The 144179-nt window shown below is 38.9% G+C and overlaps 1 protein-coding gene across 2 annotated transcripts; it reads right to left on the reverse strand.

Moving 5' to 3' along the window:
- Positions 1-8821: 8821 nt before the first annotated feature.
- LOC136873784 (small ubiquitin-related modifier) lies at positions 8822-58496 on the reverse strand. 2 transcript variants are annotated; one of them, XM_067147005.1, is made up of 4 exons: positions 58405-58496; positions 58203-58271; positions 9677-9754; positions 8822-9601 (listed from the first exon to the last, which is right to left on the reverse strand). In XM_067147005.1, the coding sequence occupies exons 1-4, from the start codon at positions 58417-58419 to the stop codon at positions 9452-9454; spliced, it is 312 nt and encodes a 103-aa protein (XP_067003106.1). In that variant the 5' UTR covers positions 58420-58496; the 3' UTR covers positions 8822-9451. The 2 variants fall into 2 exon arrangements, with proteins under 2 accessions (XP_067003106.1, XP_067003107.1); XM_067147006.1 differs by having other exon boundaries at positions 58203-58265; positions 58405-58491.
- Positions 58497-144179: the final 85683 nt, after the last annotated feature.

A 144179-nucleotide genomic window follows, 5' to 3' on the forward strand; every position in this document is an offset into this window, starting at 1 on the left:
ACGTGGTTTCAACCACATTTCATTTTCAGATTAAGAGGTTATCAAGTATTCCGATACGATGGTAACGGTTTTGATGGAGTCGCCACGTGTGTACAAACTTCATTACCCTTTACACAATTACCTTTGCAATATTTCATCCCACACACTTATGCAGTAGGGATAGTACACCATAATACTTGTTTTATAAATATCTATTGCCCCCTCCCCCACATTTACATTACTCAGAATCAATGGACGCAATTTTTCCAACAATTTGCAACATTCCAACACCTTTTCATTCATGATTTCAACTGTCTTCACACTGAATGGGGGTGTATCATAGATACAATAAAAGGGTCCAATTTACTTGCTACCTCAAATCATCAGTATGTTTATTTTAAACGATGGTTCCCCGACCCGTTTAACTCCGCCTGGATCTCCACCCAGTGCCGTAGACCTTACATTATGTCGTACAACCATGGTCCCTGTCACCACCTGGCACACATTATCTGATACCTACACCAGTGACCACTTCCCCATCATCATAACATATGGTAATCGCCCAATAACTTCCCAGTTTAAGACACCTTCATGTATAAGTAATGTCCGATTTTATAAAAATTTCAATATTTCAAACTATCAATCATATCTTGCAGCAGGAACACGAGTCACCTATTACCTTTCCAACCTTACTCCCTTATTTAACCCAATATTTAAATATGTTTCATCCGTGTCGACCGCTTAAATAGACGACCCACTCACAGGAATACGAAATAAAATGGTGGGATAAAGAATGTCACGAGCTCATTCATCAGCGAAAACAATTATTTAAACAATACCGCCAATCAATGACTCAGCAGCATTATTTCCAATTGCGAAATCATATTGCAAAAACAAAGCTTGTCTTTAATGCTAAAAAACGAAAAGCTTGGCAGTCTTATTTCTACATTAACTCCTCAATTACCAGCAGCGAAATTCTGGAACGTGATCCGCATGATAACGAGAACATTCCAATACCAAACTTATTCTTTCTATCCGCGACAAGTTTTAGAAGACTTTTTATGGTACCCTCGCCCCAGTATCAGTAAATCCGGCATTTCTAACCACCTCACAGGACAATTCTCGTTCTTTTACTTCGTTATTAAAGCCAATTACATATAACGAACTACAAAACGACCTACCGAACCTGAAAACTTTCGTGGCATAGCATTGGGACCATGCATACGGAAAGTCTTCTGTAAAATCCTCATTAACCCTCTCGTGCATGAAAGCCTCTTATGAGGTCTGAAATTAATTGACATTTGAATTGTCATGCTAAGTCTTCATGACAACAGATGTTTTCTGTTACGTTTCCATTGCTACACATAGACCTCAGGTAAGGTCATTTTATAGTTTCATGAGCATGGGACAGATTGCAGCACCGCACGGACCCAGAACTTGCAACTCTGCTGTGATATTCTTTGAAGTTTTGTTGTTATATCATGTGTGAGTGTTCAGTGACCTGTGTTGCTCGGCAGATATCAACTAGGAGGTAAGTAAAATTATTTTTAGGATTGAAAAGCATGTGAAATCATGAATACGTAACACTATAACAACTATCTTTATTGTAGATCATGTTATTTGTGCTTGAATATGAGACATATCTGTGCTAAAGGGTGCAGGATGGCTTCTAACCTTATATTTGACCCCTGCGCTCCTTTGTGGAGCATATCTTGCTAATATTGACTTGTTAACCTAACCTAAAAGTCTCTTGATTATATGATAATTGCATACTGTAACACTTGTTATTTTGTTTGTATCTAAGTAGACATGGATGGAGATCCCTGTCCGTCACGTTCTTCCAGCTCGGTAAACCCTGGTCATGATTCACAGGAGGAACAACGTAAGAAACAAAGTTAGTAATGGCCTTATTGGTACCAAATATATATTTAAAATGTGTACGATTAAAAGTAGCCAACTTTTGTGATGTCTATAATAGCATAAATGAACATAAGCCCAGATGTTTATAAGTTATAATATTGATTTACTGCTGAGACTGATAGTTACATTTTATACTATTTTTTAGAATGCAGGCTTGAGGGACGTGCTATCAACACGTGAGATCCACAACATGCTGTACACGTAAAGCTCAGAAGATGATTTTTCTGGATCAGAGGATGAACTCTGGGTCCCATCCGAGAATGTGGAGCCACAGCCATCAGACAGTGAAGATGATTCACCCAATAGTGTACATGATTCTCAGAAGCTATCACAACAACCACCACCATCACTTGCGACCGATACAATAAATGGTCTTCAGATAAATCCACGGCCACTTCTGTGGTTTGATGAGAAAGAAAATGGTCTTGTGGGCAACATTCCTCAATTTCAGGGTACACATACATCAAATATTGAAGCGCAGGATTCCTATAGATTATTTTTTATCCATATTCCCTGAAGAGTTCATACAGGAAAGAGTTGATGCTAGTAATTTGTATGCCACCCAGAAGGGTAGAGAAAATTTTAGACTTACAGTCCCAGAGTTGAAAGCGTATTTCGGTATCAACTATACGATTACCTATTTACGATATGCAAGACTAAAACAGTACTAGAGTCCGACACATGGTACAAGACTTTCTACCATTGCTGACAACATGCTGGAATAAGCAACAAGAAGACTGTGTTACATCATTCAGGGGAAGAATCAAGGAAGATATGACTCCCCTATACATACAATATGTACATTCCTCAGATATAAAGGTTCACCTGTTCAGTACAAATTGATTTGGAATGACAATTATTTTGCTGTGCTATTTATGTATTATTATATTTATTTGAGTAAACATTATAAGATGGCTAAACCATGTTTTCTAGATACCTGTTGCAATGCATCTATTTATACTGCTAGTAATCAGAAAGATGTCATTGGTACACTTAAGCCTCATATGAGGCCTCTCATTTTTCAACAGTTGTAACAGTCAATTTGTTGAAATTTGTGTTAAATGGTATTATTTATTGTATTTCCTGTCTAGAAGCATGAGAATTAATTTTTTAAAAAATCTATTTCAAAATTCGTGCAAGAGAGGGTTAAACGAATGGCGTGGTTATTGGAATATCACTCGCTATTACCTAAGTATCAGTTCGCTTTTAGACGTGGTAATAGTACACAGGAACCTATAATTATTTTCCTACTCGACATCTTATTGGCAAAATGGCGGAAACAATCTACCGTGGCAGTCTTTTTGGATATTAAAGGTGCCTATGATGCTGTGTTATTGCATATTCTCTGGGAGGAATTATTTATTTCTGGATTTCCCATCAAATTCCTTTCTATTTTAAATCAACTATTTACCAATCGCCGGTTAACCATTAAATCAACTCAACACACAATTGAAAGCCGCTATACATCACAAGGATTACCACAGGGTTCGATACTAAGTGGAATTTTGTTTGCCCTTTATATTAATGATCTCGAATCTATTGTGACTCCACACGCTCGAATTCTAGCTTACGCGGATGATTATGTTATTTATTGTTCTCACTCCAACATTGACCATTGTAGAGCCACAATATCTCGCGTTTCAAGTCTAGTCTTTCGGTGGCTAACAACCCATGGACTTTCTCTTTCAATCGCTAAATGTGGAGTGTTGATCTTTACAAATAAACGAACCTTTGATAAAAACCCTATTAACTTTGATACCTATAGCATCCCCTTTGTCCCACAACACTTATATTTAGGCATATATATCGACCAAAGACTTACATGGCAACCCCAAATCCAGTATTTAATTCGGAAATCTGATCGTTATATTACTATCTTACGAACGGTAACGAAACGTGCATGGGGTGCTGACCCCTTGTCAGCATTACAACTATATCGTGTAACCATTCGGTTCATACTTGATTATAGCGCCCACATTATTGATTTAACTGCTAAACACAGTCTACTAGCCTTGGATCGTCTACAATTTTCAGCACTACGTACCAGTGTGGGTGCCCTCCGAACACCACCAACTAACGCTTTACTAGTAGAAACTATAGAAGAACCACTGTATATTCGCAGGATAAACATTTCAAAAAAATTCCTACTTAAACATATTAGCAGATCGAACTCCCTTATCGTCCCTAAATTAAAATTATTATTTGAATATTATGAACAGCATCCTCCACCTCATCATCAGTACCCCGCCATATATATGGTGTATGCTGAACTCCACCATCTTACTGAGACTATACTTCGCACACCACGCGTAAATTTGTATTCATATGACTATGATATTCAAACATTCCGTCCTTCTATTATCATTGCCCCTTCTGATTCATTAAACCAATCAATGTATGCACCTCATCCCAAATTATACGCTCTTAAGAAATTTAAAAGTTCAATAACCTCACCAGATTATCATCTTTTTACCGATGGGTCAAAATCGACTACTGGAGTCTGAGCAGCATTTTATGATCCACAAACACAAACTAGCTTTAAATATCCGTTGCCTAATTTAACTATCTTTACAGCAGAATTATATGCCATATATCAAGCTCTCTTATATGTCCAACAGTTGCAATCCAAAAAAATAAATATATTCAGCGATTCTCAAAGTGTATTACAAGCTCTCCAATCCTTCGCCCATAGTCAAAATACATATGTCTACGAAGTTAAACACCTTATTTTTCAACTCGAAACATCCGGTTTTGTTATAACGTTAATATGGATTAAAGGGCATAACCGGCACGTAGGCAAAGATATGGCCGATATAGCAGCAAAAGAAGCTAGTACAGATATCGCAAACTTATTACAAATCAAAATCCCGATTTCTGACTTCTTTCCATATATCAAAAATGAAGCTAAACACACATGGTGCACAAAATTGCGTTTACCAGCTAGTATGAAAGGCCACTATTACTATCAAATTCAACCGAGTATTCCCACACTTCCGTGGTTTGCAAATGGTACGTATACACGTCACATTACTAACATCATCAGACTACGTTTTAATCATGCCTTAACCCCGGTATATTTATCTCGATTTCATATTACGAACGACCCAACTTGTTCCTGTGGAGAACCTCAGGGCGATAGTGACTATTTATTTTTTCATTGCCCCCAATATGCACGCCAACAGGCCATTTTAATGCAGAAAATAATTGACGTCCACGTACCTTTCCCTACACGACTTTCAGCTTTGTTGTATCAACCTTCGCCTAAGATCATTGCTATCTTAAACGAATACCTTGATAACACTCACATCAAATTGTAATTACGATCTAGATTTTCAGTTGTTTTTTCCGACATGTTGGTGAAGTGGCATTTCTATATGTTCCGGGTGAGTGGATCTCGCACCAAGAGTTTGCAACACGTTTCTATTGCTCAAGATTAATAGGTTATCTGTGTATTCGACCAGTGCAGATAGTTTAATACTTTTATGAACTTTTATACACGATATCATGGTGCTTCTTTCAGTTCATCTATCTAAATGTAATCGTGCTAAAACCGGTCATTAATGATGTAAACGTGCGCTGTTGTGATATAAGTGAAATATTTCAATGGACTCGCGACCGGGAAAGAATATATTGGTTCCCAAACACATATCCGCAAGACAAGACAAACATGACCGGTTGTTGAGTGTCAAGTGATAAACGTCTCTGCAATCCGACAGCCATACTTAGACACTGTTTAACCGTAGACGTCGTCCCGGGTTCGATTCCCGGCCGGGTCGGGATTTTAACCTTCATTGATCAATTCCAATGGCCCGGGTGTTTGTGCTGTCCCTAACATCCCTGCAACTCACACACCACACTATCCTCCACCACAATAACACGCAGTTACCTCCACATGGCAGATGCCGCCCACCCTCGGCGGGTCTACCTTACAAGGGCTGCACTCGGCTAGAAATTGCCAAACGAAATTATAACTGCAAAGTGACCTCCATAATGTTGTGAGATGGACAGCAGGCAATGGTATGACAAACTGAGTTTAGTCAGGTTGAGAGTTTCACAAACAGCAAAAGTCCTGTTTTAATTACTGCATCGATGGGGTGAAAGTTCCTTGTGGGCATTTTGTACCTAGGTGTTAATATAACGAAATATCACACAAATGAGACTAAATAACGGGTACAGATCTCTGCACAATTATGAGGGTGTTGTCGTAAGGATGCAAAGGAGGGGGCATATACGCCACTGGTAAGAACCCAAATAGAGTATGGTTCCAGTCTGTGGAACCCTCGCAAGGATTACTTAATTCAATTGGGGAAAATCCAAAGAAAAGCAGCTCCATCTGTTCTGGGTGATATCCGACAAGAGTAGCATTACGAAAATGTTGCAGTTTGGGCTGGGAAGACTAGGGAAAAAGGATGCGAGCTGCTGTACTAAGCGGTATGTTCCAAGCTGTCAGTGGAGAGATGGCATGGAATGACATTAGTAGACAAATAAGTTTGAGTGGTATCTTTAAAGATCACAATATGAAGATAAAGTTTGAATTGAAGAGGACAAATATTCATTTATAAGAAGGGGTTAGTGATTCGAATAACTTGCCAATGGCAAAGTTCAATTAATTTCCAATTTCTTTGAAATCATTTAAAAAAATGCAAGGAAAACAACAGATAGGGAATCTGCCACCTGGGCAATTGTCCTAAATGCCGATCAGTAGCGAATGATAGTGCATTGAAGGAATCGGCTAAGTGAACATACAAGATATTATTTTCCAGGCTTGTAAAACATGGTCATATTGGGTTAGTAGTTCCCAATTTTCTATCAGAAAGAGCATCCCACTCTGCAGAGCTCTGCTTTTCCCTAAGGTGGAAGGAACCCTTCCAGGAAGAAGGGTGGATGGATAAAGCTCACAGTATGAGGCTCTCCTTTTTTGGGACAGTTTCTACAAGGACTTAACATAAGATGTATAGGAAATGTTAAAACTAATGAAAACTGACCTTGCTGTAACCTATCAATGTTCTGGTAAATAAACCTGTTAAGGTTTAAGCATTAAATTTGTAACGTACCTGTCAATGTTTGGAAAAAGAAAACAAAAAACCCCAACCTATTCAGCTTAACACTGAATAATTTTGCAAAACATCTCAACAATCACGACCACAGAAAATAAAAACGCAATGCCATGCTAAGGAGAAAAGGAAAAGATACGCTCATGCAACGTAGCTTCTGTGCTCAGGCGGCAGCGCACTGGCCCCTCATCGCTGGGTTGCGTGGTTCGAATCCCGACCACTCCATGCAAGATTTGTGCTGCACAAAACGGAGGCGGGACAGGCTTTTCTCAGTCATCTTTAACGCCAGCACAATTCCTATCTTCTCTGCTAGATGGGGCTTCATTCACTCCATTCTTGATCCAGTCGAATGACTGGAAACAGGCTGTGGATTTTCATTCACGAGTATGCGATATACAATTTAAAAGCCACCAATGAGAACAGGATTTTCGGCCCACACGACAGCTAATAGGGGACCTCAGTCACTTATAGATACCAGTAAGATGACTTTCAGTCCCTTGGATCAACATCTTCAGACAGTGAGAGTTTCAAAACAATCATACCTGCCAACTTTACAAAACTGAAAATCAGGACATAATTGGTCAAAACAACTTATTCTACATGTTTTGCGCAATACAGCAGTACATATTACAACAATTATTGTCTCAAAACTTGACTGTTGCTATAGAAGGCTAAAAATTACACATCTCTATTCCCTCACAGGAAGTATGGGAGTGCGATAAGCCTTCCGAAAATAGTATGAACTCATGCTCCACACAATCAGGCATGCACTTGGCTAATGAGCCAAGGACTACTGGACACTGGTGTACAAAGCAGAAATGGCGGGATTTGAAGTTCACACAAAATATAAGCTAACACCGGGAGAAATAATAGAATAACCGTGAGGCACGGAAAACTTTTGAAACTTGGGAGCATCCAGTTTAAATTGCACAAGTTGGCAGGTATGCATACTGTACGTAAATTCTGAAGACACGACTCGAAATAGGGAGAAAAAAGTCAACTGATCTCGCTTAAGTCGGGAGTTTGCAGGCATGTTGTGGACTGAATGGACGGCAGCTGGCGTCCAACTACCGCAAACCGGCAAGGTGAGAAGGCTGGAGTGATTACACGGGGAACAAGGTGCACTGGAAGTCTTAAAAGGTTTCATTAGAACTGGAATTGCAAATGCTCTGGGCAGATGTTAATCTCATACCTTATGGATTTAGGAACCTGGTGATCCCATGTGCAGCCAGTACAAGTGATCCACACGAGAACAGTCGAAAACCTGACATCAGGGCTAAGCTTGTCTGAATTTTAGTGATGTCGAGTACTGGTAGCAGGTCTAATTTCTTCATCATCCTGTACAGTGAAATAGAAGACACGGGACCGCATTGACTGAGAATGGAACCCTACCTGCTTTATACAATTGTAAAAAGTAACATCACATGAGCACTACTTCTGAGAAGTCTCTTCAGAGCCACTTATCCCGTATGGACAGCATCTGGGGTCTTATAGCGGGAAGATTGAAACTTGATGTTGAAAAATTGTAACATAACCATTACATTTCCTTTTCTTCAGAATATTGAAAAATTTCACAAAGACTTGTGAGTATCCAATAGCTACATTCAAAGAAGTACACAGTTCCTTCATAAACTCTCAAATTAAGACAGCTATTTCATCACCTTCAAATTTCAGTCGTAAGACAATGAAGTTTCATTGAACGCTCTAAATTTAGCATGTGATCTGGTACAAAGAAGACCAAACAATTCATTTTTCTTATTTTATTTAGTGACACAGCATACAACAGGCATTAGGCACTCACAACTGTGAAGTGAAGGGAAGAAAATAAATAAAATTACAACAGGACAAAACACAAAGAGCATCACATCTTCAGAGCTAAAAGGAAATATATTTATTAGCTGTTTAATTACATTGTGCTGTGGTTCACTTTCTAAAGAGGTCTCCCCTCACCATCACAACAGTTATGGAGTACAATTATAAAAACATTAAAATTAGAAACTAACAGCTCTGAAAACTGATCTGTAAAAAAAGGGGTAACTGATAAAGTCAAACAGGTTTTATTGGACACAAAAAAATACTACTTCCTGAATAAACAAACATATATTGCTAGTAACAATGGCAAGCCCAGCTTCACCTGGTACTTCCATTTTCAAACCAGCTACTGACAAGTCCACAATATTCAAGCCAATTAGTGTACCATCTATATCCATGGTGCATCCTGAACTTCTCACTTCTCCCCTAAACAGTCAATGGTTACACCAAATCACAAGTCTTCACAGAGATAAAGTTGTTTTACAGTTTCAATTTCGAATGGATGGATAAATTCTGAACAGAGCAATTTCTCTAACTACGATGAGAGAGGGAGAGAGAAAAAGAATATTGTGTAGGAATGTAACACTTGTTTTCAGGAGTTGGGGCTTCGCACCATCTTAGTCCTCAACATTACTTTAAACAGGCAGAATATAAAATTTAGCCAACACGGTTGGTACACAATAGTTTTAAGATCGCATGGCCGAGAAATGCCCTCCTGTTTGTTCTTGATAGACTTCGATTACATCATCATTTTCCATCTCCAGTTGCTTTGGTGTCTCGTCGTCATTTATCCGCCTACCATCGAACAGGAACCTCAATGAGGTGACTGGAACACCCTGCAAGAAAACATTAGTCAAGAGTAATGTGGTAAATTTTGAGACTCTTAAGGAGACTGAAATAACAATATTTACCACACGCTCACTGTAGGACTTCTTTAACTTTCCCATCTGTGTAGTCATCTTCACCCGAAAGTGGATCTCATTTGAATCCTGAAACAGAAAGAAAAAAAAAAAAAAAATGAGCCTGTCAAATGAGAACCAGACAGTCTAATAAAGATGTCTATTCCCAAAAGGAACCTGAAATATTTGTTCCGAGTAAGTAAATTTATAATACCAATCTAAATGGTCTGTTACTGGACATACTCTCATTCCTGGTTGCCAGCGTTTTGCCCCAGTGTGCCAAGTTGGGCTCATCAGTTGGTAAATAGCACTTCTACCAAGACGCATGGCTAGTGCATACCGTGGAGGCCACTGCGTAAGCTACTTGGAGACACCGGCAGTGCCAATGGGTATGAGAGACGTCTCATTTTCAAAAATTGATGCCTGCCTGGCCATCATATGATAAAGATGTTGATTCCCATACAGAAGCAGAAATATTTCTTACGAATGAATTAGCTGGAAAATTTACAAATGTCTAATAACGGACCAACTATATTGGTATTATAAATTTACTCTTTATTCCTTTACCATTTCAGAGAAAACGGCTGAAGAGAATTTAATGAAAATCAGTATGTAAAGTTGGGAGATGAGCCACTACAGTCTAGGCTATAAATCATTTTATTCACACTGAGTGAAATTATAGTTTAGGTGAAGGCCTAAAATTTAATTTTCAAATATTTATATTATACATTTTTACTGTACCGGCTATAACACATATTCATGAAATTGTATTTTTGTTGCTAAGTCCACATCAATGCCGAGCCATGAGAAAATGGGTCAAGGAATAAGAAACTACAGTTTAAGCTATAAACAATTTTATTCACCCTGGATGAAAAGGAAGTTTAGAGGAAGGTGCCAAAATTTAATTTTTAAACACGTATGTTATTCGTACTATCGAAAAGTACTATATAACAAAAGTTATAGAGAATACAATTTCCGATCATTTATGTTTTATTCAGTTTTACCGTATCGACTATGATAAGAGTGGTATTTCAGAGTCAGAATAAAATTAAATGTGAAGGCCAAGCCTACAATATCGAAAGTGCATAACATTGATCAACAATAACATTACATTGACCATTGTTTGTTCTGATGTTCTTTGTCTTTTATGTTGACACTTAACTCTGATAGATGGGATTACTGCCGTGTACCGAGTACAACGGCCAGACTGAATACTGATGGGAAATAGCTGGGGAGTTAGATTTCTTCTTGAGCATGCCATTCCTCTGATTCATACATTTTCTGATACTGCCGGTACGTAACACACTGGTGCATAGTAGTATTTCAGCTATTCGAGCCCTACTCTGAAGCGCTGTTTTGAATGAGCAGAATGCACACTCAACGCAGAGGCTCCCTCAGTAGTAGTAGTAGTAGAACTGGTCTAGAATTACAATTTAGGCCTACTCAAAATTCAACCCTGAAAAGAGCCGTTTCAAGAAAAACTCCTTCCTCTTCACTTTTATTAAATCTACATTAATTTTATTACAATACCATGGTTCAAATAACCATCACTCCACGTGAGATTTGTGCTGGACAAAGCGGAGGAGGGACAGGTTTTTCTCCAGTACTCCGGTTTCCCCCGTCATCTTTAATTCCAGGAACACTCTCCATTCTCATCATTCTCATTTCACAGCATCTATCAGTCATTACTAAATCACTTTGAGAGTGGAAACCCCAGGGCACTAATAGCCTATATCTGATTCATTCATTACATCCTTGACCTGGACAGTGACTGGATAACACGCTGTGGATTTCAATTTTCATTTTATTCCAAATTAGCAGCGAAAATGGGGTTTCTCCTCTGGCTTGGAGGAAAAAATTTGCCTTCAAGACAAATGGATTTTCCCCTCCGTCAGTGTAGTGAACTGAGATTTTTCCAACTCATTGGGTACTCCTAGGAAACAGGTAAGTATATGGGCATAGTTTTTGATCTGGTACTCACTCGAACCCCCTCCACCCAATAAAAACGAAGAGTGATCACGGATGTCTGTGGCCTGGTCATTCCAGCTCTGGAACTTTGGACTGTTAGATCGGCAGCGTACTACTGCATCATAAGTAGATCTTCAACACGGACAAAAATGAAATTTATAACCTGCAGCGTAGTATTGTTTGTTAAAAGTGACAAAATGTGTGGTTTCTCATTTCAATGAGTATTTAATATGAAAGCATTGCTTTTAATTGCGTCATTCCTACTGACCTTATTGTAATGACCTGTGTTCATTTCAGTTGGGAAAACTACTAGTAGGGTCTTTCCGAGGATCTAAAAGTCAGGTGGAGAGAGTGTCTGGCATTATAATGAATATACGCCCCAACCTGATTTTGACTGGTGGTAGGCAAGCCATTACAACAAAAATTCTCTAACCCAATCTTCATACGAGAAAAGACGCTTCGTGACTTCCCCGTCGCGTTTCTAGGGTAACGTTGAGGGCTACCCAATTTAATACAATCTTAGTCGCAATGTGTACACTACCTAACCTAGAATGCTGTATACAATGTAGAATTCCGCAGCAAAGCACGGGTACATCAGCTAGTTAATCCTAAGCTATTTGTGTAACATATGCTCTCCTACCATTGACCCCCACCTACTCCCATCGATCATCATTCTTGCGTCCTCAGAGAGCTGGGTTTGTTTCCCAGTAGTCTGAGATTTAAAATTGCCAGGAGGGCTGGTTAAAGTGGTCAAAATGGTACGTGCAGCTCACCTGCATTAGGGGGATGCCTAAAGAGAGCCACACAACCTCGGGATGACTGAAGACATGAATTTACTCTCATTCTAACAGTCCATAACATCCATCTTAGAATCGGATTATCATAATACATTCACTTATACCTCTGTAAAATTGAATATTCCACAACTAAGTTTGTTAAGAGACTCCTTTCCAATACATAGCAAAGATCTAACAGCATTATTTTGGTATGATTAGGATGATTGTTGCTTAAAGGGACCAAACTTCCGTCTTCTATCCCTAGTGATAAAGAGCTAACAGAGAATTTAACTGCTTGAACCTGGGCAGATGAAGTTAACTGAGAGTTTAACAGATTGTTATTCTTAACCAAGATTGATGAAATGCTCATTTGGTTAAGTTCACTGTTAAATTATTTTAACAGGCAGTTAAATAAACTGGTCCTTTGGCATATAACTCCATTTTTTCAAGTGTCTGAAGCCTTCCATATTTTCCCCTCTGATTAGTGTTAAAGAGTATGGTGGCCTATTTGTACTTCCACTTACAACAATAAACACCACCAGTTTGAGTTACTCACTTCACCACCAACCACCTCGTATGCCCGGAGAGTTGTATCAGGGATGCTTTTTTTTTTTCGAGTTAGTAAATAATATACTAGAGGTAGTAGCAGTGACACTGTCTGCGAGAGAATCATTGTAGCCAGCGGAGCATGTTGAAATCTCAGCTGTTTGGGCAAAAAGCCCACTCCGCTGTGTTCTTCAATGTAAATAGGGGACCTTTATTAAAACTGTGTGGATACTGCTATGGTTTCAAATATGTAAACATTCTCAGAGACTACAGTATACTTGTGATGTTTCTCTTCAGTAGAGAGAAAGCCCAAAAAGAAGAAATACAGGACAAATGCTTGATAAGAGGATGGTGTTCAACTGCAATTAAGTAAACAAAATCAATTTACTCTTCATATCGAGTCTTCTAACAACACACTTTTAGAATGGAGATACGTATATTTCACTATATTTTGTGTAAATGTAATAAAAGGACAGGATTTCAGCATAATTCTGCTCAATGACCAAAATTTCCTCTCGTACGAAGCGAATAAGAAAGTTCTTAGGCCTAAAAGCGTTGGTGAGATTTTGGAGCAAAGTAGAAAAAAAGTGTCATCGTCGATTAACGGGGCCTTCTGTGCCCAAGTTGGTAGGTTCGATCCTAGCTCAGTCCGATGATGTTTGGTGCTCAAATGTGTCAGCCTCGTGTCGGAAATTTGCTGGTTCGTAAAGAAACTCTGGGACAAAATTTCGACACCTCGGCGTCTCCAAAACCCGAGAAAGTAATTAGTGGGATGTAAAGCCAATAACATTATTGTCATTATCACCACACCGTTTTCTAAACGTGATTACAAATGGAAATATACGACTCATTTATGGTTTCAGTCTATTATGGAATTTTTTATTTAGCTTTCCGTGAAATGTTTTTGTTTTAACATTTAAGTCGTAAAATGACTTCGTTTAATGGAAAGCGAGAGTGGTAAATGATACGATTGAAGAGAACTGAGTTACCTATACTAACTTCTAATATGGCAGAATAGTGCGGTAGATTTAAGCTCTACATATAAAGTTTATCCTTTCATTAGAACATGGCAACCTGATCGAATTTAAACCTACAAAACAGTGCCTCCCCTTTAATAGAACAATTACAGTAAGTAATACTTAGTTTACGATTTGCTTTACGTTACACCGATACAGATAGGTCTTACGGAAATAATGCGATAAGAAAGGGCTAGGAGTGGGAAGCGGCCGTAGCCTCACTTAAGGTATAGCCCCAGCATTTGCCTGGTGTGAAAATGGGAAACCATGGAAAAGCATCATCAGAGTTACCGACTGCAGAGTTCAAACCCACTATCTGCCGAATGCAAGTTCACAGCTACTTCGAACATTGGGGTCATTCATGTATGATCTGCCAATACGATGTATACGTAGGCATATCTTCGCTTTCGAAGACGTGGCCATTCAGTGAAAGAAAAATGTCTTCCCTTATTTTCTAAAAAATTAATTTCAGCCGCCATAGTAAAGTCCAAAGAATCTCATTCACACTGACAGGGAAAGAATCCGCAAAGTCAGTGCAAGTAGACCAATCCACATGACAATAAGTGTCACACAAATCATTTTATTCGCACGAAAATTAATTTCAAATAAATGGGGAGGTTTCAGATGCGATGCTCCGGCAGAAGGAACGGTCCTTACAATCATAAAGCATGTCAAAATTGAAAGTGCGTTCTAATTTTTCTCTAATATGAGCACCATGATTTACACCAGAAATAAAATAAAATAAAATTGAAAGTAAAGCACTTGCAAACAAAAAAAACATTAATATCATACTGAAAAGTTATTTGATTAGCGTTTTCTAATGCAGACTAGAATTGACAAGATTGTTATGAGCTTTGTTCAGACTTTATATTGTCAGATTTTTCTGGAATAGCGTATTAACAATTGTATTCTTTTATTATTAAGCAAGTGGGAGAAATTGGGAGAAATTAAGACATACGGTACTAATAAATCATTTTTCAGATAATTGATAAGTTGAAGCAATACCTTACCCTAATATTAGGTTTTATCAAGTTGTATGAATCATATCTTACGGATTCTAGGCCCAGGTTTATCAAATTTGTAATACCGCTACACAGTTTGTATGAAAAATATGTAGTCTGTTTCAGAACAGACTTTTAGTTCTAAACAATTATCCCCGATGAATTGGAAAGATGAAAACAAGAAAAAGAAGCCTAAATATTCTAAATTCCATATCCATGAGTTCTCTGAATCAACCACCCTATAACTTGTTTAGTTCTCGATTATGGTAAATTAAAGTTATTGTTTAAAAGTTCAATTGCTATTCACATGTGAAAAGAAATACCAGATCGCTTCTGATAGCAGTCTGTACAAATGAAGGCTGCACACGAATTCACCTTCGTGAATATCTTTCCATTCCACAGGTAATGCCTAACGTTAGGCCTAATATTGCCTGTCAATTTAACTAACGTATTGTATCAGCTCCCACATTCCTTGAAAATATTTGACAACATATTATCACTCCGTCACATATAATACCAACCGGATCCACTAACAGGCATGATTCAAATCGAAAACATGCAAAGGTCTGTAAATATTACCACGTGCTAGCCATGCATTCGAAGCTGAAGCGCCCGCAACATGGCGATGCGCTAAAGTGTTTATTCCGCTTAGCATCAGCGCGCTCTGTGAGTCTAGATAAGTAATATTAAAGTCTTTGGTTTGATTTAAGTAAGCAGAGATGCCAACTTTCAAGAAAGGTAAATCGTAATGCAGCCATTAGGGCACGGGGGGCGGTCGTAGAATTTTTTTTTTGTGATCATACTAACTTACATATCATTTAAAGCTTGTAGTTGCTGTTTGGTAAACGTACACTGGTGACATGCTTCTTCTTTTTTGATATCATGTGCGCCCTCTGCACTGACAGCACTTAACAGTTCAGGGTTCATATTAGCACGAAATTCAGTCTTGTTCTTCTTCATCATGCGCATCCGAAACACCGCGGCTACACACACTACAAAACACGTGTGAATGAGATTTTTAGAAACGCATTAAACAGGGCTATTCTTCTGAGTATACCTCCCTAATTTTTCAACTATATTTATTACTTGCGTCACTAGTCAAGGTAACGTAATTTCCTGCACAAGAAATCGCTTTATTATTTCAAACCTTTCGCATTTCGTAACACGATTAGCATATATCCTAGAAGAGCAATATGTAAATTTGGCAACCAAAATCGCAATAAATATTTCTTCAACAGGCACACACACAGTATTCACAATTAAACAGAGTTTGTCACTACTTTACCACCAAAACAAAGACAAAAGAACTCTCTTACTTGCGTGGAAGTCTGATCACGCGACAAACAAAGACAACAACTCCGCAAGATATACTACTTCACAGGTGATTATATTTCCAGTACTGGAAGCACACACTGCGTTCGGCACGTGAAAACTCGAAATATTCTTAAACAAGGGACAGGAAAGGGGTATAAATTATTACTGAAAAATCCGAAAATAATATTCTGAGAATTCAAGACGCCTTGTGTATTCTTTTGAACACTTCATACACTTAGATTTCAAAAGCAACAAAAAATCTTAATTTGTGGTGTGTCATTCGTAAAGGCGTAATTACATTGGGTAATTCGTAATTATTACGATTGAATCGTAATAGTTGGCATCTCTGAGCAAGGACAATAAGAAAAGGGTCACTATCAAGAAAGTCATCACATACAACCCACCGAAACAGAGGAACGAGCGCATGGGTGCACATACTGTCAACACAGGAGAAATTTCCTTGTTACACTAAAACTAGCGTTTCTCTGTATTCAAAATGTATAAATCCTACTCCCCTATCAGCTTCTCAAACTCTTTTCCTCAAGGGCAAGGCATTCCAAAGCCACATGATGGATGATGAGCATTAAAATCACCCAACAGGAGGAAAGGCACTGGGAGCTGATCTGTAAGATAAATTTCACCATTGATATTGAAAGCTGGCCTAGTGGGAAATATACGTCACAAACAGTAGTTATGACAGACGACGTAACAGGTACGGATATGGCCTCCAGCTCGTTTCTTAGTGCAATCAGTTCAGTGTAGGTATACAAATCCTGGTCATGGCCCTCATAGTACAGAAGTGCATATCTAAATAATTTTTTGTCATTATTTTATTTTTAGGCCATTTTCTCAATTTTTGCATAATTATGCCATTTTATGGAATTTATTAGAATAAAAGCTTTCAGTCATTTTCCCACATTCCAAAAGTTTTATGATTCATTGTTTTTGCGTATGGTACTAGATATTGACAGAACTGAGAGCGAGGATGAATAGGAAGACATGAGAATCTTCACAACCTTGTTCAACCCTTATTTCTTGGAATATCGACATTCCAGGAGAAACATCTGCGCTTGCAGCTAATCCGGAAGCTATGTTGAAATCGAGGAGGTAGGAAGACAAGACAACAGCAGGCCTAGTAAAGCCAGCCTTGTTAAGTACCTTAGTGCAACCATATGTGTGCTGAGTGGATTTGTGTTATGGGCTGCGATTGTTTTTAGAGTATTTAAAATGCCAAAGTTAAAGCCATCTAGGGCTGTTCGTTTCAAACATTTTCGGAATTCAGCAAGGATATTTTTACCACCAATGGTGAAATTCTTTTCTGCAAAATATGTTAAGTGAAAGGGGCAGGAGGTACGAGATTTACTGTTCAGCAACATATCGGTGGAGAGAAGTACATACGTGGAGTCCAAACTAGAAACAAACGAAACTTTTCTCAACTGTTACAGTCATCCTCCAACGGTGGTACCTCCTGTGCGTTTTGTAAAGACTTGTGTGAAGCTTTGGTTTTGTCGAACATCCCACTCTAGAAACTGAACAATATTAAACCGAGAGATTTCTTAGAAAGGTATACGGGCCAAGCAATTCCGGATGAGTCTACTCCGAGAAAGAACTACGTATCCCAATGCTGAGACGACACAATAAGGAATATCGGAGAAGAAGTCTGCGGATACAAAATATTTGTTTCAATCGATTAAACCAGTAATGTAGAGGGCCGTTACATTGTCAATGTTATCGTGGGTATGCTAGAACTAGATAGGCCAAGGAAAATATCTTTGCTCACTTCATTTATTGCCGTGGCCACCAAATTAGGCGGATGAGGGAAACTGCGCTGTCGTCAGATATGGGAACGGCAGAGCGACAGATGGTCGAGAGTTGCTTACCTCCGAGCACGGATTGGCAACGCTGGTCGTGCAGTGCTGTCTAGTTGAAGCCCATCGGCTCCAAGCCACCTTAACCGAGTCATTCCCTGTCATGCAGCTGTTGAGCTCGCACCGTAAGTGCAGTTAAAAAGGATAGTGAATGTGAATTAATTTGGGCTCAAGTCAAGAGAGAAATGGCAGAGAGGACCAAGAAATTCAAAATAAAGGACATAGAAAAACTCACGTCAGAAGCCACCGACCGTGTGACTGCTGCAGATTGGGATAAGTGCTTCAATCACGCGGAAAATCTTCAATCAGACGATTGGGCCAAGGAAATAGTAAGGGACGAAAGAATGGAGCCATTCACCATCAGTGTAAATGACGACTCGACAGATAGTGAGATGTGTGATGACTAAGAAATCTTAGACTGCCTTGAAGCTAGAAACCGATTCTTAATTCATTGTAAATTAATGTTAACCTATTCTTTAAAGTAGTCCTTTTTCCATATTACTCAGTACAATATACAGTATTCAAATATTTGAAGTTATAATGTAATAAAACTGATACGGATTAATACGTAATCTGAAAGTATTTACGGCGTCCTGCAGCCTGCACTGGCGCAAGCCCCCCGAACTGCCTCAGCCAGAGACATTTACATGAACGCTTTCCGGGCCATTTTCCAGGAAAATTACAAGACTCACGGAAATATGTTTCAGATAAAAAATATAAGTCAGGCAATTTTTTACATTTTTCCCGCAGATAAAATTTTATTGGCTGAAGAAATAAAAACTTGGCCGCTTACTGAAATTTTCAATACCTGATTCTACGGATTTAAATTTACTCGTTCAAGATTTTATTTTTAATAATTATTTGAAGTGGTTTATATGGAAAATAGTTATACCATTAAAATCAGCAGTCTTTTCTGAAGCTTGTAGTATAATTTGTTTTGAAACATTGTATGACGTAACATCAGGAGCTTGAGAAAGAACAACTTGCCTCGCGCTACGAAATGATGTGTTCAGTTAGACATTTCTTCGCCAGTTGCTACAAAACCTTGGCAACAGCGTAATTTCTCTGACCCGCCTAATTTGGTGGCCGCGACAATAAATGAAGTGCCTTGGAAAATGCCATCTTAAATCTAAAACTTGCAACAACTAGCGCAAGAAGTTTGAAATTTTGTCAACAGATGTCCCTACTAAAAACTGATGTTATGCCCCCTGGTGTGAAGATGGACTATTAAAATTGCCTTTTTAAATTTTATTTTAAGGAAACAAACTGAATTGATTATGTTTAGTTTTTGGTGTGTTAAAGTTTACAACACTTCTATCTCTGCCTGCCACTTCAAATGCTGACCAACAGAAAATTCTGTATATTTATTTTTCAGTCAATAAGCTCTGTCTTGTATCTAAGTTAATGAAAATTGGGTGTGTGTCGGGCCTTAGTCCAGAGTTTTCTGGAACCTTCCTATTGGGTATGTAAGCTGGCCCATTTTTCGAGCCAGGTTGCCTTATTCATCGGTCCAGTCTAGTGTGCGTGTTGGCGAAGGGAGGAGAGGGTGCCTCGTCCATCATCAAGCAGTCCCATGAGCTCGAGGTAATGGCAGTCCTTGGTTTAACTAAGCGATAGGTTTTGGCAGCTAGCTCGAGGGGAAGGTCCCCAAATTTTAATAACATTTTCTAAAATGTAAAATTTCAAACTTCTAATGTAAATTAAAAAACCAGCCAAAGGAACTTATACGTAATCAGGGAATACAGAGAGTGCTACCCTCTCGGGTTACCTATCACCTTAATTTTGAGGTGACCGTGACTTTGTAACCGTTTCTGTCTGTAACCTGGCAAGTTAAATATTTTCTCCATCTAGTCACCTCAGTAGCACAGGAATAACCTCTGCACCTTAATTTTGAGGTGACCGTGATTTTGTAACCGTTTCTGTCTGTAACCTGGTAAGTTAAATATTTTCTCCATCTAGTCACCTCAGTAGCACAGGAATAACCTCTAACTTCGGGCCATAAGCCCAAGTACGGTTAAGCTTTTCATTACAAATTTCAAGGAGTACAAGTGTCCGCCTCCACAAAATTTCGATTTTTGGGCCAGTAAATTTCACCTATTATCTTCAACAAAGACCCGGTAGAATGGGTTTTTCAATACCCCTGTGAAATTCGATTTCATTCCTTTTAAGTTAAGGGCTGCGCATCACATACGACAACAGTGCGAAGATCTGAACTTCTGAATAAACTACTAAACCTGGATTCTGTTCACTTAGTTTACTGAAAACATTCACAATGCACTGCCTATGGTCACTTCCGAGCGGTTTTCCTCTTTTGTGCTTCACTACACGTGATGGTCCTACCTCTTGCTCAATTTCTTTCACTATGAATACTGACAGTTGACTGACTGCTGCTGCAAGATGCAACACATCTCCATGCTGTACAACTTGGGACTTTCCTTCACTACGAGAAGGCTTCCTGTATTACACCACGCCTTGGGTCTTCTCGTTATTTAATCACTATTTTATTAAAACAAAACCACACACACCGGTATATACAGAGGTGCCAACCTTTGAAGTGGATTATCAGTAATCGTCCTCCGCCCCCGAGAAGAATTTCGAGTCAAGTCCAAAGCATGCTCCTTCCTTGTCGATAATGACACCCCCTTTGTCCTTCCCTCTAGCAATCTATTCGAAAGTATACCATATTACACAATAACATGTGCACACAACCTGTCAGTTCTGTGATAGGTTGTTTCTCACGCAGCAGCTGCTTTTCAGCGTAGTTTTTCTTTAAGCATCCTTCCCACTGTGATGGTATTTTCGTCCTCTGAACCATAAGCGATTCCAGTGCTGATGTGCTTAATGTAGGCCTTACTTCTTTCCAGGTACACTTAACACAGCAAAAACGACATTACTGAAGGATTTATAGTGGAGAAGGGCAGCGCCTGAGCTCCTTCATTCACAATGAATTTTACAGCGCTTGTGGGTAGCAAAGGAAGTCACGATCGAATAAGTATCGTTGCCAACTCACAAGCATTGAAACGAGGACGATTTAGGAGAAAGGCTCGAAAGGATTGAACATTTTTCCTTTTATTTTTACCGTTCAAAATTATTTTTTCGTGATGTCTGCTTTTCCGTAATAATTTCCCCTTTGACCGTAATTCCGTAATCGTGAGGTGAAATCCGTAATTATTACGGACAATCCGTAATAGTTGGCACCTCTGTATATATGACAACCATATTTTAATTTGATTACGTACTCTTCCAAATTCTTTAAATGTAATAAACTAAAAATAAAATTAATGCAACGTAGGCCTACTATTTTTCTTCAAGCTCACACAGTCGAGTGAGGGAGACTGTTGCTTCCCCAACCAACTACGTCCATGTCCACATGCATAGGCAAGGTGCTCCTCCTATTTGTTTGAATCAGGTTGAATGGTGCTTTTGGAAGACTGGTATGGTATAATGTTTGGAGAGTAGTCTCCTAGATAATTTTGTGGAGCAAAAGGTGCTCTTGGAAGATTGCATATTTTGAATACCGTCTCCTTGTGATGTAAAAGAAATTGGGAGATCCATCTCCTTGATTATGGAGCGAATGGAGCAGTAATGTTCAAGTCATATTTGTGAATTGGGAGCTTGATGCCAAGATTGTTAATTGGCAGCTTGTAGATTATTCTGATATTCCCTACATCGTACCTAAACCAACGAGCTAGTTCCGTAACTGAAATTTTGTTTTTGCAAAGCGAATTGTTTGTAAAATATAACATCTGAAAAGAAACCAAAAATAATCTTCCGATTGTCGTATATCGACACATTCATGCCTGCACCTTCTTCCACCTCTGTAATCCAGGACAAAAACACTCACTACTGAAGTTTTGTAATCTGTGAACCATGCTACAATATGTCGCCTCTTCGACAAACTGATGGGACTACCATGGCCTGAGGGTGTAAGGTATGATGTTCTGCCTTTTGCGACTGATGCAGCGCCTTACATAGTTAACCCTTTGCAGTCCAATTTTCTGTGACATGTTCCACCAGTCTGGTCCAAATTAATTTTGCACATTTATACCTAATCAGATTAAACTCAGAATTTTTATTAGTAATTATGATTATATTATTATTACCGTACATTCTATTGCATAGGAATTAGTTTTCATAATAATTTTCGTAGTCAAGTGCAGGAGTAAAAAACAACATACAACGTAATAAACTGAAGTGGAGTGATGCAGCTAGGCAGAACCTGCAGTACTCTAGTTTTCTGACCTGATGAATAACTTAGTCTAGGTGGCTCACTATGATATGTTGCATTCCCAATTGTATGTGCGGAAGTATGTTCAGCATCACTTGTACTGAAATTATCAACCCTAACCTGAGAAGCGCCATCATTGCCCTGTGCCATATCCGCTCCTCCACCCCGGCCCATTAGTTTGTCTTGTTTTTGTAGTAGTCACTGGAACTTCCTCTTCTGAATCTTCAGAAACAGCATATGATGGTCCGGGATCATTCCGCGTTTTTTTACGCACAGGTCCAGTCGCTAAAGTTTCACTTGCAGTGCTGGAGTTCACTGCACCTTAATCTTCACTTGGCAGTTCTCTAAACTCTTCGTCTAATTCAAATAAATAATCATCGTCACTGCTGTCTAAATAAATGTGCATACATATTTCTTCTTCATTCATTTTTGCCGATTTTATATCGCAAATTGAACTGAGACAATTCGCTTTCACAGATAATCATGCCTAGTGCAACACGTGTGCAGCACTACTCTCTGCAAACACAGCTGACAGGCCGTGGGTAACCATGACGACACATGGCTACATGTATCTCGTATTATATCCATGGAGATAACACAACTTCTTTTGTGCACAAAAATTTGCTCTAGAAACTCGAGGGATATCGATCGACCTCAATTAGGTCAAAGAACTTCAATAAATAACTTCTCATGTAGACTGAAACAATGTCGAGGTGAGCTCGACGTTGGACCGGTTACAATAAACCATGATGTCGAGGTCACCTTGACGTTGGACCGGAAAAGGTTAAAGCTGCCAATGCAACCAAAGCATTTTACTAAAAAAAATGGTCCATGTAACCTGCCTAGCTCACTTTTCACAGAGTGGCTGAAGAAGTCAGATCAAATTTTCCTGAAGTTGACAAGCTTGTGCACCCAACTAAGAAGTTATTTACTAAGGCTCCATCACACAGGGAACCTTTCAGATCCCAGGCACCCGGGCACCGCAGCCTTGCATCACACGATGGGGTACGTGGATCCACTTGTATTTACTATTGTGACCAATTTCAGACAGGGAAGCATGTAACAGATTCTTCTAACGTACAAGATGCCAAGGCCATTCAGATGGCTCAAAAATTGTTTTTGGATACGCAGATGAAGGGAAAACTAGCGTGCAAAGCAAATTTCAGTTTCTTGTTGTCAATTGGGAACATGCATCAATTTCAAAAATATTTTTTTTGAAAAGTACACCAATGAAATAGTACGTAAACGTATTACATTGTGGTATGTTGCCTTGTTTTATACCATTAAAAAAATATTTAATAGTGCCTTTCCGCTAGGCGAGTGAAACGGCCTCTGACGTAAGCGGCGCGCTGTGACGTCACGATCCAGTACCGCATGGAGCTCTACCAGCCGTTGTGCATCAGCCGTTGCTAAAAGCCGATTGTTTATTATTCATGATCGCGAATAACTTCGAAATGTCAGAAGAAAGGTTCAAAACAGCACAGTCAGACAATCTACCATGTGTAGATGTCATCATTCTTGAAAAATGTGACTTTTGTGGCCGCAGAAATTAGCGGATAACAAGCAAGTTTGTAAGTGGCGTCTTTTATATACGTGCAATGTACTGTAACCCATAGTATTAGGATAACAACGAACCTGGATAGATATCACATCACTTTCAACATTTCCTTCTAGACTGATTCCCCTATTAAAGAATAACATTACATTTTCGGGCTTTCAGCATTAGTAAAGTAAGAAATCGGATTTCAGCACTAACATAAACATATAGGTAGCATTATAGTACTAGTCCTCCGCTTCTGTGATGTAGTGGTTAATGTGTGCCACTCCCGGAGGCCCGGTTTCGCTTCCCGGCTCTGCCATGAAAGTTGAAAACAAATAGTACGAGGGTTGGAACGGGGTCTACTCAGCCTCGGGAGGTCAACTTAGTAGAAGGGTTTCGAATCGCACCTCAGCCATCCTCGAAGTGGTTTTTCGTATTTTCCTACTTCTCCTCCAGGCACCTAAGGCCACGGCCGTTTCCTTCCCTCTTCTTTGTCTATCCCTTCCGATCCTCCCATCCTCCAACAAGACCCCTGTTGAGCATAACAGGTGAGGCGGCCTGGGCGAGGTAATGGCCCTCCTCACCAGTTTCATCACCATACTCAAAGTCTCACGTTCCAGGACACTGCCCTTGAAGTGGTAGAGGTGAAATCCCTCGCTGAGTCCGAGAGAAAACCAACCCTGAAGGATAAACTGATTAAGAAAGAAAGAAAGAAGGAAAGAAAGAAAGATCATAGTACTGTAGGTCTATAACCTATCATTTCTGAAAAAAAAATATATATTTATGGTTGGGGCAACTGGCCTACCCACTTCCGGGGCCCATGAAAGAGAATTAAATATCTTTGTGGAGGGAAAAAGTTAAACATGATAAAGATAAATATGACTTCATCTAGTTTTCACAAGTTGGGCTGAGTGGTTCAGACGGTTGAGGTGCTGGCCTTCTGACCCCAACTTGGCAGGTTCGATTCTGGTTCAGTCCGGTGGTAGTTGAAGGTGCTCAAATACGTCAGCCTCGTGTCGGTAGATTTACTGGCACGTAAAAGAACTCCTGCCGGACTAAATTCCTGCACATCGGCGTCTCCGAAAATCGTAGAAGTAGTTAGCGGGGCGTGAAGCCAATAACATTAATTGCATTTGGCTTTTAACAAGCTGAGCATATCAGGAAAGAAAAGTGTCCTGGTGACATTTTAGTCGCTCAATACAGGAATGTCTTTGGGTGCTGTGACTTACTTTTTGTTTTTTTGTTTTTGCTGTTTGCTTTACGTCACACCGTCACATATAGGTCTTATGGCGACGATGGGACAGGAAAGGCCTAGGAATGGGAACAAAGCGGCCGTGGCCTTAGGTACAGCCTCAGCAATTGTCTGGTGTGAAAATGGGAAACCACGGAAAACCATCTTCAGGGCTGCCAGAAGTGGGGTTCAAAACCTTCTATCTCCCTGATGCGAGCTCACAGCTGCGCGCTCCTAACCGCACGGCCAACTCGCGCGGTATTTTTACCCTTCGGTTTATTGACTTGGCTTGTATAACCTAAAACTTAGGCTAAGTTGGATAATATTTTAAACACCTACATCACTATTTTCACCTGTGTGCAATTATGGTATTTATTTCATTAATATTATGATAATTATTATAATTGAGCATTGTTAACTTATAAGACCCCAACAAACAAGCATTGGTCTTGTGTAGAGTTATACATTTATTAAATTCACGTTGTTTCCTTTCATGATGTACACGCCTGTTCTTTGTTGCTTTATAGAGTATTTAGATATAGCCTAAATTTCTTTACCAATTAAGCTCATTAATAAAGACATACATAACTGTCCCATGCCAAGATATATTGGTAGAATTAGAGCTGTCAAAATGGTTCATAACCCCTTTGATTTATTATCTTGACATGGATCACCCAAAACATAGGTTAGGTTTGGAGAATACTTTAATAATCAGCATTATTTAATGCACTGTTTATTACTTTCATATTCCAAGATGTAATTGAAGCATTTAAATAAAGCATCATACATTAAAATTTAAAGTTTTACCACTAGAACAGCGGACATGGAAAAGTGATTTGAAAATTCAAACAAATTCATCTTACGTTAAAATCTTCAAAAAAAATAAACTGTAGACTTTCCCGATATATCACCAGCATTTCTCCGGCTCGCCAAAATCCATTTCTCCCTAGTTTTAGCGTCTTTGGAACATGTATAAACAATTTGTTTGTATGCGATGTGCTATTGCACATCGGAACTCTACACCATTTATAAGTTTTCTGCCTCACTGTCTGCGCAGGATTCATTTTAAGTCTAAAATATACCACGCAGATTATTATCCGATGTATAGACCTCGAATTTAATAAAACTAGACACTAACGTAAAGTAGAAATACGCGAAGTGTATCCTGCTTCTCACAGCGCACTAGGCCTACGTGTTATTTCGTCTGCTAATTCAGTCAACCTGTACGATGACGTCAGACCAATGAGATCGCGTACTTGCGTGACGTGACATTTTCGTAGATTTTTATCATGTTTGGAGTTATTATTTGTACATTCTGATCACATTTTTGAATTCTGCATGAAATTTTGAATCAGATTAGCATATTTTTAATTAAAACCCCGGATCATGCATGTTCCCTATTATTGTAAGTCTACAGGAGTGAGGCGAGGCTCTAGAAGAAAAATCAATTTAGTCAGAACAGCCACAGATGAATTAAAATGCATTCGTGGCAATTCTGGTGTGGCAGCGTCTGGCAAACAAACTTGTTCTTGACAAGAACTCTGGTTTTAATATTTTGTGCTCCATCTCTCAGATTTTGGCGGGTGAAGATTTCAGCATTACTGGCATCCAAGAAGAACTTACATCCAGTGATTTAGGGCACTTTATGCTCCAGTAGCATCCATAGACGTTGAAAGGAGATTTTCAAAGTAAAAAAACTTGCTGTTGGACAATCGTCGTTCTTTTTCCCATGAGAATCAACGAATGTTCAGTCATCTACTGCAACGCAGAGTGAGGTAAGCCTGTCATACATTTTAAGTGTACATTTCGCAAGCCTCTAATCCGATAAAGAATGAGTACCTAACGGAAGAATTCTCTTTTTTGTTCTTCAGATGTTGCACCCTTAAAGTTCGACATACCATGAAGTGTTATCCTTGAAGAAAAGAACACAGAACTTGGAGTGCCAAACAATAAGACTGAAATAAGAACCAGTATTTGTGTGCAAGTAATTCATATATGTCAAATAATTAGTACCTATTAAAACCACTTCAACATACAATGATGTCTGTTTGCATTTTGTGTGCGATGAAATCATGTCAGTTTCATTCAAATTTTTAGGCATTTAAGTTTTTGGGTAATTTTATGGGATATTTACAGTCATTTTACAGGCCATTTTTAAACATTTTAGGACATCAAAATCCAGGACCCTGCAGATTATACTCACTGCGAATTGAGTAGCTGGCGGACTTGCTTGTTTGTGTTAAGTTATATGCAGACAGCCACTTTCTAACCAGAACACTGCTTCTGTCTCCATCCAAAGGTGGAGTGAACTCTCAGCATCTATCACCTTAATATATAAGTAATAATAATAACGTAAACGTTTCCACCTTTTCAATACTAAAATATATTCACAAAATTATAAATTACATGGTACTAGTTTCGACCCATCTAGGGGTCATCATCAGCCGTATTGGAGCAAAGATCACTTTTGGCGAAATCCTAAGAAAATGTTATTTTAAAGAATAACAAGTGAAATGAGATGTTATTATGGTAATAGTTAATAATACAAGGAATATACATACTAAGAGGTTTTAACAAAGAATAAAGTATAAATGGGGTGTTGTAAAAATTATAATCATGGAAATCAGTAAGTTCTTGTATTGAAATGACATATATATATGATGATGACCCCTAGATGGGTCGAAACTAGTACCGTGTAATTTATAATTTTGTGAATATATTTTAGTATTGAAAAGTTGGAAACGTTTACGTTGTTATTATTATTACTTATATATTATTCTCAGTTCAATACGGACCAAAAACATGAAATTCATAACCATTAATCTATCACCTTGTCACTGGGCAAGCTTTGGGAGATGTTGAACATCCTGAAAGTCCTGCAAAGGCTCTTTCAGTGGCAGGGTGCCGTCCTACGAGGTGACCGCACTGGTTTAGGAGCAGGTGTTCCACCTGGCACTGACACACGCTCTGGATAGAGGGCAAGTTTTCTCCCTCAGAGGACGGGAAGAGCTCCCCTGTTTCCCACTTTCTGTTCTTGTTTACATGGGCTGGGAGATTCTTAGCCCTGATCGACCATGCTGCCACCGCTAGCACAAACTTCTTTACGGATGAAAATGCGTTGGTCCAGAACTTACTCTTCATGGCGTTGCTCAATGAAGCAAATGCCGCCTTGGGCACAGCAATCTCAGCGGGTGTTGCTGGAACAATGAACTTTACAAACTGTGCTTTAAGTCGAGCCTTTGAAAGTTTGCTTGGAAGGATCATTAATAGAATTAATGTTATGGTGCGCTTCCTGGCATGAAAGATCATCCAGGGTCTTAATTTCCTAGATCACCTCACTGAGACAGACAGGCCAGTTTCTATCTCAAGGAAAATGAAGACCAAGTCAGTTAGTGCATATAGTTGAAGTGTGCACTCTTCCTCACCATGAGCTTTTCCACAGGTAGCAGAGATTTGCTCGAACGAGATACCAGAAGTCTGAATCTCTGGCAATTATGGTACAGCAAAACTAGGTTGTTACTTTGACCTCCTCTGGTAACACTTAATTTGAATCAGACAATGAGAGAATGAACCAAATTCAGAGACTTGTGCTCTTCTACTTTGATGGGAAGATCGCCAAGGGGTCACACTTGAGTAACTGCTCAGCCTGAGGTGGAGTATGAGTCTTACCACTGTGCATTTTCACAAGTTCAACTTCACTGTAGTACTGAACAAAATATCTGTCCTGACAGCAACCAGGAACCTACGAAAGCTGGATCCCAGACTTTCATGCTGTGTTGTTCCCAGGGGGATTTTCCCCAATGGAATTAAAATGTTAAGAGACTTGGCTGACTGGCTACCCAGGACAGGTTTTGGTCATTTGGAAGCCATGGCCAAAATAACGACCCCCCCCCCATATGCCTACCAACTGCGATAATGGACCCCTAGTCACCATGCAGCAAGGTAATGGCCAAGTTCCAATGTTAAATGATGCTGTATACGCATGTACGCCATAATGTAAAGCAACTTGTTCGGCTCATCTGCTCAGGCATTTGGGTGTGCAGGGACTTTTATTTTAAGGTGAATGCTACTGCAAGATACAAGGCGCTCCCACCCAACGGTTGTGGATACTGTTTGGGCTTTGAGAATAGTTGCACACGTAAGAGGACCTTCCTCATCCGGCATGCACGAATTTTGAATTGGTCTACAACTAACCCTCATGGGGGGAATGAAGGCTACATGACTTAGTTGCCCTCTATGACAGGCAGAGATTATATAAGTTAAAAAACTAGATTATTGGTTCCACGTCAGTAAGTTTATTGACAATTCAAAGTTGTAAAAACATATTAAAATAACAGGACAGGTTTTGTTAAGAGACTTTTAGAAGCACAGTGCCGATCCACTCTTCGGAACTTGTTCCGTACTATATTTGCGTATCTGATCGGCGACTTCTTCATAATGTTTGGATCTATCGATGGGCAGTGCTATTCCCTAAACTTATACAGTGTCTCATAAACAACAATTGAACTCTTCAAGAATTTGCTCAGTACTATATCTGGATACGTATTTAATTATGGACTACATCTTGTACAGTGCTCTAACACTTATGTCTTACTAATGTTCATGACTGACACGCAGTATCCTTAAAATTTTACAGTGCCTTATAAACTGCAGCTGATAATTGTGTAGTATAGTGCTTCATAAACTGCATCTGACAGTATTATCTAAACTTTATATTTTTACCTGTGCATCTATCAATGCACAGTACTCCCTAAAAATTTCAGTACTTCACTATCAGCAACCTACTGAATTCTTTATACTTCACAATTTATATATCTGTGCATTGTTTTACACCTATTTGTGATCGGCTGATGAGCAAAAATACTGGTCGAAAATGGTACCAATTTTAATTAAATAGGAATGTAAACTTACATTCCTTATTTTAATAGTATTGAAATGTTGAACCATTTTATACTTTCTTTTAACTTATTAGGACATGTTTTAGGCACGTTAGGCCATGTTCGGCCAGCCAGACCGACAGGAAATCAAGTGCCGCCCTAAAAGGTTGAACGTGTTACCGACTTCCAGTAGTGTCAACTTAGCCAGCGTACAGATCAGACGCAAAAATAGAGCTGTTATTTCGTACGTCACAACATGACCGCATGGCTTGTTTTAAAACTTTATTCCACGGGTGACCACTTGTACTGCAAACATTCATGCTTGCAAAGGCTGTCATAGAAATTTTTTTACCAATAGAGCATGTCAAAAAACAGTAAGCCCTATGGGCCCGAAACCCATGTTTTAAGCCCCTAAAACCAACCGTTATGGAGATATTGGCACCACACTACCCCTGCTCTAGGAATCGGATAAGAAAATGAACTGCCGTAACCATGGCAACGTCAGCTCTAGGATTCTACAGTAGAGAGATTATGTACAATATATCACAAAACCTAACATGTTACAGACGTTAAAATTGGTACTTGGAATCTCCTTTAAAAATAAATGAACATCTTCTATTTTTTTTACTGCGTTTCCCATACCTGTGGTGTCACGCAACTGTGTAGCAAATATTGATTTGACCCTGTTTTATGCCTGGATGCCCCTCCTGATGCCGATCCTATGTGTAGGGATGTAATTACAATTGAGTGTTCCTGTTGTGGTTGGTAAAGTGGTGTGTTGAATGATATGAAGAGGAGAGTCTTGGGACAAACACGAACAACCTGTCCCCGAGGCAGAAGAATTAATCACACGCGATTTAATTCCCTGACGCAGCACGGAATTGAACCTGTAAACCGAAGGCCTCAACGCTGATCACCCAGCCAAGGAGTGGAGCGGTTTATAAAATTAATATATCTACAGTATACCTCAAACGTGCCAGCCCTGTGGTGTACGGGTAGCGTGCCTGCCTTACATGGAGGCCCTGCGTTCGATTCCTGGCCAGGTCAGGGATTTTTATCTGGACCTGAGGGCTGTTTCAAACTCAGCCTATGTGATTAAAACTGAGGAGGTATCTGACTGCGAGATAGTGGCCCCTGTCTAGAAAGGCAAGAATAACAGCCGAGAGGATTCGTCGTGCCGACCACACAACACCTCGCAATCTGCAGGGCTTCGGACTGAGCAGCGGTCGCTTGGTAGGCCAAGGCCCTTCCAAGTGCTGTAGTGCCATGGGGGGATATCTCAAACTTTACATGTCACAGACGTGAAAATTATTTGGTATCCCCTTTAGAAATAAAGAAAACCCTTTCTTTTATTTCGACTTAAAAGAGGACTGTTTCTCACATGTAGAGTTCCATGTCGTATGTTCCAGATTTAGGTCTACCAGTAGCTTGGTCATCTTAGCCCAAAAAGGCAATGCCACAAACATGGTTTACAAAGAGGTTCTAGGGTAAAGGAAATACAGATTTTTGGCGACATTTTACACTTTAGGGATTTTAACATAGTGCCGTACCGAGGAACAATTTTTATCAACTTACGAAATCTAGCGAGCGAAGCCGTGGGTAACAGCTAGTTTGCTTGTAACTAACTTATACTTAATTATGATTCTAAAAACTAAGTGGTAAAATATGTGAACATAGGCATTTGTAAACACAATGGACAGTTTAACAATTTAAAATGACGGTGCTAAAATTGGTATAGACATTGATTCTAATAACAATGACATCCAAAACACAGTAATATCCTCACAGTAATCAGTAATATCCTCACAGTAATAAGGTTTGGCTAAAATTCCCAAGTTCTTTGTCTTTTAAAAACAATTGTTGGTTGACTTCTTATATTGTATACATTAAAATTTGAGTCATAAATCCTGTTAAAACTCAATGGTATCTAAAGCTTAGTCTTAATATGCGTGTCGAAGAGGTTGGAAATATTCTGCATCATGTATTGGTTTGAGGCATGCTTCTGTAATTTATTAGCTGTAAACGGTAAAATGCAACTTGTTGGTAGTTCCCTCGATCTGGTCTTGATTTGACGAGCAGACTTTACAATGGAAGCAGTTCATTTTTATGAGAATTTGGACCAAGAAAGGGATCGGATAGCAGGCCGTTCGGGACTCTCACTCTTACCCACGGTTTCTTTAATCTTAGGAGAGCCAGCAGATGGTTTGCCGGTCTTCTCCCCCTTTATGATCTGGGCTTTGGTAGGAGGACTGGACTTTGCAGCCCTATTTGGGGAAATCTCCCCCCCCCCCCGTTTTGGTAGGAGAGGACTTCCCAGCCGAACGTGCCTGGGAAGTAGCCTTCCCAGACAACGTTGGCAATACTGAACTTGTAGGTTTCTTTGAACGTCTGAACATATTTTACCACTTAGTTTTTAGAATCATAATTAAGTACAAGTTAGTTACAAGCCAACTAGCTGTTACCCACGGCTTTGCTCGCTAGATTTCGTAAGTTGATAAAAATTGTTCCTTCTTTGAACCTTCACTATTCTGCAATAATTATTGTTGGTGGCTATATTCCATGGTTTTCTGTTAATGCTTGCTGCAGGCACAAAATTCTCTGGTGACATCTGTACTTGTGTGACCTTTTCAGCGAAGGAGATGGAGAACTCCGGAGCAGCCATGGAGTTAAACTTCCTCCGGGTATCAGGATACGATAGTTTATCCGGTGTTTTGATCTCCTGGATCTTTTTCTTCTTCAAGGGGGACAGTCCTTGGATATTGGAGCATCATACCAATGCAGTTTACGCACACAGCTGGTGGTGTGCACGACACCAGTATTCACCAATGTTCCACAGAGCCCACAGGTCAACGAACCTTGACAATGCAAAAGGTGTGTCCAAATTTATGGCCGTTATAACACCTCATTGGTACTGGAATATCATGTTGGACTGTCAGACAGTACAGGGTGACAGGGTGTGGAATGTTAAAATATGAAAGCACCCATATCGAGAGAGAGAGAGAGAGAGAAAGACACACACACTGGTAACGCCCAGATATGCAAGGTATCTTATGTCATCGTCAAAGGCCTTGACCAAATCCCCATTGAAAATAACTTCCTGACAGGAGTCCACGGATTTGTGCTTCTCAATCTTAACCTCCACATTTCCGAACATCATACCTGCAAGCAACTGCCTACTTTGCTCTGCGTTGACGATGTTTTGATCAGTACCGATTTATCTCGCAACTTTCGCATTTCTTCTACTTGACCATCAACAATATCTTCAACATAATTGCTTATTAAGCAAGGAAGGGCTGTTCTTCAGGAATACTATTGCATGCAACATAGTTTCTGTTAGGCACGTAAATGAGCGAATGATGCAAGTAGATTTGGCAGTACGAGGAATTAGGACGAGAATTGTCTCAGTGTATTCACCATGTGCGGGTGTAGATGAAGTTGACAAGGTTTATGAAGCACTGAGTGGCATTGTGGCCAGCGTCAACAGCAAGGGTAGGAATGGGTGATTTCAATGGGAGAGTTGGAAATAGAACTGAAGGATATGAAAGGCTGATTGGTAAATGTAGGGAAGATATGGAAACTAATAGAAATGGGAAGCGTTTGCTGGACTTCTGTACTAGTATGGGTTCAGCAGTTAAGCATAAGGCTATTACTGCTAAACATGGGAGGGAAGAGGTGTCAGATCCATAATAGACTATATCTTAACACACTTCAAATTCAGGAAATCTGTTAGGAATGCACAGTTTTCTGGGGATTTTTCGATGATAAAGTTCCGTAGCGAACTGTTACCTCTAAGCCTAGGGTAGAGAAAGTGAAATCTGTCTGCAAACAAATAAGGGTAGAAAATTTTCGGATGAGGAAATTAGACAGAAGAACATAAATATGATTACCGAGAAGTTGTGTAAAGTTTTAAATTCTCTGAACTTTTCTTTCCTCATTGCACTCCTTGCCAAATAAAATATATCAATGAAACTTTAGTCTACTTTTACAGGCAAACATGCTGCACCTTTCTCTGCAGCAAGATTAATTAGGTGACATTTGCCTGCAAATGTGGTAAAATCTTCTTTCCTCCTCCACATTGCTATCAGGATTCCCACTGTTTTCGTTCAAGCAAATTCATATCGTTTAGCAATTTACAAATCAGGAAACATTTTGCAAAACAAATGCCCCGCATAGCTGGCACAAATTTACAGGCAGTTTATGCTCTACGATTAATTATGTAAGTAAAGAATCTGCATTCGTTACAAAATTTACATCGTAGTTTTTACAATTAAAAGTTCCGTGTGTGATTCCGCTCTACACGCTGGACACATTCCTTATGTTTCTTCGTTTGGACATGTTCGAGTATATTGCACTTACCAGAATGCACCAATGAAAAAAAAAAAAAAAAAAAAAATATATATCCACATCTACAAGATAATGCAAAATGTGAAAGTTAGTCCCTTACTTGACTCACTCAAACACAAAGGGCCGATTGCAGAAACGGCATTTAGACAATGTCTACTATTAAACAATGCTTAAGTATGGCTGCCGCATTGCAGAGACGTTATTTATCACTTAGACACTGCCTAAAACCGATGTTCAACCGGTCATGTTTAAACACTGCAGAGAGCACTGTTTAACCTCAAATGACAGGAGTGAATTCACAATCAGAGGTTATGTGCCATGAAATATGTATTTGTATTGTCATGTTGAGACGATTCTGGGAAGAAAGGTTAGTCCGACGGCCTCTCTGTGGGTCGCCCGCTGCTAAATCCCAGCAATTTGTTTGACATGCACAGGGAGATAATCATAAAATAAGGTTTCGCTTTACGAGAGACTTGTTTCTCGAGACTGACTAAGTGACAGTCCGGTAACTGTCAACTTGAATAAATTCTTGGTAATCGATATATTTTATTATATATATGGGGTAATTTCCATGGAATTATAGGTCACTTCGACAACATACATATCACAATTACGTGTCCCGATCGTCCGAGGGCTGTCACATACATCAACCGGGAGAGATTCACTTATATTTACTGCCAAGTAAACACACAATGGTGAAAACTAAAAAGTAGGTTGTATGGGATTTTTATATATATATATAAAATCGCATAGGTTTTCGGCAACTATCAGATAGGAAAAGGCAAGTGGTGGTGATTATCGTTTAAAGAGGACTGGGGAAGAAGAGCAGTGGCCATAATAACAGCCCTAGTATTTGCCTGGTGTAAAAACAGGGAAACCATGGGTAACAATCTTCACGGCTGCCAATGATGCGTATCGAATCTACGATCTCCAGAATGCAACCTACATCTATATGGCCCGTAAACACACTCCATTACACATTACTACTGCTTCATCTTCTCTTCGTTGAAGCTACTGTATTTATGAGTAAATTACACTCGCTGTAACAACGCTATAATGAAAGTGTAAGCTACACTTCCCCGTACGGTGCCATGTCGCTTTAGTGTCGATAATATTATGAGATTTAATTTGCATTCAAAGCAATACTCTTATCTCTGGGCAAGTCATGCTTAGCCATATTTGAGTAATCTACGAATTTCATTGGTTGCGACAAGCAAAGAGTTGCATGAAAGATACTTCTGTCTCCATTTTCAAACCAAAATAGAAACTTTAAGGGATGTCTAGTTAAACATCGACTGAACATTGTTTACGCAATGCAAGATCGTGAATGATTTAGACGGTGTTTAGGTAGACGATGTCTAAGGCTTAAAACTAGTCATCGCTTCTACAATCGGCCCAAACTCTTCCCTATCTCCCTCAACACGCACTGAAACAGCCTGGGCAGATGTCGATGTCATGTCACTTTTGAGGTTCAAGTCCAGCCGCTGGCTGCCTGGCCCTGACAGATTGTGACGAAAAGAAAAAAATAAAGAGTAGAGAAGAGTATTGCCAACCTGCGGCGATTTGAAACTATACATATAACCTTGAAAACACTAAGAATTGACAATGTGCCGTGTGATTTTCATATTAAATCATTGAAACCTACACCCCTCGTCGATTTGATATTGTTTTAATTAAAGTTATTTTACCACAAAGAATACTACGAGTTTTGCTAGTGGTAGAATAATCATCATGGTTTGCAATGCCTGACGTCACTGGTGCGCCAGATTTAAGATTTAACAGCAAGCACCAATCACCGTTCATGTCGCCATGACTTTCTTGTACTGCTAGTGCGGTGATGCCACTTCTTTGAAGAGAAACACGTGGCCTCAGTTGCTCGCTAGCCTGCATGAAGTGCATGCATTCACTGTGTGTAAGCCGTTTGTTTTTGTTATTGTGACACGGCCAGTGGATCATCGGAAACGACTAAGGAAAACGTCAGTTGTTATAAGAGCCAAAGCCGTGAATTTATATACCGGCTACGTGAATATTTTGAGAAAGAACGTGATAACGGTAAGCCTCTTCTTCCTGTTACAAAAGGGGTGGATCGAGTTTGTGACGCTTTAAAAGTCGAAGACAGTGACAAGGACGAAGACACAGATATTTTCGGAGAGTGTGGTGTATTCCCTTTGGATTAGCCCCTGTGAGTACATAATTCGTTTCATTTCATTATTTCGGCACTACTATTCTATGAGCATGTTGAAGTTTTATTGTAACAGCAACGTTTTTATTGCCATGTTGATACTATTTTCAGGGTTTTATTTGTTATTCTGACTTATTAAAAGTTACAGTTATTCTATTCTCCGAGTGTGCTTAATTTTGACTGTAATGTTTTGTTATTATATTTACGCTGTTCTTGGAGTGCAGTTAATTTTAACTGGAACGTTTTGTTATTATGATTACACCAGTGTTGGTTTTCAATATATTAGAGGTAATTTTTTCACATTTCCGTCGCATTAACACAGAATCTGATCTACGTATACGTGAAATATTTTAGGTGTGTTTGTTTATATCGTATGGTTGAAAATCGGCAACACTGCCTGAGCCGGACAACCAGCGGCTCGACTGTAGGATTACTCAATTGAGACTACAGCACACGCAACTTTTAGTGATTACCTGGGCTCCCTAGTGCTGAATCGGTAGACCTCGGTTATCTTTGAGATTCGTACTGGCAGCCGTGAGACATCTAGTGTAAACTTTACGTACTAGTACGGTTGTTGTCGTTAACACAGCGAAGCCAAAATATAGGCTAGGATTGAACATGAGTGAGGAAAATGCAGGTACATCACAGGAATTGCCTAGAACTCCTACAGGAAAACGACCATCAAGGGCTATACACAGTGAGGGAAGAAAAATAATAGCTCAAGTTGCAGTGCTGTGTTATGGAGAAACAAAAACAGCTGCACTTCCCCCTCAGCAAGTCTATTCAACGAGGCTCCACGGTGTCATAAACATAGCCATGGACAAGATTGTAATTAATAGTAGGGTACTGCAGATAGCAGTGACGAATGTGAAAGTGATATTTCAGAGAATTCATGCAAAGATTATAAAGGTTTAGAAACTTCATATCGATCGATTGTACTATCGATTCAATTTAGATTTCATTTCCATTCAGCTGGCAGTATTACCGGAAACGGGAGAGCTCCCTCCTTACTCCTCACCCCCATAAAACCAGGTATCACTAAAAGTTGCCCGTACTATACTACCTATTTCTGCCGTAAAGATTGTGCTGCTTCCTCGTCAGCCACAAGGTATACTGTATATAGACCTTTCGATATCCTGCCCCCTACTGCCCACCAGTAGTGGTTATTAGAACTACTACAGACTCTGCCATCTATTGATAGGAAAAGAATGATACAGGATTTTGAAAAAAAAAAACCAAAAAACAGACTGCCCTCAAAATTAGGATTGGCCTCGGGAACTGGGAGGAAAGATGAAAAATTGGGAGCCTGCTGCTTAAATTGGGAGGGGGGTGGAGTGGGGTGGGCAGGGGGAGTTGGCCACTGAGATATTCCCCATTTCCCGTTCAATGGACAGCAGATACAACTGGCTACCTCAGACTAAGTTCCCATTTTTTGGAATATCATCCCTTTTCCACTACGCTGTTCAATTGTTCTAATGTTTTTTCATTGGAAAGCAGGAGTGTTGATGTTTAGAATCCAGCATCACACCTGTGATGCAGGCGGTGTTGACAGTGTGAGATGGATGATTACCATGCTGTTTTAGGCCCTAAATAGAATTTATTTTTTATTGCTCTGCTCATAGGTTTCTTACTAAAAGGACAAATCTTCACCATTCCAGAAATGAAAGCATGTAACATTCACACAATTTAGAGGATTTCTTTTCTGCATTTTGAATAATGGATTAATAGGAAACCCACTATAGCCTCAAAATGGTCTACTTGTTTGACTCATTCAACAAGATAATTGAGGAATGTTTTCATTTCATAGGTTTCAGCTTATTTGGTAAATTTTTCATTTAGTGGACAGTGAAAAGTATGCCCTAGCAGGTGATCCAGCCAATGATCCTTGTGTTAGATTACACCACCTAGTTGAACATGCCAACATGTTGACACCACTGCATTCCACATGACGAACTGAGCATTGATGAAAGTCTAGTACATACAAAGAAACAGGCCTAATGCCACATTTACCTAATAAACATCGCTACAAATGGGGTATAAATTTTTGGATGCTTTGAGACTTCGTCTCGCACTACTGCTTGGAATTTTACATGTACAAGGGAGCAAGAAGACAAGGAGAACACTGTATACTGTGGTTATGAGACTGCTGAAACTGGGGAATTCTCCTTAAAATGGGTACCTTGTGTTTGTGGATAACTTTATCTGCACCACTTGTTAAAAGACCCTTCAAATTAGGCATGTACATAACTGGCACTGTAAGGAAAAATTGGAAATACCTGCCAAAGATAAAGGTAATATTCTGCATGAGAAACCTTTTACAGCTGTCCTGGACCTATTTTGGCCAGTGCTCAGAAAGAGAAGTCACGAAAGTCCCCTGCAGTACTTCTTTCGGGGAAGGCAACTATACAGGTTCAAAAAATTGAAATTAATAGCGGGAATATGAGAGAACTTTTAGCAAAACCAGATATTATACATAGTTACAAGTTCATGGGTGACATACCTCTAACATGACAATGTATGCCTACCTCAAAAAACAGTTAAAATACTGGAAGAAGGTACCATTCAACATAACTGCCAGGATGGTTTTAAATTCCTAAATTCTCTAAAAGTAGTATTATAAAGGATAAGAAAAGTAAGTCCAGACTGAGTTTCATGGAGGACATCACGGAAATTTGGTGAGCGAGTGGTTGCAAAGCAAGAACACTGACAAATGATATTTGAAGGCTGGCAGGGCTGAAGAAACTTCCAGATAAGGAGTCCAGATGTGTATGGAGTGTTCTTACAAAAGCACAGATGTGAACATGTGCATAGTACATCAAATTGCCTTTTTAAGTATTTCTGCAGATCTGAAGAGAAAGAGCCACATTTACCATGTGAACTATGTAGTTTGGCCTTTAAATTTCCAATAATGTAACATCTTGGTACAATAAAACTCTAACATTAAAATGCAATTTTTTAATACAAATGTAATACTTCATTACTTTGCCATCGTATGACAAAGACCAAATTAATTTACAATATTTATTAGGCCTGGTTGCATAAATCTGACCGGAGATAAATCTAGAACCTAGTTCTGAAAATGAACTGAGAATACAAAATTCGTCGCGTTATACAAAAGTGAACTGTTTACACGTCGTGTAGTTCAAATGTTATCCGAATTCAAAAAAGTTTATGTTGCAACACAGCAAAACAAAATAGCTTTGCCCGTTGGATAATGCTTTTGCTTTGCCCATTGGATTAGGGTACGTTTATGCTACAGCCTGGCTGCTGGCACATCGCCAAGCCTCACTGCTCGATGTTAGGCGATGATGAAACAAACCAATGGATCTCAATCGGTGTTTTTACCCTGGAGCCCGACTCATAGCTGCACTGATGGCTGCTATCCTCGCCACATCCATGGTCTCAAACACGTTTGATTTTTGAGCCTGGCTCATTGCCAGCTATCCAGTAACTTGGACTGTGATTGGTTATTTCAAGGTCACCCGCTCTCTCACTCTATACACACGTTCAGTGATCACTTGCTATCTGAACCTGTCTACGAACGTAATGCGATTTGGAACCAGCGGCATGCCCAAGAGGTTCATATGGGATAAAAGGAGTGATGAGATGACTAGTGGCCAATAGACCTTTTTCTACGTTTTATGAGGGAGAGTGGCTTGTTTTATCATGCTGAAAAGTGAAGTTTCTATTTGTGTTTTAATTGGTTTATTGTTAACTATTTTTACTCTACCGCGCGAGCTGGCCGTGCAAATTAGGGGCGTGTAGCTGTGAGCTTGCATCCTGGAGACAGTGGGTTCGAACCCCTGAAGATGGTTTTCCGTGGTTTCCCATTTTCACACCAGAAAAATGCTGGGGCTGTAGCTTAATACCACGGCCGCTTCCTTCCTATTCCTAGGCCTCTCCTATCCCATCGTCGCCATAAGACCTATCTGTGTCGGTGCTACGTAAAATACATAGCAAAAAACTTTTTTATTGACTGTGTTTATCTTTGTGTATTTTAAATTTGAATTAAATATATTATTTTACTTCTATGTCAGTGCCTTATTCAGTTTTATTATGTTATACTCTTTTTATTTTAGAGGAAAATAAGGCATTACGAATTAGATCCACTACCTATTTTAAATTCAAAATAATTTTCCTCATCTTTTTCTAATCCTAGTCAGAGGGTTAATTATCATTTTTAATCCATTTCGTCTCATCTCGTACCATCAGGGGCTGATGACTTAGCCCACTTTAAACAACAAGCATCATCATCATCATCATCAAACTATGGAATGACGTGACAAAAGAATGCGGAACGATTAAGTCAACTTTGTTGTTTTATTGTTGCCATTTAGGGGACCTCAATCATTACAAGCAGGTGATTTATATGAAGTACCTCGTTTTTCATGGAAAGTTCGAGTTATTTTTTCAAACTGTAAACACGTTTTGTTTAGGAGACCTAACTAAAGTCAAAATGAGATACTCCACAATCCCTTATTTTACATTATTCAAAATTACACTATTAAAGTACGAAATGAAGCATTTGTAGCTTCATTCTTCAATCAACTCCCGCAGTAGAAATGCACTGAAAAATCCAGGCGAAGCGTTTTAAACCTTTTATTTCACATTCAGTCCACCAAATTATTGTAAGATACACTCGCCAACAGAACTGCGACTCACTCGTTAAAAAAAATTCTGAATTTATTTTGCACTTCAAAAGCTTCAGCTGGGAGCTGTGTTGTTTCTCCTCGACGGGCTAACTGTTGGAAGTACGTCTTCGTAATCAGTGTTCATACCCTCTATATCTATAATCAAATTATGCAAAATACAAACCGCGTTAACTATCAGTTCCTCTGTTTTGAATTTTCGACTACAGCTGAGAGCTGCCAGCAGCGTGCGCACGGGCTGCTGCAGGGTAAAAGCTTCATGGCGAGCAGCGCGGCTATTGACGTCAGAAAAGTTGGATGGCGCAGCCACGCGGAAGAATGTTGAAGCTGCAACATAGTGACTGGTGAGCTTTATTTACATGGCGAAGCATTGACTCCGTGATGGAAATAGAAAGAAAATTGTCAAATTTGAGGAGGTACTGCACTGTATACGGATGCAAATCGTATAAAACGGATGCGAAATCTCTTCACTACTTTCCTGTACAAAAAGTTCAGAGAGAAAGATGGTCTTCCCCGCGCTGTCAATTGGAAAACGCGTTACATGACAGTGTGCAGTCTGCATTCTCGTGAAGACGACTTCTTTCCACAGCGTAGGTACCGGTACTGTTTATTGTACTCATTGATAGTTATTGTCTCTAATTTGTATTCACAAAGATTTAGCTACATCAAAAATACTGATAAAGTTGTAGCCTAATACTTCTGTGCCGCACATAGAATGTAATCCGCTCGTTGTAAACTTCTTCATATGTGTAACAGCAGACAGTAAATTAACTATCTACGTGTGAGTAATATCTTTAACTGGTAGTAATTAAACACTGCATTTAAATTGTCTATAAAATACTTCTTACAATGAAAGAAAATACGTCGTATTTTGCCATCATAAATTAGCTTTTTTTTGCTATTTGTTTTACGTCACACCGACACAGATAGGTCCTATGGCGACGATGGGACAGGAAAGGTCTAGGAGTGGGAAGGAAGCGGCCGTCGTCTTAATTAAGGTACAGCCCCATCATTTGAGAAACCACGGAAAACCATCTTCAGGGCTGACAGTGGGGTTCGAACCCACTATCTCCCGGATGCGAGCTCACAGCTGCACGCTCCTAACCGCACGGCCAACTCGCCCGATCATCATAAATTAGAAGCCATAACCTAATTATTTGGTAGAATTGGACAAACCAAGTATTCTTCAACCCCAAACAGCTGTGACTGTAGAGGTTATAGTATTCTTTAATTATAATTTTTAAACTTTGCTCTGCATATTCTGTAGGTAGTTATAATTTTTATACTTATTATTGTCGGTTATAAGTTCTAACTTTTGTGCTGATGGTAAAAATGGAAGAATATTAAGATTAGGATGTGGGCTGTTCCAACACAAGCCTGTATAAAGCCTAGGATTTATTTGCTTTACAACATTTACTTAGTAGAATTATTATTTTATTTCTTCCCAAAGATTACAGTTTACAAGACAGGTAACTCCCCGTCACCTGGCTAAGGCTTTGGCATGGACCAACACAACAAGAAATTACTCCATAACCTCTAATAGTGGAAAATTACAGTAGCTTAACTGTTAAGGTGCATTAGCGTGTCACCGGTAACATTTCTCTGACAAACCCGCTTTACATGTACAGTTGCACTTCACATTTTCACTCCCTTTGTTCAAGACAACATTAACTTTGTGGGGTTTTGAATCGATGTGGGATGATTGTAAACACAACACTACAACAGTTTCATCTTCTGTTTCAAACTTTTTACCTACACATATAAAGTAATTACGCTTGAATATTTCTTCCCCTTCCACTAATGGACGCGTGAAATCTCCGACAACTCTCAACAGTTGCACACATGACACCAAAGACATTTTGAACACTTAATAAATCCTACAGACGCACACCCGATCACTGTCGTGTTTATTTCCCGTCACTATCTCGCAGCCATATTGGAAACAGCTGACCGTAGGCTCCTCCCCCGTTTCGGACGTCAATAGTCAGCAGTGAGATGTTAGGCTGAGCATCCATGTGACAGCAGCGAAGCTGCAGCATAAATGTACCCTAATACAAGTTTAGTTGAGCTGGCCTTGACTGTTGACAATTGAACGTTGTTTGTGGCATGTACTGTAATTTCTTCATATGCTTTTCTTGCAGCGAACACAGGTGAAGGAAAAACGGACATCCAGCTCCCCTCAGTCAACCCTTGTATTTTTTCTCTGATCTCCATGGTATTAGGTTTGCAAAGCCTAGCAAGTCCTTCATTTTCACAACCATCGTGGCCATTCTTTCTTTCATTCAATTTTTGAAGAAATGATTAGTGTTAAGAACGGGTGATTGCTCAGGTGCACTAGGCTCGATCTTGTGTAGTTTAATATCACGTCAGGATAAAAATGTCACATAGAGCCCATCTTATGTCCATTTTTCCTTTACGGTACCTGTTACCTACGGTGAATTAAAGAGGTTTTAAATCATAAATTTGGTCAGAGTGCTTTTGTGAGCATAGTAGAGCGAATACGTAGCTGTCAGGAAAAGGTGAGCAACTATGCACGTCAATGGCTAGCTCATGTTTCATGTACATATGTTCAGTCCTCAGCCCTAAGGCTGGTTGAATCCTCCACAGCTCAGCCATCAGCTGTCATAGTCGGCCTAGGAATCACTGAAGAGGCGTACTAGGGAAATGAGGAGTGAGATAGTTTCCCGGTGCTTTCCTCACCGAGCCAGCAGTTGCTATCAGTTTGACAAGCTCACAGATACATAGCGCGAAACGAACAGGACAGTCCCCAGCTGGCAAATGGAGCAAGTTTGAATACAATTTCTCGAGAAGTACTTGGATCGATTAACGGAATAATCAAAGTGCTGAATTTGTAATGTTTATAGATTTACGGCTAGGTGTAGAAAATAGGGTAGTTCCATTTTAGAAGCAATAGCATTATAATAGAGGATATTGATGCTATTCTATCTGTAACGGTCCATATGTTATTTAAGATGAACATCTTGCGGATTAAACCTCTAATATCCCAGTATTCAGACATCTGTAAAACATCAATGTAAGCAATTCATAGAGGTTATGTTGTAGAATTATGTTTCACTGCGTTATAAGAAGCGTAATTTAGCTTATATATGGTCAACTATAGCTAACAATGTACCAGGTTGTCCTTGAACTGAGATCAAAGATTTTAACCGGAGAAATTTCTCCAGTCAAAGTTAATCCTAGTTCAGAGCGAATTGATCTCAGTTTAACGCTTAATCCGAGTAGCATGAACTGGGATCAATTTCGTCTCTGATCTAAGATCAAACAGTTTAAGCAACTGGCCCTTAATGTGCTGCATGCAAATGAATAACATTTCAGGTAAATATCTTTATTAGCACGCCTTCCATGACATTTTTGAAGTTATGATGCAGGCTGCCACAAAGACAAATAGTAACTTAACAAATAGATATTTCAGGAAAGATTTTTTAATACTTAAATGAAACCAGGGTAGGTTCAAGGTGGTCGTTATGGTCTATAGCTGTTGTTTCTGAAGGTGGCTATAGACTCTCAATGCGGAACTTGTGACCAAACCAAGATGAGCAACATATCCGACATATCCATCAGCTGATAGCTTGAAAGCAGGCAACAAGTTTGCCGGTCTGAGTGGCTCAGACTGTTAAGGTGCTGACTTTCTGAGCTCAAGCTGGCAAGTTTGATCCTAGCTCAGTCCGCTGATATATCTGAAGTCATCGCATGAGCAAAAGAAGTACAGCCTCCTCTTCAGAATTCATACTGTGCATGACCGAAGTTCCATTTGCTGAACGAAATTACTCCATACGCAGTAAAGCTGGCTGGACCACATTTCTACGCTGGCTTTAGGTACAAAATGTGGTCAAACTGAACTACAGAAGCGGCTGAGCTGGCGACGAAGAAAAACGCTTGTGTACAAGGCCTCTGGGTATACATCATTCTTATGAAAACCCCTACATTTTCTTTCAAGATAGGTTATACACTGCTGATGTGCTAGAATAGATGTTTGAGTGCTTGCCAGGACCCCACTAACCTGTCCCAAGAAGTATTCTTACTTATACAGGAAAACAGACTATTTAAATGTGCAAAATGACACCATTTTCTGTGCTCCTATTGTGGAGGGAACTACCCTATACGTTAGTTGCAACTGGTTGAAAGAAGTGATTCAAATCTATGGTTCTATTGGATAGCTAAGATGATAAGTTTCTAAGATGCTGGTTTTTTTTTTTCAAAACCCTGGAGATGTAACCTTCAATTCAGTTTTGTAATTAAAGTTTTTAAGAGAATGTGTGCCAGTTGACATAATTCCAGTTTAGGGTAATGTAGTTAAGACAAGAAACGAAGGAACAAAATATGAAATCTGTATTTTACGGATGGAGAGTATGATGAATCAGTCTATGTTAAAATTCCCACCAATCAAAGCTCCATAGTGGTAAGCTTATGTTGCTCACAGAAATTTCACTGGCATGTAATCATATCGCTTGGTTTATGTTGCACATAATTTCTAGTAATTTTATGCACGATCTTTGCTAGCAAGATTCAGCTAAGCATTTCAAAAGTCTTATTCAATTATAGCCAACCCCTCAAGTTATTAGAGACTACCCATGGGATGATTTTAAAATTATAAACTGTTTCACCATTTCACAAAAAATGCTTGGGTGGCAATTCCATACCCAGTTTGGGGCTGGAAAAAATATGAAACTTATGTTTTAGAATACCTGAAGTAACAGAGGGAAGAGATCCTTCCTCTGTGATTGTACAAAATGAAATGTTGTATGGCTTTTAGTGCCGGGATATCCCAGGAAGGGTTCGGCTCGCCAGGTGCAGGTCTTTCTATTTGACACCCGTAGGTGACCTGCGCGTCGTGATGAGGATGAAATGATGATGAAGACAACACATACACCCAGCCCCCGTGCCATTGGAATTAATCAATTAAGGTTAAAATCCCTGACCCGGCCGGGAATCGAACCCGGTACCCTCTGAACCGAAGGCCAGTACGCAGACCGTTCAGCCAACGAGTCGGACTATGATTGTACACCTCCCACACATGCCCTAAAAAGTACTTTTTACTTATAGTGGAATTAAAACTGGGACTGCCAAAAACTGGAGATTGTCGCCATTTTCTTTGTTCCTGCTGAGTAACAGCGAAAAGGCGTTGATAAATGCTATGTTCTTATTCTCTCTGATAGGGTTCGCATGAATTGCAGCCACAGGGTTACCACATTCAGGGAAAGAAGGCAAGAGCAGTAATTTGAAACTAGGGTAAAAGTAAACGCAAGAACTGAGGAAAAGTATACTTCCGTGTGTGAGCACGTTCCGTTTCCCCTTCCTACATCGGTTCTCCTCCCCCCCCACCACCACAACCGGTGTATTAATAGCATCAAACATTAAACTGATAAATACTTCATTCTCGAACAGTGAGAGGCAGTGGCAGTTTCTGACAGTTCAACATGCTGAAAACGCACCTGTGAGTGGGATTATATAATACTGTGTTTCCAGGAATGTTGTAAATATTGTGGTCTCTTCATTCGGAAGGTAAAAACGAACTCATGATCCCCTCATGACATTTCTGTAGGTAGAGAGCAGTTGAAAATGAAAATCCACAACCCGTTTCCAGTCATTCGACCGGGTCAGGAATGGAACCCCCATCTAGCGTCGAGGATAGGAATTGTGCCGGCTGCCGAAGCCTGTCTCCCGGAGCAATGATTAATGAAGGACAGATGAAATGAAATTATATTGGAGTGTGTTGCTGGCATTAAATATGACAGGGAAAACCGGAGTACCCGAAGTAAAACCTGGCCTGCCTCACATGGACTGACCGAGATTTGAACCACGGAACTCAGAGGTGAGAGGCCGGCGCGCTGCCGCCTGAGCCACAGAGGCTCTACAAATGAATATAAATTATTATTAACATTTTGAGTACACCAGGATCCTGTACCCACACTGTGTTAAGCCCTTCCTGTTTTACTTATGGCGAGTTCTTAGTTCGAACTGAGCTGACACATAGGCTTCCTGATGAACAGCAGAACAAACGTTTTCTTTCACATAAATCTGGTATACAGCTTAGTTGAGTTTCGTTTTGTTTCACTTTCCTTATCGCCTTGATTGCTTGCGTATATAATTCAGGTACTTTCTTAAAACTTTCAGCGACTTTAGGGAGATGCGTCGTCAGAAATGCACACGGCATATATAAACCATCAAAGGACAGCATATACGATATAGTACCACAAGAACACATACAAATTCCTTTCACTTCTGTGCGAGCCGTGTAAACACTGAACATAGAAATGCCAATCGACTGCACAGTTTTTTCACCATTTCTTCCACAGTGCATTCTCATCTCACAGGCTACTGCAAACGTTCAGAACAATTTGTTTATGCTTCCTACTTAATCCCTTCCCACACACACACTTATTAACTTTGAAGTATTTCACTGGTGACTCAAGCGTCACAGCATGACCCGTATGTTGCTCACAGCCAGTATTAGCAACAATTTTCTTGGATCAATCTTCAACGTCGTAAAAATTATGCAAACTAAACAGCAATGGAATGAACTTGAACAAAACTTAGCAAGTACACAATGCAATAAGATATCAAGTTAATGTTAAGTAATTACATATTTTGTGACAAATACCATCGAGAACAATAACTAATCACAGCCATCTGAGTATGAAAGATAAAGAGTTGGTAACGAACCTGATTAACATAAGCTTGTGAAATATTTTCCATATTTTTACAGAGCAAAAATGTTTAATTGGTCAAGTCAGTTCATCAGAATATCTAACCAAACTGAGGGAAGGTCCTGACTTCAGAAACAAGCTGCAAACATAGGAACTATTTACCGCTCTGGAAGCCTCTTCACTGACCAGAAGCCTGGCTAACAACAAAGGGACCGCTTAGGTCTTGAGTTGACTCTCAGTATAGGCATGGCATGTGCTGGATGAGACTCCACTATTTTTGATGCAAGTGATGTACATTGATGAACAGACATTGAAGGATTTTTTAATAAGCCGCGCCCTAATAAATGCTCCAATTCCCTGTGCATTGAATACTAAGGAGCTAGAAGTGAAAGTCCTGACACTAAACTGCTCTTCACTTGCCGCAAAACTGCGGGTAACTTTATAAGATCAAGGAAGGTGGGAACTTTCTTAGAAGCTCACCTCTTGCTTGTGAAAATAAGTTTTATTGGCATACTAGTTATTGGGGACTAGCCCGCAGTGCCCTTTAATCAAACACGAGCTTAAAAAAACTTAGTTCAGGGAGTATATCACACTGGTGCAGCTATAGACGGGAAGTGTGCATTGACTGGGTCGAACACAATTCCATTCGCATTGGAGGAGTAGGTACGATAGTGGAAATAGACAAGGCCAAATTTGGAAAGAGAAAGTACAACCGCAGCCGTAGAGTTGAAGGGCAGTGGGCTTTTGGGGGTGTAGAAAGCGCCAATAATGAAGTTCTTCCTTGTGCTTACCATCACACGAGTATTACATCACTTAACATTATTAGGGAGTATATTCTGCCAGGCACAATGATAGTATTGGTCTGCTGGAAGGCATATAACTGCCTCCAGAACGAGGGATTTGTTCGTTTACAAGGACCCATTTGAACCAAGAATGTCACGCAGGATAATTTTAAAGTTAAATTGCATAAACATTGCATGTTCAAATTTTGTTCTCCAAGCCACTTAAAAGGTAAACAGAACTGCAACATGCGAAGGTGGTTTGAAAGGTCTGTGCAAAGTCCTGAGAGATGGCACCACTGGCGCGTATTAAGGTCATGTTTAATTAGTAGCATCTCTTGAATGAACGCACACCAAGTTTCAACCATATTGGTCTAATTCTTTGTGTTTGACATTCATGTGAATCAAGGAAGTCTATTGATTTTCAAGAAATGAACGAAAAAGAATTTTGTGTGGTGATTAAACATTACTTTATGAAAGGCAAAACGCCTCAGGAGACTAAATAGAAGCTTGATAAACATTATGGTGACTCTGCACCTTCAATTAGAACAGTTTATTAGTGGTTTCAAAATTTTCGGACTGGCCATATGGGAACAAGTGACGCCGAACGTTCTGGACGGCCTGTGGAAGTCATTGATCAAATCCACGATATGGTGATGGATGACAGAAGAGTTAAGGTGCGTGAGATTGCTAGTGCTGTGGGCATCTCACCGCGATGGCCCACAAGAAAGTTCTTTTCCATCACGACAACGCACCAGCACACACCTCAGCATTTGTGGTCGCAAAATTAATGGAAATAGGATTCCAATTCGTTTCACATCGCCCCTATTCTCCAGACTTGGCTCGCTTGGACTACTATTTGTTCCCCAATTTGAAGAAATGGCTTCTTATGGGACAAAGATTTTATTCAAACGAGGAGGTGATTGTAAACACTAATGGATATTTTGCAGACTTGGACAAATCCTATTATTCGGAAGGGATCAACAAACTAGAACATCGTTGGACGAAGTGTGTAAGCCTAAAAGGTGACTACGTCGAAAAATAAAAAAGGTTTACCCCAAACATGTAAGTAGTTTTTATTTTTGCACGGTCTTTTCAAATGCCCCTTGTAAATTGCATATGAAAACAATTTAAATACTTGTATGGCGTATATTGAGTTTAGCAACACAGTCACATTTGCAAGATGTACAACTTTCGCCAAATACATCGCCATTCAGACGAACGCGCGTATAGAACAGTTTGTGCTTTTTAGCTTGTCTTGTAAATTTCTGCCAGTTACACACCGCCGATTCACTCACATAATATTTTCTTTCCTCTGCTCTTTTTTCAGTACTGTTCAGTGAAGACAATTACGTTTAGCTTGAAGACCACAGAATAGTTTCTGTAATTACCCATGATCACTAATAGATGCTTCACACGTTAATGTGTTGCTATGTAAATTACTGGCGGTAACGGTTCAGTATTATTGTATTAAAAACAATATATTTCTATAAACACGCAAAAAACAAAATGGAACTTAAGTTATCTCACACACGTCTATCGCCTAACGAGAAATTGCATGGTTGTGGGGGCAAGGGTTGCGAGGGGTAAACATGGCTGTCGTGTACCCGCATATCTCAAGTTTGAAGACCTCACAATACACATATTCCATCTGCGTTATTCTTGCGAAATGAGATACTGTTCTGAAGCTTCGCAACTGTACTTCAGTTACACATTAACAGTAAGTCTTGCATATGAACAAGTTAACAGTGAACATGCATTGGTTCCAAATATTTCACATTGTCTGTCACGACGAATGTTTGTAGCTTAAGGCCGGTCTCCACTGATTAACATTTAACAACAACATGTTAAATGTAAAAAGTTGAACAATGTTTCATTTAACATTGTGTCCACATTTAATAAACATGTTAAACTTGACCTACTTTGTTTATATATAGGTAGTTCATCACATCAATTCCCGGTAATACATTTAGGTGGCGTCTAGTTTTTTCAAACAAGGACAATGGACTCAGATGAAGAGGATTTGGCCTTTGTTATTGCCACTGTTGCTTCTTATTATGATTTAGAAATGCTGTTTTATTAGACACATTTCATCCCCTCATCCTGCTCATTGCTTCAAAAGCAAACCACTTTGAAGTATAAACTTCGTCAGCTCCCACTCCACAAGGCGAGTCCATACCACGAACTTATCTTGCTCCAGTTCAAGTAATCTATTCATCTAATTAGTTTTCCTGTTTCCTTTTAGGCTTCACTATCCACACTGAACTGAGAATTTTAGGCTGACGATGCCCACAAGGGCGAAACGTCCCAATTTAAGTGTCATGCTTAGGTTATAAACATTCTCACAAATGTATTGTATTGAATAGGTTGAAGACTTCTCGCGCCATTCCTACTAAGATCATTTAGATGACCTATGTTCATTTCAGTGTTACATTTGTGAGCATAATTAAAGCATATTTTCTTTTTCTGTGGTGTTTCAAATCTGTCTGGGTAATACCAGATAAGCAGAATTGTGGCAGGTTCGAATAATGCACTTAATAACATACCATAGTTGGTGTGAAATGACAAACAGCATTTTATTAATTGCGGTCTTATTTTAGCAAACACTTATAGAAGTGTTATGATTTAAGAAGCAAGAACTCCTCTGAAAAAGAAAGCAACATTACCTCCTCTTTCAAGATCAGTTTAGTTCAAATGGAAGGAAATTTTGACCATTTATCACCATTTACTTGGGTAAGGGAACCTCCATTATTGATACACTGAGGTTACTTTGTTGATAGTTATGTCTTGTAATTTCAATATGTAACTAGTACAGTTGGCAGCAGTGTTAAGCCACTAAAAGAAAGATAATAGGACGGCGATATTTGCATTTTAGTGTATAGCCTTATGTGACGAGTATAGTACACCCTAGTGCTGAATTGGTCGACCTCGGGTATCTTCGAAATACATATTGGCAACCTTTGAAACAAAAACTATGAATCGCTTATGCATTGCTGTGCGACATCTGGCGTACACTTTACGTATTAGTACTATTGTTGTTTACACAGCAAAGCCAAACTATAGAATTCATGCTAGGAACAAGATTCGCATCGAGAAATGTTATGTAATGGTATATAATGTGTGTATGACACAGTTGTTGGCTTAAGATAATAAAGGTTAGGAAATTCATATCGATCGATCATATTATGGATTCAATTCAGATTTCATTTCCATTCAGTTGGCAGTATTACAGGAACCGGGAGATCTCCCTCCTTACTCCTCACCCCGTACAAAGAAATATCGCTAAAAGGTGCGTGGAGTATACTATAACAAAGGTTGTTGCTATCAAGGACTGAGTAAAAGTACTGTAACTGCTTTGACTTTGTGAGGTGATACATGTGAAGCAATTTGTAATGATTAAAAGAGTTTAGGCTGAGTTGCCTAATGCATCCATTGGAACATTTTATTGGTAGGCCATTTTCTGCTTTTCAATTTATGTTAACGGTTATGAGAACATAGCCTGCAAAGTATCAATATGTAAAGCATTATGCATACAAAGGGGATTATGAAACCCGCTTGCTATTGCACCCACACACAACAGGTCCTATGACGATGGTACAGGAAAGCGCTAAAAGTGGAAGGGAAGCGATCATGGTCTTAATTAAGGTGTAGCCCCAGTATTTGCCTGTTGTAAAAATGGGAAACCACAGAAAACCAGCTTCACGGCTGCCGACAGTGGGGTCTGAACCCATCATCTCAAATGAAGTTGGGGTCCATAACCCAAACTGTACACTCTGCCATACAAACAGCGATGTGTTAATAGATTTACTGATTCATGCATATTAACATAGCACAGATTGCATGTTTGAGTTATGGTTCTTGGCATTTATGCAGATTCCTCATTCAAACCAGCTGGCATAACACGGCAATGCATCCCAGCTGTTCCAACTTGTCGCCAGATGTCACGTGCATACCTCTGAAAGTAGCATTATAGGCTACTACCTCAAATAATCAAGTAATCTTGAGATCTGCTATCCAGGTGATCGCTCCGGGAGTTGCAGCATGCAGGTCTTCCAGAGCACCCGGGAATGCATACAGTGAGCATTCCTGCACGATATGCCGATAGTCTGCATTTCAGCACTGCAGTCACAATAGGTCTAAAAGGAGTCTAACCACGATGTAGACCCGAGTTCTATTGGTGCCCCCTGACTGATCAACCTGGACCACACAGCCCAGGGCAGACTGCATTCAGCTTGTTTGACACTGGTATCAGAAATGCAAATGAGGCCAAGGTGAGGGGACCTCAACCTCTCTTTCCAGGCATCCCTAAGGTTGAAGTGAGAAGATGCAACATCTAAAACTGTTCTACACATAAGATGCAAGATACAAGGCCTTTCTCCATGCTGGTTTAGAAGATTTCAGCTTAGTTGCAGTGGGCTGTTTTATGCCCTGGAAGTCCCCATTCAACGTCCTGGCCCATAAGCGTGCAAGAGCTTGCCGTCTCCCGATTTGACGTAAAATGTTGCTAAGTACCAGTAGCACCAAAGATTTAGCAGACCCTGCACAGAGAGATTAAATCTGGCATGGCTCTGGTCACAACGGCAACACAAGGCGTGTATAGGTCAGGTCCTGCTAGTGATACAACGGTAGCATCCTACCCTACGCACTTCAGTATATAACACACAACTTTGCGAAGAAATATATATGAATTGTGCCTTAAAATCCTTTTAGAAGAGAGATGTGTTCATTACCAATGCCAGGGACCCACCAACCCACCCAAAAATGTATGTTTACTTTTATAACAGAAAAAAAAAAAGTCTTCACGGGCCATCAACCGTTAGCCGGCCAGCTAAGAGCACGGCCATTGGCCGACATGACGTCATTCCCATAATTCGCAACTTGCCGGTTCTGTTACCAACCCGCGCAGAATAAAAACGCAGCAAGAAACACACCAAGAAAAATATGTAATTTGGTAGTTGTAACCTACCTTTTCAAATCCACGCCAAGCTCTGTCATGAGAACCGCCATACTCCCTTTGAGAGGCTCTTAACTATCACCGCGGCGCATACTGCCCGCACGGCAAGAAAAAAAAAGTAATTTAGTGGTTGTAACCTAAAACAAATTTCGCAACAGTCCGCTGGACATTTCCTTAACAGTTGGCAATAATTCGGAGATCGCTGGCAGATCGTTAAGGACGCTTCTATCGGCAATCCCGTGAACTAAAAATAAAAGAGCATCACCAGCAGCGGAGCTTCCGTGCACAGCAAGCAGAGTGCCTACACTAGGGCTATGCCGTCTGGATTAGTTAGGTCCGGCTTGTGACAAGACCACTGGGCTGGGGTTACAGATGTTACTGAGTTACAATGCCGATCAGTTCCCCGCAGGCAATAAAAAGAGTTAGTAAATAGCACTTAGTCACTTGTTACATGGTAAAAGTCCAGAACTTAACATCATCTGGCACACGCCATGAAAAGTTCAAAATGCAAGGCCTTCCTTCTTTTCAACAAGGGTGGCAGCCACATCCGCACGCATGATGCAAGCTCTATCGGAACAGAAAACTAATATTCATGACAGCTGATCTATAGTCCAGTTTTTATGAGTTTCAACTTGACATTTGAGCACTGCCTTTTGGCGGAGGCTAAGTGAATTAATATTATAATTTTACCTTCCGCAACTCAGCACTCGCTACATTCAGCTGCGCGCGGAGCGACTGCCGTTTGTTTACACGCTCAGGAAGGATGTTGTCAAGAGGCGCTCAGTGCTGCCAACCTCTATACTTAGGAAGTAATGAGTACTTCGATAGCTGGTGGCGGTGATTATTGTTACATTGGTTAGACTTTTGGTCTGGATCGGTTCATGCCGTGCGGACGGTTAGGATAGGATCCGGACAAGACCATTGGTCTGGACGGTTAGATACCGCGAAGCGGCCCTAGGTCCCTAGTTTCGTGAGGAAACACGATTGGTTTGGACGGTTAGGATTCCTGCTGTGGAAAAGACGATTGGTCTGGACGGATAGAAGTCACGAAGCGGTCCTAGTTTCGTGAGGAAACACGATTGGTCTGGACGTGTGGACGGTTGAGATAGAACTTGACAAGACCATTAATAGTTAATTGTCTTTACTGTATTCGTTGATTGAACTTGTTCTTTTTTTTGCACTTAAGTATGTGATAGCGATCACACACTTCCTCACATAGAGAGCACACACACTCGTCGTTCACCTCATGGAATCGCTTAGTTGCACATAGCTTATAGTGGAAGCCATGGACTGCCATCCTTGTAACTACATGTTGCTGTTCATAGTTCGCTTCTGTCCATTTTCGCTCCAGCATGGCGACGGTGGCATAGAATTCGAGCTCGATTTCATTCTTCTCTCTTCAATTATCTTTGCGCTTCATCTTGTAAATGGCAGAACTAGATTTATTCTCGATATAGAATGGCTCTTTACAAAGTTCATACACTATCCTGAACTTTGTGTTCGTAGGCACACCTAATACTCGCTTTAGATATCTGGCTTTCAGTTTCTCTAGAGCTCTAAGGTCAGCCACAGATAACTTTCCTCAAATAATTTCAATGCCATAAGTGGCAATTGGGCTTATTGCAGCATGAAATAACTATTGCTGTTTTTAAAGAAATTTTTTGGAGGTCTTTAATTCTATACATCGCTTTGATGGTGGTTGTTGCCCTTTCCTTTATGTGCATTCCTACAGAATGACAAGACTATTAACGTATGTATTAAATTAAATTACTGCTGTTCTGTATTTCACATTGTTTCCTTTTCATGGTGTTTTTTCTTTGTGCTTTTATTCAGCCGGCGTTGGTAATGCAATGTATTTATCAGCAACAATGGCAATGACATCACATTTTGATCATGTTGACCAGTAAGAATGCAAGTAGTTATTTTTGTCATGGCCGATGCTGCTCTTATAAAAGTAAATGTACTTCTGGGGGCGGAGTGGTGGGTTCCTAGACATCGCAATGAACACATGTCTCTTCTAAAAGGAATTCCAAGTAAGATGTGTATTATTTTCGCTTCCTTATAATGTTAAAAACTCTGGGCTGCAGAAGAAAAAATTATACCGAATTAATAAACAGCCAATCGCACCGATAGAGCGCGCCAAGACTCTAGTTCCGTTTACCAGCGTTGTTGGTCTGTTTTCTGTAACCACATGCTATCAACTGTGTATTTTCTTGAGCTTGGTTATTTCCGCGGGGTTACGTGAACGCTCGTGATCCACGAAATATCACTGTAATATTTGTCACAAATTGAAGAGAGTAATTGTTTTTACTCAAATAAAGTCTCAAATTCCAGGTAAATTAAGAAATAATACGAAATATTTTATTTTAGAGAATACATACTTTACCGCCTTACAACTATTTCTGCTACGTCGCAGCACTTCCGTAAGTGTTTTGTTTGTCCAGTCTTCGCTCACTGAAGTTCTTTGGTGTCGTTTTATTGATTTTTCTCATTCGATGTAATTCGATGGGCTGTCACTTCAAGAGCACTAAAACCGATTCATTAAACGATTTATTGGTCCAGGGATCATGCTATTTTCCTTGTAATATATATATGTATTGGTCCAGGGATCATGCTATTTTTGGTTCAACAAAATACCCGCACTCCCATTCATCGGTGCCAGCCAACGAGCTAGAAAGAGAGCTAGAGCTCGTTGGTGCCAGCCCTGGACCTTAAGAAAAAACAAACGACGGCGCGAGCAGCGGAATGCAAGACATATGGACAAAGATAACAAAGATCACAGACATAGCACTCCCATTCATCGGTGCCAGCTCTGGACCTCAAGAAAGAAACAAAAAACGGCGCAAGCAGCGGAATACAACATAATGTACTCCTGTTTACAGCTCGTATGTACGTATTCATATTTCTTGCTAGTAACGACGGTATTTCTTAATCAACCTGGGATTTGAGACTTTATTTCAGTAAATCAATGATTACCTTCCATTTGTGACAAATATTACAGTGATATTTCGTGGATCACCAGCGTTCACGTAACCTTTCCGCGGTCTTTGTCAGTTCACTCTGTCATTCCTGACAAAACCTCAATACTGCCGGCTAGAAAGAATGAGTTAATTGAGCAGTTGAAAGAGTACAATATTCTGGATCATGGTAACAAAGAAGAGGGGAACTCTTGGACCCTGGAAACAAAAAGCCCTAGTACCCAGTTTACGTTTTGGATGAAATAACCAGGAGAGAGAAACCTCAACAGACAATGAATGACAATAGTGACTCAGAAATTAGTGGTGTATTCCTTTTGTAAGATTTCTTTTTCCTTAGGAGAAATGGAATCTATCAGCAACACGAGCTGTTATAGACGGTGAGCAGAGATTTCATTTCATTTTGGTTTTTTGTTTTTGCTAGTGGTTTTACGGCGCACCGGCACGGATAGGTCTCACGGCGATGATGAGATAGCAAAGGCCTAGGAGTTGGAAAGAAGCGGTCGTGACCTTAAGGTACAGCCCCAGCATATGCCCAGTGTAAAAATGGGAGACCACGGAAAACCATCTTCAGGGCTGCCACCAGTGGGATTCGAACCCACTATCTCCCGGATGCAAGCTCACAGCTGTGCCCCCCTAAACACAGCCAACTTGCCTGATGGATCTTTCCTCTATACTGCTTCAGATATCATGCAAACTGTTCAATCACGTACCTACACATTATTCAGGCAGAGAATAAACCAGGCCAAACACAGCTGTTCTGCAAGTGATTAAACAAACTGGAAGTTGAAACAGTGAAGACATTGCCAAATTTCAAGCTGCAGCCCCTCAAAGAAAACTAATACAGCTGATACCAACAATGTACAACAACAATGATCAAGAAATATAGAGAAATAACTCGCAGTTGCTTACAACTTAAAAATTAACACACTCTTCAGCAGCAAAACTAACATCAATTAACGTTTATACAGAAGCAATATACAATCTCTGACAGCACTCTGAACTGTTTAAAAGTATAAATTGTCATAAAAGATCATAAACAGCACCTCAAATGCTTTCAATTACCCCTGTCACCTATGCAAACTACAAGGATCGCCTTCAAATTTAAAAGCCCACTGCTAGAATTATTGAATGTTTAAAAAAACAAAGAAAGTACGAAAAATGAACTCCAACGAAGTTTATAATAAAACATTATATCAATTTTCCAATATCCTACGATATACATACTAATGATACTGAAGTAGTAAACAAAGTCGCATAAAAAAATAATTACACAACAAACAATACGGCATACACAAAATTACTTAAAAGTCAACACAGAAATCTATCCCGCGCAAAACCTTGCAACGCAACTGAAGTGTCATTTCAACAAAAACAATCAACTTGATCAACTCGAAATATACACATGCGGAAAAAAATCGCCAATTAGATCCAACAAAAATCCGATGCAAACTCGCAAAAATATTTACTGGCAAGCCTTCAATTCTACCACAATCACATGTGCTTCAATTACCGAAATGCCAAAATACAAAAGTCAACATCGCAATGAAAAGCAACAATGATCACAACTGAAAATAAGAAATAAAGGACATCCATCACACAAACGTTCAAGTAATACTTACATTACCAACAACTTTCAGTTTGATATACTCCGAATTTCCATCACCCGTCCCGGCTTCAGGTTTCTGCTCCTAGAACCGACAAATATAATACACGCAGCCCACAAGTAAAAAAGCAATGTTTCATTCTACACATTATTCAAAACATGCCAAATTAAGTCCACACATTTAGAAACAAAGTTCTCTGAGAGAAAAAAAGGCTCACCTGATTATCCGACATAATTTACGCCAAAAGCTAGAACTGCACGCGCCAATACAACTAACAGCTCAATATGGCGCCACGCTTTGTTATATCACGGCCTTCTAAACAAAAGCGGCATTACCGAGCATCGTTCAACGTTGTACGTTCAGAAAATAACTGTCAACAAAGAAACGTATATATAAAGAATCAGTTTCTTAACTGGGAACATTGCAGGCATAATCAACTCCGACAGCAAAGCTATTCGAGGAATTATAATTTCAAGAATTTAAAATAACAATAATCTAAAATAAAATCGAATACGCATATAATAAACATACGATAACTGTCTCGACAATAGGTAGAATTCTATGTTGTTAATGGAACATACTCTAGTCAAGGTGCAAGTTGAAAGTGAAAGACAACGGTTACCGATAATTATTCTTTGGAAGAAATAAAATATCCATAGTGAGGATTGTGCAATCAAATTTGATAAAAAATACTTATGTCTTATGGCAAGGGGTCGTATAAAAAAATTGCGTTAAGTAATTACCGTCGCGGAATTTGTGATAAAAAATACGGAACACGGCAAAGGAATTAAAATATGAATATAATATGTCACTGTTACGTTTGGAATCAAAATGAAGGAATTGACACTCAGAGGTACACGTTCAGAAAGCAGAAGTAAAAACATCGTTGCACCATATAAAACTCGCATGTATAATAAATAACACTACAATAACGGCTTCGCGTCCCAAGAACGTCACCCCAAAAGATAGTCAACATACATACATCACATCCATATTAACGTAAAAGTTCCTTCAGAACAATTAAACACGTTGACACATATTAATTATTATTCGTAAGATTAAATCAGGCTTGCACCTCTCCCCATCTTTCCCTAATGAAATTTGTTAATTCGAGCTTGTGCCCTTATAGACTTGAAATAGGTACACTAACCAGCGCCTCCTAGAGAACAAAGCTCGGCAACACAAATGAGAGTAGCTGATGACGTATGTCCAACTGGGCCCATGCCAGTAACTCAGCTTGTTGCCGCTTGGTGTGTTTGGACGCGTTTCCCTGTTGTGTGAGTTTTTCATCGATTATGTTAATCATAATCGAGTCGTGTGTGTTAACACTCGCTTAATATTCCTATTAGTGTAGGTTCAGTTAAAGGTGTTAGTACTTACAAATTGTTAATATTGTTAGAACTGAGTTTATTTTTAATGGTGTGTTGTTGTGAATTGCGATCACTGTTTTTCAAATATGAATAAAGCTGCTTCAGAAATGCAGTGTTCCAAATTGTAAGGGCAACTATCGCACTGGCCCTAAAGTGAGTGTTTTCTCGTTTACACCTGACGACTCGGAGAGAGCTAAGTGGTTAACAGCTATTCGCCGAGATGATTTCGTTCCTTCCAAAAATGCAAAGGTAAATCTTAATTGTTAGTATATTATATCTGATTTCAATCATTCAGTGACTTAAGCTGTGGAATCGTCCTTGAAATGGAGCCCTGTGTTGTAGGTGTGCGAGCTCCATTTCAAAACTCGTGGGGTTAAATGGACGCCCAGCATGTGTGATGAGAGAAATGGGAAATTATTGACTGCACCTTTATCTCATCCAAGGCCTGTGAAAGGTCTGTGGATAGGTCTCTTATATCTTTGCTATTTATAAATGAAATAGTAGATTTTTTGGGGGTGATTTGTATCTTAAAGTACTGATTTAAGCATTTGCTGTATTCAATTGACCAGTTATTAGATTTAGTTTGGGATGTGCTGAGTATCCACCTTACTTTATAGGACTACTGCTGTGGGTATAGAGATATTCTGGGAAAACTTATAGGGCCTAAGTTATGAAGGCATGTAAGGTATTGGCTTTCAAGTAATCCTTCTGTGCTGGACCCTTAACTGCAAGTGAGGCAGTTCTATTTATTATATCACATGAGGGAATATACCTCTTGGTGTGGGTTAATATTTTTAGTTCAGGCTAGACAGCAATGTTATTGTGTTGTTTTTTTTGCTAGGGGCTTTACGTCGCGTCGACACAGATAGGTCTTATGGCGATGATGTTGTGTTTATTGCAATGATGTTAGGTCCTGTATAATTACTGTAAATTACATTCACTCAATGATTTTCTCTATTTCCTTGTGTGGTGTGCTATTCATTTTATGTTAAAATCAACCAGATATATCTAAGATATGATAATGGTCCTGTGAAGTAAGTGTTGCCATGAATTAATAGACGAGAGCATTTATATCTAGGTGAATACATTCTAATTTGGTCTAAACGTTTTAGGAGCTGTTCCTTCTCAGTTTCCAAACTGCCCAGAGTACTTGTCTGATACCATATCTGCCCACCGAGAAGCTCCAGACGATAGGCGTTGTCGAGTAGACAATGAAAGTTTGGCCAAGGCTTTTGCTCAAAGTTTAGAGACCTATAAAGCTCATGTCAGTACTGTTTCTTTCAAGAACTACCAGTAATTTAAAGAAAAATAAAGTTCAATATCTGTAAAACAAGACTGGAACTGCATTGATAAGGAACAGTTTGTTTACATCATTTTAATCAAGAAAGAGCCTATCCCACATTTATCCCACACTGATAGTAGTGAATACAGTATTTTCGAAACTAGAAAACTTGCATTTGTATTGGTGTGTTGTTATTTGCTAGCTTTGTGTCTCATGGTAGGCAATTTAGGTCTTACAATATTTTTCACTTCTTGTGTTAATATGAAGTATTTATTATTAAATGCATATTAAAAGACAAAATTGTTATAACTTCATCTCATATACTTCATAGGGTGCTTTTACTGCTTATGTAGTAATACTGTCTGCTATATCTCCCAATGCGATGGCTGGTTGCCTTTGTTAATTTAAGAATAGCAATTTTTTTGTTTGAATTGGTAACAATTAGTGTTTGAGTACCTGTGGCAACACAAGTGCTCGCCATATTATTTATTATGTTGATAATGTGACAATATTTAGAAGTTTATTGAGCTATTCTTTAATTTTTGGGCAACTTTTATTTTATCGTATTTATTGCCAGGTGTCATGTTTTCAGGGATTGATGTTACATTTGAGAGGGCACCTTTTATGTTAAACAGGTATTTTGTCATTTAACAAATACGGTTCATTACTTTGGTGGCACATATCCTACAAAATCGTCAACCATCCTTTTCTTTTGTCTGTGGTAAGCTGAGGCTTTCTCATTATTTATTTCATTGCTATTATTAATTACTGAGTTGATGGACCTCTATGAATTCCACTGAAAGGGAATGTGTAAACTCTGAATTCAGGGTTAATCCTTGTAAGTTTCTTCAGTAGTAAACATTCCTGTTTGATTAATTGTGAATTCAATTATGAATTTCCTCTTCCAGCTTTATAGCCTATTCACACTTTGGTTATGAATTTTCTCTTGGAGAAAGTACTCTTTCTAGCTTTTGTTATTGCATGTAATGAATGTAACATGCATCTGTGAAAAATTGGGGATTATTTACTTAATTGATCTCACGTGTGTCATATCTATACAATGCAGCTGGTTCATAAAGCATGACATGAGTAGTTCAATGTGTATTCTGCTACATTTTTATTAATGTAATGGGAGGAATGCAAGTTCTTAGTACGGTTTCCCTAGGATTTTAACAATTAATGTTCATAGAGATTTCCTTTTATATTTTCTTATATCATGTTCACCTCATGTCCATTTCAATTTTAAGCAACCTGGTGAAGTTAAACTGAAAACTATTTCAGAAAATGTCTGGGTGAAGGTCAGTTCAAATGTTATAAGAATTGGCTTATTACTTTTCGAATTTAAGTTCATATATTTTAATAAGTTGTTTTATTTCCAGTTTAACTTAAATTTTTCCCCTGTTCCGGTTATTTGAATCAGGGTCCAAAATCATATGAGTACATTTATATAAACTAGGGAATGCGAATATAATTTTGATGACTTGAAGAACAAACTATTGCTGGAATGTACTGTAATCATTCTCTTTGCATAACAGCCAAATTTTGTGAGCTTTTCACCCCCTTAATTTATGTTAGGCTTCTATTGTAAAAAATGTTTACCTGTTTTCATGACCGACAACACTGAGTATTACAGCATATATGCTCCTGGATTGCTACTAATATACTGTAAGGTAGTTTATCCCTTTATAGGGCAAAACCGTTTTTGTTCATAATGGTCAAAAAAGTAACATACTTACCTTCTAAAGTAAATACCAGAACCAACAAACCTTTAATCAATAGCAGCTAAATCCTTTTATGATAATCACTACTAAAATTGTTTGGCAAAATTTTAACCACAATCCTATTAGGGACATGCGTATTTTGTGGTCAATAAATTAACCACATCCATATATTATATTCATTTATTGAATTTGTTTTATTGGACTCATCAACTATGGTTTTGAATATACATTCAGAGAAGAAAGTCATCAATATCTCAAGTGGAGAAGCTAAATTCACAGTACATTGGGTCCAAATGGGCAAGAGAATACAAAGCTTTGAAAACTATTGGGCTCTTTTGCTCTATTAGTAAAATTATACTGTGGAGGTTGCAGACTTAGACTCGAGGAGTCTAAATCTGGTACAGTATCATAATATGAATCGGACGTTGAAGCTAAAGATTGCTGGCTCTTATCTGCTTCGTCCGGATCAGCTGAATCACACATGCTCCCATCCAAATCCTCTTCCATCAATTGTGCACTGATGGTACCGGCCAATGATTCGCCACTGCTCGTACTAGTACCTGCTAATGGTATGACTAAGGCATCCTCAATATCTGAATCACCACCGGCTTCTGAATCTGTTCCTAGTGTATCCCACAGTTGCTCAAATTCAGATGATCGTAGATGTGGCATACTTCTGCAACAGTAAATATAAGAAAAAATGTAAGAAACTGATTTATCAAAATAAAAGATACAATAATCATGCACCAGCGTTATCTCTTTCCTCATCCAAGACTTCATTTTGTACTATGGACTTTCTATACTATTTCAAAGAGCATCTAAGCAAGCTGTAATACGTTTACGAGAGTTTTCAAGTTACTGCTTTCATATTATTATCTCCATATCATCTAAGCACAATACATTCTAATCAATATTTCAACTTTAGTCCACAAAACACACTTTGTACTCACCTAATATTACAGTAAAACCACAGGAAACTGGAGAGGAACTAATAATTCAGCAAGACCTGCAAAATGAAAAAGTGAGGTTAGATTGGACAGCTGGTTACAAAGCCTAAAGTATAATCACATATATGGCTACAAGTTTCGCAGTCAATTAGAGTCGTAGCAAAAACTATTACTTTTACTAATAACTCACTGATATAACATAATATTATTCACATAAATAACAGAAATATTAACTTACCGGATGAATAAACTTCGTGTGCCGCTATTAGCTATCGGAAATGCATTGTGGTTAAAATTTTGACCACAAAAATACGCGGGCGCTTCCCTCTGATGGCCGTACTGAAAACTAAGGTTGTGGTTAATGTTGGGCCCACAGAGCGTTCTAGCTGAACACTGATGATGATAAGGTTGAGTTTTGTAGCTAAATACAATATATATTCAACCTTATCTGAGGTGGTTAATTAATTAACCACTATCCTATAAAGGGTTGTACGTTATTTTTTATTTAATGGCTTTTGCTGTACTTACATGTTGTTATTTATCATTTATCTTTCATAAGCAAGTTTCAGTTTTGTAAAAGATTTTTTTTGCTAGTGGCTCTACGTCGCACCGACAATGAGAGGTCTTATGGCGAGTTTTTAAAAGGAAATGATCATTTTTAACTCTTAAATATACGAAAGAAAGTGTCATATAGGCATATTATTAAAGTTTTTCAGTATTAAGACTTGAAAAACTGAATCTTTTTTCGCATTTTTAATTGTTCTTCCTAATTATTACTGCATATTACTAATTTCGTTTACGATATGCGCGCCTACGAGAAAAAATATTCGTAGAATGTAGTTTAAACAGCGTATTTTCAATTATCGTAAGGAATTAGCTTCATATACTATCCACTCGCGCTGGGCCCGGTCGCGTGACGTCACGAATCGTATTGCTAGGCCTTGTTCTCTAGGAGGCGCTGCACTACCCCACATAATATTCATATGTCCAATTCACAAATCAATCCGTAAACGAATTCTATATCCTATATTAGGTAAAACTTTAACACTTCATTTACATATTTCGTGTCTTCTAGTACATCCTACCCACACCTCAGACTGCTAATATACTGCCTCAATTTTTATCGGAAGCAAGCATTCAACTTTAAAGTGGAATACTTCATCCATTGAGCAGCTTTGATTGTGTATAATGTAGAAAGCCGCAGTGGTGGGTCACACTGGCGTGAAGAAGGTAGAACCCTATACATCCCTGTGTCTCTAACCTATTTCCTGCGTTGAAACTACTTATTCGGAAGATTATCCTACAGGTTTTCTCCATTAATATAATCGTCCCAACCTCATTCATTCACTAAAATTTATCTACATTATATACTAGCAAAATACCTGTGCTTCGCTACGGCTTGACACTAACAGTTATTGCTCAAAGATTTGGAGAATCCAATGTCGGCTAAGCCTGTAATATACCCCCTCAGTTCGTACGCCAAACGGTTTTGCGGGAATGATGGTTTATTTTCTGACCTAAAAGTCATTTGAAACCCGTACAGAAGAAGAGGAATATTTTAAACCCTATCTTATTTAAAATCTAGGACGCAAAGCGAACAACCTGTGAAATTTTGACTTTGTACGTCGAACAGTAATGGAAGAATGAATGCTTTTTAGTGGGTGGATGTTTTAAATGATGATGATGATGATGCTTGTTGTTTAAAGGGGCCTAACATCGAGGTCATCGGCCCCTAACGGTACGAAATGAAATGCCAACAAAAAAATCAAAATCATCCACTCACCAAAATAAAAAAAATCGTCATGAAGATGGAATGAATGGACATGAACCAAAAAAACAACAAAAAATGAGCAAACAAAAAAGAGTGGATCCAAATAAAAATATCATAGATAATTTATTACTGACCAAGGGACCACGCATGAAGCACAATCCTGAATCGAGGATGCTTGATGTTTAAAGGGGTCCAAAATCCAGGTCTAAGGCACCTCAGAGTAAAGTAGAACCATGGTATTTGTCATGTTGGTGTACTAATCAAAAGTAGCGAAGACTCACGGTGTTCCACACAAGATGGCACTACCCACAAGTATTGTACTTCGTATAGGTAACGCAAACCTATAGTGTTTCTCACACAATGGCGCCACTTATAGCCAACGCAAACCGATGAGGTTCCTCACCTAGGTGTACTAACCACACTATCCCGTGGTGTATCTCACATAGTGGGTACTAATCACAGGCAACGCAGACCCACGGTGTCGCTCATATAGTGGTACAACTCACAGGCAACGCCCAGACCCGCGGTGTTGTTCACATGGGTACGACGCGCGGGTACTGGAAACCCCCAGGTCAAGCTCATGACTGCTACTAATCACAAACCCATTTCGTACCGAATATAGTGGTACAACTCGCAAGTACAGGCAACCCATGGTGTTCCCCGCGTGATGGTACGAATCAAAAGTAGTTTCATGGTTCTAATTCAATCATCCCTTGGTCGCCCCTTTTAGTCGCCTCTCACGACAGGCAGGGGATACTGTGGGTGTATTATTCGTCTGCGTCCCCCACTCACAGGGGGTAAAGAGAGAGAGAGAGAGAGAAAAGAAGAAGAAAGAAGAGATCCGTCACTTCGAAAGATGAAGAAACGTACGAAGAAAGGCAAGGGCCACGAAGGGCGTGAAATGAAAGACTCCCTAGGCCTCGAATGCACTAATACCATTGGGGTCGGAAAATAACAAAGTTGACCAAGGGAGGTCGGACAGGTTAAACGAAAGTGAGGAGCCTGGCACAAGTAAGTGGAAGCAATGCCAAGACTCAGCTAAGGGCCCCGTGGTCGCCAATCCACACTCCCAAGTTGAGAGCCCCTTGGGCCCCTGTTAGTCGCCTCTTACGACAGGCAGGGGATACTGCGGGTGTATTCTACATGTGCGTCCCCCACCCGCAGGGTGTGATGTTTTAAAATATTTATTATTAACATTATTAACATCTAGGATATAGAAGACTACCCTTCAAGTAAAGTTTTAAGTTCGCACCTGAATCGGCTACGGAAAAATGGATATTGTGTCTCCAACTGTGAACGAAGTATTACTTACAATCCACAGAAATTCTGGCAATATCTAAGTTCTAAAAGGTCATGTAATAATATTCCTTCAACAATGCATCTTAATGAAGTTACAGCAGATACTGGAGAAAATATTGTCAATCTTTTTGCTAACCACTTTTCATCTGTTTATTCTTTATTCTTCTTATCAGAATAGTAGTAGTATGTCATATGAGTATCCTTTCTCTGTCAATCTATCAGTTATAAACATTAGTAGGCAGAAATTTACAACAAACTGATATCTCTGGAATTAAAGAAAACTGTAGGACCTGATGGTATTTCAACTTACCTGCTCAAGTACTGCTCATTTATTTTATGTGATGCACTCTTTTATCTGTTCAACTTATCATTAAACCAAGGTGTTTTTCCAGTAGAATGGAAGAAAGGATTTGTTAGTCCAGTTTTCAAAAATGGTGATAAAGCTGACATAAAACAATATAGACCAGTTATAATTTCTTCTCATATTTCCAAAATTTTGACTCAATAATTCTTGACAAAATCACACCTCTGTTTGGAAACATCATCATTGATGAGCAATATGGATTCTTTTCAGGACGGTCAACCTGTAGCAATCTTCTTTTATTCTATCAGTTCCTCTTGGATGCAATAGAGAACCACTCCCAAGTGGACTGCATTTATACAGATTTCTCAAAAGATTTTGATACTGTCGACCACGATATCTTGCTGCAAAAACTAACAGGCTACGGAATTAATGGGCCTCTCCTCTCATGGTTTGAATCGTATCTTAAAAATCGCCTGCAGATTGTTAAAATAAGGAATCATTTTTCTACGCCTATTATTGTTACCAGTGGAGTTCCTCAAGGCTCTCACCTTGCGCCCTTACTTTTTACTCTCTACAGAAATGACTTTAAAAATATACTTAAGAATTCCGAATGCAAAAAAATTATGCAAATTAATTATACACTTGAATGTTTAAAACTTCAAGAAGATTTACATCATCTGGAAATGTACTGTATTCAAAATGGGTTGAAACTTAATCATGAGAAATATAAAATAATATCGTTTTTTAAAAACAAGAAGAAAATATCATTTCAGTACAAATTTAGTAATAACAACATTCTAACTCCTGTTTCACAAGTTAATGACCTTGGTGTTTTATTCAGTTATAACCTATCGTTTATTGAACATATTGAAAATATTTGTAAGAAAGCATTTCAAAGACTGGGTTGCATTAATAGATATTCTAGAGAATTTTCAAACTTAGCTACCTATCGATTGCTGTATGTGTTTGTGGTACGCCCTATACTAGAATACTGTACACTTGTTTGGAACCCTTCTCATCAAACCTCTATCCATAGATTAGATACAGTACAACATAAATTTCTTCGTTTATATTCATTTAGAGCAGGATTCTGATATGATAATGTTGATTATACATCCCTACAACAGTCCTTAAATCTGCATAGCCTGTCACAACGCCGTGCATTATTGGATACACTCTTCATTAAAAATTGCCTCATTCCTTGGTGAATTGTCCACAACTCCTTACAAAAATTAACGTACATGTACCAGACAGACGCACAAGGTTCAAGAATACATTGTCTACAAATTGGCTTAGAACTAACTACGCATTCAATGGGCCAATTGAACGAATGTCAAGATCTCTAAACAAAGTGGATATTGATATATTTAACTGCTCATTGTCAAAATTTAGAAATAACTTACATAATCTCTAGAATTGACTATTACTTCCCTGTTATTACTTGTAATATAACCTTTGTATATATCTGTACATATTTTTCTACTTATACTCCATTGAACTTTCTTTTTAGTGTGTTTTGTTTTGTTTATTCTTCTCTACTGTTATGTAAAATGGTATTACCGTTAATAAAGTAGTATTGTGCTTTTGAGTGTCAACCACCATCTAAAACAGCTCAGAGGAAAATATTTTGAAGTATACGATTCTTCACACCTAGGACATAAAAGAAGAACCTTCTTGCAAAACTACAACTTTGTACGTCAAACGGTTGTGAAGGAGTGAATAATTTCGGTTCCGGAGCTAATCCCAATTAACATTTTACGGGTGGAACTTTTAAAATATTTTATATTTCACACCTAGCATTTAAAATATATACCGCTATTTGGAATTTTGTCATCGTACCTTAAACCGTTTCGGAGGAAGGAACGAATATATTTGTTCTCGGATAATAAACCACATTTAACTCTGCTTGAAGGTTAAATTTGTTTCAAACCTGTTATTTAACACCTAGGATAATTATCATTTGAAATTTTTATGTCATAATTCAAAGGTTTAATATAAATTCACATTTTTGTCATCATTTCTCACCCTCCAAGTCAAAACCGATTCAAGGTGTATTGTTTTAAGACCATTACTTATTTAAAATCTAGGACAGACATATCTGATAAAAATCGAGATGAAACTTCCTTTATTACATAGGCCTAGCATGTAATGTATGACACTTGATAGTACTTTGATTAGTAATTCTAAAGTTTTCATCTTGAAAAATTAGACATTCAACGAGCGAAAGAATATGTACGTACCATTAATGGTATACAGTCGCAAAAATTTTCCTCCAGTCGTGTACTAAGTTTAAGATAACTTCAGTTAAACCCCTGAGTTTTAATAAATCCAAATACCAAATGTTCACGCCTGTAACCTTCAGTTTTAGAGATATAAGTATCTTAATAAAAATAATTCCACGCCCTTTTCAGTCCTTTTTTACTCCTTTAAGAGATTTGTCCGAAAACGAATAAGTGTTCCTTTATTTATAAAAGAGAATCCGAATACCAATTTTTAGGCCTTCAAGATCTTTAGTTTTTAAGAAATAAGTATCGTCAGGAAAAATGAAAAAAAATCAACACATTTTTCATCCCCCTCCTTAAGTTGATTACCCTTAAAATACGCGTTTCTTCATTTTTAAGGAGATTTCAAATACCAATTTTCACGTCTGCAACATCTTCAGTTTTTCAGATTGAAGAATCCTCATACTCACTTTCTGTTGTTGCACCCACTAAGAAGATTTTCTAAAACAAAAGAATACATGATTCTTTCTTCTTAAAGGAGTAAAAGATACCAAATTTCACGTCCTTAACAGATTCGGTATTGGACATATAAAAACCCTCATGTAAAGAATGTAACTCTTTCATCACTTCTTTTCACACACCATCTCCTTAAAGTTGATTTTCCTAAAACAAAGTACGTGTTTCCTTACTTTTAAAGAAGATTCCAAATACAAATTTTCACGTTTTGAGATGTATGTATGATCACAATATTAATTCAACCAGCTTTTCAGTTCTTTTTACCCCCTTTTTTCGAAAAAACCGTTTTCTGTATTTTTTAAAGAAAAATACCATTGTTGACGTCTGTAACATGTAGGCCTACACTTTATAGATATAATGTAGATATGATCATTTTTAAAATTCACCCCATTTTCACTTGTCCTTGAGTGGACTGAAAACTAATTATGCGTGTTTCTAAAAATTACAGCAGATTCCAAATAACTATTTTTTCATATTTGTAACAGATTACGTTTTTTGAGATAAACTCATTACAAAGAATTCACTCCATTTGTCAATCCTGTTCACCCCTGCCCACTTGAGTGGATTTTCCAAAAGCAAAAATACGTGTTTCAATATTTTTAAACGAGATTCCAATTACAAATTTTCATGTCTGTAACATCTTCAGTTTTCGAAACAAAACATATGTGTTTCCTTATTTTAAAGGAGATTCAATTACCAATTTCTACGTCTGTAAACTGTAAAATTTTCGAGATATTTAAACAATTCATCCCCCTTTTCACCCCTTTAGCATTGGAATATCCAGAAATCCTCCCTTAGTGATCACTTGCACTGTAATATAAATGTATCCCCAAAATTTCATTTATTTATGCCCAAGTAGTTATTTTTAGTCAAAGAACATGCACGAAACCGTCTGCTCCAGGGATCATTTCCATAGTTCTGCCAGAGGCCAGTTCACTCTGTTATTGTCATCACTGGCAATTAAGACAACTTCACCCAATTTCACATTCTGACGTCTTAGATGACCAGTAGACTTCTGTACGAACTGCCTTGGCATTCTGGACGAAACCGCTTTCGCAGTTTGTTTTTGATTTTTTTGAAGATGTCTCATTCGACAGTTCAGGCTGCTTTCATCTAGATGGTCACATTCTGATCTCTAACTTCTAGAATCTCGTGTAGAAACATAGACGGCGTTAATGGAACAAAGTTTGCTGTATCTGAAGAAACAAATGCCAAAAGCCTGGCATTAATGATCGCCTCACAATCACATAAAATCGTAGACATCTCAAGAATCGTCAACAAGTTGCACGTGGAGGTTTGAATTTCCATAGTATACGCACGGCCAAGCTGATTGTGGAGATTTCGACCTAGTCAATGCTTTGAAACATGTTGTGTGAGCCCACAATATAATGCCGTTGCCATTGTATGTAACAGATGTTCTACCTCTTCGGGCCACAAAGCATCAGAGAGATTGAAGAAATGCCTTCGTGAACAATGAGTAGTTCTGTTCAACACAAACTGATCTAAAAGCGGCACAAGTAAACAGACAAATCAAGAATTTTTCTTGATCTTCCAAATATAATGGTCCCACCAAATCGTCGACGATCATCTCGAAAACCGACGCCTCCCTTACATGGTCTAAAGGCAGAGGAGGTTTAATAGATTTAAATTTTCTTCCTTCAATCCGGCGACACTTCACACGACTTGGTATGACGCTCCGGATTGTCTTTCTTCCGCCAAGTATCCAGAATCGCTCCCTCAACTGATTCAATAGCAGGTGTACTCCTCCATTGTCGTTCTTGATGCGTTCACTTCAATGAGATTTTCCACGGCGTCGTGATGAGAAGGCAGTAAGTACTACCCTGTGGGTGGGGGCGGCAGAATAACACCCACGGTATCTCCTGCCTGTCATAAGAGGCGACTAAAAGGGGTCTCAGGGGCTCTACACTTTAGAGCGTGGGTTGGCGACCACGGGGTCCTTAGCTGAGTCCTGGCATTGCTTCCACTTGTGCCAGGCTCCTCACTTTCGTCTAACCTTTCTGAACTTACTTGTTCAACTCTTGTTCTTTTCCGACTCCGACGCTATTAGGTTTGCGAGGGCTAGGGAGTCTTACATTTTCACGCCCTGCATGGCCCTTGTCTTTGGCCGATACCTTCATTTTTCGAAGTGTCGGACCCCTTCAATGTTTTTCTCTGATTAGTGTTATATAGAGGATGGTTGCCTAGTTGTACTTCCTTTTAAAACAATAATCACCACCACCACCGGCAGTAAGTACATCGAGGCACTTGAAAGTCAGGGTTTTAATTTTGATAAATCCCTTCTTTAGTAATGGTTTCAGAGAAACAAGGTGATCATACGTGATACCAACGAACGCCTCGTCCTGAATTAGTCTGAAAATCTGATTCCCTGCAGTGTTCCGTTCTTCCACAATGAGTTCGCCTGGTCTTCAAACTAATGTTCACTTTGCTCGTGAATTGTGTATAAATCGGAAAATCCATACAACCAGACGTACAGTCATTTAACAACTTGAAAATCTGACAAGATACCAGTCACAGTTTTTCTCGCCCTTCGTTAGGCTTATCTTCCTCCTTTCAGATAACACTGTCTCTTCATTGCAAGTCCAGTCGCTATTTGATGGTCAATCTCTGGGAGGTTGTCGGAGCCTACGAGGTTCTTCCCACCATTTCGATACTATGACTGGATTTGGAGAGCATCCCCTTGAAAGAAGGTCAGCAGGATTGTGATCTCTAGGTACATGTCTCCAATCACCAACTTCTGTCAACTTTTGGAACACTTTCATACAGTTTCTAACATGAAACAGACCACTGATCGTCTCCTTTTAAGCCATCCTAGCACTGTGATGGAATCCGTCCGAAATCATTTGTTCCCATGATAAGACCTCTACCACAGAATTTGTCGGACGAACACCAATACAGTGACTCAAAAATCTCCAAGCAGGGATGGTTGCTACCTTTTAAGGAACCATCCAAGACGTGGCCTGCACACATTGAACAGAAACTCCTTTAGCAGTCTCTGTACTCAGGGAAATAACCGCAGCATAAGCATTTTTGTTTGCATGAGTAAAAGTACGGATAGTGCAGTTCTTACCATTTCGTATCATCTGTGGATATTCAGCCTGTTCAGTAAGGGGAAGTCATGCAGCTAAAAGAGGAAGTTCGTCTTCAATTCATCGCTCGACTCACAGTACCAACTTATATTTTTCTCCCAAGAAGACTGTATGTCATTTCTGGAAGCATTGTCATGGGCGATGTAAATCCTATAGGATCGAATAGGCGTTGTATAATGGGCAAAATTATTCTCTCCGTGAAAACGCTAGTAATCATTTGTTTCAACCAATCCATGTTAATGCTCAATGTATTTCTTCGCAGTTCCATAAGATCCCAAGTACGTTTGATATCCTTTATTTCGTCACACTGCCTGCGTGTTCCCAGCCAAAAAAATCCAACCCGCCATTAGACACGCCCGTATATTCAGTGTTAAAATCAATACTCGTAGCAACGTTCCCGACATAAAATCTACGCGATAACTGTTGGAAAGACGGTACAATTTCAGGAGGAATGAGCTGCACCTCACTCCAAAGACGACTCTGGCTTGACGATAAACATTGATTGTTTTGAATTCGTCATCCCACCAGAGGAAAAAAAGAAAGTCTCTGTCTTGTAGGGTGGGTACTGATCTGTAGAAATGCTTTGCGGATACCAGCCGCCACCACAATTCTCTTCCTCGGAAACGTCGTATAATTGATGGAAAAAACTCTATTAAATCACGTCCTTCTTTGAGGCAGGAAGCGTAGCTCTATTTCTGATGCATCAAATACCGACCGAGTAGGTGTAGTAGAGTCCTCTTCTAAAGCTGGTCTGTGAGGAAGGTAGTGAGATAGGTCTTCAGTACCCTGCGCTTCTTCGGTAATTCCTTCATTCTTTTATTATTATTTTATTTTAATTCACATTATACACAATTACAACATTTCAACCTATATTTTAGTGAATCCCACATAAGCAATATACTGTACAATAGTTGCATTAAATATGCTCCATTTAGCCAGGATATCACTGTAATCCTTCAAAATATTTGATGCTTCTAGCTTCTTGGTAACATTGTGTACGCGTTTATCAGTTGCCGGTAATTAAAAGGCAAAATGTTTTTATTGTCTCGTCATGCCAGATGGAGTGCATATCCATTTTCATTATTGAACTATAGAGTACTAAGAAATTTCTCCAGCGTCTCTTTCTGAATCTAATTCGTCGTATTCTCCTCTGGGTCTGTGACTCCAAGAACGACAGGTTTCCAAAAGTACTCCACAGATGTTACCTGTAGATTCACCGTGGTTGCAAAGTTTCTAGACTGGAATTGACGGGGCTTTCCCATAAACAGTTCATTCCAGAAGTGTCTCTGTGGCGACTAGTCCATTGGATAGACTGTGTCTTCGTCCGATCAATGCATGACCTGCCAGGTCTGTTCCAGAAAAAAATCAGTTGCACCATCCCCATCGATGTATTCATCTCCCAATTCGTTCATTTCTTGAAGCCATGGTCCGTCTTCGTATATGTACACAATGTACACTTGTAGGAAGTATTAATACCCTCCATTTCAACCTGTAACATTTGAGACAGCATTCGTTAGTAGTGAGGCCCCGGATAAATAATGATGTAACGTTTCGTCTCGAATGAGAGAATACTCAACTCGTTCCTCAGATTTCTTTTCAGAATATGTGACCTCTGTGCACTAGTATCGATTAACAATCTTACGATATGGTTACAATTTGCACCTTTTAGTTTCACTTGCAACGTTTGTAAAATTATATCCATACTAGTACGTGATCTGGAAGTGTTAATGCTATTATTTGGAACACCTACACCTGCAAGATTATGCCCACTTTGTGAAATGGATGGCAACACAAGGCACATTAATACAGCATACTTCTTAGAACAGCACACGCATCTAATCTATGCTCTACACTTCCTAACGGTGTATCCCTCTTCCTTGCAAACAAAACAGGCTTCCTTGTCAGTTAATATCTTCTTTTTTCCTTTAGCGACATCGTCTGTGGAGTGGAACAATCGGCACTAACATGTCCCCAATAACAAAATACACACAAAATTTTAAAATTACTAGCGCTCTTTATACCGTACTAGAAATTAAACCTGTAGCAGTAGGGGTATTATCGGCTTTAAAATCATTGTGTCTGAGTCTCTAAGACCCACTAGATATTCTAAACCCTGCCGTAGCCATAGAAATCCGTTCGGGCGGCCTCAATTTCATTTCTTACGAGTGTCATTAAATGTTCTTGTCTACCATGTGGGATTGGAGCTGTTTCCACTTTACGCCTATATGCCCTTAAAATGTCTTCTAGGAAGGGTACTGTCAACAAACGGATAAAGTAGAAAAGCACACTTACCTTTAATGATACTCAACTGTTCCAATGCCCTTAGAAGTATCTCTAACTTATCGTAAACTGAAGGAACTGGAACTGGTTCAACTGCATTCTTAATGACTAACTTATGTAGTTCACAAACATAGATTTCCACTAACATATCTATCTGCCCGAACCTCTCTTTGAGAACCTCAATTGTCCTTTGATCATTTTCTGCCGTCGGAGGATAGCTTTCAAAGAATTACAGTGCTTCACAGCCTTCTTTGGTGGATTGAATCAGGCACTGGAACTTATCCTCTAGGGCAGAGTGAGGGTAACTATATACTTTTGAAAACTGACTCCAGTAACTTAGCCATTCTAAAATATCTCCACCTAATTTCTTTAATTCTAGTTTGGTAATCTAAAATCTCTTTGACTGTATTCTTCTTGTGCTGCTTCGTACATTCGATTGACTGGAAAAATTAGGGTCTGCCCCTTCAAACATTGCTTCTGGATTAATTTTAACATTATGGAATATTACTCGATATTGGTCCGTTGAAGATATTTTCCTTTCCAGGTCCTCACTTGTTCAGTCTCCTACATAGCAGAAAATATTGCCTCGTCCAAACAAAGTGGGTGTTCTGCCTTTCTTTCAATTAATGTTGTTTGTTTGTCCAACCCTTGTTCCGTTTCCCTACGGGGTCGGGTATGAGGTGAGATGAATTTGTCGTGGCGGTTTTTTATGACCGGATGCCCTTCCTGACGTCAACCTCATCAGAGGAGTTAATGGGAGATGAAATGAATGACGTGATATATGATAGTAGGGAGAGGGTGAAACCCGGTGCCGGCACATAGCCTACTCCTGTCGAATAGCACCAAGGGGTCTGCTCAAGGCTTAACGTCCCCATCCGACGGACGAATCACCATCAACAGCGTCATATGCCCTCACTCCATATGAGCACTGCGGAGAGGTTTGGAATTTAATCCAGGCTTTTGGCACGCAATCTAGTGATTAGAAATTGTATACCACCACCTCCCCTACCCTGCCGGCCAACATTCAGATGGTGAAAATTGTTTCGACCAACGGGACTCGAACCGGCTAACCTCGGTGTTAGACCGTTTTAGACTTCAGCGCCTTAACGATCATGGCCACCAGGCGGGCTGAGAAGTGTTTCGAGCATGGGCGTGGCGTTCATTTAAAACCTTCCCGCCGGGCCGAAGCCGCGACGGGTACCCTCCACTGAGCGAGGAGGTAGGTACCCAACTTTCAATTAATAACAAATCGGATTTTAATACCATTAGGTCAGAATTGCCGTCAGCATCTCTCTTGGCTTCCAGCTCATTGCACCCTTTCATAAATGCATTTCTTATTGCACCTCTTTCCTTCACTAACTTTTCCATTTTCATTAACTAGTCCTGTCGCGGTCACCAAAATGTTACCTATAGTAATGAACTGAACAATTGGACACTCAGCTACGCAAGTACGGAAAGCAGGAGTAAACACTTTTGTGCGAGATAAACTCACAAGTGTGAGTTTCATAAGCAATTGAATAAGACTATCATCGTGGCCTCTCGTCCTAAGAACACCAAAACATAGTCAACACATCACATTCATCATGTTCAAATAAACGTAACAGTCACTGTATTCTAAAATGTATCACCTTTGAAGCCTGTGTCATGGCTTCCAGACAATCCCTCCACAGTGACAACGTTAAGGGAACGACACGGGACGTTAATTCATTTTCCAGATTTTGTGCTTGGACACCGTTCTAAAGCACTAGGAAGAGGTCCATTGTCTTACCTAGTTGAAGATGATGGTAGTCGAGAAGGCTGATATTGTTATTATTATTATTATTATTATTATTATTATTATATACAAACAGAAAACTCAAGCAACATACTGTCAAATGAAAATAGTTACGCTATAATTCAAAACTGCAGTTAAACCTGTTTTTTTTACAACAGTAGAATTTCTAGAGAGATTTTTTCCTAATACGCAAATATTTCGCAAAAATAAAATACGCGCGCTAATATCTAATAAAATACTTACACTGCAACTTTTCCCTAATACGCAAATAATTCGCAAAAGAAAAATAAACACGCTAATAACTAATAAAATAACTACACTACAATCATTCTAAAGTGCTTTTGTAAGTATCCTAATGACAATAGGTTATTACAACGCGCGAATAGAAATTAAAACTTCCTTTAGATGTTGACATTCGGAAGAACTACATGAGAATTACACAACAAAACTGACTATAGTACTTAGACCGATTATTATAACTATTATTGCTATTTTACCTACCATGCTCATCTATTTAAATAAAATAAGAGTTTTGTCTGTACATTGCTCAGAATTTGAAAAGAATGGTATTTCTGTATCGGTCATGTCCATAGTAACAAGAAAATGTAATTTTTACTTTTCCGTAATTTCTGTCTGTCTGTCTATATGTCTGTCTGTATGTACACGCATCACGAGAAAACGGCTGAAGAGAATTTAATGAAAATCGGTCGGGGGATGAGCCGCTACAATCTAGGCTATGAATCATTTTATTCACGCCAAGTGAAATGGTAGTTTAGGGGAAGGCCTTAAATTTAATTAACGAATTTTTGTATTATTAGCGGTCCTATCGATAAATACTATATAACTAAAGTTATATAGAATTAAATTTCCAATCAATTATGTCTTATACATTTTTACCGTACCGGCTCTGATAACACAGATATTAATGAATTTGTAGTTTTGTTGCTAAGTCCATATCAACGCCTAGCCACGAGAAAATGGGTTAACAGAATATAATGAAAACCGCTATATAGAGTCGGTGAATAAGAAACTTCAGTCTAGGCTGTAAATAATTTTATTCGCTCGAGATGAAATGGTAGTTTAGGGGAAGGCGCCTAAAATTTAATTTTTAAATACCGGTACCTATTTTATTGGTGCTACCGAAAAGCACTACATAACAAAAGTTATAGATAATACAATTTTCGAACATTAATGTTTCATTCAGTTTTACTGCACCGACTATGATAAGAGTGGTATTTCAGAAGGCCTACAATATCGAAAGAGCATAACACTGATCAACAATAACTTTACATTGACCATTGTTTGTTACTGATCAACAATAACTTTACATTGACCATTGTTTGTTGTGATGTTCTTCGTTTCTTATGGTCCCGCTCAACTCCGATAGATGGGATTACTACTACGTACCGAGTATAACAGCCCGACTGAACATTGGCGGGAAATAGCTGGGGAGTTGGAAAACTTTCTTCTTTAGCATGCCATTCCTCTGGTTCATGTAGCCTCCGTGGCTCAGACGGCAGCGCATCGGCCTCTCACCGCTGGTTACCGTGGTTCAAATCCCGTTCACTCCATGTGAGATTTGTGCTAGACAAAGCGGAGGCGGGACAGGTTTTTCTCCAGGTACTCCGGTTTTCCCTGTCATCTTTCATTCCAACAACACTCTCCATTCTCATGTCATAGCATCTATCAGTCATTAATATATCACTGGGAGTGGTGACCCCACCGTACTAACAGTCTATATACATATATGCTTCATTTATTACATCTCTGACCCGGAAAACAGGTTGTAGGTTTTCATTTCCATTTTCCTCTGGTTCATACATTTTCTGATACTGTAGGTTCGTAACACACTGGTTCATCATAGTATTCCAGTTATTCGATCCCTACTCTGACGCGCTGTTTTGAATGAGTTGTATGCACACTTACGGCAGAGGCTCACTTAGTAGTAGTAGTAGTAGTAGTAGTAGTAGTAGTAGTAGTAGTAGTGGTATGACCTGGTCTAGAATTACAAATTAAGCCTATTTCAAATTATAGCACCACAATTCACTAAATAACTCAAAAGTCAACCCTGAGAAGAGCCGTTTCTTAAGAAAAGCTTCTTCCTCTTCACTTTTATTAAATTCTACATTAATTTAATTCCTAATTAGCCGTGAAGAGGGGGTTTCTCCTCTGGCTTGAAGGAAAAAAAAATGTCTCCAAATCAGATAGGTTTTTCCGTTGCCATTGTAGTGAATTGAGATTTTCCGACTCATCGGGTACTCCTCGGAAACAGATTAGTAAAAGGGCATAGTTTTTGCCCTGGGACTCTCCACTATTCGCCTTCCCCCCTCCCCCCCTCACCACCGAGAAAAGACGAAGAGTGTTCACGGATCAGAGCTGTCTGCGACTTGCTCATTCCACCTCTGGAATTCCAGCATAGTACCGTTCGTTAAAAGTGAGAAAGTGTGTGGTCCTTCATTTCAGTTCTGTATTTCATATGAAAGCATTGCTTTTAATCGCGCCATTCCTACTGACGTCATTGCAATGACCTATGTTCATTTCAGTTGGAAAAACCACTAAGACAGTCTTTCTGAGGATGTGAAATGGCTGGTGGAGAGTGAGTGTCTGCCATTATAATGAAAACTCCCCAACCTGGTGGTGACTGATGGTAGGCAAGCGGGCCTGTCATTACAATGAAAATTCCCTAACACAGTCTTCATATGAGAAAAGACGTTTGGTGACTCCCCGTCGCGTTTTTAGGGTAACGTTAAGAGCTATGCAATTTAATACAGTCTTGCCCACAACGTGTACACTACCTAGCCTAGAATTCTGTATACAATGTAGAATTCCGTAGCGAAGCACGGGTACATCAGCTAGTCTGATAACACAGATATTAATGAATTTGTAGTGTTGTTGCTAAGTCCATATCAACGCCTAGCCAGTCTGGAATAAAGTCGAGATTTATGTTCGACTTGAACGTAAATATTACTTATTGCGACTATGAATACCGGCCTAGAGCACATTCCCTATGTGTTGATCCGGTCATGTTTGTGATGTAGATAGCCGCCGTGATGGATCACACAGGCGTGAAGTGTAGAACCTTGTGTCCCTGTACATTCTCTACCACAAGTTTTGTTATGTTTTTCACACATATATGATACCTACGTATGTTTTTTCAGCTAATTTCTTATCCTCCACCCCTTTACAATTAATATATCATCCTTCATAGTTTTCGCTTTACAGGATGAAACGACTAGCGGCTAGGTGTAACGTGAAAGCGGAACCCAATAAATAAAATAAGAAGGAGAATAATAAGAAGAACAATCATCTTACAATGCTGTCTTCAGGTGATTATTATTTAATGTCATAACGTTCGGATAGAACCATAATATACTTGTTGTTGGCTGCATTGATAGATACTGTGATACAAATGTTTTCTTAACGACCTCATGAAATGCATTTGAAAAGACGGTGGATCGAAGCAATAAATCGCAAGAAGTAATTCGCGATTTATGCATTTTAATTAATACAAGTGGTGTATGGGCCCACTCCACTCCCGCGAAGACTCCTTGTGAACGGCGCACCGGAGTTCATCTCCCGGCAAAGGCTCAAGGGCGGTGTCCCTACCGCCTACTTATCTGGGGACTGTCCATATACTAATCTGAGGCGACCATCACCACGACTACCCTCTCATAGTAGCAGGAGAGGTGTATCTGAGGGTACTTGAGAGGTCCGGGCGACCTCAAGTGGGTATCGGCAGCGGCGGCAGGTCTTGCCGTCAAATCTATCAACATGTATTTAACTGCTACAACAACGAGGACAATCTAAATCTGCATTTAAGAATTTTTCCTACAGATCTACTTTCAAAACTTAGGGAATTTTTTTCTCAACTGGAAAATTTTTCTCAAATTCTTCTGTTTCACCACAAGGAAGGACATTTGCGGGGCTGGGGGTGAGGTCTGTACCGCGAGGTACACCCCAACGCCGCGCATTCAAATTCAGCGCCTGAATGAACTCCTCTATTGATAAAACAGTGAAACTGAAACTACACCAACTTAGAAATTTACTCAGAAGGTGTCACCACAATATGATGTAATTTTGTTATTGTGAAGTTTCCTGAACTGACCGAATTTCTACTAGTTTTATTTGCTAGGCATCAAGAAGTTTGGATATTCTTCCATAGACGACACTACCAAAAGACTATGATCATGCACGCTGGTGCAAAGTGAACGAACTTATAATTTAAAGAAGTTTTGTACTTCTAGGTTTCTTTAATCGATTTATGTTCATTTATATTTGGTTGGCAATATTTCTTTTTGATTTTCGCCAGTTTCGAATCCAACCAATCAATATTTTCTGTAATTAATTTTCCACCTATCACAGGCTTCTTTTTCGATTCTGAGTGTAACTTTGAAATTGACCAATTAAATTGAGAGGGTGTGGCTGGTTTAGTCTTGAATGATCTCGAACCTTCCCTGAGGGTTTATATACTGCAGCTTTCCACGTTTCTTGGCCAATTGATCGTCATCTTACTGAGTGCGTGTGTCAAAGCAGGAGGCCTCTTTCTTCGGTCAGCAGAACGTCTACAAGGCAATGACCACATAACTTATTTCTTTCTTGTTTCCTCCACAGTTTAACCCGAGGGAAAGGTCCGACTCTTTAGTTATGTAACGAACTGTTCTAAACTGTAGATCTTCTTCCGGCTAATGTAAAAATTTCATAAAGCCTTAACTTTAAACCGGGGATAGAGAGTGATGTACCCTCTCGAGCTCCCCTTCATCTTTGTTTGAGGTCACTACATTTTGTAACTGTTTTTCTTGCTTTCCATAATGCATTAATTTAACCTTATACGAGTCACCTCAGTAGTTTGGGAATAGCCCCTATTTCATCGGCCTCGAGCCCTTAGGTTTTTTAAGTGTTCATTATCTCGGAGCGCAGTTCACCTCCATTCAGTTTGTGTTCAGGGCCATTTACTTGACCTGTTCTTTTCCGCAAAGGCCCTATAGGTTGGGTACGAGGTACCCCTGTTTCAAATTGTAAGTTGGGCCATGGAAGGCCAGAGATTGTAAGATTTTTGAGGTGGCCTCAAGGAGGCTGGAGGGAATGGAGAGCTAGTTAGCTCTTTTTCAAGTTGTGTAACTGTAAGGTGTGCCTCTGGGAGGCTAGGTATAGTGATTTAGGGAGCAAGTGCTCTTGAATTAGGCGATTTCGGCGCCTCATTAAATAATACCTCTTCCTTTTGTAAAGTTGCAAAACTAGAGGCTTAAAGCCTAAAGTGTTAAGTTCTGAATCTCGGATTTTTCACAATCTTGTTTAGTGATTGCTATTTGTACCTGTAATATCATTATGAAAAATTGTTAATTTTGAAGTTCTAAAAGAAATATAACCTTTGTTAAAGTTCTAAATCAATTCTTGATATCGTAGATAGACCCATTCATCCCGGCACATTCTTTAACCACTTTCTGCTCCACGGGTAACCCCGGAACAAGTGGTAGCGGAGCGCCGTTGAATGGGTCCTAATTAAGCCCTCTTTGACGGCTAAACATAGTATCCGTATCGAACTCTAAGAATTTTCTCAGTCGCTGAAATTTTTTTCTCTCTTCTAAATTTGTAAATTGTCTTTCATCATGTCTGGCCCTCGCGAAGTCCTCCATCCCGGCTACTTGCGCAAGGAGGAATTAATTTATGAACTACTGATTAGAAATGTTCAATCTGGAGACACGGTTGCGGCAGATACGGCCAAACTTAAGGATTCCCTATAATTACCAATTAATATCCCAATTTCGAGAGAAGGAAATTGATGAGGCTCTCTCCACTATCACTGGCAACACCATCTAGCATTTGTAGTTAGTTTTTTTAAAGTGAGTGATCCATCTGCTAACCAACTTAAGAGAGTACAGGCTAGACTGTTCCATTTTACAATAGGGTTAGGGACCTATTGTCTCTCAAACTAAAAGAAGATCATGCTAAGGAAGCTATTAATCTTGTTGATCATCTTTCAAAAATGTCAAATAAAGTTAATCAATTGTTAACTGGGGCGGCTGCTCCCAAAACCGACCAAGCCCCTGCGATAAACATTGTAAGTAAGGAGGATTCTTCCAAGGGTGGAGAAAGTAGAAAATCTGTAGCAATTCAACAAACTTCTGCCCCATTAGGAAACGAGTCTGATCGTCGCAGATCAATTCCACCTTTCTTTTTAAATAATGCTGTGTTTGAGCTTCACAACCCCCTAGGCCGTTACCTATTATGTCACCTGGGTTCAGTAATTTGCCTGATCCTTTGGCTATGTTGCTTAGGGCAATTTCAAAGTTTTCGGTAAATTCTACTAACAATGTCATTTCCTTTTAAAGTTTTTAGTTGAATTTCATGATCATGCTGTGGTGTTTTCTCTTTCTCATTCCCAAATTCTTCAAATTATTTATCCTTACTCCAAAGGTGTACTCTCGGACAAACATTTTAAAGCAATAGCTTAGTAATCTTCCATAGAAGACTTCCACGCCCATCTCCTGGCTAACTTCATTGCGGCTCGAGCAATGTCATCATTAATTCAAAAGTACTATTTCAGAGTACAGCGGCTGGACGAAAATCTGGCAGACTTCATCCAAAATATTAAGTTCTACACCACGGTATTCGCTCTTCATTTCCCAAATTGTGCAGACGATTGTTGAAGGGATTTCCCCGCCCTACAGGTCGTATTTATGTTTTGAGTCTCGTCACCAAATCTTGGCAGAATTAGAGGCTATGGCGGTCTCAGCCGAAGCGGTTAGGTATGCCGACACTTTACGAGTCGCTAAGGAGCCCCCTCCATCTTCTAATAGTTTTCGGCCTTCACCTCGGCGAACCTTCACCACCCGCAAATGCTATGCTTGTGGGTCTACGGATCATCTGCGTAATAAGTGCCCAGTGATAAAATCGAGTGGCACAAAGAATGGAGAAAAGTCATCACAAGAATGTTTTAAATGTGGCTCGTTTACTCATTTCGACAAGAATTGCCCTAACGCCAATAGCACCCCCTTCTGTCCAACTTATGGTGCAACCTCCGCGAACTCTAATAATCGAAAGTATTATCGGCTGAGTCGGCGTGTTCATCTTTTCCAGGCTCAGCCCCTGTTAAACCCAGCGAAAGCTCGGGTAAGGATAAGGGTTCTTCTAACCCATTATTTGAATGCCCAAAAGAATGCCTCAGAATTGCGGCGGAGTCCCCCACACTCGTACCTTTCCTTAAGATTGAGTTGAATAGTGAACCTAGCACTGCTCTATTAGACTCCGCGAGTGTTTGTTCTATTATTTCGGCTGAGTGGTATTCCAAATTAAAGACTGTTTGTAAATTTTCTTATTATTGTTCGTCTTCGGTTCGATACGTTTCGGTTAATTCCTCTCCATTATAAATTTTAGGTTTCATCTTTGCCAAAATCCGTATTTAGAAATTCACCTGGAAAGTGAAATGGTTTGTGGCCAAACACTTGTCTTGCCCCATTATATTAGGAGCTGATTTAATGTCTTCCACTGGTCTGGTGCTCGACATTCAGAGCAAGTCGTGCACTTTCAAATTTGGTAATGGTTGTAAAATTACTTTGCTAAAATGTAATTCTGTGTCATGTTCATCTGTTTCGCCTACCCAGGATGAGATGTTGTTAGACCTTAGACATCTACCTGAGGAGCAGGCTGAGAGTATTCGTAAATTGTGTCAGTCATTTCCCGAGGTATTTTCCGATACTCTTGGTGTTACTGACCTTATTGGATATAAGATTGAGGTTACGGACTCGATCCCAGTTAGATTTCTACCTTATAGGCTGTCTCCACCTAAAATAAAGGCTCTAAAAGAGATCATCGACCAGATGCTAAAAGATGGTATTATTCGACCCTCTAAGTCGGCGTATTCATCGCCCATTTTCCTGGTGCCGAAACCCCAAGGTGGCTTCAGGCCTGTGATTGACTATAGGGCTTTAAATCGGAAGGTGGTGTTACAATCAGTGTCGCTTCCCGACCTTCACTCTTGCTTTTCTTGGTTTCGGAAAGCAAAGTTCTTCACTATCTTAGACCTTAATCAGGCGTACAATCAGCTCCCTCTAGCAGAAGAATCGAAACATTTAACTGCTTTTGCTCCGGATTGGAACTTTTACGAGTACAACCGCGTGCCTTTCGTGCTCCCCACGGGGGCATCTGTTCTCACTAGATTTCTAGATAGTGTCTTTTCCGACATCAAGTTTGAATACTTGTACCATGTCGTCGTATTTTCTGAGACTTTTGAAGAACATGTAGATCATATGAAGAAAGTACTCAGTCTTCTTCGAAAGCCAGGTTGACCGTGAAGTTATCTAAGGTAGCTTTTGCTAAACCTTCCATGTCATTTCTAGGGCATATTGTGTCGCCCGATCGTGACCTTGGAATGACAAGGTTCTATCTGCCATTTCTATAATTTGGAGAAACTTGCATTTGAAAATTCAAACCATCATAATTTTGTTCAGTTTTAACAAGAACACATCAAATTTTGTGAATTACCTGATGCACACAATAGACACAAATTCATTGTGTCAGAAAATCAATATAGTTTCAATTTTACCATAAATTGAAAGCGTAAAAGTGCAGCTAGAACCTTGTCTGCTCAAGATCACGTTAAATCGTAAGTTGACAGGGTTCTATATGCTCTTAGAACCTTGTCTTGTTACATTTCACAGGATTAATACTTTATAATGCCTTGTTTGCTATCGCAGGCAATGGAATATTTCAGATAAAATTTGCATCTTCACCTGTTATTACATTTTATACGTTAAATATTTCAATTTTTCATTGAGATGAAGTAATTAAAACAAGAAAACCGGTTAATTAATGTCAGGAATTTCAACTAATTATATTTATTACAAAAAGTATACAATATACACATGTTGTTGTTGTTACTGTTGTTGTTTGAGTCATCAGTCCACAGACTGGTTTGATGGAGCCCTCCATGCCACCCTATCCTGTGCTAACCTTTCCATTTCGGCGTAAATATTGCATCCTACATCTGCTCTAATCTGCTTGTCATGTTCATACCTTGGTCTACCCCTACCGTTCTTACCGCCTACACTTCCTTCAAAAACCAGCCGAACAAGTCCTGGGTATCTTAATTAAGATGTGTCCTATCATTCTGTCTCTCTTCTCGTCAACTTTAGCCAAATCGATCTCCTCTCACCGATTCAATTCAGTATCTCTTCATTCGTGATTCGAGCTGTCCATCTCACCTTCAGCATTCTTCTGTAATACCACATTTCAAAAGCTTCTGTTCTCTTTCTTTCCAAGCTACTTATCGTCCATGTTTCACTTCCATACTATGCCACGCTCCATAAGAAAGTCTTCAGAAATATCTTTCTCATTCCTATATCAATGTTTGAAATAAGCAAATTTCTTTTCTTAAGAAAGGTCTTCCTTGCTTGTGCTAGTCTGCATTTTATGTCCTCGTTACTACTGCCATCGTTATTTTACTACCCAAGTAACAATATTCATCTACTTCCTTTAAGACTTCATTTCCTAATCTAATATTTCTTACATCACCTGCCTTCGTTCGACTGCACTCCATTACTTTTGTTTTGGACTTATTTATTTTCATCTTGTACTCCTTATCCAAGACTTCATCCATACCATTCAGAAACTTCTCGAGATCTTCTGCAGTCTCAGATAAAACAACAATATCATCGACAAATCTCAAGGTTTTGATTTCCTCTCCTTGGACTGTGATTCCCTTTCCAAATTTATCTTTGATTTCCTTTACTGCATGTTCTATGGAAACATTGAAAAGGAGAGGGGACAAACTGCAGCCTTGCCTCACTCCTTTCCGGATTGCTGCTTCTTTTCAAGGCCCTCGATTCTTATCACTGCAGACTGATTTTTATACAGATTGTAGATAATTCTTCGTTCTCGGTATCTGATCCCTATCATCTTCAGAATCATAAATAGCTTGGTCCAATCAACATTATCGAATGCCTTTTTTAGATCTACGAATGCCATATACGTGGGCTTGTCCTTCTTGATTCGATCCTCTAAGATCAAACGTAAAATAAGGATTGCTTCATTTGTTCCTGCATTTCTTCTGAAGCCAAATTGATCTTCTCCCAACTCAGCTTCAACTTGTTTTTCCATTCTTCTGTAAATAATACGTGTTAAAATTTTGCAGGCATGAGATACTAAACTAATGGTGCGGTATTTTTCACACTTGTCGGCACCGGCTTTCTTGGAAATACCCATATCGTGTTCAATGACAAGTTACCTTGAATTAACATGATTGGAACTTACAACTTTTACGATTATAAATACAGAACTATGTTGTAGTATGCTCTGTCTTGTAAAGGCATGAATTGCTTTATATCTTTCTTCTTTTTCTTCTGTAACCCGAGATATTTGCTTGGTGACTTCTGGTTTTAGTTCCAAGATTGAAGCCACACCTGGAGAAGTAGTTGGACATTCATCATTTTCTGTGTTGTTCTGCGCACTGGCTTCTCCAATTTAAAAGTCGGAGGTCAAGTCATGGTTAGAAACTTTGTGCCCGCGGGCAAGCTTGCCCCCAGATTTCATGGGCCGTGCGTTATATTAGATTTTCTGACACCAGTTACCTTATTATAGTGAGCAATCCAGCCACAGAGAGGATCTTTAGAGTGTAGAGGCGAAACCTGTATCATTGAAGTACCCTTTTTGCCATTAAAATTTAGTAAGAGTTTTGAAGGTTATATTTTTTTAAATTTTAAGGCCTTCTGCCCTATGGTTTTATTTTTTATATGTATAATCTGTATGTACGATCTTCCCCTCTGGTTTTCCTGCTGTCAATTCCTTAGTGGCCATTACCAAGCCCCCGTCTCCTGCATCCACGCACTATTGGCACACAAGAAACTTCCATGCCCCTCTATATCATCTATAAAGATCGTACCCTCTAATTTCAAGCAACAGATCTTCTCTGTCGCCTAGATATTACTGTTTCAGTGCCCCCTCAACCGTTCGCCGTACTGCAACTGAAGTGGTGTATGGGACCACTGCACTCCCGTGAAGACTCCTTGTGAACGGCGCACCGGAGTCCATCTCCCGGCAAAGGCTCAAGGGCGGTGTCCCTACCGCCAACTTATCTGGGGACTGTCCATATACTAATCTGAAGCGACCATCACCAGCCTTAACTTTAAACCGGGTATAGAGAGTGATGTACCCTCTCGAGCTCCCCTTCATCTTTGTTTGAGGTCACTACATTTTGTAACTGTTTTTCTGCCTTTCCATAATGCATTAATTTAACCTTATACGAGTCACCTCAGTAATTTGGGAATAGCCGCTGTTTCATCGGCCTCGAGCCCTTAGGTTTTTTTTAAGTGTTCATTATCTCGGAGCGCAGTTCAGCTCCATTCAGTTTGTGTTCAGGGCCATTTACGTGACCTATTCTTTTCCGAAAAGGCCCTATAGGCTGGGTACGTGATACCCCTGTTTCAAATTGTAAGTTGGACCATGGAAGGCCAGAGATTGTAAGATTTTTGAGGTTGGAAGAAACGGATAGCCTGTTAGCTCTTTTTCAAGTTGTGTAACTGTAAGGTGTGCCTCTAGGAGGCTAGATATAGTGATTTAGGGAGCAAGTGCTCTTGAATTAGGGGATTTCTGCCCCTCATTAATTAATACCTCTTCCTTTTGTAAAGTTGTAAAACTAGGGGTTTAAAGCCCAAAGTGTCAGGGTTCTAAATCTCGGATTTTTCACAATCTTGTTTAGTGATTGCTATTTGTACCTGTAATATCATTATGAAAAATTGTTAAGTTTGAAGTTCTAAAAGAAATATAACTTTTGTTAAAGTTTTAAATCAATTCTTGATATCGTAGGTAGACCCATTCATCTCGGCACCTTCTTTAACCTCTTTCTGCTCCACGGGTAACCACGGAACAACAACAACAACAACAACAACAACAACAACAACAACAACAACAACAACAACCACAACAACAACAACAACAACAACAATAATAATAATAATAATAATAATAATAATATACCGTACTGTACTACAAACCAAAGTGTGAAATTGTATAGTATTCCGTTACAATCTAACGAAATGGATATGGAAAGGCAGTAGACAAATATAATTACACAAATAGGCCTCCATTACGCAATATGAACAGCTTAGAGAAATACCGTATTTTACATCCGTGAATCCATGTCTTCGTACCGAGGTGGCGCATTTCTTTTCAAGCACAATCCTACTGGAAATGAGCTGCATGCACTGTTTTATCACATACCGGTGCCAGTTTCTGGCAGTATCAGGATTCAAGCCCGGGCCCCCGAGGAAGGCAGCTAGTAGCGCAAACCGTTATATTGCAGCGGTTGACTTAATCATATTATAAATACTGACACAGAATATAAATAGTCACTTATTTTGCAACTGTAAGTGATTCAGAACTTTTCTTCCCATGCATAAATTTTATAGTGTACATCCGGTTTCGATATCAGGAATATCAATAGGTCCAACATTAAGCCTGAGCGTTTTATCAGAAGAAGGTCCTCTACTACCTTTCCCCTGTTGTAGTTCTCTTTCCCTATGTTTGAGATGCGAGGTCGAGACCATTCACACGGTCGATCAGTACCTACGCGAGGTAACATGTTTTAAGCAAATGCATAAACAACAGCTGAAATGTGGTTAAATTTCGTGGAAACAATTATTCGCCCTCATGAAATCATGATTGTTGCCAAGGCCTTCCTTAGAAAACATGGTTATGTTTAAAATTAATTAAATTACTATTTACAATTAATCGCCTCCCTAACAGCATTAACCTATGCTAACATGATATCGTATTAAAAACAGGCCAATGATATTTTCTGAAGAAAGCGTTGCTAAATGTGTATATGAACACTAATATCGTTATCACCACTACTAATACATAATTAGTATGTTGCCTCTATCGTGAAATGGTAGCATATCTAAGGGAACCAATGTTTCTTTCTGATCACATTTGCAGATATTGATCTGTTGCTATTTCCTGCGAACTGATTTCCCTGTACAGTAAATGTATTACATGACCACTTTGTGCAAGTTTGGATTAATGTGGCCAATTCCTGTTGCATAAAACACTCTGAAATCCCATTGTAATCTCCTTAAGCGGGGAGCTCGGTACACAACAGCCCACTCCCAGGTGGGGAGCGATTTCCCTTATTGAAGACAATATTTAATTACTTGATTAAAAACAATCTTAGATTAACATGAACTATTGAAGGGCCCTAAGATAAATATTTACTTGAATATAATGTATTTAATTGTTAAAAAATTATGTTATTTGAATTTTTCAATATTTTGTGCAAAAACGTACTAAGTGCTTTCACAATATGGTATCGAGAAAAGCTCTGGTTTTCGTTTGTACAGTAACATTTACCTGAACATTTTAGGTAGTTTACTATCAATACCGTATCTGCCTGGAAATAAATGTTTCTGTATATGTAAATTGTAGATTTACGAAGTTTACATGTACTTAAAAAATTTTCAATGGAATAAACTATAATGTTCACGAAATTTTCTGTTATGTTGGTTACAGTAGCGCTTTCAAGGGATCAAGTTTATATAGCCTACCTACAAGTCATAAATGACACATACGGACTATATTTCACTACAACACAGGTAATATTTACAGTATTTACAGTCTTCACAGTGTTACGACTTTTTACAGTTCATTACGATACACACGGAAGCGGATCATGTTATGTAACCTGTCTCGGCTTCGCATAATTTATATGATTCCATTCCGAAACGTGATCGTTTTCTTGGTATGTAAACTTTTCACCCTAGCCACCTTTTCCATAGCATGGGGTTCTCATCAATTGGCACTTTGCCATTAGGGTTATAATATTCCGAAAATTTTGCTAACAGGTGGTCAAATACTGGATTTATCTTGTATATATTGGGAGGAAGTTGTCTATTATTCGCCTCATTGTCAGAGATATGTAAAAAGCTGTACAGGAAAATCTAATAATAATAATAATAATAATAATAATAATAATAATAATAATAATAATAATAATAATAATAATAATAATAATAATAATAATAATAATAATAATAATAATGTCGTATATTATTCCGGCAGTTGATCTTTCAAGGTGCCTTTCCAGAGTCTCTCACCAGCAGACAGAGTACAGGCACCACCCGACCGAAGTGGACCGTGGAAAGGAAACAAACACACAGCCAGAAGATGAAAGTTTTCTGGGCGAAGAGAAAACAGAATTTCCATACAAGGAGTCGAAACGAGCCCTGTGGCCCTCAGTAGGCCCAAACGACAATAATAATAATAATAATAATAATAATAATAATAATAATAATAATAATAATAATAATAATAATAATAATAATAATAATAATAATAATAATAATAATAATAATAATAACATACATACTGTACATACAAACATTATCATTATAGATTGTTATGCCTTTCAGCGTTCAGTCTGCAAGCCTATGAGAATTTACTAAACGTCACCACAATCCTCGATTTGCAACTAGTGTTGTGGCCTCATTTAGTTCTATACCTCTTATCTTTAAATCGTTAGAAACCGAGTCTAACCATCGTCGTCTTGGTCTCCCTTTACGCCTCTTACCCTCCATAGCAGAGTCCATTATTCTCCTAGGTAACCTATCCTGCTCCATTCGCCTCACATGACCCCACCACCGAAGCCGGTTTATGCGTACAGTTTCATCCATCGAGTTCATTCCTAAATTAGCCTTTATCTCCTCATTCCGAGTACCCTCCTGCCATTGTTCCCACCTGTTTGTACCAGCAATCATTCTTGCTACTTTCTTGTCTGGTACTTCTAACTTATGAATAAGATATCCTGAGTCCACCCAGCTTTCGCTCCCGTAAAGCAAAGTTGGTCTGAAAACAGACCGATATAAAGATAGTTTCGTCTGGGAGCTGACTACCTTCTTACAGAATACTGTTGATCGCAACTGCGAGCTCACTCCATTAGCTTTACTACACCTTGATTCAATCTCACTTACTATATTACCATCTTGGGAGAACACACAACCTAAATACTTGAAATTATCGACCTGTTCTAGCTTTGTATCACCAACCTGACATTCAGTTCTGTTCAATTTCTTACTTACTGACATCAATTTAGTCTTCGAGAGGCTAATTTTCATACCATACTCATTGGACCTATTTTCAAGTATCAAATCAAAAATTGGATGTATGGCTTTTCAGGCGTTTGCTCTATTAACCAGCATTTCGTCTTAGGTCTGACACTAGACTCGTCAGAGTGGGATGTGTCAGACCCTACCCACTGATGCTGGGGTGTATGCAGGTGAACTTATCAGAAGCCTCTTATGTGGCACAGTCTGATAACTGCATACGGGAGATAAAACTCCACAATGGAATTAATGCCCGCCTAGCAATTCCAAATGGTAATACTATTTTCAAGTTCCAAGATATTAGACAGCAGGCTTTCGGCACAGTCTGCCTTTAAGACCAAGTCGACAGCATAGGTCAAACTACTTACTACATTTCCACCTAACTGAATCCCTCCCTGCCATTTTATACCTTTCAGCAGATGATCCATGTAAACTACGAACAGACAAGGTGATAGATTACAGCCTTGTCTAACCCCTGTAAGTACCCTGAACCAAGAACTCATTCTACCATCAATTCTCACTGAAGCCCAATTGTCAACATAAATGCCTTTGATTGATTTTAATAATCTACCTTTAATTCCATAGTCCCCCAGTATAGTGAACATCTTCTCCCTCGGTACCCTGTCATATGCTTTCTCTAGATCTACGAAACATAAACACAATTGCCTATTCCTCTCGTAGCATTTCTCAATTACCTGGTGCATACTGAAAATCTGATCCTGACAGCCGCTCTGTGGTCTGAAACCACACTGGTTTTCATCCAACTTCCTCTCAACGACTGATCGCACCCTCCCTTCCAAGATGCCAGTGAATATTTTGCCTGGTATACTAATCAATGAGATACCTCGATAGTTGTTGCCATCCTTCCTGTTCCCTTGCTTATAGACAGGTGCAATTACTGCTTTTGTCCAATTTGAAGGTACCTTACCAACACTCCACGCCCAATGTTACTACTCTATGAAGCCATTTCATCCCTGCCTTCCCACTATAATTCACCATTTCAGGTCTAATTTCATCTAATCCTGCTGGCTTATGACAATGGAGTTTATTTACCATCCTTTCCACTTACTCAACCATAATTTCACCAACATCATTTTCCTCCTCCCCATGAGCTTGGCTGTTTACAACACCACCAGGATGATTTCCTTTTACATTGAGAAGATGTCAAAATATTCCCTCCACCTCTCCAGTGATTCCCTGGGATCTATTATGAGTTCACCTGAATTACTCAAAACACTGTTCATTTCCTTTTTTCCCTCCCTTCCTAAGATTCTTTATTACTGTCCAGACAGGTTTCCCTGCTGCTTGACCTAGCCTTTCCAGGTTATTACCAAAATCTTCCCATGACTTCTTTTTGGATTTAACAACTATTTGTTTCGCTCTGTTTCTTTCATCTACGTATAATTCCCTGTCTGCCTCGGCCCTTGTTTGGAGCCACTTATGATAAGCCTTCTTTTTTACTTTTACAGGCTGCTCTCACTTCACCATTCCACCAAGATGTTCGCCTTTTCCCATCTATACACACAGTTGTTTCTAGCCTTCTTTTTTACTTTTACAGGCTGCTCTCACTTCACCATTCCACCAAGATGTTCGCCTTTTCCCTTTTACACACAGTTGTTTCTAGGCATTCCCTTGCTGTTTCTACCACAGCATCCCTGTATGCCACCCATTCACTTTCTGTATCCTGAACCTGCTTACTCTCTACTGTTCGAAACTTCTCTCTAATCATATCCATGTACTGTACTTCTGTCTAATTTCCTCGTCCTGGAGATTTTCTACCCTTATTCGTTTGAAGACAGATTTCTCTTTCCCTACACTAGGCTTAGAGATACTTAGTTCACTACAGATCAGATAGTGGTCTGTATCATCGAAAAATCCTCGAAAAACTCGTACATTGCTAATAGATTTCCTGAATTCAAAGTCTGTTAAGATATAGTCTATTATGGATCTTTTACCCCTAGCCTCTCATGTGTAGCGGTGAATAGCCTTATGCTTGAAGAATGTATTCGTAACAGCTAAACCCATACTAGCACAGAAGTCCAGCAAACGCTTCCCATTCCCATTAGCTTCCATATCTTCCCCACATTTACCAATCACCCTTTCGTATCCTTCAGTTCTATTCCCAACTCTCGCATTGAAATCGCCCATTAGCACTATTCTATCCTTGCTGTTGACCCTGACCACGGTGCCACTCAATCCTTCATAAAACTTGTCAACTTCATTCTCATCTGCACCCTCACATGGTGAATACACGGACACAATTCTAGTCCTAATTCCTCCAACTGACAAATCTGCCCACATCATTCGCTCATTTACGTGCCTAACAGAAACTATGTTGCGTGCAATGGTATTCCTGATCAAGAGCCCTACCCCAGACTCTGCCCTTCTCTTTCTAACACCCGTCAGGTACACTTTATAATCTCCTATCTCTTCCTCATTATCTCCCCTTACACGAATATCACTTACTCCTAGCACATCCAGATGCATCCTCTTTGCTGACTCAGCTAGTTCTACCTTCTTTCTTACAGTATGGCCAAGTTGTTTCCAAAGAGTCCCTCACCTGTCAAATGGGAGTGGGACTCCATTACTCCCATAGGTCCGAGGCTTGCTTAAAATGTTCTGAGCTCGGTAAATGCATGAAACAGGATGCTACCCTACTTGCTCATAGACCAAGTGAGGTTCTCTCCTCTAACGGGTTATGGACCACCGGAGAATTGTATAGTCCTAGCCGCCTGAGCACAAGGAGGGCCAGGACTCAAAATATGTCCGAGATGCCCACTCCCATTCCATAGCAACTGGTATCCCGACTCTCAGGACCACTTACTAGGCCACTCAGTCGTTGCCCATGGTTCACGAACTAGGACGTGACTACAGTAGCCCACAATAATAATAACAATAATAATAATAATAATAATAATAATAATAATAATAATAATAATAATAATAATAATAATAATAATAATTTTTTGGCTTTACGTCCCACTTACTACTTTTACGGTTTTAGGAGACGTTAAGGTGCCGGAATTTAGTCCCGGAGGAGCTCTTTTGCATGCCAGTAAGTCTACTGACAAGAGGCTGACGTATTTGATCACCTTCAAATACCGCCGGTCTGAGCCAAAATCGAACCTGCCAAGTTGGGGTCAGAAAGCCAGCCAGAGCCTTAACCGTCTAGGCCACTCAGTCTGGCGAGAAGAAACTCTTCTGTGTCATCAGCTCATAGAAAACAGGCGTAGTGAACAAGCGACTGGGAGAAATAGAGTGTCCTAATTTCGGTTTCTGTACAATCCCCTGCGGCAACAGTATGGCCATAAGAAGCTTTATTTCGTCCTTATTTGTTCGGACACGGTCTTGATCTCGACTTCTTCGTTTCACCTTAATAAACTGGGTTTTATGTGAAATTTCCTGCTCGGGATCTTTTGTCTGTTCAGCGATGTTCTGGCATATCTCGTCATGAAAAAGTAATTGAAATATTTCGCTCAGTTTCGTTTTCCATTAAAAACTCTCCCTTTACGTCACGATGGAATTTTGGATCAAACCGGGTCTTTCTTTGTCCATTTTCAGTATAAGTCGACGAAGAACTTGCAATGGTTGGATTGTAATCAGTGTTATTGTCACAACTGTCACGGTCATGATCGCTACCTGAATTGGAATCGAACACGTGTTGTCTCTTTTACGACTGCTGAACATTCGCTTCAGCTACGCCCGAACCCTGTACATTCGAGCCTGCCTTCCTCTAACGGTGGGGGACGGTAATTCGTTACAGGTATTTTAGCAGAAAAATGAAAGAAAAAGGATCAAATAGAACCCTGGTCTATGCAGTTTGGACGGAAATCGTGAACTGAGCCTGTATTATGGATGCGTACGATAATAAATATTTTGTAACTCGCGGTAAACAGATAATCCAGTCTTGAAGGCAGAACTCAAGACTGGGGATAATAAATCAGGTCACAGTTCTAAAATGTCATTAGAGTGGTCTGTTCAGTATCATAATCTCTAGAAATTCCTACTACAACAATATTATTACATGCAAGGGACGATTAGGCGATGAGCTATAGCTTCAACGCGAAGCTATTAGGCCTTAGGTCGTTCTTACCCGGACTTAAGCTGCGTTCTTTACGATGCAACTCGTGGATGACACGTTGGTATTGGGAGAATATAGATGAAAAAATTCACATCAGAGGGCAGACTCATCCAGAATACACTGCTGAAAACGAAATAAACCTCTGCAGGCAGGCAACTGAGAAAAAATATTATTTGAATCGGCGGATATATCCGCGTTCCCCGCCGAGCAAGTGACCTGTAGCCGCGGATCCCGCTGCATCGCCCACCGAACGGGTTATTATTTAGTCGGACATGGCAGCACGCAGTGAGACGACAGCGGATATGTGCGCGGTGAAACGCATTCAATTACAATGTTCGTCAGTCGCAGCGCAGCGGTGTATTTTTCCCATCAGCACACGGAGCCTATAGGACCCATGAGATTTGGGGTCTGCAGTTTAAACGGCGAAAACAGCACTAAAAGATGTGCTGCGTTGTCATGGTGACCTCCGACCGTGGTATATCAACCTCGAATACAGTTGTTTCCAACCTTTTGTGGCCCATCTCCCCTCTCTGGAGGTTGTTTAACATCTACCGCCCCCTTTTCATTTTCATTGTATGCCTAATTTAATTTGAAGTAAAGTGTAAATAATAAAGAAATTTTATTATCCTACCAGATGGAAGGCGATGGTACAAACCCAACAATGAGCTCTACCAGCATCAAGAAAACCTCATAGATGCCATCAGGAGAAAACGTCTGACTTTCTATGGGCACCTATACAGAATGGATCCTAATAGATTATCCCATAAGATCTTCAAGGTTGCTAACAAAGGCAAAGCTACTGGATTCCCCTGGACCAAACAAGTGGACAAAGATCTTGCAGAGCTTAATATTAATCAAGCCGCCATTACTGACAGAAATGCATACCGTTTAATGGTCAAAACTAAACCTTTCCTAATATCCCTTACATCAGCTAGCCACAAAGGAGCCGGGAATTGGTCAGAGGAGCGCAGGAAAGAATTCAGCGAGAAAATGAAGGAATACTGGGCCAACAGGAAGGCTCAAGAGGCCACTAAGAACACAATCCAGTATGCTAAAAGGGGCAGACGAAGACAAAAACACAGCTAGAACACAAGCACCGTGGTCCACAGATGGCCTAAACGCAAAGAAAAAAAAGAATTACTACCGTATATAAAAACAACCAAAGCAGTTTTATCCGGTCATTCTTAAAAACTAGAAAAAATAAAATGCAAATTTTTACAGATTTTTTAAGAACAAAGAAGTGAAATAATTAACAAACGGAGCTCGAACGTTCTGAGATCATTTACAAGAAAGAACTCAACAGCACATGCCATTACTAAAGGGGTTAACTTACTAGTATAATTTAGAAAAGGGCTAGTTAAATACCCGTCAAGAAGGACGCTGTCACTACTGAAACAACTTGCAGGGTATATCTTGGACACAGTCGTTTCATTTACAAAATTTACAAGTGTAAAGAACCCAGGAGTAAAATTTACAAAGCATGTGTTTAAAACAAAGAAGTATATTTGCAATGTAAGGCTCTCAAACCCAGAAGCCCATTTAACAAAAATCTTATAAGGGCAGCGAGCCCAGAAAGACATTTTACACAATGCAATCATGTGGGCCAATAGATTATATTGAACCCATAATTCTACCATGATAAATACTGCAGCTAAAATATTGCAGTTACAAATAACTATTGGTGCAGACATATTCTTTATTGCGAGATTATCTCACCTTTCATGGCGTGAGAAGTTACCGTGGGATCGTACTCACCGTGGCAAGCGAGCGGTCTTTTCGTACAATGTCGGGATACCTCGGCCGATTTCGAGTATTAAATAATTAACAATATATAATAAACCTTCACAATGAGATATTTTGGCAATATCATTACTCAAGGAATAAAGAATTGAAATTTGTAACAAATATTAATTGAAGATAGAATCCACAGGGTGGAAATGAATGTAATTAAGCCTGGAGAAATGTTGGCTTCTGTATTGGAAGATTAGCAGCGCGTCCCAAGGTCAAGCCCTCAAAAATCCTGCGAAATCGCATGCATTAAATTAATTAATTACGCACGTTGCAAGTATGGGAAAAATATGAAAACAACATCATCGTGAATTAGAAATTTTGGTTGAATATTTGGAGTGGATTTCAGGAAAATTGGTCCAGCGGTTATGAAATTATAGGATTGCACCACAAGACCTCATAACCAGGGTAGCGTCACCTCAGACCCTATAAATATATCCCCCATGGACATCGGACACTCTCTCTGAAAGTTCGAAGGGAAGAACCCGCGCCGCACATCTCCAAGAAGAGGTTCCTTAATTGTCTCCTCAAAATAACTTGTGATATGTATTAATTTAGTTGGTTCGAGTTAAATTATTTAGTGGAATTGATATAGAATTTCTGAACTTCTGCAGAGGAAAACCGCGAAGGCCTAGATATGTTTCATTAAAGTACGTAGCTGGCTTTCACTTAACTATTGTGTGTTGGAAAATTATCGAAAGGAGTTTGTAGACTAGCCAGAGGCAAGTTCGAGTCTGATTATCTTGAACACCTGGCCAAATAGAGGGTGAGAAAGGGGCAGCTCTCACATACAGTTTATGCCTCACCAGCAGACGGGAAGTACGTTCGCGTGGTGGACAGCCAGAATAGTGCGTTATTTGAGTATGTATAAAATTGTCAAGTGTCTGATCGGTGTAATCGTAAGTATTGTATAAGAAGATAATGTATTCGCCAGTCATGTGTGGCTAAATCGGAGACAAGCTGGCTAATATATAGCCGGGATCCCTAAGATGACATCATTAACAGGTCTGTCTAAATTGTATATAATTTTGTAGATTGATCGTAATTGCTTGTCCCTTCAAATTACTATGTTGCGTGTGTCGAATAAGTATTTTATAATATTCAGGCGAAGTGTCTATTGTTCATGTCAGGGTGCGAAACTCTCAAATGCGTTTGAAATCAGGTTAAGAAATTGTAAAATGCGAAGTTTAAATGTCGTATTAAAATCAATGAAATAATGTTCAGGCTGATAAAAGTTATAAACATGATGACGATAAAATAGTCGTGGTGTGTGGGATAAAGTCAAATATCACATGAGTTCAAATGGATAAAGAATTGAGATAATAATAATGATAATAATTGAAATAATAATATTTTCGTCAGGATAAATATTTCTGTGTTAAAATATGTATTCAACAGTAATGTCGAGTGAGATTTGCGATTTTACCGAAATCCAGTGAAGTCTGATAAAGTTAACATTTATTTTTGGGAAGCTTAAATTTTGTGACACCGTGTATTTGTGATACAGGAAGTCGCGGTGTGTTATTTTTGTTCTTGAGGTCAGAAAGATGTAATGAAGTAAATTGAGAGATTCTTATAACGTTGTTTATCATGGGATTACGTATACTTGACAAGTTTCGAGCAGGAATAATTGGATTGTGTTGGAAATGAACTATTATGAGAATAGTTAGGAAGACGTTGAAGGCAGAGTAAGCTTGTATATTATGAGTGAGGTATAATAAAGGTGTAGCCGAGAATAGAGGCTATGTCTGTCGATGGAGAAGAATTTTTGTGACTGGCTGTATGTTAAAATGTGATCTATCTGAGACAGGCTGTATAAGATAACGATGTCCTGTTAGTAATCCGGAACAGATAACTAATTTAATGTGGCCAAAATCTAAGTGATTGCGTTGTAACGCCTATTGTAATTTCAAGTCGAGAATCTACCATGATAACTCATTTCTGTAGAAGATTATAGTTCTTTGCGATTAAGTCCAAGTAACGATTCTATGTAAAACCAGCGTAGAGCATTTGTGATAGCTGACCTCACGAACAAAGTGCATTCTGATACGGTCGAGGTGATATTTGATAATTTTAACCAATTCCACTCTGTATATTTTTACGAGACAAAATTATTATTTAATTGGAAGCATTGTGGGACAGAATATTGGACGTTATTAGAGTGATATTCTGGCTTGTGTAGAACGATGGAAAGTTGCTTCAATGGATAGTTTATGGTTAGATATGTTTGGAACGTTGAGATGGTAGGCCGTTTGGAAACCTCACGTTTGAATTACATTGTGGATATCGTGATGGTGGTGATTATTGTTTCGGTGATGTTGCGTCAAGTTAGACATGTGTTGAATTTATTTTCATTTTACCGAACTTCACTGAGTGAGTTGAGGTTGTATTTAAAGTCATGGATTAAAGTAGCTGCATGTTGTTTAATTTCAGTTTCAGTTGGAGGAATGGACATAATTATATTTCCAGATTCGAGTTCATTCTGTGGCAATCTACATTTCATTGTGTTAGAGTTTCTAGAAGGATTACATTTAAATATCCGAGATTGTGTTGGAAGTTTCGATTTCGCCTGACATTGTAGATGATGTGCAAATATAACAGTTTTGGCTCAACGATAGGTTTAGGATGTTGCGCGAATTATATGAATATACGGATGAGTAGACGTCCCTACATCGGCTCAACGATAGATTTAGGATGCTGCTTGTATTATATAAATGTATTGTTAGGATGCGTAGACATTACGTAGGCTCGACGACAGGATTAGGGTGTCGTCTGTGTATAGTCAAGTCTTAGGTTAGTTGTTTTGCGAATTGACTTGAACGATGTTAGTGTCTGCAGTAGTGAATGCGAATGCGAAGGGTGTTAGCAAGTATTATCAAGGCCATGTTTCGGCACAATTCTTACTAGCCAGAAGGTGTTCCCATAATAGAATGGCACCAATAGTGGCATGAATGAAAGGGTTGTCCAACATGAATACTTAGCTGATGGAGATTGATTATTACTGTTTAGCCACGCACGTTCAGGTTTGATGAACTTTACTTTCTTTCTTGCCATTTAAATTTATTATTTGGATGTCCGGTATCTTGTGATACTGCCGTGTGTTGACACTTATTTGATTTATGTAGGATTTGTGCTACGAATGCGGTTTCGATTCGTCAGCTGTTCATGCATTTTTTCAATTTTTGTTCTTTCACTTTACGTATATTAGGCGAGACATTGGTCTACCAATTACTTTTAGTTTGGTTTAGTGGGACAAGCGTAGGTAGACAGATTTGTAATGGTAGTCGTAGTTGTTGAAAATGGAAAGATTTCCTTTGATTTATTTTGTCGTGTGGACTTGTAATTTATTAAACTTAACATAACCGTTTTATAACCTGAAAGTTGGTTTTACAAGAATATTTTCAAGTGACTTATCACTTTTCTTTAACTTCAGTGTTTGGCATTTCTTCTAAATGCATAATGAATAAATGTTTCCTGCATTTCGCAGTTTTGTTCCTTCAGAACGGCGTAACGTAAGATCTTCTCGATCAAGTTGTTGTTGGTTCCTTCTGAACAGCTGTTTGGGTGATGCATGTTTCACCATCGGGATTATTCCGTAACTTAAGGGTGTCACGAGATGACGATACATGGTGGAATTTTATTTTAATTGCGATCATTGCTGTTAACTTGTAGCGAACACCATGCTTTCTAGTAATATTTCGCAACCTATCCAAAGCAACTGATAGTCAATTTGGTTCGATTAATGGTCCATTCGTCGGGTGTTCCAATATCCGTTAGGGTATCAGACTGGTGAATAACCTTAATTAAATATAATTCTGGAATTCTACTTGTTGAAGGTCAGATTTCCACAGATCGTGTGGATTAATTCTCAGTTATCGTTTAGATCAATGGTGCCCAATTTTCAGGTTTTATTTTCGTTTTTCTAGTTTTTGCCGTCCACGAATTTCATGATATTTTTACGTTCCTCTGAAACAATCTTAAACTGTAATGAGAATAAGCAACAAACTGTGCTTGCAAAGCAATAGTACACTTGTTATTTACACTATAGGGTTGTGCAAAGGGATATAGATCTGTAGTGAACAGGAGCAGAAGGCCAACAGTACAAAGCCACAAAGTCACCAAAGCGAAGAAAGAACAATAAAAATAAAATTTTACAGTTGTCGAATACCAAAATGAATGGAGGAAAAACAACAGCACTCCGGAGAAAATACGCAATTGCCTAATTGGGCATAGAGCCTGGCGAAGCAGAGGCTAGTCTATACTACCAGGTGATTAAGTTAAGGAAAATTTTAAAAGCCGAAAGCGGAAAAAGTATATCCAAACGGTTAGGAAATACTTAGTTACCAAATTCTAGGTCGAGAGAAAGTTTAACGAGGGTTCACTACTAGTGCTTCCCTCACGACAAACTTCGAAGTACAAAGACAGAGAATTGGAGCCTACCTAGTAATTAAACATACCAGAAAAGATCTTACATATTTAAAAGTTTGACTGGAACAGAAAATAATTTTCTGAAAGAGGTCGTAGAAATATTTCGTAAGTACACACGCAGCTAAATCTCATAAATGGTATTCTGCATACCTTGTCAGTTCATTCTCACGTTGGCCGAACCACCCACTTCCATCAGTACCGCTATTAGAGGGATCCACCTCTTAGATGCTCAACACAAGTTAAACTCCGGAAGATAAGACCCAGAATAAAGCAAAAACCCGACTTTAAATAGCTTATGAGTCGAACATACGAGAACGAAAATAAGAGAATATGTGATTGGGTGATAGGTTTTTAGGATAGGAGCAATGTGATTTGAAGACACTTTACTATTTCCATATCCTTTGTATTTCCAGTCATTCATTTTCAATATTTCAGCACTTACGGAAAGACAATGGGTCGTATGGGCTTTTACTTCTATTGGCGTTTCCCCCTTTAGTTCCAAATGTACTGTATGTAAGAATTATAATGCCGTACTGTCCCAATGTATTATTTTCCTTGTGAAACAAGGATCGGTTGTATCATCCGATTCTGAAGATAAGTTAACCGTCTACTGCCCAAATTATTTTGTTGTGTTTTAAAAAATTTTCTCTGCCATATACTAAGTAAATATGTTGTAAACTACACATAAATGCAGTTTTTATTGAATTTTCATTTTTGATTTTCAAAAATTAGGTTTGTGACTTCCAGGTCACACTGGGGAGTAATGTTCTGATATGTGAAAATTGACTAATTTATAAAATAACAGCCTCATAAAATATTCAAGATGCTTACCTTTGGTTTCTATATTTTTTTATGCATATAATTTGTTAGTAATAACACAAAACGTAATTGTAAAACTAGCTATCCGCCATGTGCTGGGAAATGCTCCCAACCATACATTTGGCGCTTCCTGGTGGCTTATGCATATAACTATTAAACTATAAACAGTTGAAAATCACGCAGCCATACTGTAACTTGAAAGTTACACTGGGAAGTAGTGGCTCAATTGCATTCTAACAGTAGAAAATGTGTGACTTCAAAGTCACATTGGGCAGTAGAGGGTTAAATCATTTTGATGTCTTTGAGTTTATAATTTTAAACATTAAATGTGCGGCTCACTATACAGAAGAGCCGGCCATATCTGTCATATCGCGCTACATTTCAGCGCGGAGTGGCTGGGGTATGTATGTACAATAGTCGAAACGTGTTTTAACTCAACTACTGCAAATTAGCGCGGCATACTTGCGTGTGTCGCTCTCATTACACTAATTGCTTATGTAACGTAAGATTGAAGTGATCGCCTTTCTGGGGTGCATAGTGTTTCTCTGTAAATACATTTCGTTTCGTTGTCCGTGCACTGCATTGCTGTTCGTTTATATGTGCATTGATTTTGTCTGTTTAGTGTTTTATATTATCAATCAGCAAGTAATATTGCTAAGTTATGGTTGAATATGTGCAAAGGAAAAGAGTTGAATTTCTTAGGAGAAAGGAGCGGCATATGGTGCTTAATACATTTTCATTTTTGAAAACAAAGTATCCAGGACAAAGTGTAACCTGGGTAGTAGATGAAGCCACGAAGGCTTTAGGAATTTCGATGTCTTCCATCTTGAAAAAAAGAAGCAGACAACGTAAGATCAATAGACGTATATATTTTTAAATGGTGTTTAAAATTTACTGCATTTGTCTACCTAGGTGTGCGTGTTTACGCGTTTTCATATGAATACGACATTCGGTATTCTGTTTTGCATGATGCGGAAGAATATCTATCGTATTTTGTGATGAATGAATGAATGAATGAATGAATGAATGAATGAATGAATGATTGAATGAATGAATGAATGAATGAATGAATGAATCAATCAATCAATCAATCAATCAATCACTACTGATCTGCATTTAGGGTAGTCGCTCATGTGACAGATTACCTATCTGTTGTTCTCCTAGCCTTATTTTAAACTAGCTGATGTACCCGTGCTTCGCTACGGGATTCTCAGAAAGACTAATTTGGTGGTTTTCCTAACTGAATTCAACGTAGGTCATTACAAAAACGTCAGTAGTAATGTAGCGATTGAGAGCAATGTTATCATATAAAATACTCGATCAAATGAAAACCGTACACTTTCTCACTTTCAACGAACAGTACTACGGTGCCGATCTAACAGTCCAAAGTTCCAGAGCTGGAATAACCAGGTCGCAGACAGCCGTGAACACTCCTCTGTCATTATTCCGTTAAATATTCACACTACTAATTCCAATCAGTGCCTAGAGTAGGGATTGAATAGCTCTAATGCTATGATGAACCAGTGTGTTACGTACCAGTAATATCCGAAAATGTATGAACCAGAGGAATGGCATGCTAAAGAAGAAAGTTATCTAACTCTCCAGCTACTTCCTGCCAATATACAGGCAGGCTGTTACATTCGGTACGACCGGGCGAGTTGGCCGTGCAGCTGTGATCTTGCATCCGGGAGATAGTGGATTCCAACCCTACTGCCGGCATCCCTGAAAATGGTATTCCGTGGTTTTGCATTTTCACACCAGTCACACCAGACTGTACCTCAATTAAAGCCTAGGCCGCTTCCTTCATACCCCTATTCGTTTCCTATCCCATCGTCGCCATAAGACCTGTGTCGGTGCGACGTAAAGCAAATTAAAAAACCTCGGTACGCTGCAGTAATCCTATTTATCGGGGATTAGTGGAAACAGAAGATAAAAAGTATATCACATCAAACAATGGTCAATGTAATGTTATTGTTGATAAAGTTTATGAGCTTTCTATATTGCAGGCCTTCACATTAGTTTTCTTTCGACTCTGTGACATTAGGGCGTCTAACAAAATTATTTATATAGTAGACTTTAGTTCCTTATTCTCAGACTTTAATACCTATTTTCACTAAATTCTGTTTACCCATTTTCTCGTGACTCGGCGCTGATATGGACTTAGTAACAAAAATCCAAATTCATGAATATCTCTGTGGTTATATGCGGTACGGTAACAATGTTTAAGACATAAGTGATCGGAAATTTAATAACTTCTTATATAACTACTACTAACTTACGACTTAACTAAAGTTATGTTAGTTATGTAGTATTTATCGATACGACCACTAATAACATGAATAACTAATTTGAGAATTACATTTCAGGCCTTCCCCTAAACTACCATTTCACTCAGCGTGAATAAAATAATGTATAGCCTAGATTGTAGTGGTTCATCACCCGACTTTACATACCGATTTTCATTAAATACTCTTCAGCCGTTTTCTCGTGGTGCGTGTACATACATACATACATACATACATACATACATACATACATACATACATACATACATACATACATGCAGACAGACAGACAGACAGACAGACAGACAGACAGACAGACAGACAGACAGACAGACAGACATTACGGAAAAGTAAAAAATGCATTTCCTTGTTACTGTGGACATAACCGATACAGAAATACCACTCTTTTCAAATTCTGAGCAACGTACAGACAAAACTCTTATTTTATATACAGATTACACTTTTCAGGCCTTCCCCTAAACTACCATTTCACTCAGTGTGAATAAAATGATTGATGGCCTAGATTATAGCAACTTATTCCCTGACTTTGCATACCGATTGTCATTAAGACACGACCACTAATAACATAAATATTTGAGAATTAAATTTTAGGCCTTCCCCTAAACTACCATTTCACTCTGCGAGAATAAAATAATTTATAGCCTAGATTTTACAGGTTCATCACCCGACTTTACATTCCGATTTTGATTAAATTCTCTTCGGCCGTTTTCTCGTGATAAGTGTATAGACAGACAGACAGACAGACAGACAGACAGACAGACAGACAGACAGACAGACAGACAGACAGACAGACAGACAGACAGACAGACAGACAGACAGACAGACAGACAGACAGACAGACAGACAGACAGACAGACATTACGGAAAAGTAAAAAATGCATTTCCTTGTTACTGTACATGACCGATACAGAAATACCATTCTTTTCAAATTCTGAGCAATGTACAGACCGAACTCTTATTTTATATATATATAGATGATTTAAAGGAAATAGGAAATTTATTGAACATTTCCCTTGGTAAGTTATTCCAATCACTAACTCCCCTTCCTATAAATGAATATTTGCCCCAATTTTCCGCTTGAATTCCTACTTTATCTTCATAGTGTGATCTTTCCTACTTTTAAAGATACCACTCAAACTGATTTGTCTACTAATGTCATTCCATGCCATCTCTCCACTGACAGCTTGTAACATACCACTTAATCGAGCAGCTCGTCTCCTTTCTCCCAAGTCTTCCCAGCTCAATCTTTGCAACATTTTTTGTTACGCTACTCTTGCCGGAAATCACCCAGAACAAATCGAGCTGCTTTTCATTGGATTTTCCATTTCTTGAATCAAGTAATTCTGGTGAGGTTCCCATACACTGGAAAAATACTCTATTTAGTTCATTACCATGGACGTATATGCCCTCTCCTTTACATCCTTACTACAACCCCTAAACACCCTCATAATCATGTGCAGAGAACTGTACCCTTTATTTCAAATCCCATTTATGTGATTACCCCAATGAAGATCTTTCCTTATATTAACACCTAGGTACTTACATTGATCCCCAAAAGGAATATTCACCCCATCGACGCAGTAATTAACATTGAGGACTTTTCGTATTTGTGAAACTCACAACCTGACTTTTTACTCCATTTATCATCATACCAATGTCTGCTGTCCAGTCCATAACATTATCGAGGACATTTTGCAGTTGGTCACAATCTTGTAAGTTATTTATTACTCTATACCTAATAACATCACCCGAAAAAAAGCCTTAGCTCTGATTCCATATCTTGACTCATATCATCAATATTAGCATAAAATAAGAGTTTTGTCTCTACATTGCTCAGCATTTGGAAACAACGTTATTTTGTTGGTTACATTCCTAAATAAGGTATATGATGGGGCAAATTTCCCGTGAAAATGGCATAAAGAAATCACATGTCCTATATATAAAAACAAAGGGGAGAGTGTCAACCCGAATAACTATAGAGGTATAACCTTGCTGGACTCCCTGAGTATACCCGAGGATATTGGCAAATAGGTTGAGGAAGTGGGCGGAAGACTACTCGATTTTATCGATATTCCAGTGTGGATTTAGAAAAGGGAAGACGACGGCGAATAACTTAATGGTTGTTAGAACAATATTAGACAAATACGCGAGGAAAGAAGGTACCAAAGTGTTTATGTCAGCTATAGACTTTCAGAAGGCCTTCGATACAGTAAGCAGGGTGGCCCTGTTCGAAATTCTGGGGAGGTAGGGGTGGGGATGAAGATGAGAAGAGCGGTTAAGGGGATATGGAATCGCCTATCTTCGCAATCTTAGTTTATAGGGACATTTTCTTGAAAACCATGTTAGGTACATAACCCAAATTTTTACTGTGTATGGAAACAGCTATTCTATGTATACTGAAACGATAATATGTTTTAAACAGGAATATTGGGGGAAATATAATTTTTTCTTACCCAAGAATTTTTTCATCACCGTTTTTCAATATATTATGACCAATAAATTTTTGAAGAAACTATAGTTCTACATAAAACTGTTTCCATGTATGTAAAACATGTAAGTTAACATATCCTGAAAGTTTCTTAATTTTAGGTTGAGCAGAAACTGAGAAAATGTTCCCTGAATGCAAAAAAAGTAAATTTTCAGGAAATTGAGTTTAAAGTTAAAACATTCCTGTTCCATAGTTTGCATCATCTTCACCACATCTGAAGGGATCCTGCAGTCTTCTTTTGGCACCCCTAACGGTCTGTCTTGCTTCTTTTAGCTACGTAGTTGTCAACATTATCTCATGTGGATTTGGCCTTGTTTTATGACCGGATGCCCTTGCTGACGCCAACCCTATATGGAGTGAAGTAATCACTATTGCGGGTTTCTGTGGTGGTTGGTAGTGTAGTATGTATGTTTTAAAACATTACGCTTTCCAATGTGACATGTATGCAGTGTGACACATATTGGTAGTAGTGAGAGAGATATTGTAAGTTTCCTTGTTGGCCAGCATGCATTCGATGTTCGCTTACTCCCTGAAAAGTATTTATGAAAATGTGTATTGCAGCATTAGGCTAGAGGAAGGTGTGGTTAGATAATTGATTGAATCGAATTTTATACTGAAACAGGGGTGCAATCTGTCGCCAAATATTTTCTTTTTTGTTTATAAACGACCTATTGTTTAGTTACGAGGAGGTAAAATGGGCCTGTCCACTTGTAGGGACAGAAGAAATCCCAAGGATGAACTTTTCTGATGACGTATTATTGCTGAATTCGACTGCTGGTGGCTTGCAAAGAAGTTTAAATGAGGTTAATAATTTCATGAAGAAATTGTCATTGAAGATCAATAGTAGCAAGACAAAGGTGATGGTATGTAGAAAAGATAACAGAAAGAAACCCGGGAGGAAGTGGATAATAAATGGGGAAGAAATAGAGGTGGTGGAGAGTCTGGAGTATCTGGGGCTGATGATAAGTAGAAGTGGTGGTTAGGCCGATCTAAATAGGCGAGCCAAATGAAGAGGACAAGCACCACTCTCAATTATTCGGGCATGGAAAATAGGTTTCGGGGTGTAGATTATAGCATACAAAGAATGGTATTTAACGCAGTAGTAAAGAGTAGAATGCTGTATGGGTCAGAGATCTGCGGGGGGGGGGGGGGGTTGAGAAAGATTGCGGGAGTTTAGAACAGATAGGGAGTAAGTTTAGTAAGAATGTTATTGGGTTGCCGCTTTGGGCAGCGAGCGCAGGAGCAAGTGTCTATATAAAGGTCGACATTTTAAAAAGGGGGCTTGGCTACTGGTGTAGATTGAGAAAAGGCGAAGGGGCCAAATTCTGCAGTCGGCTTATCAATATCAAGCAAAGAGTAATTGGAGCGAATATTGGGCAGACAAGGTAAAAATGTTTTTGATAGAATGAGTTTAGGGGATTATTACGATATAGAGTGGGAGAGGAGGAGAGTAGTATATTTGAAATATGTGATAAAGAGGGCAGGAGACATTGCAGAACACAGAATGCAGAATTAGAGCTACCCCAAAGATGTTTATAAATCTGCTATAGAATTTGGAAGTGGCTAATGTGAACATGGCGAAGAGAAGAGGTTTGGGCCGATGACCGATGTTAGACCCCTTTAAACAACACGCGAGCAAGAAGAGGTTTAATATGGTGCATTTTAGGAATGTATATGAATAGAGGCTGGACTAAGTTAAAAGAAAATACGGTGTTCGGGGAATAAGGAACTACAGTCTACGCTATAAATAATTTTATAAGATGCTCTAATATCACAAAGTCGGAAGAAAACTAAATGTGAAGGCCTACAATATAGAAAGCACATACAACTGATCAATAATAACATTAAGTTACATTGGTCATTGTTTGTTTTGTCTTCTGCTGCCCCTCATCTTCGATAGATGGGATAAATGCTGCGAACCGAGTATAACGGCCTGCTTGAATATTGGCGGGATGTTGCTGGGAAATTACACCTCTCTCCTCTTTAACATGCCTTTCGACTGGTTCGTAAATTTCATGATACTGCTGGTAAGTAACACACTGGTTCATCATAGCATTCCAGCTTTTCAATTCCTACTCTGAGACACTGGAATGAGCAGTTTGCACATTAAACGGAATAATGCCAGAGAAGTGTTCGTGGCTGCCTGCAGTCTGTTCATTAAACCTCTGGAATTTTGGACTGTTAGATCGTCACAATAGTACTGTTAGTTAAGAGTGAGAAAATGTGCTGTTTTCCATTTGATCAAGTATTTTATATGACAACATTGCTTTTAATCGCTACATTCCTACTGATGTCATTGTTATGACCTATATTGACTTCAGCTAGTAAACCACAAAGAAAGTCTTTCTGAGAATTCCGTAGCGAAGCGCGGGTACATCTTCTAAATGATATATATACTGTATAAAAGGAAACATAAAGGTCCAATAATACTGCCTTGAGGAATTCCCCTCTTTAATTATTACAGGGTCAGAAAAATTTTCGTCTACTCTTATTCTCTGAGATCTATTTTCGAGATATATAGCCACCCATTCATTCACTTTTTTGTCTTGTCTAATTGCAATCATTTTTCCCAGTAGTCTCCCATGATCCACCCTATCAAATGCCTTAGACAGGTCAATCGCGATACAGATCATTTGACCTCCTGAATCCAAGATGTCTGGTGTACTTGCTGGAAAGTTGAGCATCAGTGGAATAACCTTTTCCTAAACCCGAACTGCCTTCTATCGAATCAGTTATTAATTTTGCAAACATATCTAATATGATCAGAAAGAATGCTTCTCCAAATCTTACACGTGGGAAGGTACTAAAATTAGGGTCGAGGAAAAAGGGACATACTCAGAGGGGAAGCGAGGTGAACAGAGTTTTTCATCCGCAGTCTCAAGTCATCTATCATTTATTCTGAGGCAGCAAAATATTTACAAAACGTAACTGGAGCACCTTACAACAATAAACCAATAAAACTCTATTGGACATTACAACGTCCGTTATCAAAAGTAATATAAATGTTATACAAATCACGAAAGTGGAACGGCCTTCGACAGGCCCCTTGGCTACGTGCCCGGCACATGCACACAGCACAACACTTACACGCTCATTCGCTGCCACAAGTATTAATCTTTCACTAAATATACTCTCACGAATTACACTCCGATGCTTGCAGCTCAGCAGCCTCGGGTTGCAGAAAGTAGCATACCAATAAGATACACTTAAATCATAGCGCAGGCGCACTTCAAGTGTCTGAAATCGTCTGTGAGTCTGAGAGATAATTCGAAGCCCATACAATTCACTTCACAGTTTTACCGCAGGTTCATTGAAAGATATATAATATACACAGGTGTGTTGCACTGAATATAATAATACCACTTCACACTGTAAATCTTGACATAACACGTAGCTTGGCTTGTAGGAGTGAATTGACAAGGTCAGTCCCCCAACCGGTTTTCCAGCACGCGACATACGCACATAGCCAAGAGTGCCGATACAACTTCATAGGTCAAGAAAAAGCGGGTAACATAATCTGCAGAGACGAGACGAATGTCTCCAACAACTCGACAGCAAACTAGATCACACTGGTGACAAGCAGTGTCTCAGGACAGCACACAGCATATCCCAAGTGAGGCAGCGGGTAACAGGTATAGAACAATGATGTCCCACCATCACATAGAACAGCACCAAGCCCTAAAGAGGGAGGCTCAAATCTTCTCCTAGTGGATCGACATGCCATCTTGAACCATTAGGATTAGATTTCAGGATTCTCCAAAGTCTTGTTACGCCACGATTACTCCCAGAGGAATTCATGCGACATAAACCAAACACAGCAGAAAGGCGGCACCAAAACGAGGTAAAACGATTGGGGAACAATGAACACTTCTCAAACGCAGAAAACTAGTGCACGATAGGACATTACATACACACACAATACATATACTTAATCTAATATGAGGCCCCAAGACAAAGAATTGACATGTCAAACGGAGAAGAAATGTATATACAGGCATAAAATTAGGGAAACAGGATAATACATATCCTAATATTGACCCGACATACAGTTAGCGGTCAGAAAATTTTCTATATCGGCAATCAGTGACTGAATAAGGAAGAACACCTCAAAACTTAGATTTTATCAAGAGACCAATAGTATATTACGAAAAGAATCTCTTAATAAAGCATTAAGTGACCGTTACCCGAGAAAGATATATGCGGGTCAGCTTCCCGTTGGAATTATCTCGAACCAAAAGTGTGACGGGAGTTCCTACTTCACAATTTCCCACGGAGCACGATATCGAGGAGCTTGATTTGCAGCCTGATGATTGGCCTTAGAATTCACAGGATAATTCCTAATGAAGACAATATCTCGAACCTTGAAATTATCAGTTCCTTATTACAATAACGCTTCACACGAGCGTGAGAAACAGGAAGATTACGACGGGCTCTTGTCCAAGTTTCACGGATGGAAGAGGGTTCGATAACCTCCGGTAAAAGGTCGTTAATTGACCAGAGATTGGCTCATGGAGAATTAGGAGAGAACGTAAACGTGAGTGTGATAGGAGTTCACCCATGCGATTCATGATTAACTGACTTGAAAGCCAAGGACAACCATTCCAAATTTGGGTCCCATCGAGAGTGATCATTTGAGTGATAGGCAATCAAAAGTGATCTCAAATTTCGATTAAAACGTTCCGCATATTAGGAACTTATGCATGAGAAGTAAACACTCAATCATTGTCCGACACCAGATACTGTCAAGGATCAAACGTTCCAAAATTATATTTCAGACATACGACAGTACCTTTGATTGTGGCATCATAAGTGGGAAATAACCAAACAAAACAGGAAAATGCATCAACAGAAACTAGCAAATATATACGGCCTGATCGGGAACGATGAAAAGGTCCTAAATAGTCCACAAATAGGGTTCCATTGAGCGACTAGGTTGTTCAGAGGCAAGAAAACCTAATCCGGTATTCTGAGTAGGCTTGTTAAGGCACATAGTGTACAAGATCGAATGTAATTCCGAATATCTCAATCCATGCCCTTCTATATAAAATAACTTCTAATCTTGGCTGGAGTTTTGAATATGCCAAGATGACCATCCAAATGCAAACGTGGAAATATTTGAAATTCATAGGGACCACGACAGATGGAAGAACGACCTTCAACTAACGATTATAACGAGAACCACAAAGCAGCACACCATCCTTGATGACGTATGGCTTGACTTTTCGCCCTCAAATTCTTCGAATAATGCCAGCCAGAGTTTCATCTTGATGCTCTAGCAATTCCTGAAACAATTCCGGAATTTCCGGAACAGAATTAGCAATCCCAAACTTTTCTTCTTCTACCAGATTGTCAGCACCACGGTAAAATATACGATTCAAAGTGTCAGCAACGACATTCTCGGAGCCCGTACTATGCTTCGCAGAGAACTTAAAAGCGGAAATACGGACGGCCCAGTGAGCGAGTCTTCCGTAAAACGTAGAGAGAGCAAGATTATCAGTCTCAAGGAAGGCGAATGGCCCTTACCCTCACTCTGTTACACGATAGCTTCTATAGTCAACTCCCGTCGCTGCGATCACCGCTAGATGATGGAAGTACGATTTCGTTGAAGTACAGGACAGTGAGGACGTACATGTGTGGCAGACCTACACTCGTAACACTTTCGTTCAACGGGCTGAGAACCGGAGTTACCACTTCTAGATTTAGAAAATTGTCGTCGCGAACAAGCATTTCGTAGATGATCTATCGATTTGCACGGAAGACAACGTCATGTTTTGTCTACAGAAGGCGAAACAGACACAGAAGTTCTACTAGATGACTGTCTATCGATAATTCGGAGTGAGTCCGCATACTTCACTCCTTCTGCAGCATCAACAGCGTTTTCTGGCTCAAGGAAAGTATTGGGCCTTAATGTAAATGACAAGTAATACCTATACTTGGGCGTCGGACCTTCAACAATGGAACTGAAAATATCACCTGGCGAATACTTCAGAAGGAAGACTCTCGAAAACATTTTAATGTCCCTAACATACGCTAAAATTGATTCATTATTTCTTTGTGCTCGAAAGAAATATCGCTGCACTAGAGAAGATAGCTCTCCAGTAGGAATACATTCACGTAATAGTTTCGTATGGAAACCCCCAAGAGATTCACGATCAGGCATAGCCACAGCTATGCGATTGGCTAAGTTTCCAAAAGCATGAGGTTTATTTCGAACAGAGACAGAAAACAGACTATCTCCCATCCTCAAAATTACTCAATTTTACCAGGCCACAAAACTAATAATGTATTCACATCATCATCCATACTACCACCAAGTGCACACAGCACACACAGAAGCACAACTCTTACCCAATTCGCTGCCACAAGCATTAATCTTTCACTCTACATACAGTCGCGACATACACTCCGATGCTCGTAACCCAGCAGCCTCGGGTTCGAAAGGAACCCCAAAGTAGATGCTCAGATCGAGCGACAAATAATTATGATGCTCAAACGCTGGACACAACCAGCCACCTAGGCTACGCTTGAGAAGGGAAGGGGAACGAACCAGAGGGGAAACAACCAATGTCGAAACAGAAAGTAACATGCCAATAAGATACACTCAAATCATAGCGCAGGTGCACTTCAACTGCCTGTAAGCGTCTTTGAGTCTGAGATAATAATTCGAAGGCTATTTCTTGTTACACATATTTTTTAAAACAACAAATGAAGAACACGTCTGTGACACATGCAATGCATGTCAAAGTGACTGGCCTGTAATTTTCAGCTTTATGTCTATCACCCTGACCTTTATACACAGGGGCTACTACAGCAACTCTCCATTCATTTGGTATAGCTGATTCATGCAGATATTAATCAAATAAGTACCGGTATTTCAGATATGGTACCATATCCCAACCCATTTTCTTTAGTGTATCCCCAGAAATCTTATCAATTCCAGCCTTTCTAGTTTTCAACTTTTGTATCTTATTGTAAATGTCATTGTTATCACAGATAAATTTCAATACTTCTTTAGTATTAGTCACCTCCTCTATTAGGACATTATAATTGTAACCAACAATCTTCACATATTGCTGACTGAATACCTTTGCCTTTTGAAGATCCTAACGTGCACACTCCCCTTGTTCATTAATGATTCCTGGAATGTCCTTCTTGGAACCTGTTTTTGCCTTAAAGTACCTATACATACCCTTCCATTTTTCACTAAAATGTGTATGACTGCCAATATGTGTTGCCTTCATGTTATCCTTAGCTGACTTCTTTGCTAGAATCAATTTCCTAGTAAGTTCCTTCAATTTCTCCTGACTTCCACAGCCAGTTCTAACTCTACTTCTTTCCAATCTGCACCGCTTTCCTAGTCTCTTTATTTCTCTATTATAATAAAGTGGGTCTTTACCATTCTATACCACCTTTGAAGGTACTGGTACAAACCTGTTTTTACATTCCTCAATAATTGATTAAAACCCATCCCAAAGTGTGTTTACGTTTTTATTTGTCGTCTTCCACCGATCATTGTTACTTTTTAAAAATTCCCTAATGCCTACTTTATCAGCCATGTGGTACTGCCTAATAGTCCTACTTTTAAGATATTCCTTTTTATCACATTTATTTTTAACTACAACAAAAACAGCTTCGTGATCACTAATGCCACCTTGTAACGGTTCAAATTCCGTCAGAAATATGTATCTATGTTATTATTATTATTATTATTATTGTACCTGTATTATTATTATTATTATTATTATTATTATTATTATTATTATTATTATTATTATTATTCCGGGGTATGTGTGGAACGCAGAGAGGTGAAAGAAGGTGCGGGCTGAAAGGGTCTATCTACGAAAGTCAAAGATTAATTTAAAATTTCAAAATAAAAGTTATATTTCTTTTCAGGAAATCAAATATCAACAAACCAAATTCTTCGCTTAGTGAATGAACAAGATATCAGGTACAATAACAATTTTGATTACAAGACTAGAAAACCCACAGATAGGTAAATTACAAGATTTGAGATTCGAACTCTAAAATGACATGTTTTTAACGTCGCTAATGTAGTATTTAGATAGACAAGGAGAGAAATCTCCCAAGACGGAAATTATCCAGAGCACTTTGCTCCAACAGTTACAATTTAAGGCCTTCCAAAGGCATCACTCATTATTACACAAATATCAAAATAGAGCTTATATTCTCTACAAATTCAACCAAGGAGGCTGCGCTCCCAAACTCTTACAGCCTACTCAAGGCAACTTTACAAAAACTTTACAATCTGGCCTTTCTAGGCAAAACCTACAATTTACAAACTAGTTAATACAGGGGTATCTAGTGCCCTTATTACTGGGCCTTCGTGAAAAGAACAACATGTTAAATTACTGGTCCCAACTGAAAAATGTATGGAGGCGTACACTTGCGCTCCTTGAAAACAGAGTTTTAAAACCCTACCTGCGCTAGTGGCCCGATGATGCAGAGGCTAATACCAAACTACTGAGATGACTCGAAGGACAAGTTAATTAATGCTATACAGGAAGAAAAATGTTACAAAATCGTAGCCACCTCTAGATAAATTGAAGGGGAACTCGAGAGGGTAACGCACTCTCCATCCCCGAATTTACAGTTTACGTTTTTATGACATTTTACATTTTTAGGAAACGGATGGTTACATAGTTGCAAATTAGAACATCCCAACCTTCCCCTCGGGCAAGTTTGCGGAGATAGCTACAGAGATGTAAAACTGATGGCCGTTACCTGGGCTGATGTTCTGCCTGCCGAAGAATGAGGTACCCCGCCTCCTGTCTTAACACACACTCCCAATAACTCGACGCTCTATAAGACAAGCTAGCTTGAAAAGTCGCTGGTTTTATACGCGAGGGGAGGGTTCGAGAAGGCTCTGGACTAAATCCGGACACACCCTCTCATTTTCATTGGCTAAACCAAAAACATACAAGAAGCCTGTGATTGGCTGAAAAATAATTACAGAAAATTTGTAACTGGCCAGACTCAAAGCTAGCGGGGTGAGAAGGGAGTGTTGCAAACCTTGAAGCACCATAAATGAAAGTCAATTTAGTTGTGAAAACCCATAAACACCAAACTTCTTCAAATCATTAATTATTCCACCTTGCACCATAGTGCATGACCTCAGTTTTTATAGTAGAGACTTCTATGGAGAAAAATTCAAACTTCTTGATGTACACCAAACCAAAACAAATAAATCCAGTCAGTTTAGGAAACTTTGAAATAACATATTACTCAGTTATTCCGTAGTGACATCTTCTGAACAATGTCCCAACTTTATGCATTAGCTGTTTCCAGATTCGTCTGATAGATAGCGTTCCTTAAGGCGCTTCTTTTAAATGTGCGGATTTGAGGTGTACCTCCCGGTACAATTATTATTCTTTGTCGTTTTGGCCTTCTGAGGACCTCGGGTCTCGTATCTACTCTTCGGTAATGTTGTTGCTGTCTTCTTCATCCAATACTCCTTCATTTGATGACTATGAGACAGCTTTCTCTCCTCTGTCCACTTAGTTCCTGTAGTCTTCTTACTTGTAAGGGACGTTGGGAAAAATCCGTGTCGGATGGCTTGACGGAACAGTAGTTGGTCATGAGTTTGTCCTAGTGGGATATCTAGTTTTTCCATATCCGACTTAACTGGCGTGATCCATTTGTATTTGGAAGCCTTGCCTCTTCATGTTACTTTGAACATCCTGTTGGTGAGTCTTTCGGAATCCAGATGGGCCAAGTGTCCATAAAAGGTCAGGCGCCTTTTCCTTATAGACGTGACGATGTCCTCCTGGTGTTCACACAGTTCATCATTATGGCGGATTCTGTAAATGCCCCCTTCCTCTCTGATTGGTCCTAATATTCTCCTCAGGATCTTCCTCTCTTTTAACTCCAGCTTTCTGAGTGGGCCCTTCCTGGCCATTACAAGGTACTCAGGAACATAGAACAGATGGTTTGATGACTGAGTTTTAGTGTCTGAGTTTGAGGTCCTTGAAGTGGCACTTAGATGAATAGATACTACGACAGGACTGATAAACCCATTCAAACTTGGTACATCTGGCATCTATGGCTAGGCCCATTCTTCCAAGTATTTAACTGCAGGTACTTTTCGTATGGCAGCGTTTGTGATAGGAATTGTAGAAGGGGCCTTCTTGATATTGGCCATAAATTGTCTTCTGGATGCTGATCTTCAGCAGTCTTAACCGCTACACTATAAAGACTCTGTAAGTTGTAGGTGGCCTCCTCTATATTGTTTGCCAGGAGAATGTTTCATTATCTTTTCCAGGACACAGTTGAAGAGAATGCAGGAGAGATCATCTCCCTGTCTAACTCCTGTTCTGGTTGGAAAGCTTTCGGATAGTTCACCTCTGAACCTGACCTTGGACGTCGTGTTCTTTAGAGTGGCTTGAAATTCCCATCCAGTTCAAGTTCCCATAGTATGAAGAAAATGGTGTCTCTATCCACAGAGTCATAAGCTTTCTGAAAATCTACTAGGACCACCACACAGGGATGTCCACCTCGGCTTTTGTAATTGAGAACTGTCTTAAGCTTGTGTATCTGTTCTGGACAAGATCTAGTCTTACGGAAACAAGTTTGTTATTCACCTAATTGTGAGTCTAGCTGTGTGGTGACTCTATTGAGCAGGGCTACAGAGAGGTAATTTGTAACAAGGAAATGCCTCTATAATTGTTGAGGTCTGTCTTACTTCCCTTCTTGTGGTGGGGATGAATCACGGCAGACGTCCATCCTTCGGGTAGGGACTCTGTTGTCCATATGTCCTTTATGATTTGTAGGATGCTCTGCAAAGTCTGGTTATCTGCATGTTTCCACATCTCGGCAACAATGCCGTATTCACCTGAAGCCTTGTTGTTCTTGAGACGACCGATGATGTCCATTATTTCTTCTTTCGTAGGTTCCTGTGTGAATGTTCATGGAAAATAAGCTTTTCTTTAGGTTCCTCCACGTTTCGTAGCTTCTGGAAATAATCTTCAAGAGTTTGGGTGCAGTCATTATTGTTCAGTTGAAGTTTCCCATTTGGTCCCTGGAAGATGAGGGTAGGAGCGGTGTACTGGGTCGTTTTCTTGTAAAGTCCTTTGTACAGGTCTCTTGAGGTGTTTCTCTGAAAATTATTTTTCAGCCTGTTGCATTAGGCCCCTGAGGTAATTTCTCTTGGCTCTGCTGTAGCTTTTCTTTGCATGAGGAAGGCTTCATAATTGGCTTCAATTTTTGTTGGTTTCACCTAGTCCAGGCTTTACGCCTTTCTTCTATAACCTCATCACACTTCGTACTCCACCATGGGTGTTTGCATTTGGTTGATGAGGCATGGATAGTTTCCTGAGCAAGGCCTTTTGTAAGTCAGGCCATCCTTCTTTCTCTGTATTATTCCTGAGGGTATCCTGAAAATTACAATCCTCATCGCGCAGTCGCAGAGTGTTGAACCTGGGTATTTTATGACTACTTTGGAGATTTTGTGTTTTCCTAACGGGTTGCATATTAATCTTGGCAAGTGAAAGGTAGTGATCTGAGTCTATGTTGGCTCATCGCAATAACTTGGACGTTCTGTATGTCCATACGATGTTGCCGTGCTATAACAACATGGTCTAACTGGAATTCACCAAGCATAGGATTTGGACTCTTCCAAGTTTTGGTCTGTCTAGGTAGACGATTGAAGGCTGTTGATTTCAGGACTAAGTTATACTTGTCACAGAGTTCAATGAGACGTTATCCATTTCTGTTTGTTCACTTATGGGCTGGATAATGGCCTACTATCTTCTGGTAGTACATACATATATATAGTGCCGATCAGTGCTGGTGGCTTCAAGGCTTACAAACTTGATAGTTAAAATCCCGTTAACTTTTGGGTAACAACCATTACGACTTTCGAAATACTCGAAACATGGAGACAACGAATATTCAGAAATGTACCCCAGGTAGTAAACAATCCACCCCCACGCAGTGTGGGGCAAGCAGGTCATCGGTTTCTGGGGAACCTGCACCTTCATGCTTCCCACTTTTATCTACTACTGTTAAATAACAACCAAAGAGAGACATCGAGTACTTTGCTACAATAAACATTAATTCCCTGCTGAAGATAGGTAAGCTCAAACAAACGCTTGACGTATCGGAAAAGTACAAGGTTTCGATAGCAACACTACAAGATACTCGGTTTACAGATGAAGATACAATAGAGTCCGGACTGTACAGAATCTACAAGGGGAAACCTGGTGAAAGAATTATCAAGGCAATCCCACAATTTGGTACTGGGTTTCGGTACACCACAAGATGGTTGACCATATTTTAGAGTTCACTTCGCCTAACGGAAGGACTTCCTCGTTATCCTTCAGTTCTCGTAAAAGAACACACACAATCATAAATTTCCACTCACCCACGAATGACACAAACCGTAGATAAGATCCCTTCCCAACATTCCATCATACTCATGGGAGACTTCACTGCTTAAGTCGGTAAGGAGTGGCCCTTGTGACCAGAGCATATGTGGTAATGAGCCTTTTCTAACGTTTGCCACGGCTACCTGAAAAAGAAACGTAACTTACCATCGACTTACTACCACGTAGATTCTCTTCTCAGGGGCGGACCGTCCGGTTGATTCCTCGGTCAGGGCTAGTAGATAGGGGTGTCCAAACTAAACTACGGGTTATGCTAACTATACATAATTTGAAACCCCCAGGCTGATTTAAATTAAATAAAGTAAACTGATTAATCAAGACAAGCGAAAATAAAAATGAAATTAATTGAAATATAAAATTAAGTGTAAATAAAGTTGACTTGAGAAAAACTTTATTCATTGATTATAATAAATTGGTGTAATGTAACAATGTCATAATAATTATCTGAGGGTAGAAATAATTGAATTACATCATGTAATTAAAGATCGAATACAGCAACACTGCTTTTAACAAGAGATAGACGACCTAGCTGAATACTATCTCACATTCCACCACATGTGCTGAATGAAGTTGTGAATAATTTATTAATAACTTGTTATTAAATAACATAATAATTAACTCATTGTCTCAAAACAGAGTAATATAAGATTCATCTAAATGTGTGGCCCAAGTTTCCTTCTGTGACCACGAACACACACACACACTCACTGTCATTTTGACATTATTTCAATACAACAAAGACTTACAATGTTGTTAATAATTATTCAAGGGCTGGAAAATCATCAGTCATGACTGCTTTAAAAATTTACTATAAAATACTGAAAATAGACTTCGCAGCCACGATCATATCAAATATAATTGCACGTGTGAAGTTATTGGACCAACCTTAATGAAATGCAAAAGAGGTTGCCCCTGATGGGTCAGTGGTCAACTGAGCCTCCTCTCCAAATGAGACTCACAACCCTACTGCCACTGATTATGCAAACACACATACCTGTTTACCTGCTGTCCATTGCACCTAATCCTATCGCCTATTATGTAAGATTATAAACAAATGAATATTTACAAAAAATGAAATATACTAGCAATGTAGACATCCACAAAATGGGATAAAGGACACAAAAATAAATCAAATTATCTACAGCCTAATATTTTCACTGCTAAATGTTCACGGCCTTCCAAGTTAATTGAAATGATCACGAAATCCAAGATTTAAATTTAAAGATTTAAAATGGCGCAAATGTCCGCAAAAATACATTCGATAATTTAGCATCCTAGATTTATTTCAAGTTTGACCAATGAAGATACCTGTTTATCAAACTTAATTAAATAATTTCTTTAATTCAGGGTTGACCATGGTTAATCACACATAAGTATTATTTTAAATAGACCGTGTTTTACAACCATTAATATTTAATGTTGAATTATTTATCACTATTATGTATCACTATCGGCAATCACCACAATATTTCCATTACATTCACTTAATCCCTGATTATACTTGTACGTCGATTGCGCTTTCAATATTTACTATTCTCATATATCATCGTAGATTCGCTCCTATCATTAGAGCCATTAACAGTATTCAAATAATTCACTATCATCAATTTTCGTCCTCTGTCCAAGGGACGCATTACAATTATTCGTCGTGGTGCTTACATATGTGACCGTCACTGGCTCACATCCATGTTCAATTAATTCGCAAATCTGTCCTTCACACCAAAGACAGGGTTCATTTCACACATTTCAGGGCTAACATACTCTCAATATTCATATCAGTTTCTCTAGCCTTCGATTGGACCCGTCTCTCATCTACCTCCATATTTTGCAAGTTGACAATGCCCCATTTATTATCTTAGCTATTCCATCTGAACATATGATTGCCTTCACAGTGATGTGTTTTATCAACAACAACAGTTTTACTCGTAATGTATTACTTTATTTCATTTTAAGTTCCAAAATTATTATTATTATTATTATTATTATTATTATTATTATTATTATTATTATTATCTCGAATTTCACAAACACATTACTTTGAATCACAATTAACACAAGTTCTTTACGCTCACATCCAAGCTTGAAAATTAGCATAACCATATTATTATTATTATTATTAATTATTATTACAATTATTCCATTTCAAAGATTCAAATATCCATTATTATTATTATTATTATTACTACGCGTAAACACTTTCTTATTATCTGAATTACACAGAATTGACTCAAAAATTATTTTATGTTTACATCCAGAATTTTATTATTATTATTATTATTATTATTATTATTATTATTATTATTATTATTATTATTATTATTATTATTATTATTATTATTAGGATGCTGACTCGTGGGTGAATAAAACTGAATGTTATGCTTTAACACATAAGTTAGGTCTTGAAAATTATCCACCTGTACCATAATTTTATATGAAAATTTACACACATGCAGTGCTGATTATTATTATTATTATTATTATTATTATTATTATTATTATTATTATTATTATTATTATTATTATTATTATTATTATTATTATTATTATTATGGAGTTTATAACAATCAGGCTCCGATCGACAACCTGGCTGCGTTAATATCTAGTTTTAGCTCATGATTATTATACTAAAATCATAACATCACTGTTATTAATATCATTAATTTGTCCGGTGCGTGAACTTTTTATTTACAAAACAAAACACGACATGACGACAATATCGGACAACGCGTTAATCTATAGTCTACATTCATTTACATAATACATTTGGCATCACATTGCCTTGTATATGGTGGCTGCAAACTGCATCCTTGGGACCTCGTTAATCCATATTTAGCACTTCATGGTGAAATCACATACGATGCACTCGAAAATTAACATTTTAACACTTTTTTCACACGCATATTTCAATCTTGATTTTCTTGATGTCTACTATCTAACTTACAAAACTAATACAATTAACATTTTAAAATTACCGTATAAGACTTTGGATCAGCATTTGTATAATGAAATGACCTGAATTCGCTGCCGGAATGTTTTTTCTGACGTGCGCTGGTAATTACGGAAGTAGAGTCGGCAGCACCTCTCTTTAATTGTGTGTAAACAAGTCGTAGAGCGTGTCCACTGACCTTGGTCAGACGAGTTGAATATTTGTCCTTGCTATCTGGATTCCAAGAATACGTCTACCCGCAACGGGATTCTAATTCCATTCTGACAAATTCTGCTGGTTCACTGTCTTTACTGCAGCTAACATTGAAAATTCTAAGCCTGTAACTGCGGTCGAAATTATTATTATTATTATTATTATTATTATTATTATTATTATTATTATTACCGCTTTGTACATGTCAAGAAACTGAACTAAATTTGCGTAACTGGACAAAGTCTATACTTGTGAGATACGCCACTGTTCATGAAGTGAAGTTACTGTCCATGGAGAAATGTATTTACATATCGCTGCAAAGTCACATTTCTAATGCTAGTGGTAAACTGATCAATTTGTATAAGCCGGTCAAAATGACACTTCAATTTGCTAAGTATAAGACCGAACATTGTCTCTTGGCTACTGCCGAGTAGAATAGTTCAATACTGTTTATGGCAAAGTTGCATAATTGTCTGTGTTATTATTAACACTCACCTGATTTTTCAGCACTAGTCTGATACTTAGAAACCGCGTATCGTGACCGTGCTTCAGATATATCACACCTGAGCATATTAACACTGAGTTTCTGAAATAACGACCGATTTAATAAAACACTGCGAATAAGTGCGGAAGACTGTCACAGAATACAGAGTGATTAACTGAGTAACTGACTTTTAGCCTGGATCTGACTGTAGACTGCGTAACTGGGAGACTGAAAGAACTGATATTGAGTGCCCTGTCGGCTTCGACGTATTCTTTTGTAATTTCCTCCGCCACGCCCTCACAAAATCCAGGGTAGGGGAGGTGGAAGAATATGCAGTACAGCACGGGACCTTCCTTTCTGAATATCCGTCACTTAATTTAATGCCGATTTGCACTGATCGACTCCTTTAATTGGTGCGGATCACACTATGATGATAATTCTGTAATTCGATCACAGAGTTTTATAAAATATCAGAGGCGTCACCTATGTTAACTAACTTGGCGTTAACTAACTGTTCGTCGGTTTGCACGCCTTCACATTCGGATGAGTCCACTCCACTTGCACTTATAACGTAGTTACACATATTTATATAATTAGACAACATTTAATTAAGAAAATTATCAGAAAGTTTCTCAATTATATGTTGAAGATACGAGCACAATTTACTTCTTTTAACACTGTCCAAAATCACGAAATTGACTGATTTGCAGTTTTACTCCAGATGGGCGGTTTTCTCGTGCAATGTTCTTATTGGCTGAATTTAGCTTCAGGCTCTCAAAATGTCTTCCTAAACAGGGTTATTCAAAGTTGATATGAGGTGGTAGGTATCGTTCTACATGCCTCCTACACTGTTCTCTGTCTAATATTTAAGGAGTGGCAGTGCTTTGTTCGCCAAACTTTCCTTTCTCACGAGAAAGTTACAAAACGAAATCTTCCGAGCAGGCTATTAGTGTTTATGGAAGGATTTTATGAACCTCTGTTGATTCTTGTACGTGCCCTAAAGGAAGTACAGAAGATATTGGCTGGCACCAAGAGTGTCTGGCTCTAACAAAGGCTGGAGACAATATTCTGCAGATTTTCAAGACGTATTCCACGTATGAAATTAATAAATTTAATATAATCATAGCTTGGGGGTCGCATTATGGGTGATATATATATATATATATGTGTGTGTGTGTGTGTGTGTGTGTGTTAGCATCAAAAAATGTAAGAGTGAGACTTACTGCCTAATGTCAGATATGGATATATTATTTGTGATACTACTTTTCAAAGATTACAACATAATGGTGTAATACTGTTACTGTAACTGTCGAGTCATCGCTCTGTCATTGTACGCATTTAACGATGAGATAATATTTAGGGAGTTCCTACTTTTCCTGAGGCTATTTCATCACAGTCTGTAACACTTTGGAGCTGGGTGGGAGTGACATCATGTACTCTTTTGGAGATGACGTGGGTGTGACAACTAGTGTCTATATAGAGGTGTATCCTATTATGGCTGTTCAGTTCGAAGGAGAAACTTTCCATGGAGTGTTATAGTAAGATGGAAGTGGACACTCAGTGAGTCAGTCAGTGAGAAGGTTGGTGAACTGTGATGTGGATACTTAATCGTCAGTCACCAAATCGATTATATGTTCGGAGTGTGTTTCGTGTATCTGTTGGGTCGACTTCTTGTGTCAGTTCGGTGACAGCCGAATATTGAGTCGTCGTAATGCACATTAGCAGTTATCAGTGAATTACTTGTAAAGTTGATTGTGAAGTGTGAGTATAATTTCAAGCCATGCTATATCTCGTTTTTTGAAACTAAAAGGATACATCACCAAATTAGGGTTGAGATACCTACAGCTGATAATAATTCAAAGGAATACGTCGTAATAACACTCAAAGTGTTCAAGGTACAATTAAGTGAACCAGGGATAAATTCCTTGTACAACTCTTAACCCATTAGTTCATAAAGTTATTTTTGTATTATATTTCAATTTATCTACACATTTCTATTCTTAATAATTGCAGAAACGTGTTCCAACAATCAGAAAGTCCATACAAGTGATAGTTTTATTTACACATGCCGTCCGATATATCGGACGCTATGCACTCGGGTCAATACAACAACACTACTTACTCAGCATTATATTATTCAAGAATGTTGCAAGCTAGGTAGTGTACCGTAGCTCATCTACAATTTCCCCTAAAGACTTATCACAATACTGTATATGCTATTTACGGTTATATATTTACTGAATGGGATATCCACAGAAGTATTTCAGGTGAAGTTCAAACTGGTCAAGCTGATCCACTCTTTGGATGCCACTATAGGACTTGAACAGCTTGCATTGCGGTACAGACACTTTGCATTTTTTACGCTGGACCACCTTGATGCGCTGTTTATCACCATCTGTTTGTAGTTCGTACCAGCAGTGACAACACTGTTGCCATTCCAGTGCACCAGCAACCCACCACCAAATCAACTGCAGTCGTTTGATCCCCTTCTTCTTTTATTTTTCTGTCCACCTTTCTTTGAAGGGGGCACTTCTCTGTCTGGTTTTCTTTAAATGTCTTGTTGCATTTATTCCCTTTGATGCCAGATATCTTACCAACTTCACGATCGTAAAGCAGTCGTCAAAGAATAGTGTATGCCTCCTGTTTGATTAATTTCCACCTGCACCAATAAGATGTAGGACTACACATCCTCCAAGTCTAAATTTGTTCAGCCTTTCATTTTATATTGCTGTATACACTGGGAAAGGTGGAAAGGTAACCTATAGCCACTGGCAGAGAAAGGAGTCTAGCCGAATTTCATAATTATGTGCATCATCTGATGGGGGGGGGGAGGGAGGGTCCGTCACTAAATGAGATATAGATGGTGATCTTGTCCACTTTTGGGTTGCTCCTTTTGTGTTACAGTTTGACCTACTAATGCTTTTGAATGTTGTATCAGGGATATCGGAAACACGGGTACTTGCCCAATCCTATGTATGAATCTATTTTCATATGAGAGATTCCTTTTGCACGGCTTTCTGGTTTTTAGATTCCATCTGTAAACTTTCAGTAATATTTCGACTACCACTGGACAGAGCCTTCCGTTTTTCATGTTTTGTTGACGCAATTCTTACCTTCACATTAACTCAGAGGTAGATTTCTACCTAGGTAATTTAGATTACTCTCATTCTCATCTGCCATTATCATCAACCATTTCACACGCATCATCAGGAGGTTTGATGTGCTGCTCCTCTCCAAATGTCGATTCTTCCTCCAAAACATCCAATATTTCAGTCACCATCAGACTAATAATGGAATACAAATGTCTGAGACAGATGGACTCCCTGTGCATAGCGTCCGATTTTCAGTACAGCTATATTTACAAGCCTCTGTCGCGTCAATAATAAGACATAATTGACATCTTTGTGTGTCGGTAGATGGTAATCGACTGCAAAGTAGAACAGTAGAGGGATGGGGAAACAGGTCAGATAATTATCAGAGGAGAGATAATAATCGTGATCAGCCGAGGGCTAGTAGACATTTCAATACTGATAGGGTTGAGCAGAGTTACCATGGGCAATCCAGAGATGGGAGGCGTGAGCATGTGAATTACGTGAGAGATTCTGGACAGAATAGTCAGAGAGATACCAATACGAAAAATACGAAAGTTATTCAGGATTCATCATCGAACCAGAGAACTTTAACCCTTAGCACTCACGCGGCGGGCCATGCCGGACAACGAGAATTTCCCGCATAGATTCTATGTCGGGCACGGTTTTCTTCACTATATAATTTCTTTGTCGTGTTACGCGTGCATGAATTACAGGTGCAGTAAGCTACTGCCATCTTTCAACGACATTTTTAGACCATGTATAGCTATACTCTCTTTGAAATCAGGCTTTGTGCGCTTTCTTTGAAGACCATATGAGTTTGTAAACAGACGCTGCTAGGAATATGGCTTCGTTCGAGTACGGTAGCATGAGAAAGAAATAGCCAGACTTTTAGGTGAAAGTGACGTTGATTTCAGCGATAGTGAGAGTGATTTTCAATTAAGTGGTGAGGAAGATATTGCGGAACGACATTTAGTTGGTGAGTTGAGTAATGAATATACCAATAATGAAAAAATTATGCTAAATGGCAGTGCTGGCACCTCCACTGACGGCTGGAGGAAATACCGTGACACTGACTTGGATTTCAAAAACCCATCAAATCAAAATAAATCAAAATCTCTTTATTTGCAAATGAGGTGTCTACCTCGGTGGCAAATGGTACACTAAAGTACATTATTGTCAAACACTAAATATTAAATTAACAAGAGAAGAACATTTTCCTATAATACAATATTATACAATTTACGCTAAAAATTTTTTCTATTGAACACACAGCTCATCCTTAATAAATTTTTATTCTTTACAAAATTCTACTTATATCTCCTCTACTACTTAAAAATATAGTCAACTCATGTACAGTATGTGGAATTACTTCAAATAATACTATACAACTGGTATAAGATTAAAATTTACATTGCATTTATTTACTTATTTATTTTTTACCCATTTTGGAATCTAAGTAGCATAACGACCTGCTGCGTCTTAACCAGAGCCCCTTTTGAGACCACTTTTCAGAATTCCTGAAGGGCCTTCACAGCTACCGTAGCGGCCCCAGGGCCCTCGAAGTCCCCACTGTACTTCACCCCTACAGGCAGTCCCCTACTTTGGCTGTCCAACCTCCTTAGACCAGGGGATGGAATTAATTTATTCACACACATTTTTTATTTACAGTAACCTGCAGTGGTCGAATGCCCTCTAAGATTTCAATTATCTCTGTTGCTGTTTATTCTCTTCTTGAATATCTGTAAAGATTTTGGAAAAGGATCAAACACTACCCCTGGTAAACTGTTCCACTCATTCACGCCCTTCCCAATGAATGAAAATTTACCCCAATCGCTTCTGCTAAAATGCCTTCTAATTTTATATATGTGGTCAGTCCTGCCGATATAATTATTTTCCAACTGAAGCCTCTCACGGATATCTCCCCATGCTTCTTCTCCTGTATAGGCTCTGTATAATCCTATAAGACTAGTTTTCTCCCTTCTCTTACTTAAAGTTTCCCACCCAAGTTCCTTTAACATTTCTGATAAACTACTCTTCTGAAATACCCCGTTACAAATCTTGCTGCTTTCCTCTGCACACTATCTATTTCTTTTATTAGGTATTCTTGGTGAGGATCCTAAACACTGTTTGCATATTCCAATATTGGACGAACCATACTTAAGTAACTTTTCTCTTTTAATTATTTGTTGCATCCTTTAAGTAGCCTCATTATGACATGAAACGATATGTATGCTTTCTCAACAATGTCATCCACATGACCCTTCCAGTGCAAATTACTTTCAAATCTCACACCTAAGTATTTGCACTTGCCATCATTTGGGATAACTACCTCATCCAAAGTATATTCAAATTCAGTTTTAAAGCTCCTGTTTGTAAATGTTGTAACAGTTGATTTGCCTCCATTAACCATATTATTCTCTTGAACCCATTGTTGGATACTCTCAAGGTCCCTTTGTAATTCTGAACAATCCTCAATGGTATTTTTCCCTATAAACAATTATGTCATCTGCATACAATCTTATTTTTGATGTTATATTATTCCCTAAATCATTTACGTATATTAAGAAAAGTAACGGACCGATTATCTACCCTACGCAATTCCCTTCCAAACTTTCTCTTCCTGCAATACATTATTGCCTACTTTGACTTTCTGAACCCTTGAATTTAGAAATGGTATTGTCCAACGTGTAACCCTTACGTCCAATCCTATTCCCTCCAATTTCTTTAACAATATTCCATGTTCCACTCTATCAAATGCTTTGGAAAGATCTATGGCTATGCAATCTAACTGGCCTCCTGAATTCAATTGATCTGATATGTCCTGCTGAAATCCTACCAGTTGTGCCTCACAAGAATTTTTTTTCTAAATCCACACTGGGTCCTCATGAACCAATTTTTATTATAACGTATCCCTCTGATGTACTTTGATATTAAACTCCCCAGTATTTTACAGACTATACTGGTTAGGCTGATTGGTCTGTAGTTCTCTGGTTTCCTTTTATCACCCTTTCCTTTATAAATTGGTATTGTTATAGGTTCCTTCCATTCCTTTTGTATTACACCATTATTTATGACATGGTCAAAGAGAAATTTTAAATAAGGCACTATGTACCACCCAATTGTCTTTAGTACCTCCGCAGTAATTTGATAACTTCCTGCTGCTTTTCCTTGCTGAAGCAGTTGGATTTCTCTGAAAATATCTTCATTTGTGAATGAGAAGCTTCTTGTTTCCCTCTGTGTCTCTCCCTCTCTATGTTCTGTTTCGGTTTCCAACTCCTGACAATCATCTACTGAATCTCTGAATTCCCTACTAAAGAGGTTTGCTTTCTCAGTATCTGTTAAATAGTGTTCACCCCCTTCTCCCACCATTGTAGGAATTTGGATTCCTTTTCCTTTTTGATTCCTGATATATGAATACAGCTTTTCCATTTCCCTTTGTGGTCATTACCCTCTTGAAGTATGCCATTCATATAATTCTCTTTAGCTTCCTTTTTCACTCTATTCAGTTTCCTCATTAGCTGTTTTCTAGTTTCTCTACTCTCCCTACCCTCTTTGATTTTCCTGTTTACTATTCTACATTTTCTTTTTAATTTTCTTATTTCCCTTGTATAATAAACAGGGTCTGAGGTCATTTTACCCTTCTTAACAGGTACAAATCTCTTCTCTCCTTCCCAAATGATTGCTTTAAATTTAGCCCAAAGTGTATCCACATTACTCCCTTCACTTATCTAACAACTGAACTGTGATTTAATGTAAGTCCCAAATTCACCAACTTTAGTTTTTCTGTACAATTTCTTGTCTTGTGTGACCCTCTTATTAAGCCCTTTTGGTACCAGTCCTACATCCATTATTACAGCCTTATGGTCACCTATTCCTTCAATTACCTCAGTTTTATCAACAATTTCCCATGGTTTAACCAAGAATACATCTAGTAAGTTATTGAGACGAGTCGGTTCTTGTACTACTTGTGTAAATCCTCTCTCCCAAATTAACTTATTTGCCAGTTTCTGTTCATGGGCTTCACTTGCAGCTCCATTCCATTCAACTTCGGGCAAGTTTAGATCTCCCCAATTATTACCACCGAGCTCGATAGCTGCAGTCGCTTAAGTGCGGCCAGTATCCAGTATTCGGGAGATAGTAGGTTCGAACCCCACTGTCGGCAGCCCTGAAAATATTTTTCCGTGGTTTCCCATTTTCACACCAGGCAAATGCTGGGGCTGTACCTTAATTAAAGCCACGCCGCTTCCTTCCCACTCCTAGCTCTTTCCTGTCCCATCGTCGCCGTAAGACCTATCTGTGTCGGTGCGACGTAAAGCAACTAGAAGAAAATATTACCATATCATTATTATTGTTTTTATGAGTACGTCACAGGTACGTCAGGTTATAAACTACCGTACCGCAAGGTTGTGTGAACTTGACTCTTTTCAATTATTCATGACTGACGAGTTATTGTCGGAAATTTTGCGCGAGACTAACCTGTATGCTAGTGTAAACATTCAAAAGGTTACGCCCTTCACACGTGAGTCTATTAGGAGGTCGTGGATAGATGTTACTCTTCCTGAAATCAAAGAAAGTTTAGGCGTAATATTAAATATGGCAATGAACAGTAAGCCTGAATTATGACATGAGACTGTGTTTTTCGGCAATACTTGTAGAAAAAAGCCTGAATTACATCCCGGCGTGTGTTTCGGAAGTTCCAGACAAATCACTATTGCAGACAAAAAGTGACTGTCTGACATAATTTAAGGTTTGAAAATGCTGAACATTGCACCTGAATACTTTATTGTACTTGTATTATATTCATTTTGTGTTTGCTTTAGTTGATTTTTATAAATATGCTGTCAATAGGTTTGTGCTCTCTGTTATCCCTCTGCAAGCAGATTCTTAAATGGAGCTGGAGAGGTTAAACTGTCAGCGGACTGGAAAAGTAGGTCATGTGGTCAGTCCGAAGGTATACGTTTTTAGAAACAGGTAGGTAGTGTAAATAAGTGTTTAAGGAAAGTTGATTTAAGAAAACAACGTGATTTTGACCTCAGTAATTATAAGTCAAATGCTTTAAGTTATGACGTAGTCATAGATAATAAAGTGATTGATAGTAATATTAATTTAGACATAAGGAGTGATCTGTTAATTTATGTAAGTACTTGTAATACTGAGTATGTAACTAGTGAGGTAGTATCCCCGACAATAAAAATTATGATGTGGAGAAGGAAGGTGAAGGTATTATTAGATTCTGGTAGTGAAAGGTCATGCATTAGCTCCAACCTTTACGAGGAAGTTCTGAAAAAAGCCAGAATATAACGGACATTCCCCTGAGGCAAACTTTCATTATAAAAGCTGTTGGTAGTAAGTCACAGTGAGTCAATAAATTGATAGTGGTACCAATCAGTTTCAGCAATGTCTTGTTGTACCAAACCTTGTGTATTCGATTATTTTATAAGCTGATTGGCTTACAAATCACGGAGATAGATTAGACTTTGATTTGGGTAGTGTTTGTTTGTCCTGGGGGAAAACTAGTAAAGAAGTATGTGTGAATTATGATGGGTCTGAGGCAGCTGTTAGTAACGTGTGTTCTATTAAAGATACTAGAGAGGTCAGTGAAGGTGTTCCTAGTGAGAGGAAATATTATGATGTTTGTCACGTGCCCATACGACAGGATTCGAGGGATAGTCTGTATGAGGCAGTGGCGAGAAGTATTTTGAGTGAATTACAGGAAGATCAATATTGTGTTCGATGTTAGCTGAGAATCGGGACATATTTAGCGATAAGCCAGGAAGAACACACGAATATGAACACAAATTTGTAATACATGACCATTCATCATTTGAGGGACCTAGGTACCCCATTCCACTTTAATATGCTAGTACCGTTGTAGAACAAATAAACATTCAGCGTTTTAAGGAAAAATATGGTTTTTCACAATGGATCTGTTTCCTTCATTTTGACAAATTCCCCTCAGAAGAGAGGATAGACCTCTCAAAGCCTTTGCATACAGGAACTGTTCGCATCAATTTTCTAGGGTCCCATTTGGGACAAAGGAATCTTCTGCAGCGTTGATTCGTGCTATGTCTAGAGTTTTAGGTCGGGATACAGGGGATTTTGTAACCATGTGCATTGATGACGTGGTAACAGCATCTCACACTTTTGAGGAACACATGGAACATTTGGACTTAGTTTTACAGAAAATTAGAGAGTAGGGCTTCACATTAAAACTGGATAAGTCAACAATTTTTTGCTATTTGGCTTTAAGTCACACCGACACAGATAGGTCTTTTAGCTGTCAACATTTTGCACACATCAGATTACATTTTTGGGCACGCTGTATCTGCACAGAGGGTTAAACCAGAACAAACGAGTCTAGAGAAGATTAACAACACGAGTACTCCACGTAATGTTAAACAGTTAAAATAATTTTTTTAGGGGTTTGTAATTATTTTAGACGTGTCGTTAGAAATGGACGGGTGAACATGATGAGGCATTCCTTAGGCTGAAGAAAGGTTCTTTTGATGCCGTTATGCAAACTCTATGCCTGATCGCGAGTTCATACTCATTACCGCTGCATAGGAAAAGAGTATTTCCGGATCTTTGTGTCAGAAGGATGATAAAGGAAATTTGGGTATTGTTTCCTTGGCGAGTCGGGACTGTGCTTTACAGAAAAGAGGTATACCATTAAGAAAATTGAGTTCCTAGCCATTATTTATTCATTGAGTAAGCTTAGGATGTATGTATTAGGAAATAAGTTTGAGATATGGACAGATCACCTGCTTTAGTATTTGTTAATAAGACAATAGGCTGTTGTGTTAGCAGGAATGTTTTCAGATGTTTCAACTTTTAAACGAATATCAACAGGAGGTTCTTTAATAGATTATTCATGATAACAACAGTCTCTAAATACAATCGGTGTTTTGTTTTAAAATTCTTCAGACGAAAATAGCGGACGATCTTTTTTCTAATAATACGATGGGTATAATTTACAAAACATGTCATAGAGCAACTCAAATTTGTTTTTCTAAAAATTAATGTCCATGTTTTCGTATGAATACGTAATTTCGTTGAGATATAATCTAATATTCCTTAATTTACAGTGAACAAACTGTGCGCTATCTTTTTCATGGTTGAATTTACGATGGGTTTGAAATCCAAAAATAATATACAAAGGCTTTTCTGTAAAAGCGTGACGTTTTACCAGCCTAGCTATGCTTGTTTGTAGGTGGCAACACAGAATATTCATGCAGCTCTGAACTTCGGAAACGTATAGGTAGTGGTGTATCATATTCTACAATCTTGAGCAATCGAAATTTTTCTCGATCAGATAATGTTACATGTGCGATCCTCCAAGATATACGATAAAGTGTAATTTTCTAGTCTGCTGGTGTTTCTGTTGCTTGAAGTGAATTGTAATCGCTTCGATCACGGATCAGAATTAGCTGTTGTTTTGCGTCGTCGTTAATCATCCAGTTGTTAGTAGCTTTTGGACACCATCCTGCCATCCGTAAAAGATTACTTTCTTCATCACAAAAATAAGGGTAGAGGTTTCTGCCCGTGTGATACCAACATTCTTCGATCTATCTATTTCCACATTATTTACTTCATATCGCGCTTCAGAAAAGAGAAAAGGTAAACCGTGTTTGTTTAGTTGAGATGTGCTTGGTCTACTTCCATCTGACTTATCTAGTCGTCCTTCAATATAGAGATAACTTTCGTGTGGTAGTGTGTATACATCTTGATGATTAATGATAAAGCGAATTTCATCACTGTTATTCAGTCCAAACGTGAAGGGTTGAAAAGAATGAAGCTCACTTCGTACAACACCTCTATGAGTTTCTACTGTGTTCATAATGTCTAGCATTTCTTCCAGTTTGTTTTAGTAGCGTATAACCTAAATATTGGAGTATCTGCTTATGGTTATCTGTTAACTCGTTGAGTCTTCGCAATCATGCAGTATGTCTTCGGAATGTACACCGTGTTTTATAGATGTTTTTCATACTTGTTTAAGATGAAAATTTTAAGCTACGTAATTGTGCCGATCTAAATTAGTAAGCTGATTATATTTATTTACAAGCTTAAGAGGGATGTTACTAATGTGTTTTACAGACACAGGAAGATAAAGAACTACTGACGGTTTCTCACGAATAGTATATCCACGTTCCTCTCTAATAAATAAGTCGTGCAGGACGTGCGAAGTTTGTTGATTACTATTCAAGTCTGTAATAATATTACAAGTAATGTTCATATAATAATAATAATAATAATAATAATAATAATAATAATAATAATAATAATAATAATAATAATCGAATAGTGTTATAGGTTGATCAGACGTATGTTCGGTATGAGCTCCCTTGATGAAAAACCTAGCAATGGTCCAATCGAATCTGGTTGTGATTTGAAGTCAATCTTCAATGATGACTCAATTACACATTTTTAGTAATGTTGCTTACCGTAACTGTTCAATTAACGTACTTTCAATGTAGTCATGAATATCATCTACCAAACAACTGGCTGATAGTAGCGTTAGCACATACACATCGTAATAGAACTTGTTTACGGCATCAGGCACATTATAGATTTTATTGAAGATTTCAAACGACACAAGTCCAAGACTAAGTGGCTGATAACCGAGTTCGGACAGTGGATTAAAGTGGACGGTTGTTTCAGGTCCTTCTCCGCGTACAGCGAACGTTCTTTCACCGTTAGTCATCACATGCACACTAATAAGACATAATCATCTGCACATGCGTGTATTGAATTTTTGCACACGGTTTTCATTGTAAATAATGTCTGCATTGCTTCCGAAATGACGTATGAGCTCAAATGGAGGAGGTAAGTAACCATAGCTATCGAAATACCATACCTTAGATTATATTTTACGTAGGCAACATAATGAGTTCCAGTCCACGACTGTTGTCTAAGTTAATTTCAGCACTCTCACGTTTACGTGGGCACGCTGGTAGTTGATCGTGCATATATACACCTCGAAAATAATGAATTCTAAGTTGTTTAGCAAACGTAAAATCTTCTTTGCGAGCTAGAGCTTGATGTGGCAGTGCATTCAGTATATTTTTTGGAGATACGTAGATTACATGTTATATGTAGTTGTCTAGCCCTTTTTTTTGTATGGCGCAAGCTTCATTGACTCGTCTTTGCCTCGTAATGCAATTGCCTCTATTGTCTTGTTATGACGTACACTCTCATTCAACGGTTGTTTCGCTTCTTCTACAGCCTTAATAGTAAGTTCTTGCTACAGCGCTAGCACCACCCAACAAAGACAGTAAAGCAGGTAGTCCACCTAACAACGTAAGAAGAAATCCTTCTCGTTTTGGTACAAGAATAATCCGTGCAGATTTACAAAACATTGCTCTGCACTCTGGAGGAATTCTCGCCCTTGCTGCGCGTAGTGCCTTAGTAATAGCAACATGCGAATTGTATTCCCCTCGAGTAGCTTTCTGTGCAGCATTTACAACATCTTTTCATCCAACAGTTTTAGTTTTCTTCTTCTTCTTCATATCGCTTGGATATCGTTGTTTCACAATTTTGTACACGACCGTAGTCGTCAAGAGCAAATTATGAACTGTCAGTTACCTGTTGATTCGTTTGATGTATATGTATTACTATTGCCTACTTTATTATTCAGTTACTATGGAGATTATAAAGCAGCGAGACACACTACCTGTTAGTGACATTATGGCACATCTGTTACTAGTTCTAGTACAACTACAAAAAGACGTCATGGAACGTCGTTTCTTTTTAATATTCGATGTATTATATCTGGCCCATCGGGATGTGGGAAGACAAATCTTTTATTCACACTCTTTACCTCTTTAAATGGTATACGCTTCGAAAATATTTACGTTTTCGTTATGTTACTCTATCAATCGCCATATAGTATTCTACCAATTGTAATGCACGATCTGGTTAAAGATGGAATAAAATATTTTGAATTTAATTCACATGAGCAAGTACCATAACCGGATGATGTGCTTCCCAATTCTCTTATGATCTTTGACGATTTCGAAACACAACAGCAAAACGTTATTCGTGCATACTTTAGTATATGGCGACGAGAGTGATGGCGGTTGAGTGAGGACGTGTGTGAATAGTGCTCCGGTGTAAATGTGTTATTTTTGCTGATTATGCTGGTTTCCTGACTTGGAGGCGTATCTACCGATGTAGTAAGTTTCAACGAACAGTAATAACACTAAGTTTCGCTGGTAGATAGCCGTAATACTGGTTTAATTTCTATTCTTTATAAAGGATATTGTATGTAAACATTAGGCGGTCAGTGTTGCAAACCCAACGAATTCAAAACACCGGAGTACGTTCTTCACTGTTTGTTCGAGATATCGACCTTGGCTACGCTTGCGATGAGCACCTGTTTGGAGTGTGGAAAATCCGTATCCAGGCAGGATACCGCTGCTAAAATACAGTGTTCTAATTGCAGTAAATGGTTTCATTCTAAATGTATAAATCTCCAAGACAGAGACTTGAAGTTACTCTCATCCAGTGATCATAAATGGAGGTACAAAGCTTGTCATAGTAAAAAAAGATCGAGCACTGTGAGTGATGAAATGTCAGTAGCTGAGATGCCATCTGTTGGCGACATCTATGAACTTCTGATTACTCTGAAGGAGGATATGACAGCTCTAAGGAAATCAACAACTGAAAGACAGCTAGGTAATTCAATTAATGTCTGCCACGAGAGATTAGATGAGCATCAGAAACTTCTTGATAATCAGCAAGCAATAATAGCAAGACAGCAAACGATAATTGACAATCTGTTATCCGAAAATCAGCGGCTCCAGAAAACAGTAAATGACCTTTCGATCCGATGTGATGACAGTGAACAATATTCTAAGGTAAATCCTCTTGAAATATTTGGTGTTCCCGAGGTTTCCAATGAAAACGTTGTTTAGACCGTGATAAATGTCGCTAGGGTCTTAGATGTTGAGCTTAAGGAGGACATGATTGATGCTTGCCATAGATTAAAAAAGGTCAACAATCGTGCAACTGCAGCCATTATTGTGAAGTTAGTTCGTAGATGTCATAAGGAACAGCTCCTTGAGAGGCGAAAATCAAAAGAAACTTATCCACTTCTCACCTGGGCTTTACAGTTGCTAATCCTGTGTATATTAATCAGTCCTTATCCCCAGAGAGGAGAATTCTGTTTGCTAAGGCAAAACAGCTGCAGCACGACAAAGATTATAAATATCTATGGGTTAATAACAGTGGAAAAATAATGATCAGGAAAGAAACGGAAGTCCTGTTCTTGTCCTTCGTAGTGTCGAAGATTTAGGTAAACTGTAATACGTTTTGGTTTCCTTTACTACACTTAATGTTTGAATATTTTCCAATGATCAGTCATTTGTTAGCTTCTACATTTTATAACATTTTTATTGCCTTTTAAATGCCTGTGAACAATTTGTCAATTTACTACCAAAACGTTAGAGGACTTCGAACCAAGTGTGAGTTATTTCTTCAAAATCTCCTTTGCTGTTCATTTGATGTACTAGTGTTAACTGAAACGTTCTTGGCGAATGATGTATTTGATAGTGAATTATTCGATGATCGATATGTAGTATTTAGAAATGATAGGGACACATCACTAACAGGAAAGTCACATGGAGGTGGAATATTAATAGCTATTAAAAAGGGATACCGTGTAAAGCTATCCTCTGCTTACAATAGTCAACAATGTGAATCTCTTACTCATCAAATTCTCGGTAACAAGCGAAAGTTATTTACAAATGTTGTCTATATAACTCCCTCTTCCGGCTACTCTGTATATCAGGATTACATTAACTATGTTGAAAACATTGATCACCTTATAATGTCCGATTACATCATTATCGGTGATTTTAATTTAGCTGAATTTAATTATGTAAATGTAAGGATCAACGGCCAGTCGTAGTCTAGCAAATTTCATGTCGTGTTTAGGATTGAAATCATATAACAATGTTCTCAATTTTAACTCTAGAACACTAGACTTGGTTTTGGCCAACATACCAATTAATATAAAACATGAAGAATTCGTACTGGTACCAGAAGACTTGCATCATCCCGCACTCTCTTTATTATCGTTACCAACCAGGAAGCTTCCCATTTTTAAGAACATATGCCGTGAAAATTGCTTCAAAAATGCAGATTTTATGAAACTTTACTGTGAAGTGCGTGACTTTGACTGGAACCCGTTGTATTCCTTTGAGAACGTTGACCTTGTAGTAGATTTCTTTTACACCTCACTCTACAAATGTTTTGATGTATGCATTCCCTAGAGGATTCCCATACAAAAATCCAAATATCCCGTATGGTTTACACATGATATTATCCAAACTCTAAAGCGAAAAAAGAAATGTGCTAGGAAGAGAAAGTTTTCAAAATATTATGACGATCGATTTAGGCAGCTTAGAAGTGAACTGAAATCTAAAATAAACATTGCATTTAAAATGTATATTCACAACTTAGAAAATGTAATAAAACACAATATTAATCATTTCTGGACGTTTTCTAGTAGTAAAAGAGAAACGCGAATAGGTGATAATGTCTATTTGTATAACGACAACAGCTATGAAACTGGAAATATTGCGCAAGGATTTCTCATCGGTGTATACCATCCCGGACCTTAATTATAATATCGATAACATGGACTTGGATGAGATTCCTGTATTACCAACTATGGATGTGCTCAATATTACTTCTCTATCAGAAGAGGTAAAAAGAGTCATTAATGGAAAACTAAAACCTAAAATGTCAAGCGGTCCAGATAACATCCCACCTTATATAATTAAAGGATGTGCTGAAATACTGGTTCCACAGCTAACCTTCATTTTCAACCTTTCATTAAAAAGTCTTGCTTCCCTGAAAGGTGGAAAATATAAAAAAACTACACCAGTTCCGAAGGCAGGCGTTCATGAAAATATATCTAACTACCGCCCTGTTTCCATTATTGGCGCCTTTGCAAAAGGTTTTTTTTGCTAGGGGCTTTACGTCGCACCGACACAGATAGGTCTTATGGCGACGATGGGATAGGAAAGACCTAGGAGTTGGAAGGAAGCGGCCGTGGCCTTAATTAAGGTACAGCCCCAGCATTTGTCTGGTGTGAAAATGAGAAACCACGGAAAACCATCTTCAGGGCTGCCGATAGTGGGATTCGAACCTACTATCTCCCGGATGCAAGCTCACAGCCGCGCGCCTCTACGCGCACGGCCAACTCGCCCGGCCTTTGCAAAAGTATACGAACATATACAGTATTTTAAGATCTATAATCACATTAAGTCAGGTATTTCAGAATTTCAGCATAGATTTTTTTCCTAATAGATCTGTTATTACAAATCTTGTAGGATTTACTCGGACACTGTATGATGTATTAGATAACAACGGAAGAACGGATGTTGTCTACACAGACTTCGAAAAGGCATTCGACAAGGTAGATCATAAAATTCTTATCCAAAAAATGCACCATTTTGGGTTCTCGAAACCACTACTTCGAATGCTGTGTACTTACCTGAAAGATCGACGTCAGTTTGTGTCTTTTAAAGGCGAATTCTCAGACATCTTCATTACTTACTCCGGTGTTCCTCAAGGATCTAATTTGAGTCCCCTTCTATTTTTAATTTTGATTAACGACTTGCCGAATAATCTTCGTAATGCCAGTTGTTTGCTGTTTGCTGACGATGTAAAACTATATAAAGTTATACATCACAAGAAGGATGAGGATGAGCTACAGCAGGACATTGATCGTGTTGTACAATGGTGCGATATGAATCATATGTCTCTTAATGTAAAGAAATGTAAATCAGTTTCTTTTACCGGGAAAAAGAAAGGTACGATTGCGTCGTACTATATAAAGGATACCAAACTAGAAACAGTTTCGGCAGTAAGAGACTTAGGAGTAATATTTGATGAAAAATTAACATTCAACGCCCATATTACAAGAATAACGAACGAGGCCAACCATATGCTGGGGTTTATAATAAGGAGTTCTAAATTATTCACTCAATCATCGATTGTTATTCAGTTATTTACTAGCCTTGTTAGGAGTAAATTGGAATATGCATCTGTAATTTGGGACCCGTGTTCTAACAAACAAATTCATACTATTGAAGTTGTTCAAAACAAGTTTTGCGGTATCTGTATTATAAAACAAATAAGAAATTTTGCCCTTTTGATACATCAACACGGTATTTAAGAAGTAACTTTAACCTCACGTCGTTGCGCAATAGAAGAATCATTATTTCTCTAAAAACGTTAAACAAAATCGTAAGAAATAAATTTAATTCCATAGGACTGCTCAATTTTATCTCCTTTCATGTTCCACGAGCTGGAGCTCGCATGAACACATTATTTCAAGTTCCAAGATCAAGAACATCTCATCACTTGAACTCGCCATTTATTAAAATGCTACGATTTTACAACACATTTGCTGCAGGAATAGATTTATTTTCAGAATCACACACTGTCATTAATTCACATTTAAAGGCCAGTCTCCTTTTCTATATAATAGGTGCTCTTTAACTTATTTATTAATATAGTCACTTACTACTTTATTATATCCTTGTTTCAATTTCTGTATTTTTATAGTGTAGAAATAATCATTCTTCTTCCTTGTCTTTATTATCTTCAGCATTCTTATTACGTATATATCTTTATTTACATGTATGCATTATAAGTACTACTGCGTTAAGAAGGTACTGTATTGGGCTTACTGCCTGTGTACTTTCAACAAGACAAATAAGTAAATAAAATATTGATTGCACCTATTTGTCAGGCCTATTCTTGTGTGCATAAGCAGTTGATACGCGACAACGCAAATATTATTGTGTTTTTCGGTAAGATGAGCGCAAAATACGGCATGTGTATGATGATCATGTTAACACTGATATGACATTCAATGACTTTAAACGCATGTGTGGTACATGTTGCTCATCGCATCGTTACGGCTTTTTAGTTATTGATAAAGAAAGTGATGTTCGGTATTGACGATATCGCATGGGTTTTGAACATTTTATATGTATTAACACAGAGTTACAAACACCACTTGATCGAAAACCACCATAATGTTAACATCCAGCAAAGAGATTACAAAACATATAATCCGTGCTCGAAACAATAGCCTCCCATAAGTCCAACTCCTCGTCCACGTCGTGGGAGGTGGGCAACGGCATGAAGTAGGGGATTGCCTGTAGGAGTGATGTACAGCGGGGACAGTGTGTGCCCCAGGACCGCCACGGTAGCTGTGATGGCCCTTTAGGAACCCTGAAAAATGACGGCTAACGGGGCTCTGGTGAAGTCCTCAATGGTAGATGCGGCGGAGAAGGAGACCTTTGGAATGGCAAATCTGGCTGACGAGGCAACCCTTTTCCCTTGGGGTTGAAGAAATGGGGGAAACCTCCGCCTTGTGGTGAAGAGGGATCTTCAAAGGCTAAGGGAGACAACCCCTACAGAAAACGGCAGGCTTGGAGGCTCAGGTACCAGCCCCACCACTAAGCTCCGCTGCTGTGGGCTAATAACTCGCACATCTTAAACCCACTTATTAAAGAAACTGAAGTGAAACGAAACCGGATGGATATCTCGATGATGAACTTTGACCCAGGTTGTGAAAGAGATGCAAAATTATGGCTTGGAAATTCTTGGTTTAAGTGAAGTGAGGTGGTGCGATTTTGGAGAGATCATGACACAAAATGGGAATACACTTATTTATTCTGGACAGTCTGGGGAGGATGCTGAACGGAGAAATGGAGTGGGTATGTTGCTAAATAGGGCATCCAAGAACAGTTTAATTGAATGGAGTCCCATCTCAGAGAGAATGATGACAGCTAGATTTCAAGGTAAAATTCGAAATGTAACCATAGTAGTTTGTTATGCACCAACAGAAGTATCTGGTGCCGACATGAAGGATCAATTTTATCATCAATTGAATGAAACTGTGAAGAATATAAATAAAAGAGACATTGCTATTATTATGGGTGATATGTATGCAAAGATTGGATCAAATAATGAGGGATTAGAGCATGTGATAGGGAAACATGGTTTAGATGAAATGAATGATAATGGAGAAAGATTTGTAAATTTGTGTGCCAGCCAGGAAATGGTGATTGGGGGAACATTCTTTCCCCACAAAAGGTGTTATAAGGTTACATGGGTATCGCCAGATCACATAATAGAAAATCAGGTCGACCATGTAGCTATTAGCAAGAAATTTAGAAGATCATTGACAGATGTGAGGAATAGAAGAGGAGCTGATGTTGGTAGTGATCATCATCTAGTAGTGTAGCTGAGTTTAAATTGAAAATAAAGGCTGCATCGAAGAAGTTTGCAACAGAAAGACTGGATGTCTGAATAAACATGGGACTTGACTGAAAAACGAAAAGAGGCAAAAGCTATAGTAAACCAAAGTAGAACTAGACAGCAGAAGTCAGAATTCCAAAGGAAATATTCGGAAATTGACAATAGGTTAAAAGGAGTGTGAGAAGCGATAAAAGAAGATGGACAGACTAGCAGGCACAATTGCAGAGGAAGCTGAGAAGAAGGATGATGTGAAACAACTCTATACTATTACAAGGAAGTTGTCAAGAGAAGGTTATAGGAAGAGTAAACCAGTGAGGGATAAGGAACGAAATATGCTGTTATCACAAGAAGAACAATTGAGAAGATGGCAAGAGTATTTTTCAGAAATTTTAAACAAAGATGATGGAAATGAGCAGGAAATGCAAGAAGTAAATGAAGGCTTAAATAGCGAAGACTCAAGAATAAAGCTAGATCCCCCAACAAGGCATGAAGTTAGGTTAGCATTGAAACAATTAAAGAATGCTAAAGTAGCAGGTATAGATAATATAGATCCAGAATTGCCTGGTGTAAAATGGGAAACCACGGAAAACTATCTTCAGGGCTGCCAACAGTGGGGCTCGAACACACTATCTCGATTGAACTGCTACATAGACTCGTGTCTACCTACACCGATACACCTTACCGCACTACTGGGACAAAGCTACGTCTTGTTACAAGGAATACCTTACGCTTAGATGCTATTCCTCTTGTAAACAAAACGGCTGATCCGCGCCGCCATCGCTTTAAAGAAGGTGATTTCGTTCGCATCAGCAAACACAAGTCTATCTTTGCAAAAGGATACACCCCTAACTGGAGCATTGAAATTTTTCAAATCAGGAGTGTTAAACTTACAAATCCAGTTACGTATTTACTTCGCGATCTCAGAGGACGGCTCCGACTCGTTGGCTGAATGGTCAGCATACTGGCTTTCGGTTCAGAGGGTCCCGGGTTCGATTCCCGG

Source organism: Anabrus simplex, chromosome 5 (genome assembly GCF_040414725.1).
Source record: "Anabrus simplex isolate iqAnaSimp1 chromosome 5, ASM4041472v1, whole genome shotgun sequence".
Lineage (NCBI taxonomy): Eukaryota > Metazoa > Arthropoda > Insecta > Orthoptera > Tettigoniidae > Anabrus > Anabrus simplex.

Bases quoted from the DNA above. Each gene is read 5' to 3' on its own strand.
- LOC136873784 (XM_067147005.1), bottom strand. The intron at 9,755-58,202 runs GTAAGTATTACT...TTTCTGTTTCAG, and splicing joins AACTGAAAGTTGTTGGTAAT to GATTCAAATGAGATCCACTT. The intron at 9,602-9,676 runs GTAAATATTGTT...GTTTTCTTGCAG, and splicing joins AGTCCTACAGTGAGCGTGTG to GGTGTTCCAGTCACCTCATT.